The sequence below is a fragment of the Psittacula echo genome (genome assembly GCF_963264785.1).
Source record: "Psittacula echo genome assembly, chromosome: 6".
Taxonomy (NCBI): Eukaryota; Metazoa; Chordata; class Aves; order Psittaciformes; family Psittacidae; genus Psittacula; species Psittacula echo.
In genome coordinates this window covers 50783746-50927924 of record NC_137743.1, presented here as the reverse complement: position 1 = coordinate 50927924, position 144179 = coordinate 50783746, and the positions used below count along the sequence as shown (strand labels likewise).

Below are 144179 nucleotides of genomic sequence, written 5' to 3'. Positions count from 1 at the left end.
TTGCCTAGCCAAGCCTTAGCCTAGCCTTAGCCTAGCCTTGCCTTGCCTTTGCCTTGCCCTTGCCCTTGCCTTGCCCTTGCCTTGCCTAGCCTTAGCCTAGCCTTAGCCTAGCCTAGCCTAGCCTTGCCTTGCCTAGCCTAGCCTAGCCTTGCCTTGCCCTTGCCTTGCCTTCTTTCAAGGGATTTCAAGGAATTCACTCTTTAGATGCCACTCAGCACTTTTTGACAAAAACCAAGCAATTCCTGAACTTACTCTGAAGACAGACACAGGACTGTTCCTGCACTCAAAAGCTGAACAAAGGGGACTGGAGATTAAGTAGAAGAGCATTGAAGAAATGCACAAATGTATAATTAAAATCTCCAAACACTAGTCTTAAACCTCCCTCAACCTGCTGTCTTGATGCAACCTAGGGTACGTTTGGCTTTCTGGGCTGCAAACACACATTGTTGCTCTACTACTAACCATTCACAAGCATGACATTGCTTAATTATTGGGCATCTTATTCTAAACCTTCTTTCATGCTCCAAACTTTCTGATAAATTAAGTAGTTAAGACAAAAATAATATTACCCTCACTATAGCAGTAAGTGCCAGGCAAAGTGATGACGTATATCACCACCACGTCACACAGAGCACAGAAGAAATGTGGAAACTTATTCCAGATTTCTGGGGACCCCAATCCAGTGCTCCAGAGTGCAGGGCCCCTCTTCTATTACAACAAGCTTTAGCCTGTGAATTACACCAAGTCCCTACAATTCCACACAAGGGGCAGAGTATATGTAACTGATGCTTCAGGAAGAGCAATTAGGTTCTCGGAAGTCACTTGGAACAGAACTCAAGATTACATAAACAACAGAGACTATGATAATTTCCCTTAACCTAATAAATCTTTTTCACAAGAGAGAGCACAAATGTGTACAGTGGATCAGAAAGTATCAAGTAAATAGCATTTGTTTTTCTCAGACTGAGATAGCAGAAGAATATTTAGAACTGATTGTAGAACACAGATTAATCTGATGCCTGGTTGCAGGTTTATTGGCCACGCAACTTTAGTTCTTCCGGACACCAGAAGACCTTTGAGTCTACTCCTTTTCCATTCAAGAATATCTAGAAAGGCATCATGATATTATTTTACAATTCATGGAAAGAAACGTATTTTTGTCTGCTTGTAATTTTGTAAGGTTCACAATGTAAGGTCTGATGTTACAGAATTTAACTGCAAGTGTGACAAGAACAGCTAGTCTCAAAGGTAAAAAAACCTTAAGAGGACAATTTGTTTCTAATTCCTGATTAGATTTAATACATAGGGGTTTTCATTTTCTCATAAGGAATGAGATGCCACAGAAAAAGAAAATAAGTCTCTCTCACACTCTATTTGAATTTAGGAATTGGAAGCTTGCCACATTTTCACTTGCACTAAGAGAAGAAACAACAAGATGACGTCCAGCATGTTTGAGCGATTCCGGAAGATACACTAGATAAGGAGGTCTTTAGACATTGGTCAGACGTAAGAGTCTGGAAGCATAAGCAATGGTTATGTTTTTGAAGCTGAAGGTTTTGACTTTCATTCCCAATCTTTGGTATGATACTGCTTTACGACATACAATGTACTAGAAAAGGCAACTCTTAAAAACCTGTAGGGACTACAGGGACACATAAAGTAGCATATTCAGGTCAGGTGTGATATATTCTCTCCCTTTTTGGAGTGATGGATAGGATCACAGCTCTTGTTTTGAGATAGGCTCAAGATTCTAAATCCTGTGTCCCAGAAGCTGAGACATCATTCAGGTGCTCCTACCCTAGCCCAAAAGACAAAGTAGACCAATGCAAGAAAATAACTACCTGTAATGTTTTCACTTACTGAAACAAAAGAAATCATTACAGATAACAATGACAAGATGCCTCAAACTACCAAGGAACCTATCCACAGAGAAGTAAAACTCAATACCCGCAAACACCTAACTTTTGCCAAAACACACATTGCCATATTTTTCCAAGTTTGCAGCTCTCCTCCTCAAGATACTGAAGAGCAGAACACAGAAAAACACTTAAACTAACAATTTCCTTTGAAACCAAAAATCCTATTAACACTCGTGGAAAATAGCCAATAGACAACCAAAATCAGAGCACAGTATCACATGCTTTCTTGGATAAGCCTGTAAGAATGACAGCAGCAGTATAGACAAGGTCATCAAAAGCAGAGCACTAGGCAATCTGGCCCAGGGCCAACAGCACAACTAAGTGATAGGCTATGATCTACTGTGAAACAATAAGGTTAAGTTTTATGGAACACTGCCCCAGACTGAAGCCTTTCCCACCTCAAGAAGAGAAATGGAGAATATACAATAGCTACACTAACCCTGGGAAAGTGACACTGTGATAATGGGTTTTGCAGAATCCAAGTGAAATGACAGGATAAATCTGCTGAAAGAAAAGTTATTCTACTCTTTGCTGATAAGGGCTTGGTGATTTAAATGCTCATCAGGACAGCCACTGAGGTCTTCAATTGCTTGTTTGGAAATAAGTTGAGGAAACTGATTTACAGAGATCCCCAAACTTGCTTGCTTAGAGTTTGGTTTTTTTTGTTTTGGTGGTTTCATATGTTGGGATGAGGGTTTGGTTTGTTGATTGCTTGGGCTTTGGTTGTGGTTGCTCTTTTTGTTGGGTTTTTTTTTTTTGTTTTTTCAAGCTAGTTGTGATTTATTTTTATTATTCACCATAAAATAATGGTTGGGGAATTTATTTGTTTTTTAAACCCATGTGACTGGGATTTTTGTTTGCTTATTTCTGTGATGGTGTTTATCTCCTACCTCCAGAAAAATGACAGCCATATCTTATACTTTACACAACCTTGTCTTGCAACCTCATATTTATAGCATTTATACCAGCAACTGTTGAGCTATCTCCCTGTCCTTAACCTGACTGTATTACATTCAGTGAGAACAAGGTGGATCCCAGAGATATTATATGCTCAGTAAAAAAAAAAATAAAAATCACAGCCTTTTTATTTGTTGTGGGTCTCATTTCACATCTCACGTCACACAAGACGTGTAATTGTATATTAACAATTGTGTAGTTCTATCTTTTTGGTTTGGTTTTGTTTTGTTTTAATTTAAAACTGCCTAGGATCAATCCACTGATGTTCCTCCCCACCAACAGATAGTTAGTATAATAGGTCTGATACATAAAGCATATCTGCTGAGCATGCTAATGTTCTTCACAGGGAAAAATGGTTTTCATGAGGTTAGTTTTCTGTCGGTTTAGCTCTTGGCACTGAGCACCACTGCACTTGTAAGACAGGATATCACCTTGGGGAAGAAACAGGTAGACTCCACTGCACCTCCTGAACGAACCTGGTCACTGAAACTTTAGCTTTGCACTGCTGTGGTTCAGAACACCACCTTTCTTCTTTTTGATGTTTCAGTCATCACATGCAAGACAGCAAAGGGGATAAATCGAGAAATACAAACACTTTGCTGGGTATGACCTTATCAGTAGAACTTAACAGACAGACTGTGCCTAATTCCAAATGCCACTTGTACTAGCAGAAATGGGAAATAAATGGGATTTAACAGTCCCATAAGGCTACATTTGCACATAAGGCAAAACTTTGATTAAGCATATTAAAATTTTAAATCTAAGCTTCTCTAAGAGCAAACTGGGGAATGGTTTACACAAGGGCCAACAATAGGGTTGCTGTTGCTAATGCATTAGCAGACAAAGAACGAGTGACTGAGGGCATCATCATAAAACATTTCTTAAAGCCATTTGCACGATGAAAGCACTAGATAGTTGTATTGAGTTTGTATGGCAAGGTTTAGGTAGTGGGAGGGCTACATGGATGGCCCTGTAAGGAGCTGCTAGAAGCTTCCCCTATGTCCAATAGAGCCAATGCCAGCCAGTTCCAAGACAACCTGCCATTGGCCAAGGCCAGGCCCATCAGCAATGGTGGTAGCACCTCTGGGATAACATCTTTAAGAAGAGGGGACAAAAACCTGCACAACAGCAACAGCAGTCAGACAGGAAGAGTGAGAACATGTGAGAGAAACAGCTCTGCAGACACCAGGGTCAGTGCAGAAGGAGATGGATGAGGTGTTCCAGGTGCCGGAGCACAGATTCCCCTGCAGCCTGTGGTGCAGCTCATGGAGAGGCAGCTGTGTCCCTGCAGCCCATGGAAGTAAACAGGGGAGCAGATCTCCACCTGCAGCCCAGGGAGGACCCAACGCCAGAGCAGAGAGATGCCTAAAGGAGGCTGTGACTCCATGGGAAACCCATGCTGAAGCAGGCTCCTGGCAGTAGCTGTGGCCCCATGGAGAGAGGAGCCCACACTGGGGCAAGTTTGCTGCAGTACTGGTGACCCAGCAGTTCCTGAAGAACTGCAGCCTGTGGGAAAGACACACATTGGAGCAGGGGAAGAGTATGAGGAGTCCTCCCCCTGGGGAGCAAAAAGCAGCAGAGACGTGATGAGCTGACAGCAACACCCATTCACTGTCCCCCTGCACTGCTGGAGCAGGGAGGAGGTAAAGAAAATCAGGGGTATTGCTGAGCCCAGGAAGAATGAAGGAATGGGGAGAAGGTGTTTTAAATTTGTCGGTTTGATTTTATTTCTTATTGTCCTCTTCTGACTTGATTGAAATAAACTGATTTTCCCAAGTTGAGTCTGTTTTGCCCATGACGGTAACTGGTGAGTGATCTCCATGTCCTTATCTTGACCCATGAGTCTTTTGTTACATTTTCTCTTCCTGTCCAGCTGAGGAGGGGAGTGATGGAGTGGCTTTGGTGGGCACATGGCATCCAGATAGGGTCAACCCACCACAATAGTGCTTTATAGAGTTTAGTTTTCTCCCTGCTCTCATGAACCGCTGAATGGCTGCCACTTCAGGAAATTATTCCAAACTAGTTGAGTATTCTGAGTAAAGCCAGGCTACAGTCGGGACAATTTTCTTCCTCCTGCATTACTCTTTTCTCTCCTTCCTTCTCACTTATTGATTTACCTTTTGTTACGTGAAAATCACATTTTAAGTTTTTTTATTCTAGACATTACCTTGGAAATGTGCTAGATGGTGCTAGAATATATACATATGCAGTGTTATGCTAATACAGTGGCTTAGGTTACAAACTTTGTCCCTAGATTTCATCTTCTGATGCAGTCGCCTTGTGATTGCTTGTTGTATATAAGCCAGAAAGCTGTGTCAGGATAGCAGAGTCTTATCTCCTCATACCCGGGGAGGGCAGGAGAGAACTGCATACAAAAACTCAGGTGTAATCACATCAGGGCCCAGGTCAAGGAGATGAAGTGTCCCAGCTGCTACTCAGTGAGAACATGCAAGTCACAACTGTACACACACATAAAGCAAACATGCAACTGTATTCTATATTCTCAAATGCAAGCCATCCTGCATAAAAAAGCATCTTCCAGACATCACTATTTTCTTTCTCAATGCAAATATTCTTGGAGGGAGAAAACAAGAAGAAGGAAGAAAACCAAACAAACAACAAAACAAACCAGAAAACATCTGCTCCGAAGCAGGTCTACAGCAAAAGAGAATTTTGTAGACAGATACCCAACTTGTCTGTGACTTGTGTTACCACTGTAACTGATGTTAGTGACTTTGGTGTGGTTTGTGTGAGGAAGTTTAAACACAGTATATTATTGTCCTAGGTTCAGCTATAGCAAACATTTTTCTCTTTCTTAGTAGCTGGTGCATTGCTGTGTTTTTGACTCTCAGCCTGAGAACAACTGATGATAACATTGATAGTACTGATAACACCGATATTTTTAGTTGCTGCTAAGTAATGTTTACTCTGACCAAGGACTTTGTGAGTCTCGTGCTCAGCCAGGGAGGAGGGGAAGCCGGAAGGAAGCAGAGGCAGGACACCTGACCCAAACTAGCCAAAGAGGTATTCCATACCACAGCACGTCATGCCCAGGATGTAGAACCGGGGGCAGTCACCCGAAAGGGTTAGATCACTGCTCGGTCAGGCTGGGTATCAGTCGGCGGGTGGTGAGCGGTTGTATTCTCTTCCCTTATTATTTCCCTTATCATTATTATTATTGGTGGTAGCAGTAGTGATTTGTGTTATACCTTAGTTACTGGACTGCTCTTACGTCAACCCATGGGAGTTACATTGTTTTGGTTCTCCTCCCCATTCCTCCGGGAGCTGGGGGATGAAGAAGTGGGGAGTGGGCAAGTGGCTGAGTGGTTCTGAGTTACTGGCTGGGCTTAAACCATGATAATTATATATAGGAAGTACCGTAACATATAAAGGAAGAAACAAAGCCATACTGGAGAAACTGGACTACACAGTACAGACTTTGTCCATAACCTACTAGAACTTACATATATATATATAAAAATACAAAAGACATTTAAACATGGTATTAATATACTTGATTCTTAACACTAATGGATAAACATGTGGACACTGAGGGAAAAGAAAACCCCAAGCAGACTAAGCCTGGTTTTAATTACTGTTAATCTGCAGAGACGTTCACGTCGGAAATATCACTCTGGCATTTTCCTGTTTACCAGCTGCAGATCAAGCTCTGTCACATTTAATCTTTATAAGTACTTGCCCTTTGAAAACATTGCTTTCCCTCATCTTTGTTTCAACAAATCACCTCCTCTGCACATACTGCACAGCAGTTTCTGCCAGCTTCTCCCGGACTACTCCCTCACATAGAGAGCTGGGGAGCTTTCCTTTCCTAACCCTTCTCCCACCTTTCCAGGTTTTTTTCCTTCCTGGGGTCCCACATCAGTGTTGAGGATATCAGCTTGGCAAACAAGATCCCTGGGAGGCCAGGGCAGGCATGACACACTCCTAATAGTGGTCACTATGTCTGGAAAAACAACAAGAATTTGCCCAGCAGAAGTGAGTACCTGTTATTAAAGATGAAGTAAAACGCCCAAAGAGCTGTCGAGATCAAAACAACATGTGGACCAGCCTAGAAACACACAAGCCACTTCAGGAGATCTAGAGCTACTTTGTACCTAGATATAGGCACTATCACATTTTTAAAGGTTTATAACTTCAATGAACCCACACTTAGTCAGGAAGCAGGTACCAGTGATCACACTGGACCAATTGTTTATCCTTTAGACTAGCAACATCCAAGAAGGCTAATACCTCTTTGCATTCAATTTTGCTAAACCATGATATCCAATAAGTTTTAGGATAAATTAATTTTTTTTCAGCTTCTTAAGTATGGGAGAATCACACAAATGTAATTGTTCAACAGAAAACTTCAGAGTATCAGGTGCCCCTGAAATCTTTCAGAATAAAAAGTAAAATAAGAACATAAATGATAAAGCTAATTCACTTCTCAGAAATAACTTCTCACTTGGTTAACTGTGTAAATTAATCCCTTTTCTCCAGGAAAGTAAGCCTGTCACCACATACATCCTGTCTCTTACTCTCTTTCAGACCAATAGGTAACTGGACCTACCTCCAGAAGAGTTCTATAAGTTTCAGTTATGTTTGATGCTTTGAAAGACCAGAATTGCATGGAACTATTTCTCCTTGACCTCTCTTTTTCCAAAACACTTCTACGTTTTTGAAGAAACCATGTATAATTGTGATAAAAACATCTATTTATGCCTATTTCTATAGATACGACTGTGTGACATTTCCAGAGGAAAATGTCACTGGCACTGGATTTATTAACTTCTTTTTGTACTTTCAACATGAAGCATAAGATTTTAATTTCCTGGGAAAAAGAAATAAAATCATTGTTGCCCTGTTGCTACTTAGATTGAGGTGAGCTTTTTTTTTTTTTTTTTTTCATTAAACACAGCAAAACTGAATGAGGAGAAAAAGCCTGAAAGATTAGCACATTTTATAACAAACCACAAGCGCCAACAGAACTTCTGAGAGAAAGCATCTCAGGAGATAACATCCTTATTAGCTTTACTGACACTGGGACATTATCATAATCTGCAAAACACCAATTAAGAAATATTCTAATTATTTTGCCTCTGAAAAAAAAAAAAAAAAAAAAAATCATTTGTTCAAACAAGTCAAATTGAGGATTCAGGTCTCCATTTAGCAAAGCATTAAAGCACATTTCCAGCTACAGCTCTTCACCTATGATTGTTTTTGCAGTAATTCTGTATCAGCCCATATCAGGCAATGCCTATTTCCCATAGCTACTTTTTAGATAAATGGCTATACCCCAAAAGGGACGCTCCTTTTAAATACAGCAGAAAGCACTTAAGTAACAACAAAATGTCCTCATTTGGAGAACTGCAGCCTCTGGATGGTCAATAGAAATCTCCAGTCTTTGAAACCCCAGGTCACATGTCTAATGAAATTAGCACTTCATTATCTGCTTTTCCAAATCAATAATCAAATCAGAAGAGGAAGTTCAGGTGGCAGCTAGGAGAAGAAAATCAAGCTCATCTGGTACTCATCAAAGGAAGACTCCATTATTCCCAAAACACTCTTCATATAAGGTTACTTCAGCATTAATGTCAACACGTTCATATTTCACTCATTTTGTTCAACTCTGCCTGATGTATATCATTACCTTAACACTAGCTAAACACAACTTCTATTGCTCCACACATCTGCACACCCTGTGGTGATGTTTTTTTCCAGGAGATTAATGTAAAAAATTCACTTAGCCACAGCTGAGTCTCTCTGTTCTGCTCCAGTCTTCTCCTTGCAGTTCCTCTTAGTGAAACAGGGATTAAACAGCAGTACAAGGCTGTAAATTTTATGCTCTGCTAGGCCCTACTTTATGCTCAGACTCTGCTGGCTCAGAAGCTTACTGCCTTATAGAAGACAGGGCACTTGTTTCATTGCACAAAGCTGCTCTCTCCACAAAGCTCTCTAGAGCCTCATCATGAGTTGGAAGACATTGACTTGCAGGGAGCAGAAAACTGGGTATAACACATGGCACCAGGAGTCAGTGCTTAAATGAAGCTGCTTTATCAAGAATGCTTCTCCCAAGATCTCTGGAAAACTTCAAAGGCTGGCATAGTCCTATGCAAAGCAGTAGTTTCTTTGTCTGAACAAACACATCAGGAGTCCTGCTGAGTTTGGAACCCTTCTCTTCCCCCATTGTACTTTTGACACCAACTTTCCACCTTCTTTTCCAGACCATGCAAAGAAACTTGTTTTCTCAGGTTCTCACCTTCTAAATCCTACCTCTGCACTCCCCTGGTAAGAATTATGTAGCCACGGGTTGAAATATCCAAACATGAAATTCGGTGCTCTTCTGCTTTGCTGTGTGAAAATAGCATGTATTTTTCCCCATTGACAGTAATAAAAAGACTAGGCAAGAAAAAATGTCACATATTTTAACTGAATTTTTTTTACTCCAGTACTTGAGCCACAAATGTGTGTACTGCCTTATCACTAAACCTTATTTGCTGACATTTTCCATAACAGCCACAGGATACACAATGAGAAGTATATGGTCTGAATGGCTGCAATTCCTAAAGGGTTAATGAAAGGCCAAATCATCTCTTCAAGTAGTGACTTGGAAATAAAAGCCTGAACTGCAGGGAGGATTGCTGAAAAGATGGAGAAGATCTAGGAGTATCCAAGGCTAGAATGAATTCAGAGAGGCAACAGGGATACAGATACCGTGAGGAAGGGAATGCTGAAAGCTGCTCACTGTGGCAGGGAATAGTTTCCCTTGTACAGGAAAGAGATCCCACAGGAGCTCTGGGCTACCCCAAGAGGACAGGCCTTGTTACCCTCAAAAGGAGGAAGAGTGTCCGGAGACATACAGGCAGCAACCAGGATAGCTAAAGATGGGAGAGGGGCCCCAATCCAGTCATACGCAGTCCTCTGGGCCTGTGCAGCTTAAGACCTTTAGTTCTCTGGCAGGGAGGTATCACACAGTACTGGCATCGTCTTAGCTCTGATGTGTCACATCAGGGTTACCAAAGAAATACATTAGCTTACCATAAGGACCCCCTGCCCTACACACACGTATTCTCTCTCACTTGGGAAAGGTAAGAGAACTCATCAGTACAGAAATTAATTTGACAGTAACTTTGAGAGAGTTAGGGAAATACTTAGCTTGCCTAATGGCTACAGAGGGGCTTTTTGCACTGGGATTTCATGTAATCTAACTGTTTGCTATTTAAACAAAAAATAATCTTACAGAGCCTGCATCTACCTCAGACTGAGTCCCATTGCAATTACAAAAGTGATTGTGTTTGAATAGCTGACTTTCTCCTTCACTGCTCTGCTTCTCTCCACTCTGGTGACTTCTACAGGGAAATCATCTTTTGGACATCACAGTTAGCTGCTTTAGGAGTTGGATTGTCAAAACCTCAGTATCTCAGCCTTACTGCTAGTACTATGGGCGGAAGATAAATGGACTGTTGCAAAGAAGGGCAGTTGTGTAGATACCTTTGAGAGCCCTTGCTCTGGAAAAATCTCCTTTTATCAGCACTCATAACTAGGAGTCTCTTAACCTGTGACTGTTTCATGCAATCAAATTCCATTATTTATAGGGTTGCTATTACAAAAATAAGTAAGGAGAACAGTATAGAAAATAACAATTTACACTGGCATGTCTGCAATCCCAATTTCTCAACATGTTCTACAACTGTTAATGAAAAATACACAAAAGACAGTGGGTTATGTGTTTAAAAAAGATTAATGTTACAGACCTTCCCAGTACAGAAATGTCATGGCAGGAGAATTGACACCATCAAAACTAAACAAAGGGAGAATGCCTGGGGTAACAGAATGAACTTATCTGTTTTTACAGATGTTACTTGCTTAATTTCACTTTAAACAAGAGCTAAAGGTACGAGGCTGTTATAATTTCATGCAAGCTTGCAAAGTTGAGTGTCCTTATAAAAAGAGCAATTATACACACACTTTAAGCACGAAGCAGCACAATAATTAAATGAGTAATTACCTTCCTACTTTTAAGCTGTCATGCAATTAAACTTAATTAAACATTCTCTATACTTCACTAATCTTATACAAACAGAAGAAGGCAAGAAGGGTGGTAAAGAAAGGGCCTTTGGCAGAAGGCAGAGCCTACTATTGTGCCTATAATAAAAAATAACACTGTACAGACAGCACTAGATGCTCATGTAATTGTCTTGTTCCCAATCAGAATATAACCCAATCTGAGCTGCAAGAAAAACAATACACTGAGAGAACACAATACCATTTAATTTTATGTAGCATTCTTATATGTAACATTGCAAAATGCTCTTCAAAGGAGACAATTTCAAGGAAAGGAAAATGCTGTCATTTTAGAGCAGAGGGAGAGAAAAATTCCATACAGAAAGTCCAGTGCAATTGTAAGCCAAAGTCTTTAACGCAAACACAAGTTCAAGGTTTCTCTTTTTCCTGGCAGAGGAACATTTGCAAAGACACCACAGAGAAAGGGCCACAATAAGACAAGGGAACTTTACTGACAGGGAGGCAAGATAGTTATGGTGCAAAAGCAATCATGATCTTGCTCCTATCTTGGTCTGAAAGTCAAATGAGCTTTGTAGGGGCATAGCTCACATACTGCTAATTATGCATGCATTCACAGCTCGACTACCACATGGACTGTCTCTAGCTGCATGTTATTCTTATATTAAGTAATAAAATTAAGACAAAGCTAAATCCTCTCAAGTAACAAGATTTCTGTCTTCTATCACTCCTGAGACAAAGGCAAAAAAATGCAGCAAAATGGGTACATATAGAAGCAAAGCCTGATTGCACTCACTCAACAGATACAATGTTTGTTAAGCCCAGGTGTCCCGAGATTCTGGCCCACCCTCAAATGCACATGTACACATGCTTTTTTCCTCTTTTTCTCTTCAGCTGAGTCCTACAGAAGCAATTTAGGTACATCTCAGCAAAACGTGGCTTGGAATATCAATTTTGCCATTTTCCACCCTCATTTCTCCCAGCATGCAGGGCAGTTCCACAAAACTGAAACTGTCATTAATATATGCAGAGAGGGATTTAAACATAGGTTGAGCCTATAAGCACAATGATGGGACAAAAGCAGGATGCTTGAAGATAAATGCTGCTGTCAAACGCTAAGTGCCATTATGAAAACAATGAGGAAAAAAACCCCAACAAAACAAAACTGAACAGCATTCAGAACACTGAGTGTGTCTGAGTGGTGAGATGCCTGAACAACAGATGAAAACACTGCACTACACACCTACCACTGCTGCCCTATACAAAGATAACTTTTTATTTATTTGCCGTTGCCATGATGACAAACCACAAGTGTGGTCAAAATCATAGAATTGTAAAATACTTTGGGTTGGAAGGACCCTTAAATATCATCTAGTTCCAACCCCCTGCCGTGGGCAGGGACACTTTCCACTAGACCAGGTTGCTTAAAGTCCATTCAACCTTGAACACTTCCAAGGATGGGCATCCACAACTTCTCTGAGCAACCTGTGCCAGTGCCTCACCACTCTCATAGTGAAGAACTTCCTAACATCTACCCTGAATCTCACCTCTTTCAGTTTAAAGCCATTCTCCCTAGTCACTACATGCACTTTTACAAATTCACTCTCCAGATTTCTTGTCAGCCCCTTTAGGCTCTATTGGCTGCTTTAAGGCCTCCCCGGGGCCTTCTCTTCTCCAGGCTGAACAACCCCAGCTTTCTCAGCCTGTCTTCGTAAGAGAGGTGCTCCAGCCCTCAGACCATCCTAGTAGCCGTCCTCTGGACTTGCTCCAACATTTCCACATCCTTCTTCTGCTGGGGTCTCAGAGTTGAGTGCAGTACTCCAGGTGGGGTCTCATGAGAACAGAGTAGAGGGGGAGGATCACCCTCTTTGACCTGCTGGTCACAGTGCTTTGGATGTAGCCCAGGATACAGCTGACTTTCTGGGCTGCAAGCACACGTTGATGGGTCCTGTTGAGCTTCTTGTCAACCAGCACCCCCGTAACGTATCAAGTTTAAAATTATAAACCTTAGGGACAATATGAAGCAAATGCTATTACAGTGTGCTGTGTGTCCCTCCAAAAATCTAAATATGAAAAAGCAAAATATTTTCATCCATTCTTCTTAGTATCAACTTTAGTTGCAATCACAAGAGTATTATCAGGATATCTAACAGCCAGATAGATATTCACAGCACCCCAGCACACCACCAATACACAATACCACTAAGTATTGCCTATGTGTTCCGAAGATATGTCACATGGAAAAAGAGCACTACTAAACAGTGAAAGTCACATTAGAGCAGCAGAGCCCAGAAAATCTTTAAAACAACTCCTAACCATACAGGACTTATCTCATCCCACTTTCAAAGCACCAAATTATTTCCAAATAACATTTCCTAACACTCCCAGTGAAAATATCACAAATTTAAAGTAACTGGTAGAGAAAGGTTTCTCATCCACCAACCAATAGAGCTTTCTGTGATGCATTTCTCCCTAGAAGACAACAGTGGGTTTTATGCACCGTAGAGCAAACTAAGTAAATCAACATTTTGAAAAACATTGACTGGGCAGCATTTAAGAAAAGATTATTATGGTTGGTCTGTGTTTGCTTGTCCAGCTCCCTTGCCGAACGGCTGCCTTAGGAGTTAAGGACACTAGGTCCAGTCCCAGTTGCTGCACAACTGCAGAGATCTTCAAGAGCCTACAGCCTCAGCTGTTCAACACAACCTGACAAGTTCCAGAGGATATTTTATTTCCAGTCTGGGACATTGTATCGTATTGGTAATGGACTGGTAGTCAACAGTTCTCTATAGCTGACAACCATTAAGTACTGGCTGATTTAAATGCAGAATCAGCAACACAGAAATTATATTAGAGTTATGGTTTCTGCCTTATCATCCATTGTCCCACGTATACCTGTATGTCCAAAAAGAAATCCCAGCAGACCAGAACCTGTCCACAACTAATATCATAGAATCATAGAATGGTTTGGGTTGGAAATTACTTTGAAGATCACTTACCTCCAATCTCTTTAGGTCCTCCTCCAGACTTGCTCCAACAGATCCACATCCATAAGTTTGGGGCGTCAGAGCTGAACACAGTATAGTAAAATGCTCTTGGCTTGTCTATGACTTAGGCTCTGATTTGGAATTATTGGGTTTATTTTCTGCCTTTGCTTGGGTTTGGGTTTTTTTTCACCACATTTTTTTGATTTGGTAATATTACCTTAACTCATCCTGCTTAACAGATGCAGCACGGATCCATTCAGCCCCATGAACATAACTATCGCCTGCTACTGAGGAGCTTTGTTCAGACAAACAGCTTCCACCTAACCTTATCTACAGGAACAAAGGAAATAGTCATATGAAACTAACTTGCAAAAAGAAACCCTCAAAGGCAGTGCTACGGAACAGGATGGTGAACTAACCCATGCCATTCTGCACTGCTTGTCATATTCAGCCCAGCTATTTAAAGATAGTTTTAACATATCCAGAAAAGATGTGAGATTGTTTCCATGCCAGAATTTCCTTTTTGCATGGTTTCCATAATGATCCTGACATGTTTTACCGCACATCTGCAAATATCACAAAAAACTAACCTCCTTCTGGACTTACAGTTTGAAATGAGACTGAGGCACAGGCAGCACAGAGTTGTGTTTAATGCTGTGGAGGCTACCAGAGGGATGTGTTTGACTCTTTCAGGGGTGGTTGCCTCTTGCTGGTAGGGGCTTGTTGTGGTTCAAGCCCAGCCATGCAGCTTGCTCTCTCACTCCCCCCTGCTTCCTCCCCCCCGGCTCCCAGAGGGATGAGGAGGAGAATTGAAAGAATGCAACTCCCACAGGTTGAGATAAGAACAGTCCAGTAACTAAGGTATAACACAAACCACTACTGCTACCACCAATAATAATAATGATAAGGGAAATAACAAGGGAAGAGAATACAACTGCTCACCCCTCGTCGACTGATACCCAGCCTGACCAAGCACTGATCTCACCCTTCCAGGTAACTGCCCCCAGTTCTACATCCCGGGCATGACGTGCTGTGGTATGGAATACCTCTTTGGCTAGTTTGAGTCAAGTGTCCTGTTTCAGCTTCCTGCCAGCTTCCCCTCCTCCCTGACAGAGCATGAGACTCAGAAAGTCCTTGGTCAGACTAAACGTTATTTAGCAACAACTAAAAACACTGGTGTTATCATCGTTGTTCCCAGGCTGAAAGCCAAAAACACGGCACTGCACCAGCTACTAAGGAGAAAAATGACTGCTACTGCTGAACCCAGGACAGGGCTAAATGAGTATTGTGGGACTCATTATTTGCTGGGTTTCAAGGAGCACTTTGATTTATACCAGCAAACTTTGCATCTTTACTAAAATACTTGCACAGTGAATAGTTGGAGCCTGCTTTCACTAGTTTCAGCAGCATGCCACCCTCTCTGCAATATCTGCTTTCTCAGGACTGCTCAGAAGGCATAAACAGGCTTCACTAAAATTGTCAGTGTTTTTCATCAACTGAACTTTTCATACTGGTTCTCCAAAAAGCACAAGAACTATCAGTATGTGGTTTTGTTGTACAGCACTATCATGGGAAAGCTTGAAGCAAAAAATATAGAAAAAGATAGTTTGGAAGGCGTCTAGAGCTCCTCTAGCGCTACCTCTCACTCAAAGCAAGGTCTTCTGGAGGTCAGGTTAGTTATCTGAGCTTGCTGTCAGGATAACCTATTCCGATATTTCACCACCCTTATTATCAATTTGTTTTTCCTAATGCCTAATGAGAATTTCCCTTATTGCAATTTGCCTCTGATGACTTTCATCCTGTCATTAAACGTCTCCAGGAAGATGTTAGCTCTGTCCTTCATACAGTCTCCCTGCTGTTAGATTGCAATATGAAATTTTCATAGCCCTCTCTTCTTCAGGCTGGAAAAAAATAATGCTTTCAGTCTCTTCTGCTCCAGCCACCAACCAGTTTGTTGGAAAATGTGGGCAGATGCTACAGTTTAACTTTGAGGAGCACTGAATCCATGAACAGAGCAGGGTCTCTGTAAGGCTTTGCTCACTCTTTGCTGAGTATACCTCAAAGCCTTTCCAGCTGAAAACTTTTCTTAAGACTCTCCAGCTTTCAGATAACAGAGCATTAGCTTCTTATGGAAAAACACTGTGTGTGCTTCTGGATTGAGTTCATAGCAAGGCAGACAGACCATGTGTGAAACAAAGTTTGTTTCCCCATTTTTCTGCTAGATTTGGTAATATTACCTTAACTCCTCTTGTTCATTTCTGACACAGATCCAGCACAGATCCTTCCAGCACCAGGAGTGTTTGCCACTTGCCAGTTCCACCTTTAGGGTGTAGCCATCAATCCACCATGGTCTGGCCTCTAGTATATCTCTATTCCATTGCACGTGTAGGTAAGCCATTGGACTATGTTGCCCTCAGGACAGTTCAATAGACAACTTCAGCTGTAATCCCTAGCTAAAGAGCTACAATAATACACTACCTACCTTACACTGGAAAACCATCGCAAATTCACAATTAGTAACTGCACTAAACATTAAGTGAGAAAATACACAGACATAGATATGCCCTGCTTGAAACAGCTGCCCTGCCACATTAACATGTAGAAACACAGAGTAATGAAGACCCATTCTGGCTTCACTGTGATGGAATGACATGTGTATAAGCTGTTCTCACAATCTTTGTTACTGCAATGATAAACACGAACCTGAAAATGTGAAAGGAAAAAAATCCACTCAGCTCAGAGACTACTTCTTGGCAATCAGCACACTCTAAATGACATATAAAATTTGGCATACAAGAGGTAGTTGACAGTCAAGTCCCACCTTCCATCTTCCTTTAAACACCGATCTTCAGAACAGCTTTTCATTAAGAAGTGTTCACTTCTATCCCTGCTGCTGCTCAGCTCCATTCTCAAAAGGGAAGGAAGAGTGAACAGTCGTTGACTGCATACTTACATTTACAAGGCTGTTCTTAACATTGCCTCTCTGAAGTTCCCTCTAAGCTGATTTGAGAAGATCTGGGGGGGCGGAAGATGGAGCACCAACTGCAGAATTACTCAGATAAATACAGCTCAGTAAGGAGAGTGAAATCTTCACAGCTCTATTTTTTTAAAACCTGGTAAATAGGCGCAGGGAAGAGTTCTTTCTTTACAAGTCAGTGGGACCAGATCATGAATGTCCATTCTTCAACCCCAGCCCAGGATGTGAGGTCAGAAAAGCACACAAACTGAAATCTCTCAAAATAAGACCCAGGGAGGTTTACCTTTTCTGGAAAGAAACCCAGAAATCTATTGTTTAGTGCTGTTGAAAAAAGTGTGGTTTCTGTAGAGGGAAATGACCCCATACTTCAGAAAGTGGTCACTGCTAAAACAAGGACAGGCAAGTGTTTAAAACACTGTTAACACTATTAGTCCTAGCATCACAGATTAAGATGCTTGGGCACTAAACCTTAATGCAAAGCATGAGATAAGGATTGTGACTGATGTTTCATATTACTCAGAAATGGAGTGCTCTCTATTTTTATATATACATATATTTTCATGTACTTCTAACTTCTCCAAAGTAGCTATATAACCTATTAGGTCGAAAACAACCTATTAGGTTGTTTCAAACATGCTAAGGCTGGCTTCCTGACACACCATCTCATACTGCACCTAGACCTTCAGTCCCACCATCTTATGTCTTGCTGAGGCACTTCTTCCAGTCCTTTGAACATAGCTCCAGGTGCAGATTTCTCATCTCTTCTGGCAGTATGTTCCACACAGTACCATTTCCAGAGCGATGAAAATAGCGCTGAACTCTCACACTCACTCCAGCAAACCCAGAATTCTTTTGCAGCAGTTCTCCAGCAGGATCTTCATACTTACAATAAGAAGCAGAAAGCCAACCTCAAGCACAGAGCAGTTTCACAGCCAAAAGAAACTTACAAAGCAAATGGGCCATTGCTGAATGTGTGATAGATGCCTATGTGCTTTAACAGCACATCCGAGCTGAAAGCTGTTTCAAGAAAGACACAACAAAGAAATACTGAAGAGTCAACTAATGGCAGGAAAAGAGAATATTTGGGAAAGCTTCCATCAAAAAGCTGAACCCAGGACACCATGAAAAGATTGGCACAGGTCGTACGTAGGTCAAACTAGCAAATGAACCCAGACCTCATACAGCAAAGCAGATTAATTACTGATGCAGGCTCAGTTCTTAATCACTTAAGACAGTAATCTAAAGGTGGTAAGTTTGGTGTATCACACTCCTAATTCTTTAAGGCAGCCGCTCCACAGTTAAGTTGTAAATTCAAGGGAATGGTCCAAAATGCTGTTAAGGCTTTTATTCAGTTGGTAGCTTTTTACAACCTGATCAGCAAGCCTGGGTACCTGAGCATAATTTGGTCAATTTAGTTTACAGAAACAAAACTCAGGGAAAGCAGAGACCACTGGTTGAGAACGAGTAAAATAACATCTAGAAAAGGGAAAGTGGACCTTAATCTCAAGCCATTTCAGAGATGCATGTGACAATACTCACACGTGCTGTCAGCCCTGAAGCACAGTTCAGCCATGACAACGGTGGTAGCAGGTAAAAGCATGGTAACAGGTACTTCCGAGACCATTTATGCCATGGCTGGTACTTTGCACTATATCCAGGACTAAAAAACAAAAGCAAATGAGAAGCATATGTATGCAGCTCACACAAAACAGAGTTACACCTAGTTGTTTCCATAAGGTGACAAGGGCCAAGTTGTTTGGTTGGATGCTCAAGTCCCTCAGCTCCCTCCCATGGAGACTGAATAGCAATCTCTTCCTGTGAATGGATATCATCAGTAGCTTGCTAATAAGGGGTTATTGGCTGAATACTAAAACCAAACATTTCCTGTTTAAACACTTCAATCTTGTTTAGGCGTATTATTTTGACATAGTATTAAATCGCCATCTTGTTTGTACCCACAGACAAGCTATGAGAAGCCTAAACCCATCAACAACACATTTTTTGTTTAAGAAATGTGCATGGTAGATAGACTAAAAAAAAAAAAAAAAAAAATCTGTTCTCTCCTGTCATATCATTTTTCATAAAAGTTCTCATCATGATTTCATAATGACAACAAATATACAGTGTTCTCCACCAGTAATATATCTGAAAGGTCTGAGATGTGGTCCAAGAATATCGCTAACTTCATATCTGGTAGTAACTATAATGCTTCAGCATCTTCCTCCTCTAATTGCTCCCATCTTTGAGAGAATATAACATCTTACTTCCATTAGGTTCTGTGAAGTCCATTAATGGAATGATCTGTATACAAATAAAAAAAATACTATCACATAAGATGGAATAAGTTTCTAGCACTTGTTTTCACTCCAGGACTGAGAACAACAACAAAACCAAATACAGATATCACTGGAAGTACCCAAGTATTCAAAATCCAAAAGAAAATGCATGAGTAACTGGTGAATCACATGTAAACATGAAAAGGATTGATAATACCAAGTACAGGGAAAATCTTATAAACATCTACTAACACTTTGCAGGCTGCTTTGATTACCTTATGTAGATAAATGCACCTCACACAAGTTTAAGTTATATTGCAATGAAGATGTTGAAAGCAGCCTCTGAAATGTATATCTATTAACTCTTTCAGTAGTCTAATTAGGATTGTAAAATAAGCCATACATCACGAGGCACTGTAAGTCTGTCAGCTAAAAGCCGTAGCTGGTTTAAACAGGGATGGAATTACATTTTTTAACAATTTCAGAGAAATCCCATAGGAAGCATCTCAACCTGGAATTTTAAGGTAATTCTTTTAAAAACACTTAGCAAATTAAACCATTTAGAGATACAAATTCTTCAGTGATGTCAACATAAAATCCTTGTGGATCTATTCAAGTACTGCTGCAACCAAGTTACTCCGTTCCAAGAAGGTACAGATGCAAACATTCTTCCCCTAGAAAACTTCCAGCTTAGACCAAGAAAAAGTCTCTCTGCCATTCATCCAGTACCTAATGGCTTTCCAGTTTACTTCATGTTTGGCTAAGACACTTTTCAGTTAGAAAGCCAAGCTGAAAGCAAATCCATATTCAGTCTTCAAAAGTGGAGATCTAAGATTGTCCAACATGTATTTTCCAGGACTACATCTACCTGGATAAATTTGTGTCATGCAATCTCTTCCCACAGTGATTGCACCAGTGCTGGCCATGCAGATTTGTTATTTTCAGTAGCATGATGAATGATGGCCATGCTAGTATATTAGGTACCACAGAGGTGCTTAAAGGAAGGCTCGGTAGACGGGCAGTTTGTGTACTCAACACACTGTCACAGTTGCTCCTACTGTGCACAGGGACAATGTTGAAACACCACATACCTGGAGTTTAACTTCCCTTGACCTTTTCAGGTTTTCAAGTTCAGGATTTAGCTGCTTGTCTCCATTAAGAACAGCAGGAAGTGAGCAGTTAAAATCCCTAAAAAGGCTTTGAAAACTACTTGTGAAATGTTCCAACACCTTCCTGCAATTCAGCAGCTGGCAGGAGGGAGGGGAGACTGAGGAATGGGGTGCTGTTAGAGCAGGAAAGAGGACAGGATGAATATGAAGTTTGGCTTTTACAAAACCAACAGTTCAGAAAAGGCCTTGTGGAAGACTCTGGCAGCTCCCATTCATGCTTCATTGCACAGGGCTCTATTCTGCTAAGCTTCTCAGATGTGGGAAAAGGTACTGAAGCTTCCAAAGCATTTTATTCTGTTCTTCAAAGACAGATTGACTTGGGGGTTTTGCCAGCTTTTTGCCCACTGCATCATGCATTTTTACACTTGAAACTGGCTAAGCAGCTGCTAAAATAAGGTGGATCTTCCAAAAATCTCTGGCAGCAAATCAGCAGCTGGAAGTCCTGCATCTCACGTTTTGGATAAGCCAATTCTGGGACCTTTCAGGAAGGAATGTCTTCTAATACAATACTTTCTAGATCCCAGAGAGGTGGCATGCCATTTTAACAAGGCCATTATATCAGATATAGACATGTCTATTCACCCCTGGTCAATGCCTACATTCTTCTCAGTGTCTTGGGGCCTCATTTGTCTTTGGTAGTATAGCTCAATTATTTTCTTAACCTACTTGTAGATCAATCCTCCTGATTGATTGATTTAGAGTTCTGGATCCTGGGAACAAACTTTAAAAATCTGCACTGAAGCACAAATTCAGGTTCATTGTGACAGGAGCAGGCTCCTGGAAAGATTGTGCAGAAACCCTACCATGGCCACTCCTGCAAAGTTGGCCAGTGAATATCTCGGTTGTTCAAGGACCTGCTGAGAAGGCAAGTTATGATTCCTGATTACAGTAGCAATTTGAACCAGCAAGCTACAGGTCCTACAGGAATTTGCCTCTGCTGCGAGAAGGGAAGAAAATCACCAAAACATGCAAAAGGAGACACAAGTTTCCCAGTTTTAATGGAGAAAGGCTACTTCAACCATGAGTGGAAGGAGACAGGCACGTCTTTGATGAAAGAGAAGTTCTGGGATAAGGATTCCACACAGTTTTTCTGCCAACCTTGTCATCAGAACTGTAACAGGAGCTTGAAAGCATATAATTACTCTGAGGTATGACAGAAATTATGGACCTGTAGAAGCAATTTAATCAGGGCAGCAACAGATCTGCATTTTTGAATCAAATGGCGAGTTTTCCATCTAAACAAAGGTCAGCGGGACAGTAATTAACACAAACTGCTCATTGCAACAAGTCTGGCTTCCTCTGAAAAACTAGTTCAAGCTGCTCTACTCTGCATGAAGAGGACTGTTCGGGAAGAAAATATTCAAACCACAAACAGATAGAGTCCTAATGGAACGTATTCTCCCAGCCATGCAACAGAGAACGCTTGTGTAAAAGATACATATACATCATCATTAGTAATCTCAAAAAGCATTTTCAGTCTAACGGTTGTTTTCACAAAAAAAGAGAAAACATCCCTGTGCTTTAGAACAAGAAGGAGGATCTCTGGTTAATGCAATTACCATACAAGCCAAAGGAACTACAGTACTAGAGCCTTGCTTAGTGTACAGATAAAGAAAATCCAGTCAAAAAGGATAGAATTAGAGATCTAAGACCTAAGCAGCACTGCCTCAAATATATAAAGCACTCATTTTGCCCTGATACTGCTGATCACTGAGCAGAACCCATTTATACATGCTTTTGTTAAATACAAACTGTGCAAGTAAAAGCAAATCCCTGCTTGAACAGCATCAAACAGAAATCACATCCCACTCCCACACAATTACCAGGCAGCACAATACACACAGTGGCTAGACCAAGCCAGTTTATGAGGCAGCCTGAGGATTTGCCGATATATCTCACTAAGTGAGCCTCGCTCAGCACGGGCTGATGGGCTGTAGGTAAGAGGTGATTCCCTCCATATTTTCCCAGGTATCAGATGATAGTAATTTCCCTTAGCAGTGCAGAGGGATGCTCACAAAGAAATGGAAGGTGTAGGTACTTGTAAGCTACACCTGATCTCTCTCCAGATTTACTACTGCACAGCCTTTTCTGCAAAAGTCAGGAAGGAGCAGGATATGGAATTTCTGTCCCTAGTGACGGCTAGCCATTGTAGCTGCTCCTCCCAGTTTATAGCTCCTACAGATATTGCAAGGCAAGGGACAGCACAATGTTCTGCATAGTCTTCAGTTTTTGCCCAATGCATGTGCACAAGTGTTGACCAGTGGACTTGGCCAGGGACCTAAAAGACAGTAGGTTCACTTACTTTTCCTGCTATTTTTTCTTAATTTCAACTTATTTTCTAAATTTAAATTTTCCTTATGTCACTTCAAAGCCCCTTCTCTCCTTTTCTGATGCTAATGCTTTCCACATTATTTGTACAAGTTGTTTGTACTGTTGGCTGCTTTCAGTGTCACAAACGCATATATTACTTTGAGAATGTGCGCATGCATACACTTGCACACACTTCAGACTACTGTCCCCTTAAATCTATTTAATCTGTGTCTTTTCATGCACATATAAAATAGCTTTTCAGAAGCGCTTGCAGGATCCTGGTACCCAGTCTCTGCTGTGGCTCTGTCCTTCAAGGTCTCCTCAACTTTGTTTCCATGTTCTGAACTCCTTCTAATTAATTCATATGCTACAATCTGACAGTGAAAAAAAAGGGACTTTGGCTCTGCTTCAGATGTAGTTTCTCTCAGAGCAGGTACACTTAAGACAATTTGTAGAAGAGGAAGGATAACATAATCCCCTCTAGAGGCACTGGCCAGACTGTACAGAAAATTATCTGTAGCACTGATTCTGCAACCCTCCATATACTTGATTCTGAAGCTCCCCTCATTTGTCCTGAGAACCTGGCAACGGGCTCCATTTAAAGCCCAGAAGGCAGGCAGTTATTTCATATTCTGCACAGGTAAGTGAGATGTAAACGTTGAGTATTAAAGAAATCCTGAATTTTGTTCAGTGAGATCAGCTCCACAGCAGAATAAAAAATAGTCTGACATCACTTAACAGACTGCACAAGCAACCAACTGCCGCAGCTTCCTCATTCTGGGAGCTCTGCATTGCAGTCTTAACAATGAGCGAAGGAAGTTACTGGGTTTATTTTAATTATTATTTTAGTAGTCTTTTCTCATTGCCAAGGAAATACACACATGTATTTAAACCAAGGATTCCCTCCCTTCCACAAACACACAGGTTCCGATATCACTAGAGTGGCAATCTCGTATACTTACAGGTAAAATGAAAGATCTAGGCTCGTTCAACATACTTAATGAGTTCACCTCCCCCCCCCCGCCCCCAGTTGGACAGGGAGACTATGTGTAACACAGCTGCAAAGCCTCACTAGCTATTCATAGGGTCATGTAAAGCTCTGAGCTATGGAAGCTGTAAAAGGAACTAACTGCTTTGCTGTGCAAATCTTCACCACCAAAACAGAGCTCAAATTGACAGGTTCCAGTTGATTTCCAGTAATTACAAGGTCTTTTAATTACTACATGCAGGCAACGGATGGAAACAACTTAGCAGCTCCTCCAAGATTTAATTATCAAGCTCATGCCACCAGTGACCCAGCTTGGCCCAGTGCACAAAGAGATGCTTGCTCTCGCAAAATGCTGTTCACTAACATAGCCACTCTCCAACGCAGCAGCATCTTCCTTCTGCATTCAACCCAGGAAAACAATTACTGGTGGAAGTGGAGAGAAGATATCCTATCTGCCTGTTCCTTTTCCCATTCAAGCAAGAGGTAGCCACAGCTGATCGTTCACAAAACTAAAGCTTTGTTGATGGCAAATAAAATCTTTGCAACCTTCTGGGTGGGCAATGTCCATATGGATTCTCTTCCCTCCAGTTTTCAGATTGTTGCCTTATATCTTACCCCAAAGGTAAGTCATTTGAAACACCCTCAAATGACTCCTGTACAAGCCTGACTTCCAAAAGCATGGGGTTTTTCCTCCTGAAATATACCCGTGGCTGGTGTCTGAAGTAGACTTGGGCAAGAACAAAGACACTGATGGCAGCTCAGCTCTCTGAAACCAGTTATACTTGGGGGGGGTGGCACACAGGAACCTATGCCATCCTCAGGTGAGCAGTAATTTTGCTGTTGGTCATCAGGCTTAGAACCATGAGGTAGAATTAATAGCCCTGGTGGGTTCATCTGCCCTGGCTCAACACACGGCCTATAAAACCGCTAAATAGCAGAGGAGGGGAACCAATGCAGTCCACGTTAAACATAGCAATGCATCTGGAAAACAGAAAAAATGCAAATAATTTCATCTTCATGTTTACAACATGCTCTTCCACACCCTGCACTCTGCAAGACCAGGCAGCAATAACAACTCCAAACAAAAAGCAGGGAATAATACAGGTGAAAAAGCATGCTAGCACTGCTCAGCACCTCTGAATAGTGCATCCAGTCCAACTGCAGCTCTGTTGAGAAAATACTGCTCAGCAAATGTTCAAAATGAGCTTCAAGTAGCAGCTTTATGAATCTCAAATTGCAACATGATAAACAGCATGTACAGAAGCCACTACAGTCTATCAGGGAGGACATAAAGACCTTCTGGTAGGGGAACTTCAGCACATGCTTAGTCAGCCTGAATTTATGATCTGATCCTTCAGTTCTTTGTTCCAAATGTAACTAGCCCTTGGCTTCTTCATGCAAGCTGTGCTCATTCCTGAGTACGGCTTTTGGAAAAGACAGAAGGGAACTCAGCTGAGCACCAGCTCATAACTTGGTTGCTGTTTTACTTACTGTTTTCTATTAATTCTTTTTCAGTAGTAAATGTTGCTAAAAGAATAATTCAGAGTTGTGTCCAGAGATCAATAAATAAATTGGATGTCTGTTCAGTCACCACCTCCCAGAGCTGAGAGTAATTAAAAACCAATTAAAAAACATGCATCTGTCTCCCAATTGTTCTAATAGGAAGTGAAGGACAATCATAGAGCAAAAGTTGTCAAAAGACAGCAGATCTTCCTAGACCACCTTTTATGGTTGATCATATAACAATTAACTTACAAATAAAATAGCCCCAAAGTCATTATATTATAAACCATTGGTTCTGGTTTTACAAAGCAACAGATCCCTCTCTCCATTGACCATCTCAGCACATTTAACACACTTGATTCATGAAGCTGCACCTGAGGTTGTCAAGAACAGAGCTGCTCCTTAATTAATAATAATGAGCAGTAGCTCAGAAGCCTCACACTTATCAGAACCCAAAGGAGCACCAGCTGAAGCAGGAATCTCAGTGGGCAGCATTTTATTCAGCCAACAGCAGAAACACAGAGATTAGTGAGAGATAGTGTTTACAAGAGATGCATTAATCATCTTTGTTGTTCATCCATAATATCCCCTGCACTGTCAAAAATTACACCTTTTGGGGTTTTAGCAAAGCATTTGGTACCACAGCCCACGAAACTACCTGAAAGCAATTGCATCCGTAAGTTTAGTAGCCACAACTTGGCAATAAGCTATCAGACAATAGTGAGGAAATTCATTGTATGAAATGCATGTTTTTCTGTGAGAATGGCATTGCAGAAGCAAATAATACAATGCAAAAACATTTACACACAAATACACGAAGTCCATAGAATGCTCGCATTACGCAGGAACCATTTCATCTTTTGATTTAGGACGCTGAACATCAGCTATGTTGCACACACCATTACTTGATTACTTGACTGCAGAATTAAATCTACTAAAGCAGGAGTGGCTGATGCTGGGTCAGAATTTTGTCTCCTGCTCTATCCCAGGAGATACGTCAGCAGAACCTCCAAGTCTGCCACTGTGCCTGACTTTCAGCTTGGCTCAAAAAATATTGCTGGGACCTGAACAGGAAAAAGTAGCATCGTTTGACTAGGGCACACATGTTGGTAAGCTCCGTGAGTCCATAAGGTCCTAATTAGGTGGTGGTGAAATAGATACAAGTGTCACCTGAACAACAATGATGTTCAAAGTAAAAGGACACTGAACTGCCTTCCCTGGAGCATCTCAAGCACCAGGACAAGAAAATGAAAACAATTTTGTTTTTCAGAACTGAGCAACATTTTGTTCATTCCCATTATTTAGAAAGTGAAAGTAACAGCATTTAAAAGTGCCAAGAAACCTTCTGCACCTTTCAAACCCTTCATGAATCACACGTACACACAGTAACACACACTGCAAATCCTTTCCAAGAGTCTGGTTGTCCTAGACTGGTTCAACACCAGGTGCTTCAGCTGTCCTGTGGCACAACCTGGCTCTTCCCATTCCCAGCCATCCTGCCCAGCCTGGCAGAAGTTCAAACTCTGTACCCTCAAGCAGTCACCCCACCAACCCACTACCCTAGGCAGCCCAGAAGATAAAACCCCAGCCAGAGTGCAGCTGGCTCCACACTGAGAGGAAGGCAGTTAGGGCTCATCACTCACCAGCATAATGCCTGCCAATGGCAATTCACCTTCCAGAAATCTCCAGAGATGTGGAAATCTGCACCAGACCTTGACTACACTCCAATGTATGGTTCCTCCTGGTCTGACAAGGCCCAACATGCTCCTAGGGATCACAGGACTCTCAGGATTGCCTTAGGCAAAACCACAACTTCTGCAAAACAGCAGACCACAGAAAATGTCACAAAGCATGAAAGTCAGAGAGACCCCTGAGTTGTGCGAGCAAGTTTCCTGTAATCCCTGGCGCTACTCACGTTCAGCATCATGAGATTCATCAGGTCAGCTGTGACAGGCGCTCATTGCAACCAACAGAAAGCCAAAGTACTAGTGTGCATCCAATTTAAACTTAACAACTGCTGCACTGTCGAATAAGAACTTCTGCAGAACATTCATCACCTGGGCAAACAGACAGAGATTTCCTGATGATAGGAAGGCACTTCAGTCAGCTCTGTGCAGAAAAAAAGGCCCCCAAACAACAAAAGAACCCAAAGAGCCCAACAAACCAACCAAACAAAATATATCTGAATGAATGGTCCATCCTGGGAAACTGCCTGCTTAACCCATGGCCATTACCTTCCAAAGAAAGAAAATTAACAAAGAAAACAAAGCCACAGCTCTGCACATGGCTACTAGCAGCTGGGGCACAGCTGCTGTTGGATTCAGGGCTGAGTGTTTCCAGTGGAGCTCGCTCAGGTGTCTTGCCATGGCAGCAGGCTCAGCTGCAGCTAGTCAGGACACAGGCAAGTGCCAAAGGTGTGATGAGAGATTATCACAGCATGCTTTAATGGATCAAATTAAAGGAAGAAAACAAGTGGAATCCTTACCAAAGCTGCAGCTTTAAAGAGACTTATCAATAGCTGACTTAAAATGAATTCAGAGAGTGTTTGCTGAGTTTCTCCACAAACTAACTCAAACCCCAAAGCTGAGAATTAATTATTCCCATACCCTCACTAGCACAGAGACTGACAATATGGCTTTAGACAACAAGGAAACATCTCTGAGGATCAGACTCGGGACTGAAAAGTGATTTTCTTGGTTCTGTTAGTAAAAGGTTAATTCACTGCGTACCTGCACTGTGCTGTTGAAAGGCTTGTGTCCTCTGTAGTCAGGCGATAAAATGATGAACTCGGTAATGCCTATGGGTCACTAGGGAAGAGAGGACCAAGTAAGTAGTTACCAATAATCAAGTAGTGCCAAGACCAAATGTAATCTAGGTCTGACAAGAAAAGCAGGTAAAATGATGTAGAGCTCAAAAGTTAGGCTATATAAATTGTCAGGAGATAGCTTTAGAAAAGAGGAAGGGAAAAGATTCAGAATGCTTTATGTTACTGGACTGATACACTTACATATAATTACAAATAAAAGGAAGCCTTATATGTGAACAGCTAGAGGGACTGTGGAGAAACATGGCAGGTGACAGTCTGTATATGTGTATGAAAACATCCTAGGGTAAAAAAAGAAAGAGGATGAAACTGATATGGTCACATCTGCAGAGATGCAGCATCCCAAACATTTAACTCCTCCAGCACTCCTTCTCTCAACTTGGACAGGGCAGATCAGGTCCATAGTGGTACTGAAGATGTCAAAGGAAAAGCAACAACCTTTTGGAAGGGCAGTCAAAATAGTTCAAGATAGAAATCAATCTTTTCTGCCAGACCCTGCATCAGTATTACTTTGAGTATGATACAGCTGGCAAGACAGAAAATATTAAAATGCATCTTCCACTGCCCCATTTTCTTTTGTGTTAGAAAATACGCACACATACATACAGTGAGGTTCAAGCCTGGCTAGGTACCTTCTGCATACATATGCTTTCTTTAGAAGTTCAAAAAGAACTGCCTTTGTAAGCTCTGCTCTGCTGTCTGTGATTTATTTTGCAAGGGCAGAAACGGGAAACAAAGAGAAACAAGAAGGCACATATATACTGGAACATGATGTGGTTAACAGGTGCCTAAACTAGCACCAACCTGAGCTGCTGCGCATTTTCATGTAAATGAGAGAGGCATAGTTATTAATGTAGGTGTTTTGCTTCTGGTCTTGAAGTTGCTGCAGTCTCAGGTAAGCCTGCTCTGTATTCTACTGCTTGGCAAACATGCTCGTTGCATGGCCAGTCCTTCCTCCAAGAGATTTTACAAGCTTTCTCATACAGCTTCAGTAATGCATCTTCCTTCCAGCCTGCAACAGCTACTGACAAACCTTTTATAGTGGCATAAGTCAGTACTGCTTTCCTGTTCTTCATGCTTCAGTGGCACGTAGCAACCATAATTCATATTACAGCATCGGTGGAACATAGGAGAAAAAGCCATCATTACATTAAAAAAAAAAAAAAAAAGATAACCAAAAAACTCCCTCTGCTGGATTCCGTCTGAAAAAAATGAATTGCTCTTGATAATGGTACAAAGCACTCCTATCCTGAGATCACCACACAGATCTAGCAGTAGAAAGCACATTTGTTGAGTACCATGTTGTATTTCCACAGAGCTTACACCAAGGTATAAAACCCTGATTGCTTACTGTTAAAATTAACATAAATTGTCATTTAAAAGGGATTTCTTTGTTATCAGTCAAAATAAGAAAAACCAGTTTTTCAGAGAAGAGAGGCCAGAAAAAATTACACGAATAAGAACTAAAAAACTTGTATGAGAATGTGGTGACAGGCTAACATGAACTTAATGTACTTGAAGGTTCAAAGGGAAATTTTCAAACAAGTGCATTTTAGGGGTCATTAAGAATCTTTTTCCTTGTGTACTGGAAAGAACTGCTGGAAAAAAATGGCTGAGCCCAAGGTTTGTAGCCTGAGCTACAAACAAGCAAGACACAATGCAAAGCCTCAGGTATAATGCATCACCAACTTAATTCCCTGAAAAATTGCCTGCTTTTTTTCTATCCTAATTCAGGGCAGTAACATATAATTAATAAATTCTTCTAACCTTAATTCATACTCTGCTTGTGGAAACGTTATCTTTAAATTAATATGATCACAACAGGCCTCATATTTCACAAAAATAAAATCCAAAGAAATAAGCTTGTCCCCACGTTTGTTCCACATTAAGTATTCTTACTGGATTTCAGTGCATTCTCAGTGGTAAATAAATTAAACCAAGTTCTCAACATATTCATATGTAAAAGCCTCCTTCTCTGCAGAAAGGAAGGCTTATTGCAGCAGGCTGCTCACTGCTATAACCACTGCATATCCAAGTGCAAATCATAACAAAACAATAGACAACCAAGACTGCTGGGAAATGAAATATGGTAGTATAAGCAGGCAACACAAGTGATAATTTCTGCTGCTGAAGGCCTAAGGAGGAAGTGTTAACTACTGGATACTACATTCAAGGAACTTTAGGAGTAATTTTTATTTTTATTTTAAAGAGGTAAAAAAAGTACGCTCAAAAGATCAGGCTCATTTATAGCTCATTGAAAACTGATGACCCAACAGTGGTAACTATTTCTGGTTACTTAACCTATGCTATATGCAGTAAAGATTATGCTCAGTTAGACAGGAAAGAAAACACACATAGGTCCTCCTCAAGTAATATTCTAGAAGTGACAACCAGCACAGGAAATTGTTGCAGTATAGCAAAGAGAACACCTCTTCCCAGCAGCAAGGAGTTTCTCTGCAGGGTATGTCTGCACACTGAAAGAGCAGTTAAAGATTTCTACAGGGGCTTGTAGTTGCAGACACATTTGCACGTTCAGTCTTTATCTCCTATATCCCTTGTGGATTTCCAGCCTCAGCAGTCAGTGAGGTGAATGAGAAATACAGCAGGCTGAAACAAAACAAGCCTGTCACAGAGACCAAGAAGGGGAAACAACTAAATTATTCCAGTTCAAGTTCTACAGATTCTTCGATTAAGGTTGTCAATGTCTGTTTTACTTCCGGCACTTCCAAACAGATGGTAACATTTTTTTCACGGAGCAAGGTTGCTCCTGCTTACCAAAAAAAAATTAATCAGTATTGCTTAGTTTGGGGTTGTTCCATCAAAGCAAATAGGGCAGGATAAGGAGACAAATGATCGGTATGTTAGCCAAAAAGGCATAGCCCCATCTATGCCTAGGAAGATGTTTTGACATACAGAAATTAGACACAAATGCCATGGTTAGAACCGCGCTGTATTTCGGCTGCTTGCATTGCACTGCCCTCTCCTGTTCACAGGAGCGAAAGTCCAGTCTTCTGTCTGTATTAAAATGGGTGGAGGAAGAGCAAGAACGGAAATTTTTGCTATTGAAACAGATGAAAACGTGAGATCTCTTTTATGCCAATCTGAAGAGGGGAAAGGAGTAGATAGAAGTATGTTTCTATGGGATTTATCTCAAACAAAGCAGTTCATTTTACTTACTTTTACCTACCTGCTTTTTATGCATTTACAATTAAAATAATAACACTTAATTCTTATCCTTTTCTGTCAGTAGAGTTATAAGTGCTTTACCAAATGCTTTACTTTTATTAGACCTTGTTATTTACCCTGCAAACACTGCCTAAAGCATGTTTGGTAAGGCACATGCAAGTGGTATTCAGTTTAGAGCAGCTACCACTGCTTAACTGTACTTAAGAGATGTAACACTGCAGTGTGGAAATAACCTCCATGACCCTATTTCTCCTTTAAAAGAAATGCATTTGTATGAAATCAGACAATATTGCATAACAGAACAATAACTGTCAAAGATAATCCCCTGACAAAATTAACACCCTCAGAGCAGCTCTGAAAAATATCGTTAGAAGCAAAAAGGAAATACATATTTTGCATGTATAAATGCAAACTACAACTACACAGTATTCTTTCAATAGCCTGCATGTCCCAGAAATGCCACACACAGAGCTTTCCACAGCCATTAATACAATGCACACACACATCGTCCTTAACCAACTCTTTTGAAGTAAGAAATTGAATGCCAGCATAAAATACACAGGAGTATTATTAGCAGAGAGCTTGTGTATCATTAAGCTTCCCTGCATGGTGACACCAAATCTGCAACAGCTTATAAGCATATGGTTTGAACATCATAGACTTTTCAGAAACAGAAGTTCAGATCCTGGAAGGATCAACTTAGCTTGACAACCTTCTGCTGTGTATCTCGCAGCAGTAACTGCTTCGCTGCTACGGTTTGATACAACATGTCACACAAACAGCTCTTACCTGTGATTAGGGGTTTCTATGTTGCTAGCCTAGTACAAAACAAACAAACAAACAAACAAACAAAAAAACACAGCAACAATCCACTGAAATTACACAGCAGAACTTGAAAGGGTTTATAATCCAAGACTGAACTCAAGAGTTGCCAGTAGCAGTCTGAAGGACACAGAAATTGATCACTCAAATCAGTTTGCATAAACCCAAACCTATTGCATAAGCTCACAACTTTTTGTATAAACATAACGTATACTTCTGAGATCTCTCAGGAAGATAAGGACACAGGTTCCTACTAGCCCATTATACTGTCAGTGTACTGTTTGAAATACATATTGCCATAAGAACTTTCTTACAGGGCTTCAGAATACTTTTCTGTTGTGCTGCGTGTAACTCAGAGACACTATTCCCTCTCATTTACACTTTAAGAATTCCTGCGAGTAACTGCTGTGGAACCCTAATAAGTTGTAAATGCACTGGATCTACTAGTACTGAAATGGTTCCAGTAAGATCCACGAAACTTGCCTTGCAAGTAATTATTTTAAGATTTTCTTTTTATTAAAAACCTGAGCTTTGTATCTAGCTCAGGTCTTTGAAGACTCCTAAGCAGGCAAATGCAGGGAGATTAACATAATATTCAAGAAAAAGAGGAAGGATTCACTTCCTCAGGGAATTTTATCATGCTGTTAGCATAGTCTTGACTTTGCTGCCACTGATATTATTCTCATTTTATATATGAGGAAATTAGGGCACAGAGGTTAAAGGTAGCATGGATGATTAGTATGGTTTGTCAAACTGAGTAGCAATTAAAATGGAGGAAAGAATTTTAGGAATCGCTGGGCTTTCGTATTACTAAGCACTGAAATCTATCAGACTGAGTGATTCAAGTCTTTGATGGCTCATAGGTTTTATGTGCGTACACTTGTGCTGTAGCTAAATTAGTGGTATTTACCAACCCTAGACTTACCACTGTGTATGCAGAAAAGCTGTTCCATACTGATGATCATAAGGAAAATAGGAAAACTTACACAGGCTGATTTCAAGGGTGCTTCTTTTTCTACCCATAACACCCAAGATAATGATTTATGAGGTCTCATCAGAATAAAATCTGAACAATTGTTTTGATTGGAGAGGCATTAAGAGAACCACATTCTATCAAGACTGTGAAGCTCCCTTGAAATCTAGATGTTTCTCCCAAATTGCTGCATTTCTAAAGAATTTCCAGAAAAAAAAACCACAAACAAACAAAAAACCCAAGTAAAGTAACTGTTGAAGTGTCCCATTTCTACAATTGTTTTTAAATGCCTGCGAGTTTGGGCTATTTCAGAGGATGGCATTGTAAAAGGTTTTAAAAGCCGGCCTCTGTAATGAAATGCATTCAACAACTGAGGTGATTTTCAGAGGCTGTGTTGGATGGAACCATTTTAAATAGCTTTAAAATGCTTTAAGGTAATTTACTTTAAGGTAAAGGTTTTGGTCTGCTTTGGAATAAGCAAATCGAAAATGTTCCTAAAGTGGAGTGTTTGGTCTGTTATGTAAGGCAATTATTTCTGCCTTTAGCTTCATACTAAGAACTCCCACTCTACTGAGTGAAGACTTTGAGCAAGCATACAGAACCAGCCCATATTCTAGCCCTGAGGACTCTTACTGCCTGTGGTTTCACAGAAAATATCTAGAACTAACAGAAAAACCATACCTTATGCTTCACATTGATCAATTAGCACTTAATATTTGGTTAACTAATTTTTAGATCTGTGACATTTATGTTCAGTGTCCTCTGCTAAAAGACAATTCTTATTTAAAACTAATAGGCTAATTCATTACCTAGGGAAAGCAGCAGCTGCATAAATCTAGTTGATGTTATGTTTGCTTTGATATTAACTACTCTTGTGGTTCAATCATGCTTTTCAGAAATAAACCATTTCTGTACAAGGTGCCAAGGGTGTTAATTCTTGGTTGCAAAATAAATGAAATGTCATAAATTTCTCATCATCTAATACTTTCTCCTCACATGTAATATTTTGTCCAATGACAATGAAGCAGATCTGCTCCAATGTTAGGAGATGTCCTTGTTTCCTTTGTGATAGAGTTAATTTTCTTCCTACTAGCTGACGCAGTGCTGTGTTTTGGCTTCAGTCTGACAGCAATGTTGATAAAGCACCAATGTTTTAGCTGTTTCTAAGTACCACTTACCCTGATCAAGAATTTCTCAGTCTCTCATGCTCTGCCAGTGAGGAGGGACACAAGAAGCTGTGAGGGAGCTGAGACCGGACACCTGACATAAACTAGTCAAAGAGGTATTTCCATACCACAGCACATCATGCCCAGTATATAAACTGAACAGAGTTGGCCAGGAGCCACCAATCGCTGCTTGGGGATAAGCTGGGTATCAGGTGGCAAGGAACTGTATTGTGCATCGCTTTTCTGTCTTGAATTCTATTCCTCTAATTTTTTACTCTCCCTTTTCTTTATTGTCATTATATTTTACTTTATTTCAGTTATTAAACTGTTCTTATGTCAGCCCATGAGTTTTACCTTTTCCTAATTCTCCCATCCCACGGACAAGCAGGGAAGGGAGGCAGGGAGTGAGCTAGTAGCCACGTGGTATTTAGTTGCCACCCACCTGGGGTTAAAGCATGACAGGAGACCCTGCACTCAGTCCAGTCAGCAGAAGTTTCTTCTTCACTGCCTCAAGGCATTTGCCTTTGGATGCGAGAGGACTGGTAAGACAGGGAAACTGAATTACAGCTTTTAGGGATACTATTTACATAGTCATTGCATCAGCTGTTTCACACCCAATGATCACACTTAGATGGATAGGCTTATCCACCACAGTAACACAGTCTAGTCCACCAAGTAATAAAGAGCACACTTATCCAGCAGAAACTATGAGGCAAGAGGACCTACATGTAATTACCTACTTGGGTCTCAACTGAGGAAGGTACCTAAAATGTGTTTGGACTTGGCAACCCTATGCAGGAGTTCCCCCATCCCAAAAACCTGTGGAAGTCTTTAAAGATCATCTTGAAGCTCAAAATAAAGCCTTAGGTTAAGGATTAGAAGTGTCTGCAGCATTTTCTAAATGTTCTTACTCCAAACTACAAGACTGCCCTTTACCAATCCCCAAATTGTGATTGAAATTTCAAACTTGAACTTTCATCTACTGAAAAAAGTTAGATGAAATTAGTGGAGCAGATGTCCTTTCTCTCAAGAATAATAAACCATTCAAACCATGGGTAAAATATTGGTATATGATCAGGAACTTTTTATGAATGTTTATATGTATGCATGCATTGCATTGATTTGGACTCCTGTAGGGAAATAATTTTCTCAAAGTAATCTCTTATAATAATATTTTTAACTAGTTAATTACATAAGAAAACCCTATGAAATACTCAACTCTGCAGTACAGGTGAAATAAAATACTTCAGAAACTAGCCACATCAGCCCTTTTTCACCTGGAAACAATATATTAAAATGTTTAGCTTTTCTGTCTTTTTTTTCTTTAATAAAAAAGCCCCACTCTAAAAGCCTGCAAGTCTGATGGAGAACGACAATTCCATGAGAAAACACAGTAACCAAAAGCATAATCTCCCCCTCCCCCAAAATTTCCTGTCTACAGGTCTGTAATTCTCCAGTCAATGGCTTAAAAAACAAACAAGTGAACAGACAGGAGACAGAGATACTTATTAGAATTATGACTTTTATTTTTATTAACTAGAGCAACACTGAGGAAAGAATTTTTACATACAGATTTTTTTAATCAATTTTACAAGCAAATATCCAATATACAGTATTTACTCTGGCCTGGGTTAAAAAAATGAAACAAAGCAGATAGTAAGGGTACCTCTTGTTTAAGCTAGTACTGAATTTAAGAGTTCACTGACACTGGAATTATATTGTTTTTATTGTGGTGCTTTTACAGTTAAGCAGGCAGTGAGCAGCTTTACAACAGTGACTAAATTTCCTTGATAGCATAGTTGCGAGATGACTACATTGAGATCTACCACCAGGATCATGTATTAAATCAACTCTGCTCAGAAAAAGCACTGTAACAAGATAAGAAATAGCTATAGAGGCCCAATTCAAGAATTGATTCCATTTGTATGGCAAGAAAATGTCTATATTAGGAGTATTATGTGCTGTGAAAAACCAGAAGTACTTCCCCCAACATGCAACCTCCCCAAGTATGACACTTCAGAATGTGCATATGGATATGACGTGCAAAGTAAATCACACACATGGTATTCAGTTTTCTAGCATCATCACAACAAATCAGCATTTAGTTCAAGGATGAAATGAATTTTACTGATCTATGATGCAGTCTAGTTGCTATGTCTAGTCTCACTGCTATGAGATGCAAAGTTGAGGAATCCACTCTTTTTGCAACTATGTGAAAAAAAAAAAAATAAATCAGTGCTATTTGGTATTTTCAGGGCATTTGTGATTATTTTGAGAAGTTCCAGGAGATAATATTGCACTTCTTTTCTCAAATAAAAATGTATGCTGGGAACATTATTCCCTAAGGGTTATGCTAGTCCTAGGAAACTTTTGCCGTTGGCCTTGATTCGCAGTAGGAAGTGCTAGCTTCAGGGAAGGGGAAGGTAATAATCCAGCCGCATCATCAGTATGAAAATTCCACAGTAAAATTAAGTCATTGCACAACAAAAAACTCCGTATAATATATGAATATTTTTAAACATGCTACAGTGATTATCGATTCTGTGAAAATAATGTGAAGATACCTTGGAAACAGCAACACTAGACAGCAGGAGGCATCTAGATTATTTTAGGCACAACTCCAAGCAATTAAGCTCATTTAAAGTGCAGTTCTGGTTTGCTTTTCTTCATGTGTGTTTATTAATTTGTTAAAATGCGTAGTTGCCTCTGTACACACATACCAAACAGTAGTTTAATACTTTTGTGAATATTGCACAAAAGACTGAGAAATCCAACAAAAAATACAATAAACCAGTTTTAGAAACCTAAAAAAAACCCTAAAGATATCATATAATTTAATTAACACATTTAAGATAATCTGCACCAGTACTGATTATGTATCTGCACCTTCCATTAGATACATTACCCGAAAATACTTGCTTAGATACATTACCCGAAAATACTTGCTTAATCCCATTTGACAAGCTCTACACAGAGCCCTCTTACCCGTCTCCTCCCAACCCCTGTCCTTCACTGAAGTGAAACTTTAAACTTCAATTTTTCTCTCTCAGCTGCCCATCTACTGACAGGCTTTGCTCATACTCTGGACTTACTATACATGCAACAGAGCCTTCCCTGGTAAAGTCTGAAGAGCCAAATACGTAGCTGTCTTTAAGGGGATGCGAACTCAGCAGCTGAATACAAATACAATTCAGGCTAGCATTTGTCTCATCCTGCTGTCTCCAGCTCAATGTCTCACTAATCTGTCAGAACAAAATGAGGAAATGCTATAAAAAACAAAAACAAAACAAACCAACCAAACAAACAAACACACAAAAAACCCAACAGAATAAATATATTTTTGCTTTTCTGGAAAAAAAATAATTACAAACTATCTTCTTTTTTTATGAAAACTGATCATCTCTTTGCTTTGTTCCTTAATTTTCAGTAAAGGTGCAGACAGACAGATATCTATACTTTTAAATGTAAACATAAAATTTTAACATCATTAATTCAGGCTGCTGATACTTCTAGAACATGAAGCAAAAGAATTCATGGTGAAACATATATCAATAGCATTAAGTGAAAATAATCTTTTTACCAAAAATCATACAAAACTAAAAATAAAATCAGCTTCTCTTCAAGGAAAGTAAACGTAAAAACTCCCACCTTCCATAGAAATCTATATGGACCAGAAAATGAACCAGGAGTCTGATCATTCCCTCAGGCAGCTTTAAGCTCCCAAGAAACACAGTTAGCTGCCAAGACCAGCTAAAAGTCAGTTTTATTTTCTTATTGAAAGTAAATACTTACAGCAAAAGCCATCTAATTCAATGCGTTTCAAGGAAGGATTTTTTTTTCCTGGAGAATAATTGTTACAGCAATCTTGAATTGTAGTTATTTTGATTCTGTATCAACTGTAACAATGTTACCCTGGTTACCTCTTGCTTGCATTGTCTTCACCACAGTTAGCAGAAAGTCCTGCAGGTCTCTTATTTCAGATTGATATAATCAGTTTTGAAATAGAACTTCCTCCATACCTATTTTTTTCCCCCCAAGCTTTTAATTTTTCCACTTAATCGTTGGATAAAACAATTTACAGTGTGACCAATCCACAAACTTTCTTGAGTATTAATTACATACTGAGAAATTCAGGTGAGAATTATATTTTTTTTCCTTCCCCCCTCTAACTAAGGTATCCATCAGGATACCCCTAATTAAAAGGGCTTATATTACAGAAGTCGATAATTGAATTTATTTATGAAATGTCTATACCTATTCAATTCTCTCAAAGAAAATACTGCTCTCTCTCAACATCGCATAGCCAAAGCCTAGAAAAAAAACGTTTCTTTTACTGACATGATATGCTGTCCAAGAACCAATTTTGAGCTAAGCTATTTACAGCCTACTACCACTGATTTTAAAACCAATCCAAGAACAGGAAAGAAAAAAAAGGGGGTGAAGGAACAACCCAAACAAAAAAACCCCCCAACCAAACCAATTAGTAATATTCCAGAGGAAAGAAGATAGAATTGCAGATGGGACATAACATTAAGTTTCTGGAAAGCTTCACTGGATATGCACATATTTAAGTCACAGCACAAATGTCATGGTCCCACAGTTGCACCATGATGGGCGTGTATTTCCAGAGCACTTACAGAAATTATATTTCTCCCAGAGAACAGGTTGGTGTGGGGTTTTTTTCTTTATTTCCCCCAAAACACCTTCCCAGTTATCATGCACTTCCTCAGAAATTACAAGAAAAACAAACAAACAAACAAACAAAAAACCACAAATTAAAAAAAAAACCAAACCAAACCCAAAATACACATCTCTGACAAACTCTTAAGAGCACCAGCTCTGGACTAGAACATAGTAGGATTGCTCAAAGCAAACAAGTGGGGTTCATATTTTTATAAATAGTTGCTTTTTCATACAAGTTTTATTCTGTAAAATAGTTTCAAATTCTTACACATATGGCAAAGTTTGTGCAAAATTCAAGTCAGGTACTTCAGAGTCTTTCAATGTTAAACAGAAATCAATAAATACAAGTAGTACAATTAAAGTTAAAAAATATTAATTAAAATGCATGTTGTGCAACCTTGACACAGGTGTTATGGACCCCTTATTCCCAGAGGCTCCCTACTTACCAATTTGTAAAGAGCCTATTTTGGAAGGTTTTGCACAAGTATCCTTAGCACTGCGTTTCAAAAATCTACCCAGTAATGTATCTATTCAACAGACTAAAAACATACCACAGTATTTTAATAAATGATGATCTTTAAGAGAGAAGATTCACTTCACCCTGTGAAATCTGCTTATTGTCTGTGAACAGTGAAAACAGGATAAATAAAGAACAGAGCAACTTCAGATTACAGCAAAACAAAACAACACAACCCACCCAACCCATCAGATTAAATAACATTAAATATGTCAGTCTTAAGATAAATACAAGGATTTTTGCATAGGCCTCTGGAATACAGAGTCAGAATTATGGCCAATAAAACATCTGCTAGCAAGTCTGATTTTCCACTGCTCTAACCTAGTGAGTACTCAGAACCAAGAAGTTAAACAAACAGTAATTTCATTGTCTCATAACTCAAATAAACAGAGGTAAGAAATTATTTCTGCCATCCTGAAATACATAGTGCAGCATTCTGGTATTCATGGCCACCACAGACTTCGGTATTTGCTTCATTCCTAAGAACACTGGGAAATAACAATCTTTAATACAGACCTGCAATATAAAGAAGCTGCACAGGTCATAACATGAGCCTCTGAACATACCAGGATGAGTAAGCAAACATTAAAGATGCTACTTTCAATATTCACTCAGGATTTGCAGGCTGTAGGTAAAGCAGGTTCAAAGACAGTCTTAACATAGGAAGTAGTTTAATGTATGGCATCATTCAATGAGATGTAGGTATGTTCTCAGTGTGTCTTTGGTTTAGGGAGGCGGGAATGCCGATTAGAGGACAAACTATCCCCAGAATGCAAATTGGTATTCTGTGTTTGAACGTTTTCCTTTCTCTGTACCGGTGGCTTTGGGATGTTAGTCTTCAAACAGGTGTTCTGAGGCTCTGTGGATACTGGTGTGGATTTCTGACTGCTCACTTGCTTAGATTTGACGAAGGACGTAGTTGGTGGGCGAAGTTTAGACACTTTCTGACTCTGTTTACCCTTTAGGTTATCCTGACTAGATGTTGGCTGTAGCTGAGCTGAACTACTTAATGGTAGAAGCTCACGTTCCTTGGAAGCAGCGGAATGGTTTGCAGATCGTACGAGAACGGCCATTGTAGGAGGCACTAAAGCATTTGGGGGCTTTGCGATTCTTAAAGTCTTTGGCCGAGAAGCCTGGTTTGTGAGTGAGGGTTGACCTTTCAGAGCTAATTCAGTCTGCACCTCTTTAGCATCAGCTCGTGTGGAGGTCTGAAAACAGGAACGAGATAGTAATGTACTTTCTTTATTACTAGCCACCTCTCCAAGGTCTTCAGTGTTTTTGTTTTTCAAATTTTCCAAATATGATGCATTCTCATCTCTCATGCTTAACTGTATGCTCACTAAAGAGTTTACATTATTGAGGCTATTTGTGAGAGAAACATCTGCAGCATTTTGATTCTGATGATTACTATTTTCATGCAGACCATGTTTAGGATATTCACTGTGGGCCTCGATATGTGGCATTTTTATTAGTTTTCCCTGGGCGAGGTCTGTGGAACTGGGAAGGCTGCTGGAAGGCTGTAGTACTTGAGGCTGTTAAAGCGAAAATAATACAAAAATATATTAGGCAAAGAAAACATCAGATAATATCTTGAATCCAATGTGCGCTGACTGGATGCTTGATAAAGGCTGTATATCTGATTTATTAAAATAAAAATTTTGACTTTGGCAAAACATGATGGTTCATGGGATGTGTACACATGTGACTTGTAACTTCAATGGAAAAAATTATAGCAGCACTGAAATACACAACAACATGAAGACAAAAAAGAAATTGATTAGCTTTAAAAAAGAAACATGTAAAAGGCATGGTTGATGATTTCACCTAAATCTGCAGGACAGTTTAAGAATGGCACATAAGCACTGATCAATTCTGACTCAAGTGCTTAATAAACAAATGCAATGGCTATTACACTGTATCCATCTTTTAATTTCTCTTCACTGCTTACACAAGTTAACTATCCAAAACCTTTTATCAGTGTTCTGTACTGTACAAGCAAGAAAGGAGTTTAACGGACCACATGAATTTATAGTGCATCTTCCTTGCGTTACTGAAGGCAGAAAAATTAATACAGTTATGTTGCAATTAGGCTAGTGACTAGAGTTAGGCAAGTGCGTTATTTTGAATGGATTTCAAATAGGCTGATAAAGCAATCACCTTCAGCAAAGCAGTAAAACAGAGTGCACATGAAGCTAGAGATCATACACTACTGCACTGACAGCCAAGGGATATAGATAACTTAATGAAGACTTTACATTTTATGTGAAGATAAAATCTAATCAGACATGTATCAGACAAGAGAACTGCCGGTACCTCTTATGGGTCATTTCTATTTTCTCTTTACTCTTCCCTGTAAAAAGACTGTAAATATTAATGTGTGTGCTAGCTTCACAAACAATCCTAGAGCTGTAACTTGTATACAGGTCTTGGAAGAAATAGAAAAAAAACTCTGTGATTCATGGCAAAATCCTAAACATATTAAAACTCAAACCATAGTTTTAACAAGTTTCAAGTTTGTATGAATTTCTCATTTTCTTTATAAAGGAGGGAAACCAAATTACTACAAGCCAGTTTTATCCCTAAACTACTTGAATTCTTACCAGCTGATTTACTGTATGTACATAGGCTTATAGTGTTTACTAGTGAAATACAGTCAATAAAAAAAAGAAGCAATATTTCTCTTTAAGAAATTTGACTAAAAATGACATTTCAGCCACTTTTGAATTATTCACAACTTCTAAATGAGAAAGCCAATTCTTTGGCTGGTCTTTTTAGCTCTTAGGATCAGCAGGAAGAATGTAATGATAGCTGTGCATGCCAGAGTCCTGTTACATTTCTAGCACAATAGCACGTCTAGGGATTCATTAAGCTTTTCATCTTTTCCTTGGCAGGATTACTTCTGAAAAGCGAATCCTCAAAATTCTTCATCAAGAAAAAAAATCAATGGTAACGAAAGAAATATCAACGTTTTCCAAGCTAATTTTGATTTATTAGCAGTTTTCCCTTTAGAATATACCAGTTCTACCTCTAAGCACAGGTAACATCTAAGCTGGACCACTAACATCAGCAAGTGCTGATGTTAGACAGGTTAAGTGCAAGAGCAGTTGGAATATGACTGTTTTGGAAACAGGAAGGAGGAGGAAAAATAAAATAAAGCCCTCAAAAATGGTGTCAAATGAGTATCAGAACACCATTTCTTATGTGACCAAAACTGGCTTAACTTTGTGATTTCCTTTCATCACCTTGACAAACTTAACTGGCCAACCCTAGGTGAAGATATTGCTGACCACAATTATATGTCAATATGAACACAATATATGTCAATATACATATATTTAGAGTTACAGCTTAAAAGACCCCCAAATTCTCCTGATATTTTTGTCATTTTTCAGTGTTTATGTAGGGGTTATAGAAGTCCTGATCCTTCCAGCTTAGGAGATAACAGAGAGAGGGTAGCCAAAATGATTTATTCATTTGAGACCTCACCTTCAAAAACAAAACTGTTAAAAATGAATGCATAAACTGAAGCAACATATGCCTGATTCCCATAAAAATACTCAACAAAAATCTTCTAATCATACTTGAAGTTTAAAATTAGTACATTTATAGCAAACAGTATTGTATCAAATTCTAATATGTAAAAATAATTATCAGAAAACTTTCCCCCTCACCTATAAAAGGTTTCTAAATGCTAGTCTTCAAACAATGCAGATAATTATCTGAGCATTACAAATTCTAACTTTATATCAAACAATCCTAGTTAAACTAATCAGCAAAATGAAAAATTTCTAAGGTACAGCAGATACTAGATTTGCATGGAAAATAGGGTTAAACACAAAACCAACTGAAATACAGCAATGCAGTAAGTTTTTGATAATGCTATTTTGAGTTCTTTTGATAAACACTAGGTAACAGTTCAGCTTTCCAATTTGCACAACTTTGCATTTTTACATATAAAAATAGCCAAATATCTATTTTCCTTGTTATTCTTCATAATCTAAAAGGGTCTAAGCAGCTTAATACCCAGGAATTTAGCAATTCAAAGGTAGGGAACAGCTACTTGCTCAGAATTATGAGGACACTAATGCCCTGGTAACATTGTTTTACATAGTGTACTGTTTTCTAATTTTGTATTTCTGTTTAGTCAAGCTCTGCCCAATTATCACGACTGCAGATTTTAATCTCTTCAAATTGTTACATGCGGTAACATTCAAGATGACACTGAAAGCTGAAAATCACCACATCCTAAATATGCAAGCAAAAGTTCACAAGGTATCCAATATGAAAACTGTATTATGTTCATCCACAGCTTACATGTTTGCCTTCTATACATGTTTTTCATGGACTAGTACTTGGTGAATTCCATTACAAGAAGGAAGAACAACTGAAAGATGAAGCATTCCACCTTCTAGGCACAGTCTTTTATTTCATGGAAGTCTTGAAGTTTATCATCTGAATTTCTTCAAGTGTGCTTTTGAAAATATTTCGGGGTGGGACAGACCATGACTCCTTGTAAACTGCCATGCTAACCAGACTTCTATTTTTGTCCCATAAAGAAAATATTCAGGTGGACAAACACCTGCATTTCTTCGGGATGCTCTTAAAATGTAAAGTTGGACTGTAAAGCATTTCAGGCTCAATGTAACTGAAGAAAATTAGTTCTTCCATAATTGAAAGTACATTAGACAAAACACTTTGTGCACATGCTCCTTTTCACATAACAAAGCAACAGACATTTCTGTACTAGCAAGAGCGCCAAACACTTGCATGTACTGATGCACCAGTCAAAATTACTAAATTATAGTCTCTACCACATTTACTTCAGAGAAATAAGGAAGAAAATCTCTCAAACTGAACTGGCTGTTACATCATCCAGATAAAAATGGTAACATATCCACAGAGAGGACTACCATTATCAATAACTACAGTTATTGAACCACTGAGACTGTGTTAGCTTTGTGTTGGAAAACTGAGACAAGTATGCTATATTGAAAGAAGTTAAATCAATGTGGTCATGACCGTGATATTTATTGTAATATCACTACTTTAAGATTCCCTTCAGTTTTGCTTTGGTTATTCTGTATGTCTAACATCAATCCCCAGCTTGATTCCCTATATAATACCTCTCTAAAATAAAATATTTTTGTTTCCCTGCAGTATTATGAGGAAAGAGGGAAGTGAAGCAATGAAAAAATCTAGAACCGCATGCACATCTCCAATAGACATGCATCATGCATAGGGCAAAATAAAACAACCCAATGAAAATGCGTGAGGAGGAGATGGGAAGAAATCTGAAGTTGTACTGTACCACGCTTTATCACAGAAGTAATGGACTAACTTCTCAACTCCTTGCCAATAGCATAATGGGAAAGCAGAGACAAGAAAAAAACAAGGACAATGATGTCAGAGGACCAAGACAAAACAAATGAGCAGTTGCCATGACAGAACCGCAACTTTTCACCATTTAAATTGCAATTACCATGTTCCCCATTGGTTTTTAATCCACCTTCCAGAAACAAAGGTAGCAACAGTGTCTAAATAATGAAGTACAGACTATATTTTTAGCAAGACCTGCACGGAAGAAGCTTTGCTCTTATAACTTCAAGTCTTTTAACACAGCTAATCTCTTATGTTTCACAAGGCATAGGCTTGCTAAATAGGAGGAAGAAAGGCTAAATGTAAAAACTCTTTATTTTCTACCTCTGACAAACATCATGATTTCCCATCTGCATTTGCCAATACCTTAATTTTGGATTATTTTTTTCCCCCTTTTAGCTAGCTATATTATACCAATATTTTAACATTTATTCCACAGTATAGACTGTAACTTCAAGTAGTGATACAATACAACCCTATTTTTTTTTTTTTTTTTTTTTAAAGCACCATTCACCACAGCATGAGGGTACTAAAAACCCTGGTAATATGGCATAGCATTATTTTTTTCCTGCATAATCTGTCTAGAAACCCCAACTTAAAGAAAGACACTGTCTTTCTCAAGGAAAAATTACTGAAAGAAATATATAACTACAAGGCAGGCATTTCATCCATAGATACAGATATAGGAGCAAAACTCCAACAAATATAACCGTATGTAAAAGTTTTGTTTGCAAATACAGATTTAGTTAGATATAAAAGACACTTCTCTTTCAGTCCAATTTGCAACTACTCAACATGGGAGAAGGCAGCTTTTCTTAAAAAAAATTTCTTCATATAGCTGAACACTGATTTCTCAGAGCAAAAATAATTACAAATAAAGGACAGTAATTCCAGGACATTTTTAATAATTTGGCACTCTTTTAACCCAAGTCATATAACTTCCAAGATAATATTCTGAAACTGCTTTGGTTCTGCTAACACCAGCACTTTGTACACCCTACATGGAACCTGAATTAGTTAATAAATGTTTGGAAACATTTCACAGTGCTAAGCAAGGTACCTTAAAAAAACCACCCAAACAACAACAAAAAAGCAACCATGAGAAATCAAAGCCTGGACCTGATTTACAGTCACGGTGCATACAGCAGCTTTCTTGCTGGTAATCAAAAGCTATGTGTCACCTGACAGAATTGCTTACATACAGAAAGACAAAATATTTTTTTTATGAAGTGCACAGTAAGCACAGATGTAAACAACTGCAATGCTTGAGTAACAAAACAGTTTTCATCAGTGTTTCTCTGTGAAGCACTTGGGGCTAGGGGCCTAAGAAGCATTATAATATCCTTGTATTACAACAAGATTTCATGCTTAGTTCATTAAGAATATGCATTCTAAATGCTGTGTTTCTAGAGCTGCACCATTTAAGCTCCAGAATACAAATGCAAGCTTTAAATTGTATTGAAGAAAATTTGCTATGTCATCAAATTGTATCCTATAACCAAGGGAAAAATAAAGGAAGTTGAATTCAAGACGCATATGGGAATTATAGGAATAAAAACCACACACACAATTTTGTTCATAAAATGATAAGAAACAATGTACTATTATGAAAGTGTTTATGCAATACAAAATGCAGAATTGTTTCCAAGGCTGTTGAAACAACTTGAAGTCAATAAAAGTGGAAATACTAAAAAATAGTTCTTAATAAAAGCGCAAAACATACATCCAATTCTAAAGTGTGTTAACAAAGCACAGTGATAAGTTCATAGCGCAACTTAAACAGTAGGTATGCTAACACTGTAGCTGCTGCTAACAGAAAAGAATTGTAAGCATATGATAGTATTGTAGTATTACATAGCAGGGATATATTATCTGTCCTGTACAGCAGTAATTAAATAATACTTAGTTGTTCATATATGGCAATATGAACAGTTTACAGATTTATACACTCGAAATCTACAGTGTTTGTAACTATCTATGTATCCATCAGCTATCAACCACACAGGGAAGAAACCTGCAGTATTCACAAGAGCAGTTGGTATCTCAGGTTCAGGATCCAGAAGGTAAAAAAAACAAAACAAAACAAAACAAAACAAAAAAAACCAAACAAACAAACTTGAATTTCAAGACCTCCAGACAGAAAACAGTCGAACAAAAGCTGAGACTACTTCATGTTCCAATCACCTTTGTTATACTACTGCAAAAGAACACTAACACTGACTTTAAGGCTGTTTTCCTATCCTCAGTGGCAATACTCATCTCAGTTCTTGTCTTAAAACTCTGCATCTGGCATTCCATACAGCTGAAAAACCAGCAGACCTAAAACTACTTAACCAAGGGAAGAGGTAACGTGAAAGAAGGATGCCAGTGATAATTCCAGTAATGTTCTACTTTATGGGACTCTTCACACAGCAATAAATCATTGATTTAGCAAGAGTGTCAGTTAAAATGTCCAAGAAACCTCCTAATTTATATTTTATTTTTATTTTCTGTATCTTTTGATAAAATCTAACACTTAAAGAAAAAGGCTAGGAACGCTCAGTCATAGGAGATATTTATTTTACTAAGCAATAGGCTAACTAGTCTAGGTTAATTACTCAAGGGCCAGCTTTCATTTGTTTAATTTCCTTTACTAGTAATTAATCAAATGTAATGTGTAAGATGTATACTAAAAAATCCAACCTCCTTTAGTAACGGAAGTTCACCAAAGAACTCTTGAAAAAGAAGCTGCTTCCAACACTGGAGGAATGACTGGTGGGGGCTCAAAGAATTGGTAAGAGATCAGGAGAGTTTTCTTCTTCCGTACAGCAGTTGATGAGAATGATGTGACACCCAGGGGCACGCATCTAACAGCTGTGACACCATCCTCTCATTCTAACTCTTGGATCAACAAGTCTCAAACCCCTGACATCCATATGCTCCTCAGGTCTAAAACTGGTCTTTTAAAAAAGGACAGGAAACCAGCCAGGCTGCTCTACTGCTAGCCTCTACCCAGAAGCAGAAGACAAGATGATCTTACAGGTTCTATGTTCATTAACACACAGCACACAGATTCCCACATTAAACATTACAGGAAATGAAGCACATCCCTCCATTGCACAGAGAAAAGCCTATGAGACAGGCTGTGCATTCCTGATGAGTTGTTTAAATGAACATTGTCACAGAAATATCAAGAGAGTATTTGAAACAATATACAAAACACAAGGTTGGGTTGTTTTAGGGTTTTTTTCCTTGTAATTGAAGTGAATTAGGATTATAGCTATCTGAAATATATGTAAGCTTGGTATTCCAAGGTGCAGCTTACACTTCAGATCTTCAGTGAGACTGGAAATCTTACTTTGTTTCTGTAATTTTACCTTTTCTTTTATTTCTTGTTCAAATACACTCTTGGTCTTTGCTAGGCAGTCAAACAAACTGTAATTCTCAAATTACAGTACATTTTAAAAATATAACTTTAGCTTTACAAACTAGTTATATTTCTTCAAACAATTATTTATAATGCAATACCAAAGCACAAAGTCAGACTTACCATTTCTCTATGTAAGCATACAATTTTAAAATCAGCAATTGTCTTTTGTTTTGCAGATCCAAGCCAAGAGAATAAATGCATCTTTTATCAGCCCACATTGTAGCTAGCACATAAGGAATGTTAATAAATCATGCAAGTTTTGCAACAGCCACTTCAATGTATTAGAAGCCTTTTTACAACAAATACTGAGCGGGCGGGAGGGGAAATTAGTTTCAGGGAAGCCATTCTGAAAAGTTAAGGAAACTTCTCATGAGAGGCGATGAAAACACTTTCTCACCAACATTTTTATGTATGTTCATGACATTTATGTAAATATATCCACATGTGCACATGTGCAGACTTACGAGCAAACAAAACACACACACAAACAGGATAGCCTAATACAGCCACTGAAAATAAAGGGAAAATGCAGCAAGCAAGATTTATGGTAAGACAAGACTGGAAACAAGGGCCTATTCAGGTTTGCCTGAAGAACTGCTGATGTAAGTCAGCATTTAATAACTGTTATAAAGACATAAGTTGTAGATGTTTATACACTGGTTGAAGGAAGCGTTTTAGTTAGCCACGGAGTATTGTGTATGCCTGTAAATCTGCCTGAGAAAGGAGGATACTACAAGATGAACAGTGCGTGCAAAGGGGAAGCTTCTACTGGAACACGGTGAGGGAGATGAGTGAGAGGTACAGACTCACTCTGTCTGCGGTGCGGTGGAACAGTCCGAGGGATGCCCTGGAATGAGCCCTGCCAGGGAGAGAAGGAGGGAGCAGAATACCCACCCTGTGCAGAAAGAGAGAGGGGGAGAAGTATAATAAAAAAAGAGAACAGGATAAAACAAGACACCAAACAGCCACACCATTCTTTTTCCCCCAGAAAGGTATTATATTTCCCAGTTCTACTTCATTAAAGCAAATGCTACATGCTACTGAAGCCCAGAAAACAAAAACAAACAAAACAAAAAAAAGATGTTATGATGTCCTAAACTAGTCAGAAATCTTACAGAATACCACCATTTTTTGTTCAACAGGTATGCACCCATTTCTGTTAAAGATGTTTCCAAGGGAAAAGTATAGAAGCTGAGCTTTTAGTCTTAAAAATACATGCTGAAAAATTTGGTTTTACAGCTTTCAAAATGCCTCACCAAGTACTAAGTTGCTTAATACTAATATACTGGAAAACCACACAGTTATAGTTTAGAATAGGTTCTAATGCATAGAAGTATTTTCTAGCAAGTCCTTGTGCTTTTTTTATTTGTTAGTATTATTGAATGTGAAAGAGCAGGGGTGACAAAAAAAAATGTATAACTGCTTTCCTTGCATTTTGCTCTTGGAGCTTAGGCCTTCCATTACAGGATCAGAGAACTGTCACATCAATGCCATGCAGGGTCTGCCTGTCAGATGTTTCAGATCACCACTGAAGTGACACATTGCAGCAGCTGCAATCTCAAGCCAAGAAAAAGTAATTTTACACAGTCTTTCATCTTTTCCATACCCTTACCTTTAAAAGAAATCTATTAAAGCTGCAACTGCTCTCTTAAATCGCAATCTTGATTTCCTATTTAAGCAAGACAGGTGTAAGTCTTTATAACCGCTTCACTGTTTAGCAGCTGAAAACTTCTGCTTTTATGAACATTGGTGCTAACAGTAACAACTGCCATTGCCTCTTATCTACCAGTAACAAGTAGATAGCAGCAGCAAGCAGTTATAGCTACTCTTTCAGACAGCAGGCATAAGATATGTGAAGGAACATCTGTATCAAAGAAAACAGGAACAAAGTTTGCCCCTCCTCTCCAGTTTCTCTGCTGGCATATCTGTTGCAGATCATACTGCCAGAGCTCGACAAACAATAACAAAGTAATTTATTTCCATGCTTCTTTTAAAGGAATGTTAAGCACCTCATTATTTCTATTAGGAGATATTCTGCATTTATTTATCCTAGGAGAATTTTAAACACTGATGTTCCAGTTATCCTAATCTAATTAGATTTTATCCACTACTACTCCAACTGCCAGTGCTGCTAAGATGCAACTTAAAATAACACACGCATTTAAGCAAGTCTTGGAATTTGCTAGCCAGCATATTTTTAAACTAGAACAGAATATAAAAAAAAAAAAAAAAAAACATAAATCTGACAAGGCTTCTTTATTCTTCTCCATAAGCAGACACAGAACAATCACTGGAGTAAAATCCAAAATGAAACCAGTTCTTTAATCCAATTATCTCTAGATGGAGATATTGATTACCTAGCATGTTCTTACAGTCCTCCATCAGTAGCCATTAATGCCAACACAATTTTTAGACTGCTGCATGGAAGAACAGCAGTACTAGCTTCAGTCAAGCTATATGACAAAATGATATAATATGTTCCAGCAGCTGAGTAGGTGTTAAATACAGGAATATTCCTGGGAACAAGATTAATCAATCAATGCTTGATGAGAAATTAACAAAAGCTTTGTATTTTCACAGTGCTGTACAAACAAACACTTCATTTTTCAGGCCTGTTCACATTCCATCCTAAATTATGTCAGGAACAACAACAAATTCTTTCCATTCTCTAAACATAACTGAATCTTCAGAGTAAAAAGCACATTATCATCATAGGTCATCTTGTAGAGACTTGGCAATAACCTCTTTACAGAGTTCTTTGAAAATTTTAATGCATTAAGAGGGGAAAATTTTACATCCTCTCCCTTCCTCTCTCTAAAAGAGAGATTAAGACAAGTACAAGCCAGCTGCACTACATAGCAGATATGATACTATTTTAAAAGCAGAGAAATATTTAGATGTCTTGATATATTCCAGTAATTTTTAAGCATCCATACTGGCACTTCAAAGCCCCACACAAAGTACAGTCTTCTCAATAGTTCTTCATGATATTTAATCATTACTCTGACTAGAAAATTAAACAAAGAAAGTGCAAGTAGCCTCCTTTAGTGTTTTGTCGGCTAGACTGAAATGCTGTCCAGACACAGTTCAGTCCCCTTCTCCTGATTGCTGAAGAATATTCTACAGTCTGAGAAGAACAACTAGCTCTTTCTCTGACAGCTGTCTTGAGAGTTCACACTTCTCCATATAGGCATATGTCAAATAAATATCAGATGTTTTAGTTGTAAAAAAAAGTAATAATGAAAAATAAAACTCATAACAATTACTGTTTAATTGTGTATCAATTAAGGTAATTAAAATCAACATCAATCGAACCAAATAATAACCACAAAATATGGCACTGGGAATTTACTAAGATGGTTGTTACTATTTACACTGATTTCACAAATGATAAAGGTTTTACTGATCCCACAGATACAGCACATTAAGAAGTAAGTATCTGCAAATAAGCCTGGCTTTTGAAAAGATGACTTTTAATAGTATTTTACAAGAGTCCAGGAAATTTACAAAGCTTTCTCCTTTAAAAAAACCTCACATTCACCCCCCTTTCATTAGTCAAATATGAACTGAAGTTCCCAAGAAATCCAAAGAAGAGGAAAAAAGAAACACACACTAATAAGCACACCTCTTCAGATTATGGTAGATATTCAAAATACATAGAAAACGTGGCAGGTTCCTCCTAAATATAGGGAAGAAAAAGCTGAATGACAATTTATTTTATGCTTATTAAAAAGAGTCTATAAAACTCATAAAGAAGTTCTGTTAAAATTGAAAGATGAGAATGCAACTTACCTCAGCTTCTATAGAGTAAGACAACAGTCAGAACAGATCCTCCCCCCAGCTGTTATGTGTATCCAGCCACTAAACTTAAATCCCATTGATCTCATTTCCCAGATGCTAGTATTGTTAAATAGCAAAAACATCCCAAAGAAGAAGTAATTCAAAATTTTAACCATTAGGCAAAATGGGAGACTTGGGAGTGAAAAATAACAGGAGCTGAAATAATGCAGCCTACAAACCAGAACAAAATGATGAATGCTCTTCACAGATCCTGATGAACTGTAGAAACGCTGCTAAACATATCACGAAGTTCTGGCACTTGAAGGTGGTAGGTTTTTTTTTTTGGGGGGGGGGGGTGTTTTATTTTATTGGCTACTATGAAGATATTAAGGGCAGATATTTTACTATTGCTACGAAGAAGCCTCAACCTTAGAATAAGCAACCACATGAACAAAAGCAATTGCTTGTGCCAGAAAAGGACAAGATTTCTAAGCTATTGGTGCACAGTAATTTATTCTTTTCCCAATATCCTAACCAGCTACTGTTTAAAAAGGTTTTTTGTTTGTTTTCTGTTGCAGGAACAAATACAGAAAAGATCCATTTTTTTCGATACCTCTGGAACCTCTGAGCACCTGCAAGAACTGATTTTTGCTGCATCTCATATCCAGTTTTCTTATACGACTTTAAAGCTTCACATCATGAACAAACCTAGAATGATATACTTAAGTATCAATGCAAACCAAATGTTTTTGCAGCAGTCTCCTCTTGCTAAGCCTAACACCCAGAAAGGGATTATGAATGAGCAATTCTGATACCCAATAGTCTTTTTCGAAAGTATTCAGAAACAAAAACAAAAACAAAAACTTAACCAAAATGAATTGCCTGTGACAGGCTTAAAAGACCTCTCTTCTGTGTATGTGCCTACATGGTTTTTTGTCCCTGCCCATGGCAAGGGGGTTGGAACTAGATGATCTTAAGGTCCTTTCCAACCCTGACTATTCTATGATTCTATGTTATGCTCAATCACTGTAACAGTACAAGAAACAGATGCACAACAGGACTACCTAGTCCAGCTGTGGTTCTGTCTCACCAAGAATGTACATTGTAATGGATCAGCAAGAAAACAGCAGAATACTAGACAATGAGAGAAACCTAGCCTAAATGTGAACATAATACTAATATAGTGACTAGGCTTCAAAATCTGGAAGTTTAAATTCATATTTGCAGGGTCAAAGCATACAAGACATTCAATGCTAAGGTGGAAGGAGATACTAAAACCAAAATGACAACAGTACACAAAGACTGTCAAAGTATTACCAAAAATTCATCAAAACAACCACCATAAAAGGCTTTGGAATGACAAACTGGAACAATAGCTAAGTGGAAGTCAAAGAATATCTGAGTGCTGAAGAACTGCAGCAAAGAATATACATGCTTCCATGTGAACTGAGGGTTTTTGTTGTCATTTTACCACAGAAAACAATGAACAGTTAAGAAGCAAAACTTATTCTCATCACTGTGTACTGATCAAGTACGAAGAAAAAAAAAAAAAAAATCAGCTTTTCCTGTACACTAAACTATTGTTACAGGGCATAAGAGAGCACCCATGAACTAGGAGGAGTTGCATTTTGCTAAGGAACTGGACCTCAGGTCAATGTAAATTACTTTCAATACCTTTTTACTGGTTTTGGTATTGTTATTTTGGGAGAGTTGCTATTTATGTTAGGGATAGGCTGGAGAGTATGGAACTCTGTCTGGGGACGGGTGAGCAGTCAACAGAGAGTTTGTGGGTCAAGGTTAAAGGGAGAGCAGCGATGGGGGACATTATTGTGGGGATCTGTTACAGACTGCCTGATCAAGAGGAATCTGTGGAGGAAGCACTCTATAGACAGATAGGAACAGCCTCACGCTCGCAGGCGCTTGTTCTCATGGGAGACTTCAACCACCCCGATATCTGCTGGAGGGACGGTACGGCCCGGCACAAGCAATCCAGGAGGTTCCTCGATTGTGTGGAAGACAACTTCCTCCTGCAAGTAATAGAGGAGCCGACAAGGAGAGGTGCCATGCTTGACCTCGTGCTAACCAACAGGGAAGGGCTGGTTGGAAATGTGACGCTCCAGGGCAGCCTTGGATGAAGAGATCATGAGATGGTCGAATTCGAGATCCTCAGGACAGTGAGAAGAGCGTGCAGCAAGCTCACTGCCCTGGACTTCAAGAGAGCAGACTTTGGCCTCTTCAGGAACCTGCTTAGTAAGGTTCCATGGGATACAGCCCTAGAGAACAGGGGGGCCTAAGACTGTTGGTTGATATTCAAGGATCACCTGCTACAAGCTCAGGAGTGTTGCACCCTGACAGGAAGGAAACGAGACAAGAGGGCCAGGAGACCTCCTTGGATGGATAAGGAGCTGCTCAGGAAAAGTCAAAGGAAAAAAGAGGCTTATAAAAGGTGGAAGCAGGGACAGGTGGCCTGGGAAGAATACAGGGATGTTGTCTGGGAAGCTAGGGACCAGGTTAGGAAAGCTAAGGCCCAGTTAGAATTAAACTTGGCTAGGGATGTTAAGGATAGCAGGAAGGGATTCTATAGGTACACTGCAAATAAAAGACAGACTAGGGACAACATAGGCCCCCTCCAGAAGCTATCAGGACAAGTGGCTACCCTGGATTTGGAGAAGGCTGAGGTTCTTAATGACTTCTTTGCCTCAGTCTTCACTGGCAAATGCTCTGACCACACCACCCAAGTCTTGGAAGGCAGACACAGAGACTGTGAGAATGAAGACCCTAGGCCCACTGTAGCAGAGGATCTGGTTCAAGACCATCTTAAAAACCTGGACATGCACAAGTCCATGGGACCTGATGAAATCCATCCGTGGGTCCTGAAGGAGCTGGTGAATGAAGTTGCTAAGCCACTGTCCATCATATTTGAAAAATCATGGCAGTCAGGTGAAGTTCCTGACGACTGGAAAAAGGGAAATATAACTCCCATTTTCAAGAAGGGGAAAATGGATGACCCCGGGAATTACAGACCAGTCAGTCTCACCTCTGTGCCTGGCAAACTCTTGGAGCAGATTCTCCTGGAAGGCGTGCTAAAGTAAATGAAAAACAAGGAGGCGGTTGGTGACAGCCAGCATGGCTTCACTAAAGGGAAATCCTGCCTGACGAATTTGGTGGCCTTCTATGATGGGGATACGGAACTGATGGACAGGGGTAGAGCAGTTGACGTCATCTACCTGGACTTGTGCAAAGCATTTGACACTGTCCCACATGACATCCTTGTCTCTAAATTGGAGAGACATCAATTTGATGGGTGAACCACTTGGTGGATAAAGAACTGGCTGGATGGCCACACGCAAAGAGTTGTGGTCAATGGCTCCATGTCCGGCTGAAGACCAATAACGAGTGGTGTCCCTCAGGGATCGATGTTGGGACCGGTCTTGTTCAACATCTTTGCTGGTGACATGGACAGGGGGATTGAGTGCGCCCTCAGCAAGTTTGCCCATGACACCAAGCTGTGTGGTTCGGTTGATACGCTGGAGGGAAGGAATGCCATCCAGAGAGACCTTGACACGCTTGTGAGGTGGGCTGATGCCAACCTTATGAAGTTTAACCTTGCCAAGGGCAAGGTTCTACACCTGGGTCAGAGCAATCCCAGGCACAGCTACAGGGTGGGCAGAGAAGAGATTCAGAGCAGCCCTGCAGAGAACGACCTGGGGGTGTTGGTCGATGAGAAAATGAACATGAGCTGGCTTCAGTTGCACTCACAGCCCAGAAAGCCAACTGTATCCTGGGCTGCATCAAGAGGAGTGTGACCAGCAGGTCAAAGGAGGTGATCCTGCCCCTCTCCTCTGCTCTCATGAGACCTCACTTGGAGTATTGTGTGCAGTTCTGGTGTCCTCAATATGAAAAGGACACGGAACTGTTGGACCAAGTCAAGAGGAGGGCAACGAGGATGATCAGGGGAGTAGAGCACCTCCCGTATGAAGATAGGCTGAGAAAGTTGGGGCTGTTCAGCCTGGAGAAGAGAAGGCTGCGTGGAGACCTCAGAGCAGCCTTCCAGTATCTGAAGGGGGGCTATAGGGAGCTGGGGATGGACTCTTCATTAGGGACTGTAGTGATAGGACAAGGGGTAATGGGTTCAAACTTAAACAGGGGAAGTTTAGATTGGATCTAAGGAAGAAATTCTTTACTGTAAGGGTAGTGAGGCACTGGAATGGGTTGCCCAGGGAGGTTGTGAATGCTCCATCCTTGGTGGTGTTCAAGGCCAGGCTGGATGAAGCCTTGGGTGGCATGGTTCAGTGTGGGGTGTCCCTGCCCATGGCAGGTGGGTTAGAACTAGATGATCTTAAGGTCCTTTCCAATCCTAACTATTCTATGATTCTAAGTGACAGACATCCATTTACTGGAAGTAAATTCCACATAAGAGATCCTTGCATAAGAAATTATTGTAGAAACATCATGATCTACCTTGTTAGTGAATACTTATCGAACTTTTATCCTGAGGATGGCTAACTAAAAATAATGCTTCTACGTTTTCATTGTCTATATAAACAGTTGGAAATGACGTAAATTTTGTGCATACCGTGAGGACACTACTTCCAAAAACACCGTGTAACAGACACAGTAGCTAGGCAATACGTAGCTACCTATTAATTAACATTCATTTTCAGCCACTAAGTTTTATCACATAAGTATTCAGTTTCAAGGATTAACCTAAAGTTACATAGCTTCTATTTATGTACATATTTGTCTTTAAATAGGAAAAAAACCCACAACCTTAAAAGTATTTTCAAAAACTGGTCTCTAAAGAGAATCATTCCAGACAAGTTTATAATCACATCAGGATGGGCAATGTTCTAGAAATATCTGGTAATAAAGAAAGAAACAGATAAGAAGATGACTTTTTAAAGAGTACATTTAAAGATTTCACTTGTCCACTTACTGGGAGAACCATGAAGTGATCAGAAATATTAGCTATTTCAAATGGATTGTAGAACTGCAATAAATTGCAACTCATATGGTCTTAAACTCCTAACTGAAATCCCTTAGTAGCTGATTTACTAGTTTATTCTAGTATCTATTCTTTATGAAACACTACATATTAACAATGTTTGTTAAGCACATTTCTGGAAGCATTTAAAGTATTTCTTGAAACAGTAATTTAGTGTGTGTTCCTAGACACTTATCGAGGCTTCAGAAATCAAAATGTAGTATCAGCTCTGCTAGAATTTGGCAACCGTCACAATAAAAGTAGAATACCAAACTAAAGGTAGAAAAGTTAGAAAGGTAGAAAACCAAACTACATTAACTTTCTAATATTCACCATTATATAAAGTGACTGGCAGTTCAACAATTATAAGAAAAATATGAAATAGTTATATATTCATCAACTTTGATAACTATTACCAAGCTTAAGGAAAAAAAGCTTATAAGAGCTTCAAAGGAGCTATTCTCTCATTGCCAAGACTCCAATTACAATTTGGTTTTACAAAACTGTAGTCTGTATAAAAACTTCATGATTCATACTACATTTAGGACCAATAAACCTAACTTTTCTCAGCCTGTGCTCTTAAGTCCATTATATTAAGCCAACCAGAAATGTCAATAAAGTGAAACTAATTTTAAGTGAATATACAGTTTGAGTGTCTCCTGCTGTTTCCACATATTGTACTCATACCTCAAGAAAATAGAGCCAGTTGTCTCTTCTTTCTGTTGCAAGCAACATTTTATATCATTGGGTTATAGATAACAATGATTTCATGCCAAATTTTTTTCTACATTTCTCGTTCTATTAAGCCATGCAAGGAAGCATACAAATACACAAATGCATGTTAGCAGAGAAACTGTAAAACCAGAAAGTTGAGATCAAGAACTGAAACTTGGCTACAACAGCAAGACCATTGTCCTACTTTAAGAGATCCAACATCAAGGAGCTTGTATCAATTTGTATTAGCTTACAGAAACCCTAAAAATATACAAATAAGACATTTAATAAAACCAATCCCACACATTCTCCCCAAAACTTCTCAGGTATCATTTACTTATTTGTAAAAAGCTCCCGAAAAAGCAATGTATTTTGAAAATTTGTCAATACTTCATGAGTTTTCCTAATTCCTTTAGCAATTTTCAAGTGAAACTTTGTATGTAGGTAAAAATACCGAGATGTTTATAATGCGCATCTAATGATCATATGCCTACACACATCGGTATGAGTATCATATGCATACGTATGTGTCTACACATACCCACATGCCTACACACACCAAACCATGAATACATTAGAGGGTTTAAAACAAAAAACCCCTAAAAAAAACCTCTCCCTTAACCGAACAAAAGTGTCTTTTTAAACAAAACTACTGAATAACGTTAAAGAAATATACTGAGCAACCTGACCAAAACAGATAATTGGGGTAAATGACTCCTTTTACTCAAGATATCAACTCACATTCCCCATCTTCTCCAATGTATCTTTGTCTTATCATTTAATACTACAGGTTGCTCTAACAAATGCTCTGTACTTTGCAACTAACTTTCAAAGGTTACTAATCTGTTTCTGAATTTATGTGGAAAATGGGATAAGGAAAAAAAAGGAACATGGAAACAACAATAGCCACTAACTTAGTAATAATATCCACAAGAAAAAACTTCTAATGAATATCACATATATGAAGTTAAAGCTTGGGAAGAAGAAACAACAGAATTGCTCAAAAGCTCCAAAGTAACAGAAAAACAGAAACAAACAGGATAAGCTAAGACATTACACATACATTCTGAAACAGAGGTGTCAAAGGAAACTAAAAGCTACTTAAGGTTATGATCTTTTTATATTGGGCTCTTATCAGGCAGAAGACTGTTGGAAAGGATGGTGTCAACAGGATAATGCTGTTTGCTAGCAAGCGGTGAACACACAGAACGGTGGTATTTATTTTAGCACTACATATTTAAAAGAGTAATTTCAAAAGGATAGCAGGGGTAATTTATTTGTACTACAACCTTACATCAAGTAACTCAAGGCAGGGTAAAAACAAAGAAATAAAAACCTAACCCATTTTAAAGCTTTTAAAGAAATCTCTTAGCTAGAAGCATCTCTAGCTAGAGCAGTAGCTTCAAGATCCAAAGACTATTTGCTGGTAACTGACAAAACGCTTCTTTATAATTCAAAAGGTAATTCCTTATTATTATTTAATACTAAATATGTTGTCCCTCCCCCATCTTAAGTATTCTAGTAGTGTTCCATGAAGATATATGAAGCAAACGTGATCCATGCAACAAAATATGGGAATGAAGATGTCCTTTGTCAAAGTGATTTTCAACCAATTATCTTTTGAATTATTCCAGTTATTCAAATAAATGATAAAAATAAAAATAAAAAATTTAAAAATATGAAAATAAAAGATTAACCATTCTTTTTACACTTATGGACAAAAAACTTAGAATACATTGTTGCTTTTCCTTAGTAAACATGAGAATGTCAGCAATGAAACTTTATTAAAAAAAAAAAAAAACAAATACACATACCTATGACTTTAAAATGAGGATACAGGAAAATATGTTATGTAGGATTAGATATACAGCTTGGACTGACTGTAACTTACATAGTCCGATGGGAGACTATTTTAAGAGAAGATTTCCTATTTTAAAAGGAATATTTGTAATAAATGTTTAAATAAAGGGGTTGAAAAAGAACGCAAGAGATGAAGAGCAGGAAGGATGCCACTCTCACAGACAGCACAGAATCTCTTAAGCAAGGCCAATCTGTGTGACAGCAAAAGTAGTAGAACTGGGGAATGAAATGCAGAAAATCATACCCAGGAAGAAACGGCACGTTTTACTCACAGAACTCCTCCTCCAGGAGGTTTGCGTAAATTTATCAGCATACGTGCATGTTGCCCCTGCAGGTCTTTGACTGTCTTTCTGGCAGTTAGATCTAGTAGCCTTAATCACCCCCAAAAAAGAACAAAAAAAAAAAAAAAAAAAAAAAAAGAATTTGTTAGAAAATAAGTCCCTTAGAAAAGCACATTCAAGGCCCGGTATTCAAATACCATGTATTACTTGACAGTTCAGCACAAGTAAACTGTAGAAGCTACTATTTGCCGTGATGTACAACTGCTTCTTTTCCAAAAGTATAATTAGAAATTATCTAGAATAAATGTTTATTTTTGGAAAGTGTTTTTGATACACTTAAATTTCTGAGGCACCACATTCTTTAAGTTGCTTTCAATAATTACACACTAGAACATGTAGAATCAGTCTGCTAGCTGAACCTATGAGTGAGGCAATTCTAAACAGAACCCAAATCTACCTTGTTATAATGCAAACATACAGAAAAAATGAGACATTTAGCCTTCTAAAATCCTTCATAAGAATTACCTATTGAAGTTACATTCTGCAGTGCACACTTGGGATTTTGTTAAGCGGTTAGCATTATACTTACAAGTTGATGCTCTAATTGGTTGATTGTTTCATCCTTTTTCTTCAGTTCATCTTTAAGCTGCCTGATCTCATTCAGCAAATCATCCATCTGCAATAGAACAGTGGGCAATATGAGGGTTTCTATAAGGGCTAGACAATCTAAATCTACACCTCTACAGGAGATACTACATCAGATGTTCATGAAGGACTGGCAGCAACATTAGCACATGCTTTCCTTTTCCTATTCATGTGGTGAGATGGGCTGTAGGCATATAACCTGAAGAATGATGAAACTTGACTAGAAGTCTCTGTAAGAGACTGAGTTGAGTTGACCCACTAGATTTTCAGAATAAGTAAATTAACTGTATTTTTCACACAGTAATTAATCTGTTGTACAAGCAACTGGCATCAGGTAGATGAACTTCCCTAGCCACCAAACTCTACCTATAGTTCTCATTATCCAATAAGAAGATATACTGAAGGTTAAAGGTTAAGTGAATGGCTATTTAAAAATCATTACTATAAACAAACAAAAACAAGAAAAAAAATCATTTAGAAACACATGCATAAGTACATGTACTGCATGAAAACAGCACAACTGATTTGAATATATCCTACTAAAAATTGAAGACTTTTTACTAGCAAAGTTCAGAAGTCAAAAAATTGGTAAACATGCAAGAGTGATTCCCCCCCTCCCCTTTTTTTTTTTTTTACAATTTTTTATCACGAGGTCATTTCAATGTATTTTATGTATTTTTATGGCTAGGCCATAATTTAAGGGACATACTTCAATCTAGTAGAATACATCTACTACTTCAGTTTCACCAAAGATTTTATTAGTTACTGCTTTAGAACAACACCCAGACCAATTTTATGTGAAATTTTTCAAACCATATCCCAATATCAATTAAAGAAGTGACAACTCAAAGCATCAGTTTATCCTAGCATTTTTTTAAGAACTTAAAAAGCAATACTTTTTCCTGTAGGAATTAAGACTAAGATTCTAAGAGTCTGAGGGAGATGACTGTAGAATCACAGGCAAAAGAAATACATCAGACAACAGTTAAAGAGAATAGAAAGCCTAAGTATTAACAGGGTTAATAGAAACCAGGGTTGCTAAAAGATGATGTATATGGATCTATAGCTTTGGCAAGCCTCTTAAACCCTGAAACAGGTTTTGGACCCATGACCTTCAAACAGAAATAAGTGTTCTTCGCTTTCAAGAAGTACTTCTAATTCCATTGGCTCTTCAGCAAGTATTGTTCCCCTCCCATCATGCAGGATCAGTGATCTTTCTATACCGAATTTACAATATGAGCCAAGCAATGCTAGAAAACCGTACCACTGTAGAAATCGTGACCTTGCAAGTCTGTGACCATAAAAGATAATACTTTTTGGAACATCCATTGTGATTGCTTCTCCCTTTAATACCCATTCTAAAAAAATAAACTCATCTTTGACTGTGGAGTTCACATTGGTTACATCTGCAATATCTGCATTATCTCAGGGAAAATCTACTTTAAAGATATTTCAAACTGAACTTCTACAGTAAATGTAAGGAAACAGAGTAAGTAACTAAGTATTGTAGGATTACCACTTTAAAGCAAAAATTGTCTTTTCAAAGTCTAACACTTATCAAGTAGGCAGAAAATTTTTGAAAGAAGTTACTCTGTTAATCCCCACATGACTGCTACAAACACCAAAACGTAAGTTATGTTAACTATTTAAACTGTGCTAGAATTTGTAAGTATGTATTTTAAAAGGTCAAATAAACCTATTTTAACAAAACTAGAAAGATTAAAGTGTTTAAGAAACACTACATAGTTATACACATTTTTAGTTTGTGTTTCTTAAACACAAACAGGTTTGTATCTCTTATCCTGTAGAGTAAATTGGTGTCATTTACCTTAAAAGTTGTCTCAGGTTCTTGCAGTTCTGGACTTGATGGAACTGAGAGTCGAATATCCTGGAGTGACACATTTTCATCATTCTATCAGAGAATACAACCAAGAACAATACATCAAATTACTCGCTGAAACAACTCCCTTGCAAACTTGCTTTCAAAGATGGAGATACATCACCTCTCTGTGGAACCAGTTACCATCTGACCTCTGCCACCATGAATTTTCCTTTTCTTTTTTTTTTTTTCCCTGACCTCCCTTGCTGCAGCATGTGTACAGTGCCCAAATAACAGCCCTTCCTCACAAAGCTCAACAAACAGCTGCAGCTATATCAAAGTATGACGATTTTGCACAAAAATCTGGCACAAATTGGCCATTGTGTACAAATGTGTTATACGAGGAAGGAATAGTGATGCTATGTGATTTTAAAAGCTTTGTTTCCTTTAGTATCCATTCAAATAATGTCTGAGCAACATCAAAATATACAGCCAAAATATTTCAGCAAGGAATTCTTAACTAAGAAAGCAACATTTGCTACAGTGCAGACTAATACAAAACAAATTCACAGCCATCAGAACTAAATATCAATTATAAAAACTGTAACTACACGAAAGTATTCTTTCCCCTGCCATGACAGCCATGAATTCTGAAATTACGCACAGCAAGTAGAAATAGAAATAACAACCAAAGATGTTAAAAGATGATTGCATAGGTATGTCCTGAAGCACTTACACTCCTGTGACAAACACACACAGCCATTATGTGCAGTACTCAAACCTGTGGCGCTCAAGCCTCAAAAGGTTGAGGTAGGTTGCATAGTCAAGTCAGACTGAACAAACTGATGGTTTATTCTTGTGATATGTTCTCAGGTTTGTCCCATGATGTCCTGACTAATCACTGTGATATCAAACGACAGTACAGTTATTTTTTTGGTCATGGATGACTATAACTCCATTTCTTTGGTGTAAAAAGGTTTATTTCCCCCCACCTCCCTCTCTGGCCATCTCCATCTGCTACCTCCTTAAATACAAAATAAACAAATCTCCTACCTTATATTTTTTTCAGGTTCTCAGACTGAAGTATCATTACCCAACAGCTTCACTGCCTAACACTGAATTTGCAGAATATGAGAGCAGCATGTTTCAAAACCTGTCTAAAACCACTCTAAGCCTCAGACAGCAACTCCTCAAAACCTACAACAGTAAAACTGCTGCTCAAATGCTAAAGATCAATTAAGGGAAAAACCAACAATAGACCTATATATGTTCTTTGTGAGGTATGGTTTTGCTTTTTAATCCATAAGAAGTATTTCTTACAAATTTAACTAAATTGCAGAGAAACACTGAGATTGTCCAGATGCAAAAAAGCAAAAAATTAAGTTAAATGAACTTTTAACAATTCAATTTTTACTTTTTCCTATAGTCACCAATTGCTTGTAACCAAAATATACAGAACCAACAGCAGTCTTAAATGGTAAGAGTACCAAGAACTACCATACAATTCTGAATTGCTTTTATCACACTACAGACAGTTAATTTAATTTCACTTAGGTTTAATTTTATAATTTGCAGTTATTTGATATTGGTTTGTTTCTAGTTGGTTTGGGTTTTGTGTTGGCTTTGGGTTTGGGTTTTTTTTTGTTACTGTTGTTGGTTGTTTTTTGGAGGGGTTTTACTTTTTCTTTTTAATTCTTGGCCTTTTTTTTTTCCCCCCTTCCTTTTAAATGCTATTAATTGTGAGAGCAGTCAAATTTTAAGGCTTCTGACTCCTTAGCATAGCAAATATTTCAGCTTACACTGTCCAACACACAGCTGTGTTCAATTCACAAGTACTAGTTTGTCCCTTCTGGGCAGATCACCAGCAAACGACAGACTATAAACCGCTGCTTTGTCAGCCTACGTTATGAACAACTTCTAATAGAGTATTTTTAAATAATTCACACAATAATAAACACCTATTATTTAAAAAAATATTTATAAAATGCTAGAAGAAATGAGTAATTAGAATCATAGAATCATTTACAGATTAACATATACTTTATATTTTTATGTAAAATAACTATATTTCTTATATTTTACAATTCATCAACATTTTTTATTTTAAATAACTATTCACGCAAACACACGCGCTCAGAAGAAAAGCTACCTCAGATGGTCTGAGCTATAATTGTGAAACACTAATCAAAGGAATGGAAAAACCACAGAAGAGGTTAACTTAGTATGTTACTATCCTCTGGTGATTCTCTGGTGATTTAAATCAAGTACTCCAACAATATAATACCTGACTAATATTCACTAGCAAAGCAGGAACTAAGTTTATTTGCATCAATTCCCTTACCACTGTTTTAATTATCTTAACACATATAATGCACACAGGACAACGGAAATAAAATTCAGTTCTAACACTATCTGCGGGACTTTATGAATCCAGTTGTGAACAAATGCTAAGATTAATCCATGGTCTTGTTCAGCTTCTTCTTTTCTGCTTATCATTTTGCTAAAATGAGACTGGGGAGGACAAAATCAGCAGAATAAAGGCTATCCATGTACAAAACTAAAGAAACAAACAAACAAACAAAACCCCAAAAAAACCCCAAAGATTCGAATTCGCACATAGACAACAGAATTACAAGATAAATGCAACTGGTTATATGCATGTGCTACTTTTGGTAGCCTAGAAATTATACGCTAAGATATTATCAAACTTCAGAAACTTGAAAAAAACATATACTTTTAACATCTAGGTAAAATGACAATAAACTTCATAAAAAGATATCATAACATTGCAATATGCACTATAAAATGCTGCTACAGTTGGTTTTTACCTCGCCAACATTTTTATAATAGTAGAATACATTATTTATTACAGTATAATTACATCTTCAGAGGAGTTGCACTAGCCTCATTTGTGTCAAATATAAAAGATGCTTGCAAAAATAAGAATTCAGGATAGTTTGTTAGTCATATTAAAAAAAATGCTTATGAAATGCATCAAAACCTGTTATTTATAAGCAGCAATAAGACATTTTAATTGCTTCAGCAGAAAATGGCTTTTGAAAAAAAAAAAAGCAGCATTAGAAGGAATAAACAGTCGTCAATATTTGTAGCTATTTCCTAAATTTAAAACATTGCAATGAACAGCTTAAACCTCATAAATTCTGACAATCCCAGTACAGTTATTTTTAAACATTACTTGCAGTTTAGGCCTCAAAATAACTTGCAGTATGTAAAGTGACAGATGACTAATGCTGCAGACACTCCCATTTAATTAGTTATCAAGGAACAGTCTTCAGTTACATGCTTGATTATTTTAACCAGATATAAATTCATATATACATGTATTTGCATATGATGTTTAATCAAGAACATTGCTCATTTAAGAAACAGTCAAGTCCTATGGCAGTGACTTATTATTTCATAGTCCTTTTCTTGGTGCTATGCTTATCAGCAACCCATTTGAGTCACTCCTTGTCTACAGTGATTTTCAACTCAATCACATTTACTGGAAAGGTTTTGCTGGACTTAAGTCAACAGCATACACTTCAGCTTTTGTCCAGTTTTGGGTGATCCCTATGTAATAAACTGATAAAAAACATGCCTCATGTTTTAAAGTGGCTTATAAAGTTACAGCAAACCTGGGAGTCACAGGCCATTATAAAATACCTGTTCACACTTGTCTACAAAAAGTTAGTGTAAAGGTTTTTATCCAGAGCAACCTATTAGTCTTGGAGTATTCTAAAAGAGTTTGAAGGGAGTTTGTATGTGGATTACACACACACACACTCTCCCCGGCTACCTGTTCCCTTCATAAAGTTATTAATAAATTTAAGATGATTTTCTTGGTGGGGTATTTTATAATGGTTTCTGTAATGGTTACTAAGTATTTGTATCTGACACTAAGTGCCTATGTAACAAATCCAAAGGATTTGACTATCAAAGTAGCCAGACTTCAGACTGAATATCATATCAGCTTCATATTTCTTTTCAAAGGGGACCTACTCAGAAAATTAGTATCATCATCTTATTTTTTAGAAACCAGTCGATTTTCCTGTTTCAGGACAAACTCAGTGAAAGCTAGAGATACACTTGTTAATTGCACATATAGGTAAAATATGTAACAATCCTTTCTATCCTAAGTGATAATGCTGTTATGCACCTTATTTCTCTGGACAATTATTTTTCTACATTTAAAACATTTTTACATACCCAGTTCTAAATGTTACATGTCCAAGGCACTTCTCCAGTTTACATGTCATTTTTAATCCATCCCAAGAACATGAGCTAAAGGTTATGAGAATAACCCTCCATCATGGCTGTCACAGGTACAGCAAAACCCACCCAAAGAGCCACATACTGAAATTTATATTTTTGAGTGGCTGTATTTAATATGTTCTCATGCTAGTAATTTTGCGTGAAATCTCCAGTATGAATGACACACATATATCCCTGTGCTTGCTTTACCTTCCCAAATTCCCAAAGAACTGACTTGCACTTCACCAATCATAATCTGTCATTACAGTTTTTAGTATTTGGCTTACCAAAAGTAGTATCAGATAAAAGTATTTAGTCATGAACAGCCTAATAAAAACCTCACTAACATTCTAACCTACTGTGCTGATTATACACAGCAGCAGTTTACCTACTAGATTGTTGGGCTTTGAGCACTGATATTTGCTGATAAACAGTTCAGCAGCTCAAAAATGCCACACTGGCCTGTAACTCTCAGCAGTTACATGTTCTCATCTTCTGAGCCTCTCTTTTAAAAGGAAAAAAAAAAACCCAAAAAACCCCAACAAACCATAAACAAATCCCAAAACAAACAAACCAACAATCAAAAGAAAAGTCAAGCTCCATGACTAAAGAGACCATAATAGATCCTGGAGCATATTTCAGCATTATAAAAATGTGCCTCCTATACAGCATACAGACAGTGCAGATGTTCTTACTGCCTTTTCTTTCAATTTTCCCTTTTCCTCTTGCTTGCTCTGGGTAATATTACTTTCAGGCTTTAGCTAAAAACACACACACACAAAAAAAAAAAAAAAGTTATAGAACTTCTAGAAGAAGAGATAAGATAAAGGGTATCCTCTCTCAGAAGAGACCTCCCATATTGTCTCAGAAGAAAATACAAAGCTCAAAGCTTAACAACAGTAATAGTTTTCATTATACTAACATATCTTAAGGTCTTCTATTACAAAAAAATAACCCATTAGGAGCAAAAGCATTTTCAGAAATTATCTTGTGATTCCTTAACAGCCTAAACTGCCTTTTAATCCCCAGGATTTTTTAGAAATATGCTACTAACAGTATACTAATAATTTAATCTTTAAATTTTTTTCAACATTCCAGCATCCACAGTTCATGAAGAAGCTGAAAAATGTTAAATATTTCTAAAGTTTACCAAGGTTTATTGAGGTTTTCTCAAGGTCTAGCCTTTGAGTGCCAAATCAACGTTTCCTTTGGTACAAATTTCTCATTTGAATAGTACCCTTTGCTAACAGCATTTCTATAGAGACACAGACAAAAAATTCATTAAGCATCCATCAATTAGGGGGTGCTATTCACCTGCTCACTACTTGGCATTTTGAGCGTAGCTTCATTCAAATACTGATGCAGACAAGTGTCATACAGTTTCCACTGCCCACTGGCAAATGCTGTTATAATGACAGTCCAACAGCTAACCAACTGTTTAAACTTAAAATTTTCCAATTTTATTTGCTATTGTTTGTTGATTTCTTTGGTTCTGTTTCAATTATAGTTAAGTCACTCAGGTGACTACTTTGTGGCTAAGTAAAAAAGTAACAATTGTAGGTGCAATTCATAGAACTTAATACATGACACAAACCTTCATATTTCATTCATTAAATCCATTTCTTCAGGCCTCTTAAAGATAAATATCTCCTACAGATCTCACCAGATGCAAAAAGAAAGGAACACAATGAATATGTACTTCAAAGGTATGTGACTTACTAATCTAAAACCTCAGCAAAAATATATTGGTACATTTAACAATGTCACACTATAGACTATATATTCATTCATACCTCTTCATATAAATGGACTAGTCATACCTGATAAGTTACAATAAGGATTTGTATTTGAAAAAGGAATTTTTTTCATTCATGAAAGGTGAGTTGAAAAATATATAAAACTTGCCTCCCCTAGAAAAAGGGCTTCACAGATCTCATGGTTCCGTGAACCTCTTCATCTTTCAGTTCTCCTTAAAATATCAGTAAGTGTTTATCTGAGATAAGACAGATGGCTGTGAATCATTGCTGCCAGTCTTGAGAGGAAGCTACTACAGAGGATGGGTCAATCCTTGCCTAGATCAAAGGCTCTAGGGCACCAGAAATAGTACAATTCTTATTTTAAAAAGGATGTTCTAACACTTCAGTTCTGTAGCCTCAGACAAGTTGAGTAGCAAGTTTAAAAAACTGAGGAGGAAGAAGGAAGACATTTTTAAGATCAGAAGAAAACTTACTTCTATTAAGTACCTCAGTCAATGTTTAAGAGGCATGAACGTTTAGATGTCAATTATTACTAGACTTCCAAAGCATTTTCTTTTTACAATATAAAGTTAGTGCTGCAGTTAAATATTAAGTGAGAACATTCACTAGTAGTTCAACATCTTCCTGTAAACAGTTACAACTGCATTTAGTGCAAAAAGAATGTATGTTTTTATTTCAACTCCTACAGAGTGAACATTACTGTACTGTCAGAGAAGGTTATACTTACTTAAGTGAAAATTTTAAAAACCTCTGCATGAGATAAAACACCTATTCCTGGTTTCACTATTTGAAGATACAGAAAGAGGGCAGTATGTGAGGAGTAAGCACACAGCAAGCGTACTGCTGGCGTTATCCTGGTCACAAAGAGTTCAGAAAATGCTAGACTACTCAAAGAATTACTTCTTTTTCCAAGCAGAACTGGCAACACAACACCAAACCCTTGCTGTTGCAGCAATATTCAGGATAATTTATATACAGTTATGTGAACTACCATCACAGCCATGAATCCAGTATAGCACATTAAGTTTCCCTAGGAGTCTGCTAGGTATGTATTCATTACACACCATGTTCTACAGTAAGCCACAATACAGTTGATTAGGTAACTGTATAAAATTGCTTTTAATTAGTGTATCTTACTATCTTGCCACAACTGCTCCTGTGAGCCCTCATACCTAAGACCTGACTACAGCTCTATTTCTACCTATCCAAATTAAATAATATTGCTAGAAGTTGTAACTGCAAAAAGATAACACACATTAAAAAGTACACAAGAGTAGAATAAACATTCCAAAGTCCACGGATGGGTTTTGGAAGCAGCGAATCAAGAGAGGGGACATTTAGGTCAGGAAAATATAGAGAAGTATGCTTGTCAAAGCTTGACGGGAAGAATAATATTTGTTGTTACAAAACTCACAGGGAGGGAGGCGGAGAAGATGGAGCTTCTGGCAAGAGAAGCAGTAAATTCTGAAGAATATACATCTTGGGAGGTAACAGTTTCTTCTGTGATTTTAAGGGTTTTTTTAAAAAAAAACTTAATCTGAGCTACTTGAGGCAAAGTTTGTTTTCTGTAACCTTTGTAGAAACCTGGCTATTATAAACTAGAGTGAGATTTAAAATTCAACATTCTGCATGCAACACATTATTCAGCTGTAACATGCACACTTTTACATAATGAACTACACATGGACATCTATCTAGTTGTTTAATTGTGCTTGTGTTAAAGCTCTGGACAAAGAGTTTACTGCTACCTCATGTACCTCAGCGTGAGGCTGTTGGGAGTCTCAGTTCATGCTGTCCACTACTGAGGCATTAGGTTCTAAGAACACACCCTCCCTCCTTTGACACTACATAATTTTTGTTCCAGTTGTATTTCTGATTTGTCAGTGTAAAAACATCTCCAGTATTCTCGGTTACCACAGGAAACAAGTGGCCACATTTCTAATAAGCACAGTCATACCCTTTAAGTAGCCTCTAGGTTGATTTGCTTTTTGTTTTGCTGTTTTGCTTTAGTACCTTACTTTTAAGGCACAAACTTATTTACACTACATTACCCTGTTAGAAAAAGAATGGAAGTATATCTAGTGTTAAAGAGAACATCATACAGATACTTTTCAATGCTAATTTGTCTATGACTCCAAAATGTCTCATGAACATTTTTTTTTTGAATAGCTAAGCAATTTTTGTAGCTGAAATGCCATACTTCTTGTGGAGTCATCCAGCAGTTTACCAGCTCCCACAATTTGCCATGTTTTGAGGTGAAATGAAGAAGCTTCTTAAAAGGTTATAACAATTCAGTAATTTCATATGCTAGAAAGGTTAAATTTGAGCACTTCCAATAGATAAGACCCTGCAGAATTTACTCAGCTTATTGTCAAAACACACAAAGAAGGTGAAAAGAATAAGAAAAACAAGTATCTTCTTAAGAAGCAGCTATTAGCATTGACTTGCGGAAGGCAAGTTTGATCAATGGGATTGATTTTAGCATTTTTTAATTTTTTTTTTCTCCCAGCTTTTTAGGATCTTATTAAGGACATACAATATTTTATAAAGAAAAGCTTGTGTTGACATCCACTGATATTTCTCCCTTATTTAGCCTTATTTCTTCAGAGAAGCAAAACAGCAATACAATATTTAATATTTTTTGCAGTTAGTAAAGTGGTGAAAAAGCAGAAAAAGTACTCATTTAGATGGCAGTAAAAAGTGCACGTTTTCTTGAAACTGTAATTCAATGTATAACAGAAATTACAACAGCCTATAAGCCTGAACAGAATAATAGCCCATCTAGGCTCACTCTCAAATATACATCACTGCTTTCGTTCCCTTTAAACAGCTCACCTGGTGCAGTAATCTCTTCAGTTTCAATAACTGAGTTTTTACAGCTGTGCAGTCTTGGACCATGTGCCGAAGGGTCATTTCATCAAGCATCACAGTTGTCTCTGGTAAGCCCACCAACTGTCTAGGAGCCTGGTAAAAATTTGGTGCTCCATAGCTTTCAAAGTGACCAACAGGAGAGTCTAGGTAGCTTGATACCCTAAAAAAAAAAAAAAAAAAAAATAGAAATATATATATATATAAGGAACAAAAAAACCCCAACATATATATTTTAAAACCACAGCAATTGCAAACTACAGCTAGAGAGCATTTAGTAAAAAATGAAATGTTATGTAATGTGGGCCGTATTCACATACCGTGGCATACAGCAGAAAATAAATAAATCAGAAAATGCCAATGCTATTTCACTTAAATGTTGGGCTTTCTTCCCCACTCTGCACACATCTCTTGGGGACTAGTAACTCCAGTACCCTAAAAAATATTGCTATAAACTGTCATTCAAACTAGCCTGTAAGAACTATAGGATTACACTTCATTTAAAAGCACATGAATAAGTAAAAAGTTCTCTAAACTTACAAAATGCAAGTAATAAGACAGTGTAATGTTTTTCCATATACCACATGATAATTTAGTCAAGCATTTATAATACCATATAAACACAAGTAACATATGCTCGGATTAAAAACCTTGACAGAAACAAAAACATTGAAAAGAAATTGTTATAAAATTCAGTGATGCTCCCACTCAGACATGTATTTACAGACATAAAACTATTCTGAAAATGTCTTGTACTCAGTATTACTTGAGACCCATTAGTGCCAAAATAGACTTCTCATGACAGTATTATAATGATTCGGAATTAAAGAGAAGTTCTTTACCTGTTTAAATCATTTTTACCATGGATATAGTGATCAGTATGGCCAAGATGATAGTGATCCTGTGTATTCCATCGCTGCTGTGGTGCTCTTTTCCAGAATCCCTCCTGATGTTGCCTAGCATTTCTGTCTTGTCTGTCGTAACGGCTCATATTTTCACATTCCTCTACATAAGGTTAAAGAAAAAAAAAAAAAAAAGCAGCTGTAAAATTTGTTCCTAAGACCTTGTAAATAAAATATTGAGTATGTTCTGGTAACAGATGCAGTGTAAAATCTGTGGGGTTTTATTTTCTTTAACTGCACATCTCTTAGAACTGTCAAGCAGATTTCTGTAACAATGTCACACTTCTACCAGCATATGAACTTGTTACAAGAACAACAGTAACCTGTAGCAGGAACAACAGAAATCAACCTTAACAGTATTTTCAGTTTAAGCAGAAAATCATTTGGAGGAGGTAGAGCTATGGTGAAGAAAAAAAAAAATATCCGAGAGTAATGTTTTCCTGTCTTTCTTACTGACAGATCTTCAGGCCTTTAAAAAGTTCAAACAACAAACACAGAAAGATGACATTTTAGAAAAAGGCCAGTACTTCATTCCAAATGGAACAGTTTCATTTTTTAAAATACATACATCTCTCATCTTATTTATCTTGGGTTTTTTTTTCAACTTGAAAGACATTTAATCTTTACTTACTTGGACAGAAAGCCTGATTTAAAAAAAGCTAACAAAACAATCGCTTTTTAAAACACTAACTTCTGCAAATCAAAGCAGAGCAGATTCCACAAACTTCTTGAGGGAACAAAAGCTATATTTGGCAACAGCTTGTAAACCACAAGAAACAAAGCCAAAACTAAGGCTATCCGTGCAGCCAGATAGCAAAAAAACAAAAAAAATTAATAAGCTGCTATCCTGCCATCACACTCGCTCCTTTACTTACCCAAGGAGGTTTTGCTCACATTGTCAGTCCTTTGCTAGGAGAATAACTCTACACAGGAGAACATTGTTTTATTCGGCTGCCTACTCAGACATAGTTGCGCACAAGACGCTCACAAACAGGCCTTCCTTCCTGCTTAGTTTCCAGCCTGCGTGTTGTTGGGAAGTGAGCCCAGTTTTACCCTGTGATTTAAAACTGCCATCCTAACTCACTGCATACTTGTTGAGCTAGAACTGTTTCTATAAATAGCATCCAAGCAGCATCCCAGACTCCAAAGTGAAACAAGGAGGGTTTCTGAGGACCTGGAAAGTCTTAAGAGGCTGAGGTCAGTGAAGTCACACATAACTATGAAAGTGTTAGCAACAAATGCTGTGAAATATTATTGTAACAAATACGCATATCTACAATTCAGTTTTTATCACCTAGTTTGATAATCAAAAAATTACTTAAGAAAATAATCTTGTTCACCTAAAGTAACAGAAGATTTATTTTCCCTTCCAAGCTTCCTTCTACAGCCCGTAACGTGAAAATTCACGTGGGTCTACTCAAAACAAGCCCTCTATAATTTTATATGCAATTTCATTATTATGATTCCCAGCTTTATAAAATGAAATTGAGACACTGACTTTTTCACATGGTCATGTTTACTTATAGGAAAGCCTGAAAGTGGCTTTTGAATTTGGCTTTTCAGATGCTTTTTGCTAATTCAGCAATTTCAAGAAACGACTATACCAGAGGCACCTAGTTTATGCCATATTAATTTTATGTGGAAACTCACAAAAAACCAAAACAAACAAAAACAAAACCACACAAACAAACAAAAACAAAACCCCATAAACAAAAACCAAATAAACAAAAAAATCCAACCAAACAAAAATAACAACCAAACAAAAAAACCCAACACAGCAGGTTGTCAGTCACAAAGCATATTCCAGCTATACAAATATTATTGATACTTAGCTGTAGAAGTGGAAGTAGATTTAAGTTTATTATATTGATGCAATTAAGAAAGAAGTGACCTAAAAAAAATAATTTCTCATTTGTGTCTAGATTAAATGGAAAACTATTTTTTTTTTGTTTTCTGACATTCATCTTTAAAATGCACATATTTTTTAAATTTATAATTTGAAATAGAATTACTGATGCAGATGCAGTGCATGTTTATGAACAAAGAAACTTGTGAGAAATTGAACTACCCTTTAAAAATGTTTCTTAGTTTTTCCCCAACAGAATTAGAATTACCCTTATTGAAAGAATATCCCATAGGCTTGGATTGTTATCTGTTCTGGAAAACTGAAAAAGCAAAAAGATAAAAATTGTACACTTATCTGGGCAGAAAAGTTGAATATTAGCACTATCGTCAATAAGCACCCTTCATGTAAGTACTTTGGAAAACCTATTCTGAGATTTAAGATATTAAGTACAGCATTTCATATGCGCACACGGTTAAAACATGATGTGCCACCATGGTACATAGTAAATTCTGTATTTATTTACTGATAATTTAGCTTCATATCTAACATACACACAGGAGTCTTCACCTGTGCCTCCTCTTACAGGGTAGGACGCTGCAGTGCTCCATATTCAATGTTTCCATTCACCTCAGAATATATTAGCCTCCACTGAACTTGGAGAATAAAGCTAATACCCATTTCATTTGATAGTAAACATTTTTATTAATAGGTCAGGAATGCCCAAAAGCAAATGCCTCTGGTTTTCCAGGACAGGATTTGAGAAACTGTGACAATAGTCTCCCTTACCTAGTTCATTCTAGTCTGCATTTGTATTATTTTAAGGGCATCTACGTACCACTGTCCTCTTTATGTAAAGTTTGCCAGCACACACACTGACCACAAGAGCGCATAAAAAATACCTTGAAAACACATATTGTAAATCTTAAGGCTGAATTGTATAAAATATGTTAGGATATATTTTCATTTTGTAGAAGAAAATAATAATTAAAAAAATTAGGTTGTCATTCACTAAAGCTGAAAAAATGCTGTCCTAACATTTTCAAAGGCAGCTGAAGCATGAAACTAGAGGACTAACTTAAAAGTTTGAAATTTATTCTACCAAAATAATTTTAATAAACAGAGTGCAACAAGGTTGCATTTTTAAAAAAGGCAGTAAATTTTTAACTTGAGAAATCTTCAAATGCGAGAGTTGTAATTGGTAGAACAGCAATATTTCATACATGTCAGAAAAGAGTTGCTACTTGAAGAAAAAATATTTGAAGAACACACTGTCTTATTAAAGGAGAAGTCAGAAAAATGCAATTCAAAAATGCAATTTATATTGCAGTTTCACATTAAGATTGCTTGGCTAATTTACTAACCTTTGTCATGAGGTGGGTCCTCAGGCAGGTCCACATCAAGCATGAGATCATCATCTTCAAGATCACACGAATCAAGATTATTCAAGATATCCTGCAAGAAAGAAAACATGAGATACAGATGCTTTCATGATATTTCATTTACCTTACTGTCATAAAAAACTTATTCCAAAGCTTTGTTACATTTGCATTGTACACATATCCAGTATTATCAGCAGCTTTTTCTTTTTAGAGGATGAGATCAACTTTACTTGAGACAAACATACAAACAACAACCATCATACATCTAGTAATATGATACAGTAACAGTGCTAGTTGAAATAAAGATGGATTAACACATCTATGGAATACTTCACAGATTTTTCTTTTCATTAATATCCTGCCTTCCCCCCAACTCGAAGCATTTTAAAACTATTTTGCTCACTTAGAAGATGTTCAATCACCTTATTTTGCCTCTCATACTGTATTACCATGGCATTGAAAGGAAGAGGGGGAACCTGTATGTTATCTTGACTTTTTGGGCCAACAAAACAAAACACGCTACTACCAGCACTAACCCCTGCTGCCTTTTATCTGTAAGATTGTGGTTCACATAAAGCTGTTTCTAAAGGAACTAACAAACTGTCACAATGCACGTGTGTGTGTGTGTGTGTGTGTGTTAATAGTTCAAGAAAAATGCAATAGTGTGATAGTACTACATGTAATTCTACATATTATGTGTAGTCTGTCAGGTGTACTAAAGGACTGCAGTCAGGGCAAGTCAATTCAGTGTTAGAAAGGCAAAAACTGACCACTTTTCCTATAATACCAAAGTAGGAAAAACTCAAGAGGTGAGGGCTGTAGAATATTCAACTTCTTGAGCAATCAGATGCTGCCAGCACCATGCTACTGAAAAGCTGCATCAGACAAAATAGTGTGGAAGTTGACCAGAGAACCCAGACTGCATTTTACTTATTTACTCAAAGAAGGCTAGACTTATTAATATTAAATGATTACAACACAAAATAGGTTGAAGGAAAATGTTAATGGTTAGACAGCTAACTCTTGAGCTCTGTTTTCCATATCCCACAAAAAAAGCCATCGCTTCAAGGCCCAAAAACAGATTCAGGCACTTCACATCTGCCTCTCTTTTTTAAGAGCAGAAACGCAGTTTTTTCTTAGGTTTAATAGCTACAGCTAAAGATGATACATGGGACCAACACTGAAAAATTTACCGAATATTAAGAAAATGAAGTGTTTTACTAATTATGTCACACTGGATAATACAGTGATTGTTGAATACTTACCCAAATACTTGCATACAGACTATCAATACACTGCAAAACAATATTCACTTAAAAAGTTATCCCTTTGCTGGCTACTGTTAGATTCACTTTGTGAGAGATGCATAGTTGAAAAGGAAGAACATCAACAGGAATGTCTAAACTGTTGCTCCAACTGTTCTTAAGCAGTCTTCCTATAACGTTCACAAAGGACTACCATATTTTATTACAAATCATAAAATCACAACATCAACCATGTTGGAAAAGACCTTTAGGATCATCAAACCCAACCATTAACCCAGGACTGCCAAGACCACCACTAACCCATGTAACTAAGGGCTTCATCTAAAAGTTTTTTTGAACACTTCCAGGGACAATGATTCCACCACTTCCCTTGGGAATCTTGTTCCAAATGGTGAAAAGAGCTAAGCATATTTTAAAGTTTTTGGATTTTGTGACACACAGAACATTAAATATTCTACAATTCTGTAGTGGAAGTTATTTATTGACATAGAAGGGAGAGTATGAGATGAAAATAGTTAATATGCACTTCGTAAAACACGAATACTATACAGGAAAGATGGAATATTTGAGACAGAACCATTTGTTTTTGTTGTATTTCAAAGTCCTACCTGAAATATTCTGTTTACATAGAGTATCCCAAGTATTTACTGGGAAAAAAAAATGAGTAACAATAAAAAACACTATGGAAAAGGTTCACAGAGAAATGGAAGCCAGTTAAATGAAATGTGGATTGAATATCTGGGAGAACAAACTTTCTGGAAAAAAATTAAATTAAAACAAAAAGTAATAAATATATACAGGAACTAGAAGAATTTTAACTAGTATGTATTTTTTAAACAATCCTGCAAAATATAAGTGTGTTTGAAAGGTAGCTTTAGTTTTTTAGTTGACACACTGTTTCTATGTCATGCTTTGATCTTCCAAATTAGTACCAACAAGCATTATTTTCTTCTACTGTGGGAAACTTAATGAGCATAACAAATTACAAATAGTGGCCACAAACATCTAAGGAAGTTGAAAACATTTGCTATTGCTATGCACAAGCATTAAAACAAGCACAATATAAAAACATAGTGTGTCAGAATGTTAACTAATAAACCTAGATAAGCCACTTCACTATCTTTGTATCACAAATTCTAAGTCTAATAATGTCAAAGGTCAGCATTTGAGATGCCATGCATTTTTCTGTCAACAGAATATTTCATTATGCTTCCCTAATTATACATTCCTGCACCACACAGAGGTGATTCCATGTGGGAAAATAGAACTGTGAATATGAAGACTTTGTAATAGGTAGACCACACGTGAATTCAATTTTGAGTAATTCCCAGTGTTACCTACTTGGAGAACAGAATGTAAAAGTACATGTCAGCAACATGATCTGGAAATAGCTGCAAGATAAAGTGGTTTCATCAACAGATCAGTAACAAATCCTGTATTTTCAGACTTCCATTGTTATTGTTACTACTGTATAATGAACTGAAGTTAACTACGTAGTAGTAACATTGTTAATAATATGTGCTGAACAAATTATCATCATGAAGTGACTCTGGGCAATGAGCTAAAACAGACGAGGAAATAAAATCTTCAGAAGTGCATCAGCTCCAGTTCCACAGAATATTACATGTTTCAGCAACTATTAGAAGTTACAGTAAGAGAAGAATCCTATTTTATTTGTATAGTTGAAAAGAATAATGCATGCTAAAAGCGCATGTAACTTTACAAGGATGATTTAGCACAAGATTTTTAAGATGGTACAACCTATAATTGGGACTGTGAAATCTTAAGTCAAACTACAACGCTGTCCCCAAGATCTCCCTCCATAATTTTTTCAGGTTAACAGAGGTAGTAGTGCTTTGTTCTTTTACTGCAACAGAACAGGAAAAGCATAAGGTGAAAAACATATCATTTACGACTAGTGGCATAAGAAGTCACATATACTGAGTAAGCAGAGAACCTCAACAGCAGGTAACATTTGCACTGCATAAAGAAGTGAGAAAAGACTAAACAGAACCAAAGGTAAGGCTGGCAAGCAATTATATCACATTTTGCAAGTTTATTTTAATGTCCTGCAAATTCTTCCTGTAGTGACCACCCTCAGGTGCCAAGTCTTACCAGAGATTAATCAAGCACATACCAGCAGTTCGCCTACAATAGCTCAAGGGGTTTTTTGCCTAATTTGTTGGATGTGTAGCATTCAGAACATGTTTCTCAAGATGCAAAATAATACTAAGTTCTGAAGACAAAAAGTTTAATATTCAATATAAATTCTACTCCAGTTCATTATGATGGACACTAAGAATATTTTTTTTTTTAAAGTTCTTTCTAAAAATTCCTCAGGCTACATACATAAGCGCTCTCTTCCACTGAAGAGCAGTATTTTTCAGCCCACCAGCTTAAGCTCAATTTAGCTAAACAGTCCTAGGCAAGATACATAATTCTTAGCTTTTCCATTTCTTAAGCTAAGTATATAATGCAACTAAAACCCAATTACATGTCCAAATTAGAAGGACAGATACCTACATTTCCTCCCTATTAAACCTAAAAGGTGTGCACTAGTGAAAGTTTATGACACAACACATATTACATTGGAATTAAAAAGAAATAAAGAAAGTTGGGCATTGGATTAGTGCAGAAATGCAAAGCAATTCCAGATAAGCAACCCTCAAAATTTCAGAGTGTGCAAAGAATTCAGAAGAGCCTGGTCTCAAAATATCAATTCAGCACCCTTCTTCTCATGCCAAAGTATGCTATCTTGCTTGAAAAGCAATTGCACTGAGGTAGTCATGAACTGTTGGTGAATATTTGGAACCATATTTTATCTTTTTCCACAATTTAAGATCTCAGACCTCATTAATTTATTCTACCTTTACGAAATCAGCTGTTAAAGGAAAATAATTATTTTGGTTACCAATTTAGTGAGTTAGGTCTCGATTTCAATAATAATAATGCAGTTCTGAAGCCAGTGGAAAATGGAAGCAAAAGCTCAGATGCAAAGTATTTTGTAGTGATTAAATTGAATTCACATTCATATTTCTTCAGTGTGGTTTGCTCTTCATCCTAAGTTTTTTCAAGCCTATATGCACAATTTCTTTGATCTTTTAATTCTTCCTCAAAAAAGACTATGAGAGCAATGCATGTAGATCCTTTAATACAGAAGACTACAACTCCTTAAAAACTACAAACAACAATTTTACAGGATAGATATCACTACTTTGGGGAGAAGAACGAAACTACAGAAAGCACATCTACAAGCTGAAAAGTTGGCAGCAAAAGATAGTGTGTCATCTACGGCATCAGTATATAAATACCTTTCCAACACACCTAGTTTTGATGTTAGTATTAATACAATACTCTTTCAGGTTATGGACAATGCATTTATAGAAGCTTTATCTGACATTAAGGCAATCTAATTTATTTAAAAACTTTACTGTTAAAATTGGATGGATATTATGAAAGATAAACATGCTAGGTTATTTCCAGTATATATTTTAAAGTTGTTTACTTAAGAAAACAGCAGTAATCACAGATCACTTTGTTGAATGACAGCACATTATAGCACGTTCTATTTATTTAGTCATACTTTAATCTCTTTGCACAAACAAATCACCAGTAGGTTAAATCAGACTTCAGACTTGTAGTTATTCTTGCAGTACCACGCCGTATTCCTTTTGTTGAACACTTATTATAGCAAGTATCACTAATGACCGCTATGAAATTAAGGTTATTTTATGACTTCCATTAGTTAAAGGGGCTTTACTTATTTTTAACATTGTAAGTTTTTATGGACAATGTTTTATGCTTAATTTTTCCTATGTCTACCTTGAGCTGATTTTCAGTTTTTAGTAACAGGATAAACAGTTTCTTTGAAACTTTTGAAAGATGAAATAAAGCAATTTGTCCACGCAAATTCTTTTCTTTAGTTGTTATGTTAAAAAGATCTAATGGATACAGACAGGAAGCAAGCTTGACATTTAAGTTTATGACAGTTAAGCTAAGTAACATATCAATTTTAAGCAATGGCTTAAAGAAAGGCATTTAAATCATCCTAAAATAAAATTATATATATATATAAATATATAAAAAATAGCCTTTTGAAGAGATTTCCATCAGAATCTCCCAAATACCAGCATTACCTTTATGGGTCTTTTGGATAATGAGTACATGAAAAAATACTTTAAAAATACTATTTTACACGGGGGAAAAAAAATTAGAAAAAAAAATTAGTATCTCTGTATTACAACATACTGCTCTGTAAATTTAGAAAAGCAGTTGTCAAAGTCACTAAATCATTTAAAGCTGACATGCCTTTATGACATTCCATAGAGGAAAAAAAAAAAAAAAAGTAAAAGAAGTCAAACATCCTGGTCAGATGTCACCTCCATTTACTACCGAAGAAATCCTATTTAAATGAAATGTTTGGTGTCTACGTCAGCATGACAATGAAGCTATGATACTGTGTTTAACAGGAGTATGATGCTACAGCAATGAGTATATTACCATAAATTTAACAATGTTGATTTCATATAATACCACACAGGAGAAAAGAGTAATCAAAGTAATTTCTTCAGGGAAATGGGGGAAGCCTCTTGAAACAACAGAAGATGTAGGAGTTGACAGCGGGATATAAAGTTATAAATCCCAGATGAAACATACTACTACTTTTTCATTCGTAGTCATGTCACTGCAGCTGTTAAGATCTTCCAGCTGGATGCTTCTAATGTGAACTTTGAACACTACAATTAACATGTAGATGCACTTCCAAAACAGAATGCCTTTTATTTTCTACAAGAGTTCATTCACTTGACTGAAAGTAGGGATTACTGCAGTGAGTTGGCATAATTTAGGAAGAACAATGAAAACATACTGTGTTTATACAATTCTCTGTGCTTTAATATTTGAAATGAGAAGATATTGTACTATTTTGCATCTGGAAGTGATTTATGTCTCTATAGTTGTCAAAGTGTATTACAAGTCTTATGCTATACTAAAGGGACACTGTTTCTTATTTCAAACATGCTTTTGCAAATAAAATCTAGATGTGCTTTATGCTCAGAAAAGCTAACAGTTTTAGATGCATGAAGTTCCAGACATTTTCACGGCCCTTTACTATGCAGTTGCATATGCTGCATGTCCTATGCAGAGATGCTAAAATCTAAATATTTTGGATTTTCATTAAAAAAAAAAAAAAAAAAAAGATAAAATATACATATATACACACACACATGCATATTTTGAGGAAGAAAAAGACCACAGAAAAAAAGTTCAACAAGCATAAGATAAGCATGAGCAAAGGGAAAATGTGCCCCAAAAACTCAAAGGCCAATTGAAGAATTTGAGAGCACTATAGAAACTAAAAAAGTATCTTTTCAGGTACTTGAAGAATGAAAAAATTAAGTAGCTTTTAAAATTAAATGCTAAACAGACTGAGTCAGCCATCTGGAGGGCAGATAAAAGATGACTGCAAAAGTCAAATATGATTGAAGGCTGACAACAGAGAAGAGGGAGACTTCCAGGGTCTTCGTCAATGCTATTTTCATCATTTTACAACAGCCCAGGTAGAGAAGAAGCAAAGAAAGACATAGGAATTAAATACAAATCTCCAAAAAGGCAATGTTAAATAAGAACTGAACTGTTAAGTGAAGGCAGAAAACAAACAGAAGAAAAAGACACAGGAAGGCACATAACATACCATAGGCTGAAGAAAAAAAACCCCACTGTAAACAAAGTCATCAAAACAGAGAAAACCACAGAGGTTAAAGAGAGAACTCTGCAGGATACCAAAAACTGGTTAGGAAGGGAGTTATTTTAAACACTGTACATTGCAAGTCACATTAAAGATAATTAAGCCGAAAATACACACAAGTATTTCATCATTTTGTTCACATTCTGTAACAGAAGGCTGACAAGACAACAAATGCAACAAACTTTGCTCTCAAAATCAAAGATATTTTATGTTTTACTCTTAGATATAATAGTCTTAAATACCAATTTACTATTCTTGCAAACGCTGTTATAGAGGCATTGTGTGTTCTACCTAGGTTTACTGAATGTAGATAGGAAATTATTAGCAGAAGTTATAACCCACTATAGCTTAAGCAGCAGCTATGCTTGCTGCTTTGTTTTTTAAAGTTTTTTTTATTACAAAATCAGACATTAGACTGAGTCAGAAATCTGAAATTTAATAGCATGATGGAGAGAAAGAAAACCAGAAATATTAACCATTCTGTTAAGACTTCACCAGTTCATAAACCACAGCGCTTTTCAAACATGCTGTGCAAGTTAAACCCCACTGCTACAAAAATCATTCCTTCAGTGCCATCTTGCCTTTGGTAATGAACCTACAAAAAAGAAACAAGGTGGAGGGAAGCATGTTGACTATCTTCCTGCAGAATTCCAGAGGGAAAAAAAAAAAAAAAGAAAATAACTTTTTCTTAAATAGGCAGAAGCTTTTTAGCAGGAAGTTTCCCATCTATTATCGAGCACAACAACAGAAAGCCAACAGCAGCAAGCATAAATAGTAACACAAAAGTAACAGAAGCTGAGGAAAATCAGTCTTTTCTACAGATTGCTTACAGTCTGTTTTCAGAAAGCCTACCAATATCAGAAGTTCACCATTACTTTTACAGTTTGCCTACAAATGAGCATTTTACACTCTAAAGCAACATGTAATTGATACACACCCCGCTAATTGCCAAAAAAATTGATAATGATCATTATTCCACTGACTTGCAATTTTATTCATAGTAGGAAGTTCAGCTTAAAGGAAAGTAGGGAGGCTTCAAATAACTCCCCCTGAGAAAGAAACCAAACCATAACCTCAAAACTCAGAGCAGCATCATGGGCATGGTTGCCATCAGATCATAGAATCATAGAATATTTAGGGTTGGAAAGGACCTTAAGATCATCTAGTTCCAACCCGCCTGCCATGGGCAGGGACACCCCACACTGAACCATGCCACCCAAGGCTTCATCCAACCTGGCCTTGAACACCACCAAGGATGGAGCATTCACAACCTCCCTGGGCAACCCATTCCAGTGCCTCACCACCCTTACAGTAAAGAACTTCTTCCTCATATCCAATCTAAACTTCCCCTGTTTAAGTTTGAACCCATTACCCCTTGTCCTATCACTACAGTCCCTGATGAAGAGTCCATCCCCAGCTCCCTATAGCCCCCCTTCAGATACTGGAAGGCTGCTATGAGGTCTCCATGCAGCCTTATCTTCTCCAGGCTGAACAGCCCCAACTTTCTCAGCCTGTCTTCATATGGGAGGTGCTCCACTCCCCTGATCATCCTCGTGGTCCTCCTCTGGGCTTGCTCCAACAGTTCCATGTCCTTTTTATATTGAGGACACCAGAACTGCACACAATACTCCAAGTGAGGTCTCACAAGAGCAGAGTAGAGGGGCAGGATCACCTCCTCTGACCTGCTGGTCATGCTCCTTTTGATGCAGCCCAGGATACGGCTGGCTTTTTGGGCTGCGAGCGCACACTGAAGCCGGCTCATGTTCATTTTCTCATCGACCAACACCCCCAAGTCCTTCTCTGCAGGGCTGCTCTGAATCTCTTCTCTGCCTAATCTGTAGCTGTGCTGGGATTGCTCCAACCCAGGTGTAGGACCTTGCACTTGGCATGGTTAAACTTCATAAGGTTGGCATCAGCCCACTTTACAAGCATGATGAGGTCTCTCTGGATGGCATTCCTTCCCTCCAGCATATCAGCTGAACCACACAGCTTGGTGTCATCGGCAAACTTGCTGAGGGCGCACTCAATCCCACTGTCCATGTCACCAGCAAAGATGTTGAACAAGACCAGTCCCAACACCGATCCCTGAGGGACACCACTCGTTACTCGTCTCCAGCCGGACATTGAGGCATTGACCACAACTCTTTGCGTGTGGCCATCCAGCCAGTTCTTTATCCACCAAGTGGTTCACCCATCAAATTGATGTCTCTCCAATTTAGAGACAAGGATGTCATGTGGGACAGTGTCGAAGGCTTTGCACAAGTCCAGGTAGATGACGTCAGCTGCTCTACCCCTATCCATCAGTTCCGTAGCCCCATCATAGAAGGCCACCAAATTCGTCAGGCAGGATTTCCCCTTAGTGAAGCCATGCTGGCTGTCACCAACTGCCTCCTTGTTTTTCATGTGCCTTAGCACGCCTTCCAGGAGACTCTGCTCCAAGATTTTGCCAGGCACAGAGGTGAGACTGACTGGTTTGTAATTCCCTGGGTCAAATTATGATCAAATTATGATCAATTATGTTTCCTCTGTGTAGCTAATTTGAATTATGCCCTAGCTAGGTTTTTGGGGTAATGTGAGTAAGACTTACTTCACAGGATTACTGAGTTCTATTCTTATACAGTCAGCTTAATATACTTGTTTCTAATTAAAACCAAAAGAATCCCCAAATACATCGTAACTACTATTGAGTAATTCTATCTTGACCAATCTCGAAACGAACTGCTGATACCACCAGAAGCATCTTGTCACCTGCACTTCCAAAACTATATTCTCACTACGTTATCCTGATACATTTCAATATGAACCAAGAATACAAAAAACACTGAAATGCTGTTTACTGAGAACCACCTCGTATGTGGAAAAACAGTGCTTTGCTAAATTTCCTGCCTCAAGAGAGACGACAATTAAAGTTATAACAGATTGCAGTTGATATGAATACGGCCTCAATTGCAATCTTAAGTGTTCTTGAAAAGAAGTGCTTCCCATACCTAGAACTGTAGGGACACTAAGACTGAAATTGGGTGCACACATTTCATCCAGAGGGACCAAAGCTGCATGTACTAGAACAACAACTGACCCCAAAATGTTTAAAACACTGCCCCTCTCCTAAGTTTCTGATGCTTCACAACAAAAAGCAATTTTGAAAAAGATTCAACACCAATGCTCCTATAACTTGTTTTTAGGTAAAAAAAAAAAGGAAACTTCATTAAAAACACCTAGATTGGCACACAGTTACCTGTAAAGTGTCCAGAAACTCAGAGCTTCTAGATGTATGTCTCAATTTGTTTTACATACTTTTAAGAAAATGTTTTTCTTGTTTATACCGATAACTTTGACAAGCGCTCTAACTTTAACACTACTGTTCTCTTTGGGCACATGTTTACCTGCTCACTACGGTTTGAAGATTTCCTATGAATAATGAAAACAATGTGCAAGACTTAGAAGTTAGGCAATACAGTTAAATGAAGTACACTAGAGTATTTCTGAAGTCCTTCTGCTATTGAAAAAGTGATGGTACTTGTTAGAATAAAGAACAAAATTTAAAAAGGAATAGGTTTAAACTCACATTAAAATTTAACACTATATATGCAGTTACCAACTTATCCAGGAAACACTACTTACAAGGTGATGAAAAGAAAGAAGCTAATTTCTACCGGTATTTATTCTCATATTTCACACACCAGCACATCAGCTGTTGCTCCCTCCATCTCTCCACCACCCAAATTCAAAGCTGTCATTAACAGCTACCACAACTGAAACAAAGGAGTACAACTGAACTTGCCTTGATTTTAGCAGCTAAAACAGCATGAGAAGATTTACTCTGTCAGTTCTGAATCAAGCAGCTCTCAAAGGCATATATGCTTTCCAAGCCCAAAGGAAAAAAAGGTAATTTGCCATAAAAGCTTGTTCACAAAAATGTCATGCTTCTCAAACCAACATCACAAGAGGTTTGTGCACTGTAATACAGTCACATAACCTCTTAATAGTATTTGAGAGCAGGGACACATATATCACATAAGACACAGGCAGAAATGCCATCTCATTAAGTAATTTAGTTTATTACTACCTTCCATTGCTGCAATAGTTAAGCTCTGAAGTTGAAGACTAAAGCAGCAATGGGAGGGTTGTGGCTATATTCACTCTGAAGACAGCACCTCGAGATTAGTTGTTACTTTCATGCCTTTTCCTTTCCCTGCCACAAGAAGAAAACCGCCTGCCAGCAAACTCCACTGAAAGACTGGTTGAAGAACCCTGCTAACAGAATGTACTGAAACAAGTTTACACTCTTAATCCTGTATTGACAAGTAATACTAGATTTTTTTATTATTATTTTTTACATAGCAGTTGCAGTTTCATACTAAAAGCTTAACTGTGGACACATTAATTGAGGATGCTCTCCCACTGTCCTGGGTTCAGCAGCAGCAGTCAGTTTTTCTCCTTCTTAGTAGCTGTTGCAGCACTGTGTTTTTGACTTTCAGCCTGGGAACAGGGCTGATAACACCGATGTTTAGACTGACCAAGGACTTTGTGAGTCTCATGCTCAGCCAGGGAGGAGGAGAAGCCGGGAGGAAGCAGGGACAGGACACCTGACCCAAACTAGCCAAAGAGGTATTCCACACCACAGCACGTCATGCCCAGGATCTAGAACTGAGAGTGGCCCGGAAGGGCTGGAACACTGCGGGGTGGGGGCGAGGTACCGGTTGGTGAGCGGTTGTATTCTCTTCCTTGTTATTTCCTTTATCATTATTACTATTAGTGGTAGCAGTAGTGATTTGTATTATACCTTAGTTATTAAACTGTTCTTATCTCAACCCGTGGGAGTTGCATTCTTTTGATTCTCCTCCCCGTCCCTCCAGAAGCGGAGGGAAGAAAGGTGGGGGGGGAAGTGGACTGCGTGGTTCTGATTTACAGCCTGGGCTTAAACCACAACACCCACTAATTTAGTACGTCCACAAATATCTGCTCATAATGGAGACTAAACACAAAACTGTGATACTGATTTCTGAGGCTTTGAAATTGGAAGCAGTCTACTGGTTTTCCTAATAAAACTTTTTAGTCGTAATTGAAAGGTTTTTAGAAACTGATGATATGGAAAACAAATGACAGAGGTTTTTATACTTGTAATGTTGGAAAAATAAAAGCAATTATATCAACCTAATGAAAACTGTGAAGTTAGAACAGTAAAATTTAAGAGAGTCAGCGTCATTTTTGTCAGATTCTGGAATACGGCATGAAGATGTTGGGACAAAAGAGCATGGAACTTAGACATGACCTTATGAGCTTGTCGTGGTTTAAGCCCAGGCCGTAAATCAGAACCACAAAGTCCACTTCCCCCCCCACCTTTCTTCCCTCTGCTTCTGGAGGGACGGGGAGGAGAATCAAAAGAATGCAACTCCCACGGGTTGAGATAAGAACAGTTTAATAACTAAGGTATAACACAAATCACTACTGCTACCACTAATAGTAATAATGATAAAGGAAATAACAAGGAAGAGAATACAACCGCTCACCAACCGGTACCTCGCCCCCACCCCACAGTGATCTAGCCCTTCTGGGAACTCCCAGTTACTTCCCTGGGCATGACGTGCTGTGGTATGGAGTACCTCTTTGGCTAGTTTGGGTCAGGTGTCCTGTCTCTGCTTCCTCCCGGCTTCTCCTCCTCCCTGGCTGAGCATGAGACTCACAAAGTCCTTGGTCAGTCTAAACATCAGTGTTATCAGCTCCGTTCCCAGGCCGAAAGTCAAAAACACAGTGCTGCAACAGCTACTAAGAAGGAGAAAAACTGACTGCTGCTGCTGAACCCAGGACAGAGCTTAATCAGAGGTTACCAGCAACACCAGCTTTAGCTACGTGGCACTCAGATGCATGCCAGTGAAAAAACACCTTTCAAGGCTGACATCTGTATGAGATCCCAATCCCAGAATCCCTGCATTTTTGAGCAGGAAGTTTGAACCACTTCATGAATTTTAGAAAACAGAGTAAGCCAAAGCTCTTTCGCAGACATCCTAAGGAGAAATGGCAGCTTACCAAGACAACATATTTACAATAAATTCTTTTATATTACAAGTAAAATTCAGGCATGGTGTTTGCTGTTTTCTAGAATGCACCAGTGAAAGCTACAACCTCACAGAAGACTTTATAGGCTACTTCAATGTCTCTTGCCAAGAAAAACCTTGGCCTACAAACCCAAAACTCAGGCTTTCAGGTAAAGGAGTGTAAACAACCAGTTACTCACTCTGCCCTTCACAGGACAGGATTTCTGTGATGATCAATGCAACAAATGAGCAGAAGCAGAATATGCAAAACTCCACCCTGCTATTCCACAATAGTGATGGTAGATGCTATACAGCTCTGTCCGTAAAAATGGTCTCCAGTATGCTGGGCACAGAGGGAAATCTAGAAGGAGATACAATACAAACTGCAAACTGACACTCTCTGAATTTGCTCTTAGCCACTTCCAAGGAGGTTCAGATAATTTGATTTCTACAGTGAAAAAAGTCTTCATGAAAAACCTTGTAAGAATGCAGCTCATTTTCAGCCTACAACTGTGTTCAAGTCTATAAAAACTGCTTTTAATTCAGAAGCATTTTGTGCTGAAAATGCTTCCAATGGCTGTTACAAAATCTAGCCAGCACCGCATGGAGACTCAATATTTATTTGTTTGGAATTAGCATTGTACCATTTCCAAAAAATTTTCAGCACTTCCATTATATACTTCTATTAAAAATCCACACTGGGCAGTATATATCTTATCTCAAATGGCAACCTCTAAGGGATTCACACTTCATAAAAGTCTCTCAAATGCTACTTTAAAATCAATTCTTGTATATCTGAATAGCTGTTTTACTCCATACTTTTACATTATCTTAAGCTTACTTGCACTTGCATTTTTATTACAGCTGTAACAAATATACTCAAAATTTTAAGAGCCCACCCTCTCATACAACAAGAGCTATGGCTTAGGTATTAACCCCCTGAGGAGGATGTGCAACTAAGGAATAAGTAGAATACCTAGAACACTTCACCGTATAGAAGTAAATGCATTGGAAATACACACAAGTCTGAGTTCACATAATAAATAGTCTTTTGAGAAATCAAACTGGCAATTTAAGGCTTACTATAAAGTCATTTTGAAAAGTGAATTATTAAAAATATTAAAATATTAAAATATTAAGGTAATTAACACAGTTAATTACACAATTTCTTACACAGTGAGAAATTAACAATTGAACTAAATAATGCTACCTTGGCAAGTTTATTTTCTTTTTAAGTGGAGCAAATTTCAGCATATTTCACTGTGCATACCTACACTTCATGAACCAGAAAGCATTCTGCCCAGTTTCAAAAATTAATTCAGAATTGCCCTTTCCCAAGTTTCAATCACAAAGGCAAAAATAGAATAAAACAGAACAGAATTATTATGAGATTTCAAAAATTACCTAGGAAGAAGAGAAAAAAGTAATAATTTCACACTCCAGAAATACTTCTGGCCACATGTCAAGAAACGACAAAACAGATTCATTTAATGAGATCCAGATTTCACTTCAATGGTACTTAAATTCTCAGCAGCTAAAGCACATCTGTCTCTTAAAACCAGATTTCAATTATTATTCCAGAATCCTGTATCCTTATAATTACATTGATGCTCACTCTATATACCCAAAACACTTGCTTTATTTATTTCAGTAAATAAAGACTCATATTGTTACCGAAGCCTACAGTAACAAGGAGTCAGAGGATTCTCTTTAGTCTTTTTCTAACATAGGGTCTTGTTACAACCTGATAAATGAGGGAACACTCATAACGGTTTCCTGTCTAAACCTATTTGCCCAAATGATTTAAAGAAAAACAAAACAAACAAAAACCCCAAACACCACAACAATGATTCTCTAGAGAGTATGAAAGAAAGAAGCCAAAGCTACTAGAATACTTTCAATATGAATTTTTACTTCTTGTGAACTATCATACACTAGAAAATCATAGCTTCTTTAAAAATGCACATACCTCAGAACAGTGCACACAACTGTATTAGCCATCTTATTTTTTACGTAAATAAGAACTTTGACTTTCCAGAAATATTCAAAGCTTCACTCTGAATCAAAGTTCATAAATAAAAGTTTATTTCTTATGCGTCTACTTAATACAATGGACAGGAGAAAACAAACTAGATCAAACCTTGATACAGCAGAAGAGCTTCATTAGTCATCAAGCAAAGGAGCAACGAGACTTCAATTACGATGCATGTTTTAGGCTACGTTGCTTGTATGCATTTTGAACATCCTTCCAGACAAAAATAATGAAAGCAAAAACATAGCAAGGATGATACACTATAGTACAAGATATCATTCTAGGAAATAGGAAAACATTTGTTTCCTGCTTTCTGAAGTAAAATTATTTCAGTCCTAAGCAGTTATTACAAAGATCGTTGTAGAAATCAGATATTCAGATATTCAGATAAGGACAGATATTCAGTCCTTCAGATGCATAACTAACAGACTTCTACTGAGTGAAAGCTAATCCTCTCAGCTGCTAACTGAATAGGCACAAGCAAGCAATATACTAATACAGTCTTGCCCTCCAATGAAATTCATTTACAGGAAACAAGAACTCAATCTTGACTTCAGCCCAGCTCTGTAAATCAAAGTGGGTTGTGCGTTGTTTTTTTTTTTTTCCATGAAGACAGTTGCATTACAATCAAGAGCACAATTCAAGCCTAGAAACACAGAAAATGTGCAGATCCACATTAAAGTTTCTTCAGGTTCTTTCTGGTTTCTGGTTTGTTTGTTGGCTTGGGTTTGGGTATTTTTTCCCTTTCTGTAATCAAACTGTTAATTTTGTTTGCAAGGCTTTTTTGGTTTTGAATAATTGTGATCTAAGATTTGATTACAACCACTCAGTGGCAGTGAAATGAAAAAACATTTTAATTATAACCCTTAACTTGAGCTGAAGATAGCTAATGGCAGAATTGAAAAAAGCCTATATTAAAAACTAAACAAAACCAAAACACCAAAAAACCCACCACCAAAGAAAAACAAAAAAAAAAAGGCAAAAAATAAACAAAACCACACATAGACTAAACACATTGGAAGCTGTATCGCACCTTGGTGAGCAGCTTTCTGCCATGAAACAGTAAAGCAGCTCAGTTTTAAGAGTATGTAGCTGAAATAGAGAACATGAGCAAACAGTACACCTAAACATTGAGAATAAGTATTGACAAATATTGTCTATGTCAGTGATTTAGAGCCATCACAATTGCTCTGCTAAGCATCAGTCTTCTCATACAGAATTAGCAGAAATTGCATCAGCGATTTGGTGCTCAGCAGCAAAGACCAGTTTTAGAAAGAAATACAGGGAATATCAATTAAATGAAATGAATGCTTGAAGACTTGAAAGGAGTTCAGTTCCTAGACTGTTAACCACTTGGTTTTTGCCTTCAAAACTGGAAATGAAACAGAAGTAGGGATAGCGGAATAAGTTGTTTTCCGTTACACACACACACACACACACACACACACACACACACAATCCTGACAACGTCTCAAAAAAAACCTCTCACGCATGTCCTACCTAGCTGTAAGTCCCCATGGCATCATCTTATGTGATGTTGTTAAGATCTGTATAACTTTCAAGCCTCCAGCACTGGATTCTGCATTTGGTCCATAGCTGTTTGGCCAGTTAGTGAAAAACAGGGCATGCCTAAAAGAGGCCAAATTTATTTTATTTCCCTACAACACACCATGCCCTTAAAACCAAACTCTACTGAGAACAAAGATACCTGCTTTTCTTCTCCCTCCCATAAAAAAAAAAAAAAAGGAACAAAAAGACTGAGTAGCCAGCAAGCTCCTTCCACCATCTTCCTATTCCTGTTGTCACTCCAGAAGCCTAGTTAACATCCCTTTGGAGAAGTTGCTTTTTCAAAAATGGTCAAAACAGTCCTAATCTAAGATTACCCAGCAAGAGCTGCACTGCCATCTATGGAAAAATTTAGGAAAAACATTTAATATTTGTTGATATTAAGGACAATACAGTTTAAAAGATTAACAATATAACAGTAAGATGGAAATAAGAAAAAGGCAGTTTGTGCATCAATCAATACCAATTACTCACCATCTAGTTACCTGAATTCAGCTACATTGCTTCTACTCACTCCAGCCTGATGCCATGGAAACTCTAGAACCAACTATATGTTTTGCAGATTTCCCTAGAAACATTAATTCCAAGGGGCAGTTAATCTGGCATCAGCTCAAGCACTCAAAATTCTTAATTCTGATGCTTATCAGCTGGATTTTGACAGATACTGCTTTTACCCTCAGTGCACTAGAAGATAGAAACCAGATAATTTCATCACATATCTCCCAGCAACCAAAGCATCTGATGTGCTGATTATTCTCAATGCCTTCAGTTCTATTTTTTTACCTTCTTTATACTTATTGCATGTAAAAAAAAAAAGAAAAAAAAGGAACAAAAGTTACACTAACCTACACAACAATATAATTCTTCAGAAATAATGACTAACTGCATCAGAAATTCCTCTGCCTCTTCAGATTAAAAAATATAATTGTTCAATCTTTAGGCTAAAGAATTTAAAGGTATCATGCTTTCTACCAAAACCAACATGCATAGGGAATAAAAAAAAGCCAAAACCAAACTCACCCACCACTAAAAGCCAATTCAACAAACATTTCGGAGCTACAATTTCCCCTCAAAACCCAACCTGACTGAAAAGACATTTACGCTTTACAAAAATAAAAAAATTATTATTGATGTTTCTCTCATTTAAGATAAAAACTCACAGTAAACACTGTGATTCTGAAATAGCACTAACAGGATAAAAATTAAAATGGATAAAAAACACACATGACTTCCTAGATTCAACAGTAAGTCTTAAAACCTCCTCCTTTCTCCGCTTCCTCAAAGCATAGTAAGTTCATTCCTTCATTATTAAGCCTCACTAAAAAGTTAATTACTTTCAGTAGAGGAAGAAACAAACAAAAAAAAAGGGAACAAAAATATCAAAAGCTTCTAATGTACCTTTGCACCACAAGGCTTTCAACAGCTTCTGTCAATCAGAACGTTATCAGTTCACACACAGATACATGGAGGTCACATGTATCAAACCCCTTGATACACAGGGTCCAAAACATTGGAAAGTAGTGTCTTTCATTTGTTTCACAAACTACATTGTATGTATCAAAATATCTATACTTAATATTTTTCAAGGGCAAATTTTAAAAACTTCTGGTTTTTTCTGGCATGTGCATGCATGTGTTTGCAGAAAGGGTGCTTGTTTTTACAGGAGCCTACATTAACTTTTTTGTCCCCTATAAGTCAATATCAATAAAACTACAAAACTCATTCTGCAAAAGTCCCAGACTGCTTTTCCAAGCTGGCCACAATTACAACAAAAAGTTAATAACCATTTCTAGACCGTAAGCACTGACGCTCAACATCATTTATTTAAAAGAGAATGCAAACCATATCATAAGTAGCTGAAAAAATATCAGGTATTTGTATGCAGTTACACAAAAATATAATTACATAGGTATGTCAAATTTTCAGGAGAAAGCTCTGCTATTCTGCTCTGGGACTACAGCAAACAACCCAACTAAAAGTACAAATCAAAGTTTAAGCAGGTGCCACAAACTCCAAGTCCAAAAGTACATTACTAAATTCACAGTGGCGTCACAGTATCTAACACGCTCAAAACACATGAAGCAAGACCCTGATTATACCAACTTTTTTTTCTCTTAGGAGCTCCAATTTTTAATACCGTGTTACTAAAATATGAGCTGCTTAATTTCAAAGTCTGTTCATGTAAAGGAATATGAACAGTGAAAAGTGACGAAGGACAGACAGACAAGTATTTTTCTCATGCCCACTAAAATCCCAGGGTTGGCTCCCTGACCTCAGACGGAGGGTCACAGCACTGCAACAACTCTCCATCCTTTCTTCAGGCTGAATCTGAATCAGTCTTCAGACTGATTTCTTACAGATATGTTACAACTTTAACGCTAAGAAAAAGGTTCTTACGCATCTTGTGTATCACATTTGAGACTACAAAGAGTCCTACCATATGAGCTACAGTCAGGTAGCTTACAGATGCTATGCTTGAACAAACGGAGAAATCAAAATCAACTTCAGTTCAGAAAGGTCCTATACATATACAGTATACAAACAAGATGACACACGTCAGATAGGCAATAGCTATTTTCTTGCTTTTTCACTCCTAAGTTTAGAGATTGGTAGGAGATATTTAACCTATCATTTGTGGTAATTCCCTTCTTTATTCTTTGTGAGCACTACCATGAGACTGCATAAGGATGGAGCTGTTCTGTCCTAACTTGAGAATAAGGGTAAAAAAAAAAAAAAAAAAAAGAAGTGTGACTCAAGGTCACCTGTCCAGGAACAGATTTCCTAAACAACGTTTCAAAAAGCTATCAACTACAGACCAAAGAAGAAACAATTGGGAAGTGGGGAAAAAAAAAAAGCCAACAGAAAAAACAACAACAACAAAATTGAAACTACATTAATTCTGTTTTTAAAACAGACTTAAGCAACAAACTCAAAATACTACATTTAAGCAAGTTATACATATAAATACATACTATGCTGTTCATTTCTGAAGATTCGTAACTTCCACATGGATGGACACTCCCAATAGGTTCCAATCCTTCTTCATCCCACATGTAAGTGCCATCAGAGCTGTCAGATGGAGAAAGCTCAAAAGAAGACCCAGCTCTGTAATTCATCTCTAGAGAAATCACATTCTCGGCAGTCTGCTTTGTGCTTTCACTGTTGTCATCCACTGCTTAGAGAAAACAGGAATAGTTGAGATTACAAAACCAATCCAATATTTCAAAAATGAATACTAACTGGTACTTGTCTGCAACTACACTGTAACAGAATATCTGAAAGCATTCTACAGTATTGTTCACTCATCCTAGAGCGGAAAAAAAGCTCAAGCTGATTTGGTAGCTACAACCAAGTATTTTTCCAACCTACATCTTTCCTGGCCTTTTACATTGCATTAATTCACAGCCTACATATTTCCTGGCCTTTTACATTGCATTAATTCACCCATCATGAAAGTTACTTCCTAGAAATCAGTACGTTTTTAACATACCAGAGGGTGGGTCCAAAAGTATATCTTTTGGATCCAATCTTTCAGCTGTAACTTCTCTCAAAACAAGTATGTGGGAAGCCCATGACTATTTTGAAAACATGGCTTTTAAAAACATCTTCTGTCTCTTCAACTAATTTTTAAAGAATTAATATAACATGCATGGGGGGGGAAGGGGGAATAGTGACACTGCTATTAAAAATTTAACTGATTTAATTAGACACAGTACACTTATTCCCACTACTCAGAAGCATTACAGCTGTTCTCTGCCTACAGAGGCAGAAGGGAGAGAAAACATTTTTCTTAAAAGATCACCAGTCCAGAGAAATGAATCGTAAAGCAAGGATATGAAGAACCCCTCAACCATGGTTAAAGGAGGTATCTTTCATTCTTATCCCATAGAAAAAAGTTCTTTAAAGTCATGCTTGGGAAAGAGAACTATCATGGAGAAAAGGCACTGTAAGAAAACAAAAGTTCCATTCTGAAACAATTCACAAGCAATGGGCAATTATATAAAACAACTACAGTTACAGGATCTTGCTTTAGTACCCAAAATTTCAAACAGAACAGAACATAAAGTATTTACCAGACACATTTATATCAAGCCACTCATCAGTATTACAGCAAGATCCTCCACTTTCCTTGAGAGAAGTGAACGGTTCGATTGACATTATATTCCCATGATCTAATTCTTGATGGCATTTCTCCTTTTCCTGTATTTGTATAGTTCTGTTTGGGTCTTCTATATCTATGAAATCATCACTGAAGTCTTCACTCAAATCAATTTTTTCAGAGGATGACAAAGAAGATATAGATATTTCATCTCCATCATCGCTCATACACATGACTTTTGACCCATGTTTTCCCACACTTTCATGCAAACCCTCATCAGATTCTGTTCTTTGAGCATTGCTCTCTATAACACTGTTTTTCTCAATTGTTCTGTTAATATCTGTTGACGTTTCAGAATTCTCCATGATGCACGTGTCAGGAGTTGTCCTTTTGTTGCTATCGATATTTCCCACAAATCGCTGCCGAGCAGGCTTCAGCAGAGAAGGCCGACTTAACCTGTATCCAAAAGAAGGTGCTGACCCAGATCCATTTGATAGTGGGGGCTTCTTTGAACAAGGGGTCGACATGCCAGAATAGGGTCTGGCAAATCCATACTTCATAGGTTCATTTCCATTGGGTACATCCAACTGACATGCATTTCTTGGCAATAAAGTTGACCTCTGAGATGTCCTGGCAGCTAGATTTTGAGTATGATAAGGCCTTGTAAGATCCACAGCTTTATTAAAAGAATGTGACCTGGTTAAAGATGCAGTGGGAAGGAAAGAATTCTGCATGGAATGTGAGAAACTTTGTGATCTTACCATTTTTTCACAGGAAAAACCCTTGCTGTTGTCTGTAGATTGTGCCAAGCCTTCTCCTGAACTTCTCCTTGTGGAATTGGAATTAGCTCTAGGTCTCTGCAAACCTACCACCATCCTATTTCCATAAAATCCATTTAAATGGGATTTTGGAGCACTGAGTCCGGAATACAAGGTCCTTCCTGACAGGGTACCTTTGGCAAATTTTGCTGAACTAGAGAGTCCAGGCAAAGACTTTGGGTTTAATTCCTCAGTAGAAGATACAAACATATTGGTTTCTTTTGCTGCTTTTGATGTAACTGAAGCAGTACTGTTCAAACCCACCCTGAGCACATCATTACACAATGCTCCTTGAGACTGAGAATACTTCTCAGAATCAATTAATTTTTCATTACAGTTATTTCTAGAGTTAGTGTCTCTCCCATTTTGATCATGAAGTTGGTATTTATTTGACTTTTTCCAGTTGAAAGAAAACGAAGACATGTGAACGGTACCATTGTGCTTGCTGAAACTTTTGCCACCATTATTCCCTGCTAAACTAACAGCTGTCCCATTTGGCATAGGTTGCAAAACACTTCCTGAAGTTTTTGTTCCATATTTTGGTAGCCTGGAAACCAAGGATGTCCTGATTTGGTTTTTTTCTTCCATGAGCTATGGGGCACATTGATCCTTACAGGGTGCTTGAATCTAAGGAAAAAAAAAAAAAAAAAAAGTCAAAACCCCAACAATATCAGGCCTGAATCAACCACACATTAAACAGAATAATTTTATATACATTTGCATCTATAAATTTACTACATTCCTGTGCCTAACTCTACCGGTATGGTGATACAAACTAACATGCAAATTTTGTGAACTCCAGAGAAATACCAGTCACCAGCAGTTAGCTGGCAGTAATTGTTATTCAGGTCACACCCAGCCCCCAGCTTCCATTCTCTAGATAAGCTGCCCTTTATTAATTTTTTTTTTTTTTCCCCTTCCCTTAGAAATCTATAAAATAAGCTTAAAAAGGGATTGGGTTTGTTGTTGGGTGGGTATTTTGGGGTTTGATTCATCCCCCCCCATTCACCTATTTTGAGCAGTAAACTGAATTTTTCAACTGTGTTATGATTATTAAATTACTTTGTATTTTAAAAAAAAATCCTACAAATACAACATAGGACAAATCTGTGGCCAGCAATATAAAACTGCAAAAACTATAATCTAAAACCTGACTAAGAGCTAATGTTTGATTGGTTTTTTCCCCCTCCGGTTTCCCCAGTGTCTGTGGTATGAGATACAAAAATGATCATTTACCCTCACCACAGCATTATTGTTCTAGATCTTATTGATGTCCCAAATTCAAGATGAATATTCCTAGGTAGCTTTTCCTCTCTGAATGGAAACTATAGTCTATTTTGGTCATTATCTTATTCACGTACAAACTTCAGGTACACAGCAACAGTTGCTTTAGATCAGTGTTAGTGAATTCCAAAGTTTTACTTCTGTGCGGCAATACATGAACACATCACCCTAGCTACAAGAATATGAAATAAGGCGGCAATCACAGCATGCACACACTCCCTTGTACCTTGAATTTCACTCCTGTAAACGTGATTTGGAGTACAGAAACTCCACTACATTCTTTAATGAATATCTCAACTTACAGTCATGTCATTTTGGTCTATTTTGTATTATTTTATAAAGCCATATCTGCTTTATAGACATGTCTTTTGCCTTCCTTTGTTATACTGCTCTTTGTTTCTTCCTCCCTCATCTACCTATCCATCCTACTATTTGGACAACGTCTGTACCACCCTTTTCTACAGTACTTAGTCTGTTGTTTTGCCTGGTTATACAATACAAACAACCTGTCTAACTGTTATTATTAAGATTTGCAATTCACACAAGGTCTTGAGAAGTCCCCAAGTTTCAACGCCGCATCTTAAGACAAGTTTTGTGTTAAATTGTCTATTTGCAAGACCAGGTTTCTGTTTTTTTTCCAAGACAGTTGTAAAAGAATATTGCTTCTGCTAGCCCATACTTGATGTTTTATCAGTTCCACTTGCTGGTCCTATAACAGTGTAAAGACATAGTCATTCATACATTATTTCCTGAAACTATTATCCATGTTTCTCTTTTCACAGACCTACACACAGCTGGCAGGACTGAAAAAAAAAAAAAGTAAAAAAAAAAACTTTTTAAACCACAACAATCATGATGAGAATCAACAGACAGCAAGTAACATTATACTTAGTCAAAGTATGGAAAATATCTTGTGTAACAGCAAGCATTACTTTAAAGTGAGTCACTTCCCAATCTGCAAGACCTCACAAAGTAACACTTAAGATAGAAATCAAAGTGGCCTTAAATTCATGCAAACTAAGTACCCTTAGGATTTTGTAAATGAACAGGATGCCCCAGAGCTGTACTTCTCTAAGTAGATCTACATTAAAAAGATATGAAGAGGAACACAGACACATGGCTATTTAGGGGCTTCTATATAATGAAAATATCAGAATCCACACACTACAACTGGAGTGCATTTCCATTTAGAAAGACACAAATCCAAAGTTACCAAAAAATTCTTGGACACCAGAGGCACCCTCACCTGGGTGTATAAAGCAACACAAAGTTTGCCCCCACCACTCCCTGCAACAGCAAATTGTTTAACTCATTATACATAAGTGCCTGTATGTGGATTGAGGTGTTTAATGTTAGACTTCTCCCCAAAACACTATGATGAACATCGACTAAAAAAAAAAAAAAAAAAAAAAAAAAATCACAGCAAATCAGTCATGTATTTGTAACCATAAAGGACACTTGCCTACAGTGTACCCATATACCTTGCAAATGAAAAATCATTATGCTTTAATATCAAATGGCAGATATTAGTCAAATATATACAGTGAAGGCAATAAAGTATACCTTTTCTAAAAAAGAGAAAAAAAAAACAAAACCATGCATTAAAAATGGCCTTTAATATCTTGATGAATTCATTCAAAACAAGCGTTATACTGGGTAGACATCAAAAGATATCCCAACTCTAACAAAAATCTTCAAGTCTCAAAGAAATCTTCCAAATTAAAAAAAGTTAAATTAGAAAGCTGCTAATTTAACTTTCATGCTTTATGGATAATTCCCATTTCACATCTGTCTACCATCTTTTAGGTGACTGTAAAATTTAAATGAGGCCATTTAATTAGATTACTTTAATCCTCCACCAAATGCTGCAAATTGAACTTGAAAAGAAGACCTTTCAGTTCTCTAGGAAGGGTGCTCCCTCATTTATCCTTGATTAGGGAAAGACACAGCATTATCTTCAAAAGTGTACTGATTGCTTAAAACACTTCAGATAATTAAATTAAAAAGACAAGTAATACTTGTCTGTGTTTTATTAGCTACTTACATGTAAGTACTATCTCATCTTTTCAATTCTAGGTTGCATTTGTTTCCTTGAAATAAAATGACACCAAAAACAACACCAAAACTTAAAAGTATCGTGTCTGGAAGATGTTTCCTTTCCCAGAAAATGGGAAATTAAATTCTCTTAAACATCCTCAATCTTGACATATATTTACTATTAGAAATAACACTACCCTAACCATTACATTCCTTTATCCAGCAGCACAGTACCTGCAACGTATAGTATGATTTCTACATTCAACAAAACTCAGGTTCAATATAATTTAAGTTGTAGTCTGCTGTATTATAAAGAAAATTGAAGTATTTTTAGACTTTAGCAGTCTATAGATTTTTTTTAAAACCAATCTTTTAGGAAATGAGTCTTGTATGTTTTGCCTTGGGAAATACATTATCTAGTGCACACAAGTCTAATCAGGAATTAAGCTAATTATAAACACCCAAGCCTTACATACAAATCCAGGGAAAGGAATTAAACCCACAGACCCTCTCTGAAGTATAATCTAAGTTAACTGAAAAACTGCTACATCCTTACCTTCAAGGATATTCAAGATCCTGCTTATAAGCAAAAGGATTCATTGTTTCTCTTCTTTGTGCTTCCTGCATTGGATTATTTACACCTCAACAAGCTCCTCCAATGTCAGTGCCAACTAGCAAACACAACATTCACTTTTACTTTGTTCACAGTCTGTTTCAACACCACCAGAAAGGCAGCTTCCTATATATCTGCTCCTCAGCAAAGTTTAGCTTTGTATCTGAAACTCCACCCTACACATTTTGGAATTATTATTACAGCAGAAGACAGCTTAAGGTTCCCACATTTTAGTGTTTGAAAACCTTAAAATATTGTGATCCCTATGATCCACACCACCGGATTGCTAAACAGCATTTTCAAGTTCCAAACAGATTACTCTGAGTGGGACCAAACTCCACTCCCACTGTCACAGCAGCATGGAATAAACAGCTGCTGGATGAAGCGTATCTGACAGACTGGCAGCAGATGAGCAATTCTGCAGAACTATTGCTATGCCAGTGTCAGATGTATGCTTCATTATTTTTCTCGATTTTAAGACCACCTAAGCAGAAATATTGAGTAGCTAACTTAAGACGCTTTCCTTAGAGCAATTTCCTTCCCAGTGTGAATAATATTTCTCTTGAGGCAGAGACAAACTTAAAGTAACAGGATTGATACATTTGCAACAACCCTCTTATAACAGGATTGTGCTGGAAAACCAAGATAGTTACCACCACCTTGCTGCTTCTGGATAACAAAAATGGTACTTTCATGTAGGTCTGTAAGAAGCTGGCAACTACAGAGGTACACAAGCTTCCTTATCTACTCCCAAAAAAATTATGCCCATCATTGTCCGTATTTCAGCAAACACCAATTATTAATCAGGTTCTGGGTGGGTTTTTTTGGGGGGAGGGGGGAACAGGATTTGGTGTGGGCAGGCTGACAGAATAACTGCTATGAAGCTCTGTTAATATTTCTGCCATTAAGTACTTGATGTCACTGTTACATTCTAAATGAAATTTTAAAATGGGCAGTTACGTGAAAATACCTTATTTATACCAGTATAGGGAGGTATTGAATTACAAGGGAAAATACTGCAGGGAGGACCTTGCAACAGATGCAGCAGAAAGCTTCTTTAGTAAGTACTTAGGAACACTGCAAGATGCTAGCACAGCTGCAAGCCAATTTTCAGCCTTAACAGGTCCACAGGAACTTACAACCTGAAAAAAACTGGCATGAAATCTAGCTAGCAAACACCTGCTCTGAACAGGACAAGCTCTGAAGAATTGAAGATAATGAATTCTGAGGAAATTGTATATGTTGTACGAGTTAAACCTTCTGAGTGATTAGACTTCTGACAGTTTACAACTGTCAGATTCTTTTGTGTTGCTTACCCTGCACAGATTGGCTCCAGTTAAAAAAGCTGCTTTCTCTCAACTCCAAGATCCAGTAAGATTTATCAGCTCTGCAGCAAAATCTTTCCTTCCTTTTCCTGTCTTCAGTGTCTCTGAAACACTTCTGTCAAATGAATACCCAATGCTTTATGAAGTCATCCATGAATTTTACTGTCTGTTCTATATCCAATCTGCATAGTGATTAATACTAGCTTCTTTAACAGTCTATTCTTTGAAGGTACCATAGTCATAACATATGACACTCAATGCCTAGTATACCTTATCTCTGAAATCATCTTGTTCTTCTGTATTTGAAGTTTACAGATTACGTTCCCAGATCTCAGAGAGCTTAGAGGTAACACTTTTTCTAAACTTCCCCTTTCACACTTAGATATGCTGATGTTCTACCCATTTGTAACAGTTTGATCCACAAACACCAATCAAACCAGTTTATCCAAGCTGCTGTTGTGCTGAATTTTATTTACTCTCAGTCAGAAGGCAGTAGATCAAGGAATATAAGCAGAGCATGATAATGTATAGAGAGAAAGAGAGAAAAAGACAAAATAAGAGATAAGGGTTTCTGTATTTCTAACATTGGACAGTATCTGTAGTCAATACAGCAAAAAACATGACATTCCTTACAATCTTTAAAGGTGGTGTTGTTCATCAGAATAGGGCTTCCTGATGCTTTCTAAGGCTAGAGGACACAAGCACTTACTGGAGAAAAAGAAATAGGGAAATTCAGCTGTCTTTGTAGAAGGCAGCTACCAGAATACTTCCAAAATCAAAAACTCCATCCACATCCCTTACGGCCACACTCTCAATTCACTCTGACATAATGCCATTTACATTGAGTATCAGGCACCTCAAGGAAGAAAAACGGGCTAAGTGCTCTCTGCCCAGAACATATGCTTTGTGAAAACTTGCCCACTTGACCTTTCCTTATTAATAAAATAGAGCCTATACATTTCAAACCCCAAATTTTTACATCAAAAAGGTTGGAACAAAACAGGATTTCAGTTACAAAACCCTTAAGATTTTTTTTTTTTCTTCAATAAAAAGTCATGCAAATTTTAACTACAAGCAAGGTCTTCAGTAAGGTTTCTCATACAGGTAAAATTTGTCCTGATTTCTGGCATTCTTACGTGCGTAATAAAGCAGAAGGGAGGAAACGTGCAGATGCTTAGCCAGTAGCCAGCTGCAGCAAAACAGCAGCTTCAGGGGAAAAAAAAAAAAATAAAAAATAAAAGAAGATGGAAGAAGATAGCTGGTGGCAGGGCTATATTACTCTCAATAAAAGAGAGTATCAGGGTCACCAAAAAGGAAGAAACAGACTTGAAACAGTGTATTCTCACATTTCTCTTAAGTGTTAATAGAGGTTATTATAGTTAATTCAAAAATGAGACATGAAATGCAACAACACTCTTTTCTGCATTAGTGCTGACAGCCTAACTTTTCTCAAGGAGAGAGGTCAGCCAGCAACTGGAATAAAGCACTGCTGAGGCACGACTCTCTGAAGCTGCCAATCATCTGATGCATCCTCCTGGGAGAAATGAGCAATTCCCTCTTCAAAGAGAGGGAATTTGTGGCTTCTTGCCACAGCAGAGACAAAACATAGGTCTATCCTGACTCAGTTAAAATTCTGGAAAATGCCTTTTGTAAGAACTAAATGCGGCTCAGACAGTGGTGGACACGGGGTTTTCCTGAAGTTCCCTTTTGAGCATTCTTCCAATCACTCATCTAAATGCAGCAGATTCTATCTAGTTAATAAACTATTAATAACATGCACTATAAATATCATGCACTTCCTGCATAACCACTTCTTCAAATCACAAGATTCAGAACATGGTAAGGCTTTCACTGGAAATCCAGAGAACACAAGGTGGAGCTGACAAAAAACACTACATAAAGTCTGCTGATTCCAAGGAACAGAGAACAGCTTTCAAAGCACTGTAAGAGGCAGACGGGATAAATTGTAATAAATCAGAAGCAGAAACAACAGATGTAATCATGACTAATATACCTCCAATGCAGAAACACTCCAGTGAGAAGGAATTATGTGGATTATTTCATTTGTTATGTTGCAGAAGGAACAGCCTTCTGTGAACAGAACGAATTCAACAGATTCACCCTTAGCAAGCAAGTCATGAAGACCAAGCTTCTTAACAGAATAGCTTAACAGCTCTTAAAACAGCAAAAAATGTATTATTCTCAAAATCTTTGTTGGTGAAGAGATATAAAGAGCCTGTATTTGCTCCAATTCTTTGATGACATGATTCAGTTTAAATTGTTACCAAATTTTGAAGGATAATAAAGAAAAAGTGGAAAAACAAACTAAAAGACATACATTATGTGTCTGTCTTACAGATCTAGTGCTCTGCAACCTAAAGACAAAGTCACAGCTACAGAGAACTAAACTATTACTCAAGCATTATTATCTCCACAAAGAAAACTACTGTGTCTATAAAGCACATCTACATTACTCTCCTATGCCATTTTAACACTTGGTTGTATTTGTCAGGATTTTAATCCTGGAAGATAACCCATAATTGTGTATACGTATGCGTGTGTTTACATACATATCCAAAATACTCCGATCTTTCCCATCTGATGTAGATAGCTGCCTTTCAAGGAAAGTTTTAAAGCTGACATTACTATATTTTTATCAAAATGGCAAAATAAATCTTATGCTGTAGTTAATATTGACTGAATAGTCCCAAACATCAACTGCAGTCTAGAATACAAGCTTTCTAGAAGGGACATGGTAGGTGTCAATCTCTCCTTTCAAAAATTCATGATTATGTCAGCACCAAAACAATCGACAGCAGAAACACCCCACTGCTTTTGCTGAAGGTATTATTCCTCCAGCAACAGCATTTCACGTTGGCAAATTCAATCTTCCAGAAATTTATTCTTACAAAACAGATTAATCTGAGTTCAGACATAAAAGTAATGTCATTCTGCAAATGAGTAGAACTACATGCTGTTGTCTGCCAAATATTTCACTTAAAAAGAGACGATCCTCCCGTTTCTCTCAGAACTCAGCATCACCAACTGACTCAAACACCCTACTCCCATCTCTTAATTCTACTATGAAAGACTTGCCTTGCTACTGTTCAGTAACAAACTAAAGAGTCAGCTTTCAGTTACCGTTTTCTGCTACTTAGTAATGCATGCTACTGGAACAGGATTTTCTTGCTGATAACAGGCAGGCTGGAAGCCAAATGAAACTTTGAATACAACTTATTATAAATGGAAATATATTTTTTGAGACTGCCACCTTGTCCATCCTACTCCTCTACTTTGTTTATTCAACTGATGTAGCTTCTCCATCTAAGAACACTGACCTGTCTTGAGCTGAAACTGACTTACAATAGTACAAAGAGATATGGTTCAATATATTTTTGTATTGATGATATCATGACTAATGTCAGAAACAACACTACTTGTCTGAACCACTGCTAAACAGTTTACCTATGCAGATATACCTTAAGATTAAGAATTCCCATTAGTTTAAATCTGCAACAAGGCTATGCTTACCACTAACACGTAAGATCTTGTTTTCTCTCCAGCTATACCTTAAGATTAAGAATTCCCACTAGTTTAAATCTGCAACAAGGCTATGCTTACCACTAATACATAAGATCTTGTTTTCCCTCCAGCCACACATGCTCATTCTTTCCACCACTGCGTGAGGAAGAATTCTGGTTATAGGTTAAGCCGAATGACAAGCAGAGATAATTGAAGGAGACTGCGTGTTATTCATAAACTTGCTGGTACTGAGAAATCTTTAGTAAGCCTGAAGAGGTTCACAGGTGATAATTTAGCAAGACTAGACAAGATGAAGCAGAAGGAAGATAGAAGAAAATAGTTCTGGGAATTTCTTTTCTACATATTGCCAATGTTGTTTCAACATAGTTTTCAGAAGATCACAATCTTGGGACAAGAACATGTCAAACCATCAGCCCCTGATGGACTAAAAAAAAAAAAAAAAAAAAAAAAATGCATAAAAAAAATAAGAAAGAAAGAAACTGACAATGAAAATCTTTAAAACTGGTTTGGATCATGGCAATTCAACATCCAGATTCAATTCTCCAGCTCAGCCCTCAGCCATACAGTTCTAGCAGCCAACCTTATTCTAAAGGTAGATGATCTTTTGAGGTCCCTTCCAACCCTTGGGATTCTGAGATTCTGTGAAAGGTGATGAATAAAAGTCACACTGTTACCTGTGGTAGCCTTAAAAAAAAGTGCACCAGGAAGAGAATGAATGGGGCAAGCATAGAATGTGACCTCTTCAATTTTCAACTACTTTCAATTCACAGGATTTCTTGAGTTTTACCTAGTTTGTTTAGGAACCCTCCACAGATCTCTCCTTTGCTATCTTGTCCAACCTGTTCTTGAGATCCCAAGTTTTTTCCATCCATGATCACCTTAAGCACAGAATTCCAGAGCCCTACTAATAACTCTTTTGAAGATTATTTCATTGCCTTGCGCAGATTCCTGAGGAAAACTACTTGTAGATTCCCTGCACTGGAAGAACTGGCCACTTATTTCTGCTCTCCTTGCTACCAAACATACCAGTTATACTGATCAGTTTGGTTTATATCTATATGCTTTCAAGAAGACACTGGATTACTTGTATTCTTTGAAGTGAAGTTTGACTTCTCTTCAACATTCACCCTTAAGCAAAAATACTGCAGACATATACTGGCACATTACAGCTTTTGGTTGACACTTATTGTTGGCTTATTGTTGAACCACACCTTCAAAGTACTACTTGCCTGCTACTGAAGTTAATTTCAGTAGTGCTGGACACCTACAGCTTCTGCTTATGATTTAATTGCTATAAATTTGTTCCTAATCTCAAAACCAAACTCTCTTAAAAATATTTCAGTACCAAACAACTTTGCAAGTTCACCACAGCATGATAAATATCAACATATTTTGTAACCACAGACTAGCAACCTTCTGCAAGTATTTTAAAGCGTGTTTTAGTATTTTCTTACTGATTTTCTGATACACAGTTTTATCTATATATACCTACCAAGGTTAGTTTTCTACAGTATGGAAGACGCATACTTGTTACAGCCTCACACATCTGCAATTGAAAAAAAGATTCTCAAAGAAACTGACACATGTAACTTCAGTTACTAGTGACAGTTTGGCCACAGGATCATTTTCTCCCACATTATCTTGCAGTTACAAAGAGACAGTCATTTGTGCTTATATTCCACTTGAATTTAAAGGAAGTTGATATGTATCATGTTTTGTTTAATCAAGATCTCAAAATTAGTCATGATAAAGTATTTTTATAAACTACCATTTTAGAGAGCTTGCATGACTGAAGGATCTACATACAGATGGACTAGGATTTTTCCTTAAACTGTTTACTTATGGACAAGGCTACGTAGGAGTACAGATTCTGCTCCTTTTTTCAAGTGTCCTGTTACTAACAGCAGTAGCCTTGGCCTTGTCAAGTTCCTACCTATGCAAGGTTGGTTATCAAGATGAAGGTTAGTTAAAAAACATAGCTTCCCCCAAATAATCTAAAATACTGATCACCACATCTGTGTAATAATTTCATCATATAACAAAAAATGCACTTAAGTAAAACCTATCTTTAATATGATTCACAAAAAGAACATGAGTTGAAGATCACACAAATTAACATTGTGCTCACATCTCTATATCCATCTAGACAAGATTCCAGCTGAAAGTACACATGATATTGAGTCAAGAGAACTCAGGGTGTTCAGCTCTCCCTTGACACTTTGCTTATCTTGTGCTGTGTGTGTCACAAGCCATCTAGCTAATTAGCCTAAAAGCACAGTTCTTCTGCTTCAGGGAATGAATTCAGGAATTGTTTTCAATTTAAGGGTTATTCCAGATCTATAACTTGTTCAACCACCCCATAAAAGTAAAACCTTACCAGCCATTTTCCTCTGGCTAAAAAGCCAAGCCTCCTTGCAGCGAAAACCCTGCCAACATTACCCATACTTCTGCTTCAATCAAAGCCAATAAAATGCACTTTGCAGCAGGCTACTTCAACTCATCACAGACTAAGTGCTCATGAAAATCCCAGCAATCTGTAGTGAAAAAGGCATTTCACTGAGAACTTGTGACAGCAGCTCCCCATGTGACCAGGGATAAGCATTTCCTAACCCAAGAAGACTTTCTTGCTTCACTTACTATAGAATATTTTCAGAACTGCTCCAGCTGAATCCCTCCTTTAGAATACAGAATAGCTAGTGAACAAAATCCAGATCTCTGCAAATCAAGCTACTTTTGATCAAGGAAGAAACAATATTGTCTGAATGCCTTCCAAAACCACACCTATTTGATAGAAGCTTAACAGTGAGATGGATATGTGTCCCAGAGGTGTGAAGAAATGCAAAGACCTACAGTGACTAGCTAAACATCAATTCTAGAATAATTATTTTAATGCTGTTGGGATTTTATTGTAACAGACATGCATTCAGATCTCCAGAGAGGTACATAAGCTTTTTTTATTGCTCCAATTGAAACACAATACAAGATTTTAAGCCTAATTATCAAAAGTATCATTAGTATTTTGATCTTCTTAGTATCCCTGGTGGCACAGAATTTAATCCTGCCTGAAAGTTTCTAATTAAGAAGATGGTGCTGGTGTTTACACTTCCAAATAGCATCTAAAAGAGAACACCACAACAACTGCTGCAACTGGCTATCTTTTATTCCTTCATCTGTCTTCCATTTTCAGAGATACACACAGTCTAATAATTTTAGGCTAGCAGTGTTCACCTTAAAGCTGATGGCATGATGGCTTTTTATCTAGAGAGCCAGTGCCAACACTTCTTTGTAACTGGTTTATTCCAAATAACCAATCCCTCTCAAAGGATGATCAGGTCCAAAAGTAATAGGTTTTACTCCACTGAGCTTTTACATGAACAGTACCATTAAATGGGATTACTCATTAGTATAACAATATAGTAAATGAGATCATTATGTTAATTGACATAATTATTATTAATTTTTTCTAAATTCATATATATTATTACTTCACTTCAAAAACACAAGGTACTATAGTGGTCAAAAATATCAAATATGAAATCTTCTAAACCTGAAATATTTCTACTATTTAAACAGCTTTACAATTAGAAGACAATACTGAACTGATTTTTGGAGCCCAAATACTGAGATTTCTGTAATGAAAAGTACTAACTGTGAGCAAAAATAACTTCAACTTTAAAACATTTTTTCTACTTTAAGTTCTATGTTAAAGTAGGTCCTTGGTTAACACTCAGGCAGCTGTTTATTACTAATTTTCCATGTCAGGCCATAACCTCTTCAGCTTGGAAACATTAAATTCAAAATGGGCCCTCAGAATTTTGAGTTATACGATCATTACACGCATAAGAAAATATCTGTCAATTGTCATTCAGTATCACTAAAAAATGTAAATATTTACTGCCTCACATTAATGGGATGAAAAGTTTTGTATTTTCAACAAGTCCACAAGAGATTTTTTTATAATTTCACATAATACTTAAAGTGGTTCTCAATTATAAGAACATAGCAAAATGAGACCTTAGATCCAACTTAATTTTGCTTTTAATACCTTCATAATGAAAAATTCTATTTTGCATCAAATTGGGACTCAAAGCCCACAAACACCAGGAACAAACACACTATAAATATGAAGCATGAATCCTACAAATTGAACCAATTCCCTTGAAAAGCAGTAAACACCTTTATACCACATACATCTGGAGAGAGTACTGGATCTACAATCCTTTCTTTAATTTGTTGTCTGGCCCGGACAGTAATGCTTTGCTACAGCTTTAAGTTCCCACTCAGTTTTGCTTTCTTTAACTGAAGATAAACAGCTCGACTTCCTCCAACTCAAAGTTAAAGGCTGAAGCTGCCTACGTTTCATTGTGTGTCAAAGTACATTTAATAGAATACAGTGATAACAGGACGCTCTGGGTGACGACTGCAAAGTCTTGGCGTCATTAGAGCGAAATCATCATACATAACATCCCCTTGTCGTTATAATCGAAATCTTTACAGATTACAGCTAAATTAGATAATCAACTTTTTTTCTTCTTCTTCTTCTTCAAGTGTTGTCTATGAACAACCACATTCTGGGTACTTTTGCTTCTTCCCCTTTTTTGGGCTACAAAGAGATCTTTGCAACCACGGCCTTCAGTAGCTAGTTCCCAATATACCTACAGGTATCTCTTACTAAACAGTATTAAAGGACGCATAAACGACTGCAAAGCAGGAACCGAGGGAGGAACCCAGCGGCAGGCCTTGCCAGATTGCCTTTAACCTCCAGGATCAGCGTAGCTGACGAAGCCGAGCGCAAGCCCGCCGCACAGCCAGCCCGGCTGGCACCGCTGCGAGCGCCCTGCCATCTGTGAGAGGCCACACGTGTGGCACGGCTCGCAGCCAGTGGCACTGCGGAAGCCTCAGCTGACATTCAGGCCCCCAAAAAGGTGAAGGCTGTGCCCGGCAGGGACACACAGGAGGCGGCAGCCCCGCCCGCCCTTTCCCAGCCTCCTGCGGCCTGCGCGGCCGGTGATGCTGCAGCATCCTCTGGCCGAGGCGACAATCCCAGACCCAGCGGATAAGGGGAGGCGGCGGGGCAAAGGGAGGAAGCAACGACCGCTCCCCCCGTCGGCGCCGACCAGAGGACCCCCAGCCGCGCAGCCCACCGCGAGAGGAAGGGGGAAGAGCGACGGGAGGGCGCCGCGGCTAGCACCCCCGCCGCCGCCGCCGCACTCACCGCCGGGACGGGCGCAGGCCTGCGCTGTCGCCTTCTTGGGCAGGGCCGCGACGCTCTTCACCCCCAGGTACCGGCCGCGCACCGCCCCACCCCGCCCCGCCCAGCCCTGCCCGCGGTGGGAGGGCCGGCACGCGCAGCTCAGCCGCGCATGCCCCGGTGGCCGTGCCGGCCGCCTCCCCACGCCCCTCCGCGCCCCCTCGGCTCACCCTGACGTCAGCGCGGCTGGCACCGCCCCTCGTTGCTGTCCGTTAGGCCGCTGCGAGGGCGCGTTCTCATTTCAAACGGCTCACGTGGCGGGCTGCGGCGGGGCTGGCGGGGAGCGGAGCGGAGCTGTCAAGGACATGGCGCCTCGGCCGTGTCCCCCGGACCGGCTGTGGCAGCGCTGCCCGCGCGCTGTGTCTGTTGCCCGGGGTGTGCAAGGCCGTGAGGCCTGCGGGCTCGCTGGCTGCGTTTTACACTGTGCCCTTACAGTTGGTGTGCCCATTGATGGAAACAAACGTGATTGGTGGAAGTATTGCAAGTGTTCTGGGACACGGAGAGTACTCACAGGGGAATGGGGCCTCAGCAGCTTCGTGAAAAGCCTGGAAGGACTCTTGCAGTCAACAGCGACAGGGAAATCCACAGGAGACTAGGCTTTCTCCATGCTAGGGCTCATGGAAGGACTTGAGAGTTTGATTTCCTCCAATTTCCTGCCTGTGCAAGGAGTCTGAAGGCACTGACAATATCAGGAACTTACACGAGGTTCAGGAAGTTATATGCGTGTGGTTACATGAGACGGTTCAGGATCATTTCACTCAGTTTTTATACCACAGTGCTTTTCCTAGCCACCTGGGTGCTTGTTTGGGGCTTGTGTTTCAGCATCTCCCATGGTTTGGAACCTTCATGTATACAGGAACCTTTTGGCACCCATATTGCTCTGCTTCAGCTTTAGATTTCCAAAGTTTCATTTTTCTCAGAAGTTCTGACTGCGAATATTTACACATTTTTGGCTGCCTGCTTTACCAACCCTCCCAGAGGAAGAAAGCTGTGCAGTAGCTCCAGGCTATGTTCATGTAACAAAAACCCCAACCACCGCGTAATTGATAAGTATCATTTGCCACACCTCTTGACTGGAAGTTGGGCACACTGCCAGGGTGTAAGACCTGCTTACAGAGGCCAGCCCGGGCACTGCCTGTGCCTCCTCACCTTTCTAGACACAGGGTGTGAACACTCCACTTGTTCTGTGGATAGTCAAAAAGCCTTTTGTAACAAGTAAGGGAAGGAGAACTGAAGCGTTTGTATGTCCTTTTGCCTGAGCTCCAATGGACCAACAACGTCAATGCATTTATTCTCAGAACAATCTGAAGCGTAATTACTCCCCTGTGGTACAGGAAGAAAAAAAAAAAAAAAAAAGAAAGAAGCAAGGAGAGAGATTAAATCTCTTGCACAAAGCTAAAGAGACACCAGGGCCAGGAAATGAACTCAGATTTCCTGAGTCAGGCGTCACTGCTTTAACCACACAATCATCCTTTTTTTCAGTCATTCTCAGCTTCTGAGCATTAATGGGAACACCAACTGCATTAGCACAGGATCAATTTTCCCTACTCTGTTAATCAGAATGACTTCACTGTTCCCACTGATATTTTCTCCAACAAACTTTCTTCTCCATTTCCTTCCCAGAAGTAGAAGAAATTATATTGCACACTCACTGGGAAGGTGAATTGTTATTACAGACTCATTAGGAGAGCCTTAAATTTCCTCCCACTGCCTTTCTGCAGGCATTGACAGGTATTTCTTCAACCCTAATACCTCAAGCATCAGCTCACAAAGCTCGTAATTTTATTATCTGAAAATAATTCTGAAACAAAACTCTAAAAAGAAAGCTATGTATAAAAGAAGAAAACAACACAGAGATTTTTTTAGGACAGATTTGAGAGCCTCCATTATCTGTTTCAACTTCTAACAGATGTCTACAGTGCTTATATAGCCTCAAGACTCAGATCCAATCTTTAAGCAGAATACATAGCTTTTGCAAAATAACTTCAAAAAAGGAAGCATTGCATAGACAACTCAGCTTCTAACTACTTGAAAGATAGTAGTAAAAATCCTACCAAAATATTAGACACTAAGATCTAGTGATGACCAAGTGCAGTGTATTATCAGTTTAATATTTGATATGTCTGCAGCTTGAGGACTTTACATTTCATTGGTTTTATAATCAACTGATTTAAATGGACTTTACGTTACACTGGAAAATGGACTAGAAACCTGTTTTACCCACTTCACTTACTGATTTAGCATTGCACTGCCTCCAAAAACCAGAGACAAAGCAACAGGTAACACCAACCACCAAAGGACCTCAAAAATCATTTAATTCCAACTCCTCTGCCATAGGAAGGGACACCTTCTGCTAGTCCAGGTTGCTCAAAAGTGCTGTCTAACCTGGCCTTGAACACTGCCAGAGATGGGGTAGCCACAATTTCTTTGGGCAACCTGTGCCAGTTCCTCACCACCCTCATTTCAAAATATATCATTCTGTAAAATTTATTCATTGATGGGTATCAAATATGAACTGTCATCTCTTTTCTTAATCTGTCTCTACAAATAGCTCTTTTATTAAGGAATACATCTTTTATATTTTCCAAGTTTTAATTTGACACTAGAGTCACTGTCTCCGGAATTAACTATTTATTTTTCGAGTTCTCGTACTTTTTAAACTACACAAGTAATTTCATTTTTGTACTACCTTAAAATTGTGTACTAAAATGACTATGACAAATGGATGAACTTTACTGAGATAACAAAACAAAACAATGGGCTAAAGTGTGAGGTGTCCCTGCCCATGGCAGGGGGCTTGGAACTAGATGATGTTAAGGTCCTTTCCAACCCTAACCATTCTATGATTATATGATTATATGATGTGCAAAAATACTTACATGACTGTGCTCATATGTGTGTATATGTATTCTTTCCATGCATGATGTCCACAGATAACTAAACGTTGTACCATTCTGCAATAAATAATTGGGTAAAAATAAGATAATTAATAGGAAATTCTGCTTGGTGCAAGTTGAAGTCTTTACAATGGTTCTCTATCACTGCATCTTCTTTTGTGTATGTATGGAAAAACAGAGATAAGCTCAAATTCATTTTACTGAAATACATGATAACCTCATCTCATTTAAGACTAAGTAAGTCTTGTATTTTTCCTAATCATTTGTAAAAGAATCCAAGTTAATTACTTGAGCATTTGATACCATTTTAGGCATTAGTGATCTATCTACCACTTTTTAAATAGTATTTAGATAATATTTAAAGAGGATACTATTTAAATGAAGAACTGCTCATTACCAGTTGGCAGCTGCTTCCTTATTTAAATAATTGGCTCAGATAAAGACAATGCTGATATATTTAAAGTTTTGGTTGAGTGAATGATGAACTGACCCATCTTACACTTCTCCTTTCGGAGAACAGATTTTTTGGGGGGGTCTTGTTTAAGTCAAATCTTCTTCTGAGCATTGCTTAAAGAATACTGAAGTATCAGTCCAGGATGTCTGTTTTTAAAATCCCATAATGTATTAATCTGTGGCATTGCTGACATCCAGAGATGCTCAAAATGTATTATGCTGTCTCGTCATGTGGTTAAAAACAGTGAAAGTCACAGGCCTAAACTACTCTCTCATTTTTAGTATTTCCCATGTAAATGAACAAGTGGGCAGGACCTTTCCTTTCTGACCCTCCGTCTCAAGGCACATGTACCAAATGTAAGTTAAACTCATGTAGATGAAGATCAGTGATTGACATTACCCTTTCTTTACCCTGGCTTTGCTATGGTAGAAATAGCCTGGATCAGTTCAGTAAAAATCTGCTACTAAAATCTGCCACTGAGCAATTGTTACACCTTGTTGCTGCTGTCACCCTTTCTTCTAAGGGCTGACCATGCATGATGCTCCAAAACACTACTTTAGTGTAAATAACTAAGTAGGTCTTAATTATTTAAACAGACTAGTTGAACTATTTGAGCAGTCTAATTAAAGCTACTTCATGAAACACTGCCAATTTTTTCCTGCATATGTTCATTGGCCCTATTCTGACAGTGCATATTGCCTTTACAAAGTAAAGTAATACAAATGCCTAACATTTCCTTTTATGAGAATTCTGAAATATAAATAAAAACTCTTATTTCAGCTTCATTTACAGGTGTGGAAATTATTTCCTTTAGTGTAATTAGAAATTATACTAAATCAGGCCAGGTAAACATTTTTGTTGCATTTTATAACTGAAAGTTTGACTGATAATCTCAGAACTCAAAAAATAGCCTTCTGCTAATGACACTTTTATAGAAATTTATCTGTCTAGAGTGTTTAGGATATTTTATCCGTGAAGTCATCATTCAGTTACACAACAGAAAAAATAACAGGCTTATGTTTCTAATAATTTAACAGAGTGAAAAAAGTTGACTGGAATTCAATGAATTCCCAGTAGAATTCAGTAAAAACATTAAAATATATTTGGCATTGTATGGTTTAACTTTATGTAAGCATTGTTACAAAGGATCCTGTTTTAAATAAAACCTAATCCTAAACTGATGTGGGTCACTTGTATTCTTTCTGATTTTCTTATTTAATAATATTTCAAATACAAGTGTCCTTAAAATGTTAAACAAAGATGAAATGCAGCCTTTTTTGTTTGTATAGCTACTGTCCTCCATTTTACAATATGATTATAGTTTATAATCCTGAGATTTGCAGAAGTATTAATCTACTTATAAGCAGGACAGGACACAGTGGGTAATATAGTAACAGAGCTATTCATATTAAGAAATAAAATGTAAAAGGAAAGAAAGCATATCGAAAAGAATATATACAGTTAGAGCATCAGATTTATGTGTTTGTTTTCATTTGACTGCTCAAGGTGCATCATTCATATGAAGATAAAACTGTCAGCATTACTCAGCACTTGGAAGGGAAGAACCATTCAAGATCCATTTGAGTCTTGTTCAAAACAACATTTAGAAATTATGACCGATACCTGGATGGTGTGGTGACTAAAGACTTCTACATGCTGTTAGCACACAAATAAATGCAATATGCAGAGTGCAGTTGTTCATTTATACCTCCAATGATGAGTCTACTTTGAACTGACAAGACAGCTGAGACACACCAGTTTGATTCTGTAATATGGGGAGAGATTATATAAGAAAGATAAGACAGATAGAATTACAGATTAATTGCACCTTCCTTTCTTAGGGAAAATTCCCATTGACTTGGGAATTATATGAAAATATATAGTAACTGAAATTGTTAAATGAGATGCTTATGCATCCTATAAGGAAGCATTAATGAGTAAAATGTATCCTCTGGTCAATTTTGTTATCTCCTTAGCAGTGCAGATAGAGAGCAGGGATCACAGAAAATAAAAATAAAAAAAAAAAAAAAAGGAAAAAAAAATCCTGCCCATTAGCTTTGATTCAAAGGCATTTTGGCCACAGCAACCTGAAACGGTGAGGCTATAAATGCTCCTGGGCAGTTGAAAGAACAGCTTAGATTCTTGCCTGATAGATACTGATCATATTCCACCTCCTTGAGCTTGGTTCATCTCTCAGATATCCCTGCTGGCCATACACCACAGGACAGTCCTTGCCTGAGCAGTTAGTTTATGGAGCAGTTGTATGTTGTGCAGGATTCCAGCTTGCCAGAAACTGGCACAGGGAGTACTTCACACTTTCTCAGATGAAATGTTAAATCATTCTTATTTATTTCATCCCAGAGAGGATCCTTTTAAGGTGAAGTGTCCATTTTCTGCGTCTTGATGCATAGATGAAGCAGGCCGCAGAAAGGAATTACCTCAAAGGAAGTAATACTGTTTCCGTGAATACTACTTCAGTCATATTATTTACTTTCAATTAACTTAAAGAAAAATACAAGCAGACTGCTGTAGTAGCGAACAGCACTTTCAGAATACAGCTCAGTATTTAAAAAATAGTTTTATCCATGTATATATTTGACACTAATCTTTCTTGTCTGAACATGTGAAAGCATCAGAAGATAAAATACAAAAGCTGAAATTCCATTTTTCAGTAATTAATTTTAAGTGATTATTTTCAGTATTAAATGACAATGAAAAACAAAGAGCTCAAAGATGCAGATTAAAAGTTGCATCTTCTTTTCAATTTTGCACCCGGCAGTAACATTTGCACTGGGAAGAAAGTCAACCTTATCCAAAACTATGTATGTGACAAATCAGTAATTAGCGGACTATTTCAATGCTGCACAGGAACATTAAGGACAGTAACAATATATGCTCAAAATCATAGTTGCTTGGAAAAATCATTATATACTATCTTGGAAAATGTTTTATAAGGATTTCTTTCTCTTTTGTATTTATTCTCTCCTTTTTTATTAGCTCTAGTTACTCAGGAAAGCACTGCTTTATATATACATGCTCATGTGAGTAAAATATATTTATATAAAATGCAATTTTTACATATACCTTAATATACCTGTATGTATATATATCTGTATACATGTATGCATATATATGTGTGTGTGCCTGTGTGTATATACATAAGCAAAGTTGTTCTAGGCAGTGGGAATCATCTGGAGAATATAAATGGACAGCAACCCTGGGCTGTTGGAGATTATTTATTAATTTATACAGATAGAGATTAATTTCTCCATGTCACTAGTGATCACCCCTCCAAGTGGGGTTTGTTAGCCCATCTCAGCATAGGCTGGAGGATCAGCTATCAGTCTGGCTCCAAGATCCTTCCTTAACACTGCATCTCTCTGGAAACTGGTTTCAAACTCAGATGCAGTTTGGTTGAATGAATGTTAAGTACTTGCTTTCCTGTCAGGTTAGAAAGCTGGATTCTCACAATGTCAAAATAGACATTTTATTCTTACAAGGTGGCACCTGCCTCTGATTCATGGACTTCTGAAGGCATTATCCCAAGAGATTCTGTCAGATTCCTGAAATACTGGCACCAAGAGATTCAGTCATTGCTCTATCTAGTAAGGCACTTCATAAGGTTCTTGTGTACTTTTAAACTAGGAGATGTTGAAGGTATTTTTCTTTGAGTTAAAAATTACTATCTGGAGATGGCAGCAAGAAAGAGGCAGAACTATTTTGGAGATGGATGCAATAAATAATAATGGGTATGCTTTAGATGGTCACAAGGCTCAAGGACAAATTCTAAACAGCATGACTCTGGCTTTTTAATGGCTAAAAATACATCTTCAATCTACATTGTGAAATGGAAAATGCTGGCAGACAAAAAGTTACATGCAGAATTGCAACTGAGTAAAACTGCTGCTCTTTCATTCTCAGTATAAAGATAGCTATGAAAAACATTCTGTGCTCTAGATCCTTTGAAATCAAGGAATTCCCAGTGCTATTCAAACATTAATATATCCTCAGAATGTTTTAATAGAGTTAAGGCTTCTTCTAATTAATTTTAAATAAAATGAGGTATATGAAGGTGCCAGGATCAAATTGGCAAGGTAGTGGCAGGGACAAAGCTGGGATCCACCATTCTTCACTGTCAGATGAGTATATTTAGGATTGAACCATGCAATACCCTGTATAAAGTCTGTCCCATACCAAACTGGTGTAGAGAAAGAACATAAAATGCAACACACTGAATGTAAGAAAGCTTTAACAGTTACAGCTGCAAATACATCAAGAAATATTTGTGGATATTCATCCAAATGTTGATAGCTAAAACAGAACTTCTGAACAGAGGTTCAGGGAGTCTCAAAGGTGCAGAAAAGGGACAACACAAAAAAACTGTAGCATATCTCTTTAGTGAGCATGCAGTTGAAGTGCGGAACTAACTCAGACTGAAGTAATGGACATAATGAAAATATTATTAAATGATAAACTTACAAAGAATGCACAAATAGGTGGATAAGCTTTTAGGGAATGTCTGTCTTTCTTCTGTCCTTTAACATAATTGTAAACTGTAGTTGATTGGAAAAAAAATTTACATGTCTGTTGAGTTGGAATTTTAATGCTGTATTTTTAATCCATTGCAATCATTTTCAAGAGCAGTACGATACTCTGACAACAAGACCCTCTAAGTTGCAGAAAAAAGTGAGGACAGATATTTTAGAGAATTTAATCAGAAATAAAATGACAGCTGCTAGGTTTGAGTATATCTATAGGTATAGAGGCAACCCTCTTAGTAAGAGAAGATCAAGTCTCATGAAATACTGAAGAGAGAAGTAAAAAAAATAGGCCTGCCATCTTCCCCTGGAGTGGTGAGAGTCCCTACTTTGCACTCACTTCATGCTGCTTTTAATTCCTCACGCTAATACAGTGGCATCCCCTAGCTAGATAGATACACAAGGGTATCACTGGGGAGATTCAATTACGGTCTGTAAAATTGTACACCTGAGGCCAATTTTAAGTACTTAGCTAAATATATAGTTAGCATAATCAGTGAATGAATTAAAGTGTATATATCTGATAGAAACATAATGGGGTTTAGATCTGTTTTCTAAATAATATGTTTATAGGTATATGTTTATGGGTACACATCAATCTCATAGTTTGTTTGTCACTGAATGACTAGGTGCCATTGCATGAATCATGGAAGTACGTTATCATTTTAAATTAAGAAATGCTTACCTGGCAATTTTGGGACATTAGAGTCCAAGGTTACTGGCTTTTTAAAAAAGCTTAAGGTATGATCTGCAGTCCTGTGTGACACTTCCAGTTCTGTGCTGATCTTCCAGGTACAAATTATAGATTCAATATCAGTTTGGGTAATATTTTATTTCAAATATAATTTAAATTAATTCATTCTATAAATATGTTTTCTGTAGGTTCAGGATGGATATGCAAATGTTTACCATCCTCAAAAGCTTTGGCCTTAAACACAATGAACCTACAGAATTATTTCATATGTTAAAGTGGTCCCATAAATTTTTAACATTAGAATTTTGGTAAGGGGTATACAGGAATACTTTTTTTTTTTTTTCCCTCGCATCTTCAACAGATCTTTGTTAAAAATAAATAAATAAATAAACAAACCCCTAATCTCTTACTACTGATAAAGATCATAAAAATCACTCAGTTGCCTGCTTTCTTCACCAAGTTATTGCCCAAAAGTATGTTGATACCATCTTGCATACACCAAGACTTACTAAAGGTGCCCACAGCTGATGGCAAACATCTAACAATACAAGTTAATTTGGGAGAAAACCAATGCACAGATATGTTGATGGATCTTTTCAGATCTTTCCATGATTAATAATGCAGTGGAGCATGATACAAATTTAGGAAGCTATGATGATAAAGATAAAAGATTAAGAAACCTGAAAACTGAAATCTTGTATTTATACACAATTTAGGAACAGCTTTAAGGAATATACTGTCAACATTTCTCTTCTCTAGGCTAAGAAATCCTCTACTAACATAACATTCAACTCTATAGAATAAAGGGCAGGTGGTCACAAGATAGTAATATTGATAACCACTGAGAATACGAATTTTCACTGGAAGTTTGATCACTGTGAACTATACTAGGACTAAAACTTACTCTGTTGCTCTTTTAATAGCCATCAGACCATATTGTCTGTCAGAAATAATACATCATCTTCACTGAGATGTGACCTAATTGGTGACTGTGAATTGAATCTCACTATACCCCCTTTGCTGCTTCTTTGAGATAAAGACCCTATTATCCATTACCTCTGTCTTTGTAGAGCATGTAGTTTCTTATGAAATTTACTAATTCAAAAGCTAATATGTTTAAACTTCTCTATTAGATGGTCTTCGGTTGCTGGCAAGCAGGAATGAAGCTAATGCCAAAAGTTCATCAATGTGTATAGTAAACAGAATAAAAACAGATTAGTGAGAATGGTTTACATTTGCTCTGCAGCACTGAGTTCTGCAAAGTAATATAGACAAGTCAGAATACATTTCCATGTCAAATGCCGTCAACAGCAAGAGGCTATATTTTTATTAGCATAGTAAGTACTTACAAATAAATTAAGGGGGAAGAATGAGAAGGAATGAATATACTGGCGATCTGTCTGCAAAGATGTTTCTTTTCTTACTGAGGGGAAAAAATACCATTATTACAGGTCTGGTGCTTTCTTGTTTGTACTTAGATTCATATTTTGGTTCTATCCTTATTTACATAAGCATATTATATAAGCTCCTGCCTTGATTTTTTACATCTATTTACATTTATATAAATATGTGTTGTATACATTTATATGTATAGATCTTGCCAGCTTGTTCTTAGAGGAATGAATTCAAGCACTCAGTCCCTTTGGCTACTCTCAGACTTGGCAGATATACACCATCGCTGAACCATTTCAGTCATTGCTTTTAACTGCTTTGCAGGTCATCAGCTTCTGGAAATGTTGAGACAGAATAAGTCATGTCTTGCAAATGGTGGTTTTTTAGTAAAGCTGAGAGAATAAAAATAAGGCAGAGAAGGAAAAAGAGGACTTCCCAGGTTTTGTTTGCTGATACAGTGGAGACCACAATCTCAATATTCCTTATATCTGGTTTATCTAATCAATGTATATTTCTGGATTCAGCCCAGTAGTGATGCAGTTTTGAGGAGGGTGTGGGGGGAAGCAGGTGGGCTTCTCCAAATCCCAGGGATACTAAACATGGCAAAGATGACAGTAAAATTCCTTCCATTCTCCCAGCCTTTCTCCAAAGCCACTTCCCACACTTTCTAATGGCTTTACAACACATAAGGAGCAGAGTCATCCCCCCAGTACCCTGCCAGCTAGTTAGTTCTAATTGCCAGCACATCAATTATGATCCATTAATTTCTGGTTCTGTTCCTCCCTTGTTTACCAGACATAATGACAGTTCAGTCCATGGGCTGTATCAGTAGATGTTTTTGTTTTCATCAGTTCAGTAAGCCACCCTCTCCACCATTTCTTTCAACAACTGTTGTTAGAGGCAAACAGAACATTTTATGAAATGTCTCTTACTTAAAAATCCAGTTTACAGTCTGGTTCAGCCCAAAAAGACCTTAGCAATTACAAAAGAAAATCTAGTATGTGAGTGTCTCTTAAGAATTAATCAACTTTGCTCTATATAAATGCTAAAGCTAATTATCCTCCCCTCTAGAACTGCAATAACATTTAAGTAGGAAAAGTAGTATGCTCTGTGTTCACTTTGACAACTGTGTCACTCCTGAGTGCTCCTGGTACCAGGAGTATTTCCACAAGGGCAATATTGGTTTTATTTACCCACTATGTGCAGCATGTCAAGTCATTCTTTTCACATTATGCACTAATTGAAAAATAAACATGTAGTATGACAAGACAGATTCAAAAATCTCTGAAGGACAGACCTACATACAGCAAATCAGCTAATATTTTGTGCCCTTAACTATGACTTATTTCTGTTCTCTTAAATTACATTCTACTGGCTGATCAGTTCATAAAGTAAATGGGCAGCTGCAATAGAGAGCAGACATTTTAATAGTAGATTGCTGTAGACATGGCTGACTGCCAAAGAACACATTGTTAAAGCAAGTAGCATAAAATGAAAAATTAAGATATTGGCACCAAGGCCTACTGGTAAGAGCTGAGGATCAGTAAAGGACACAGCAATAATCTAAAGGATTTTTTCCACTAGATTAAATTTAGGACAGGCAAAGCATCCTTGCTTTGGAGAAGTGTTCAGTGCTGGGAACTGAGGCGCTTCTCAAAGCAAGCATAAAAGACCCTGTTGGCCGTCCTGGCTACCGAAGCTTCTCAGCAAATTAGCAATTTGGTACAATCCTCCTTTACAGCACAACTGTCGCAGCTGGACATAACACCACTCAGATCATTTCTGAAATGTACTTTGTTGGTAATCAATACATATTTTAATGTATGTGCTTTATTTGATACTCTATCATGTTTATTTGGTAAACATTAACAATTTCATGAAATTGCCTTTTGCCTGAAACAAATGCTGAATAACAGCAGCAAGGCAAAACAGTATATTCAGATGCTCCTTCCTCAGTAACTGACACCATTATCACCAGTAACATACACTGCATAAGAAAATGGTTTAGAGAGATTCTCTAGTGAAATGGCTGAGAAAACTCCACATGTATGATTACATATCCCTTCCTCTGGCTACATACATTGTGCTCCAGTCTTTACTTACTTCCTATCATGTACTGTTACTCAAATAGTGTGATTGGGTTTTTATTGCTGTCCTTTACGATTACAACATAGCCTGTGTTGTTTCTTTATTCCCCTCAGTAATTCTATTGTCACTATGACCTAATGCCTCTTTATTGACTCTGACTTTTTTACATAAATAGTATTTTACTCCATAGATGCTTTTAAATAGTTTGTCAGCATCTGTATACCATCCCATTTATTTCTGTGCCTGAGAGTACTCCTTCCTTTGGAGCAATTTAAAGCTGAAGCAATTAAGCAAACAGCTGCAAATAGAGATGGTGAGACTATCAACTATGTCTTATAGGACCTGTGAATTAATATTACAGTATCTTTTTTTATATGGAATCTGATAATGAATATTCCCCATGGTCCCTGGAGAGAACAGCTCAGAATTAGCAGAAGGCTTCTCAACCTGTGGCTGTTCACAAAGAACAGAAAATCATAGCTACAGATTTCATTATTTGGAATCATTTAGCCAAAACTAAGGGTAAGAAATACAGCCTGCGTGTGTGCCTGGAAGTGCTGTCAGCTCAACCTAGGGAGATTCTCTTTCAAAGCAGAGCAGCTCTGAAATTTCTAAGGTGAATGTTGAAGAGTGTCCTTTTGTGAATTTTTATTATAAAGCAGGAGCATTACTTTTTCAATGATTTACAAAGCGTGTAGGGATTGAGCCTGAACATCTTCAGCACAGTATCCATTATTCATCCATGTTAGTCAAGCATAGCTCAGCCTTCCATATGTTGCATTGGGGAAGAAAGCAGTGTGTCTGTGATTATCAACGACAAAGCCAACCCTGACATGTGAGATGATAAGAGGGAGAGAGAAGGGGAGATGTACTCAACCATGCAATGGCAAACATGTCACAGGGTATGGGAGGTTTTATGCCACATTCATCTGTGCTCACATGGGAGAAGGGAAAGTGCATGCCTCCACTGGGGTTTTTTTTCTTTCCTCTTCACCACACCTAAATCCATCATATTTACCTGTTGACGGAGACTATAGTTGCTATCTCACTGGACCGATTGCAATTCTTACACTTTGAGGTTAGGACTTTAATGTAAGGTATTTGTCTGACTTTGCTCCAGATTATTTTTAGACATCAGGAATGAATTACTGTTATGAATAATGGCGCTTTCAGACATTTTGAATTGGGAAACTATACAGAGGAGCTTGGGAAGCATTACTGATTTCGTTTCAGCAGCTTAATACAAGCAGTTGAAAACAATGGAAAAAACTTAGCCTTTTCCACATTACACATTTTAACTGGAATGTGAATGACAATTGTACCATCCCCTAATTTCTCCTATGCAAATCATCTCAACAAGGTCTTAAAAGTTGTAGAATCAATCTAAGCTTCCTTGATAAAAGTGTCATCTTGGATAACACTCTTTGTGACACCCTAATCAAAAGGTGTTTAAAAATGCAAGCCTTTAAGATACACAACCAGGTATAGGTATTTTGTAGCTGCATCCATGTGGATATTTTGGGCTTATCCAGACTGGCTCTAATTGATTGTCACTGTGCACTCAGTTTATTTTAGAGCAGTCGGAGAGCCTGAGTCAATTGCTCATTAGAAAATGGAACTGCATTTGCATTATGTAATACAAGATGAAGAAACAGGCTGAATATAAGGAAAGGTTAAAATCTGGCACAGAAAAATCAATCTGACTCTGCATATGCATGCCTGTGTTGTCTTGGGCTGTACCAATCAGGGCTGATACAAATACAGTTATTAAGCTTCCTTCCATTTTAAGCAGCATTATTAAAAATACCTGAAAAGTGGGACAACTTAGCAGCTTAATATCACTTTAACACAATGTGGAGACTAATCTCTAATATCTTTATTCAGGACGTTCCTTCTCTGGGTTCTCAGCCAACACTCTTTCCCTCAGCCCTGTCTCAGCAAGGGAAGATCTAGGTCCTGGAGTGATTTGGGTCACTGGGGCAGCCAGCCCCAGTGATATAATCACAAGACTGCAAACAACAGGCATATTTAAGCCTCCCATAGCTGACAAAATCACAGCTACCAGCTGACCCACACTGGGGGAGAGAGGAGACCCAGACAGACTCACAGTTTAGCCAGCCATCAATACAGATGCCCCAAAGCCTGCAAACAAACAGAATTTCTCACTGATCCTCAGTCTCCTTGAGAGCAGGAGTCATTTTAAACATCGTTTGTCTCTAGGATTCCTGAACAGAAAAACACCACTACTGGTAGTTAAGTGAATGTATTAAAAAGGCTATAACAAAAGATTATTTTCTGAGGACTGTATGGAATAGTCTAAGTCTAATAAGGGGCTGAAGATTGAAGGCTAATATGACTAATCTATCCTAAAACCTCCAACACATATTATTGCTGATGAGTTAGAAATAGGAAATGCAATTTTAAAGAAACAAAAAGATAAACATAGGCATAAATTAGTGAAGCTAGAGTCAAACATAACAGCGATAATAATGAGTGCAATAAAGAATATCAGTTTATTGCACCTTCTAGAGATATGACTCTCAGAGTAATAAAAGTAATGTACATACTAAGTATGTTCAAGGTTAAAGTAACACCAAAGCTCACTTGCTTCAGTTCCTCTGCATTCTGAAACCCTCTCTTAAATTTTAAGGCTTCAGTGACATCTGCTGTTGAAGACCTATTTAATTAATTAGCTGCAATTTAACAGATATTCCCTCTAAGTTAATTCTTCTTCCACAGAGTTTCTGATACTCAGTTCTATTTGTAAAGTTCCTTGCCACCATGGAAACCCTTTACACTGATCAGAAAACCTTCTAAAGCAGCAGAAATTTTCTCTCTGCCTCGTTTCTGCCCCCCCTTCCAATTTCAGGACGTGGAAATTGCATGAGCACATATTTAACTGCCAATAAAGCTACCCCAATGTGTTCAAATCCATCAGTGGAATACTAAGATGTAGTTTGTGATCAAAAAGCAACTACAACAAAAGGCTCTGTGTAAAATGATCCTGAAACTTGTAAATTAATACTTCTGTGCTCTCACAGAATACACTAATCATTGCCTCCATTAATTAATCTGTGGTTCCCTTTCACATGTGACGTTAATGCTCCTGAGAGCAGAACAGTAAGGCCAAAAGGTTCTAATCAAGCCCCTAATCCAAGCAGTTCAGGAAAGGTTAAAGTAAGGCTAAAAGTCTGATTATTTAGCTCAGAGCAGAGACAGAAGAATTCAGAATTAAGCTCACTGCACTACTCCGTCGACACCACCAGTTAAGTGATACGGTGATTCATACCCATTAACAAGATATGCTACAGCAGTACACATTTGCATTTCTTGTGTATGATAAAAAAATGCAAGTAACCAGAATCCTGCCGGTTAGTTGCATGTCTTCTCACTCCGGAAAAAGCCCTCTTCACATTAGAATTAATGGCCAACACTTCTTTGGTACATTAGAGTTAAGGCCACAGAGTCGGAGTCCAGAATTTTACATCCTGTTTCTCCTATAAAATTGCTGTATGAACTTGAGTAAGCCACAAAGTTCAATATTAAGCATTCTACATTTCTACAAGGATGATAGCTTTGTACACCAGATAAGTTTCTTGCAGAAGTACCTGGTACACCTATAGCAATAATGGAAGTGACTGGAACACACAAGTGTTTTGCACCCAGGAAGCCCTAGACCAAGGTCTACCAAGCTGCTCACTCAGAAATGGAAGCATTTAGCATTTAAGTGTCTTTTGGAAATACAGATCTCATGTCCCATTTCATAGAGGTTTTGTGGTTGATACATTAATTTCCCAGTGTTCAGGCTCTATTTATTACTGTTACTGTGAGGAATCAATGAATAAAAAGTAAAATGTGATATAAAATCTAAACAAGCAAAATCCTGACTCCTATCTTCAGTTGCTACTGAATATTAGACAAATATTAATAGCGCATTGTCAGAGTTGCTTGCAGATAAGGCAGAAAGTTACAGACCTGTGACACTTTAACATTTGAAGCCCATAGCAGGCGGTGACTTTTCAATTTTACTTCATTAAAACACTCAACACTTTAAAAGTCAGGTGAAGGAATGAAGTAAAGAAGCCAAGGGAAAACTTACTATTGCCCCATCAAACTTTCAGTCCTCCACATCATTGTAAACCAATGGAATTTAAACAGTTACTAAATATAAGATTGTAATATAAGATTTATTTTGAATCATTTTAAACTGTGGTTGTGACTGAAACATCCCTTCTCTTGAGCATTTTGATCTTGGGTACAACTGTAGTAAGCAGAACCAGCTCAATTTAATGGTTTTTCCTCACTGAAAGGGATCCAGATCCAACTTTAGCAACCATTTGGAGATTTTTAAGAGTTTCTGTACAGCTGCCTAGGCGGGGCAGGGTCCAAGGGTATGAAAAATAATTGGGTGAGGAAGAGAGACCTCTCTACCAAAAAGAGGTAAGCATCAGCAATCCATAAACTTAAAGAACTACACTAAGTAGTGGGAAATCTAAATTCCATTTTAGCTAATCCTTTTAGGAGTAAATTGTTGCAGTGTAGAACTAAATAAGATTAAAAAAAAAAGAAAAAAGCCACCAAGAAAAGAGAATTCTGGCTTTCCAATATATGTTTTCAATGTACTTTGAAGTTGGATACATGATGCATTGTTATATAGTATTGCATTTTAAAACTGGTTGCCACAAGACTCTTGCTGATATTTATCAACTAATGAAAGCTCCTTTAATATGGAAAGCTTATTCCAAGGCTATTTCTCTATTTTTGGAATCGAAGCTGCACAAGTGTTGTACCACTGGGAGTTTACTGTTGTACAGAATAAGCAAATCTTGTTCAGCTTACATTTTGGACCTTGTCACTTCCTTAACGGAGTAGTGGTTGCATTTTTAATTATTTGCATTTCTGTTAGGTTTCTTGAACTATAAAAAAGCAGAGATTACGAAGTTATCATTTGACAAATTTAAATATGATATTTGTTACTAACATATAAAGTTTAATTAGCAATATTCTATTAGTAATATTAGTAAGTTTATTAGTAATAGTTAATATTCTTGTGAGCCATGTGACACATTACCTGAGAAATCCTCTTCCACATTTAGGCTTTATAACAAAGTCTTCTTCATCTGATTTACTTTTCCCATTCCAGCACAAGTGGGATATGGATAATAATAACTACTTCTTTTTAGATTTTTTTTTTTCAGTAGAGATATATCTAGATGTTTTACTTTTATTTGGTATACGGTGCTTCTATTTTGCATAAGCCTTTATTGCTCATTTGCTATGCAAACGTGATAGCCAGAAATCCAAAGCTGTACTGAAAGCAAGATGGTATGATTTTATCAATTAAAAGTTACACAGTCCAACTCCTGTAAGAGGCTAAGAATAGCACACTCCTGGAGCTCTCTCCCAGTGCGAAGCTCATGTTCTGGCAAACCTCCTGCACCAATGCAGCTTTCCTTAGGTGTGTCTTGCTTCCTCTGTGGGTCAACTCACATGGGGGAACATACGTTTAGGCAAGAGGGTTGCTGCTGTGAATAAAGTTCCTGAAGTCTGTCACAGGGGATTTGTCTTCTGCTACTTGAAATGCCAAGACTCTGAAAAAACAGACAAGAACTAGAATAATTAGGAAGGAGGAAAGGGGTCAGGATAGACAGTAATTAGGCTGCTATATTTATTCGAGTAAAATCATGGTTTTACTAACTGGATTAACATCATTTTTTGACCTTAAGTAGGTGCAGGACTGATTTTTTTTCTGAGCTTCCTGACACTCCAAACTAGCATTTAAACTCCTAAAATAACAGTTTTCAGCATATATGAAAGTAGGGTTTTTTAATGAAATAATTTACAGTAAGTTTAAGTCAGGCTTCTGTTTATACATTCTTCCTGAAATAACTTCCATTAGAAATTAAGGACTTAACCCATAAATTAAATATTTTAAACACAAAGGCTATGATTATGTCTAAGACCTTGACTACTAATTGCACATTTAAATAAAAGTTCAACTCTCACAGTTTAACTTGCAAAAGCTGCTGCCAGACTGTAATACACTTAAATGCTTCCTTTCATTTTTTTCAGGATGCTGTGGGACTCAAGCTCACAGCTAGGCACAAAAATCCTGAGACTGCTTTAGTCTTTGCTAAAAGATCAGTAGAACCAGAGGGCAAATAGTACACTATGCCCTGAAAGCTGTGAAGGGGCTAAATACGGGGATGAGTAAAAATTCAAGTACTCTGTTTTCTCAGGTGTGTTGTGAACCTTTTCTCTGATTCATCCAGGTTTTTCAGGCGTACCCTCCCTCTTCCTGCATCTGCTCTAGTTGATGCAAAAAAGCCTCCATTTGCTTTTCTGTTGCCTTGAAATTATGTTTCAGAGCCTAAGTATCTCTTTTTAAATGGCTTCAACACACTTTTCTAGTCTTTTGACTTGCAAAAATGACCAGAAATATGAGAAAAAAGGGGAAGTTAATATGTTGATACCTGTTCAAGTCCAAAACATCACCCAAAACAAACAATTAGTTTGAGAAATGAAAACTGGTGCATTCTTCTGAATGAACTGGTAGTTCTATTACTTTCAAGTGAATATGAAATAATGCTTATCTAAAATTCCCAGCTAACACAGTTATGACAGTTCCAAGTTTCCTGCCTCATGCTTGCAGATATACTAAATGCTGTGTCCTACTCAGATAAATCTGGTATATTTTAGTGGCTTTAATATAAAAATATGTAGCTCATAGGTAGCAATTGCCAGATAGCAGTCTGAATTGCATCATAGTGCTGGGAAATATGCTTGGATATCTTTTATTATTAATGTTTCATTCAGTGAGATAAATTGTGTTTTATTTTCATTTGAGCTATGTAAGAATCTTAGAAGTTGTAAAAACAACAGCCAGTAACCCAATAGCTTGTTAGCTCTTTTCTATGATTTGCAAACCCATGGATGTCCCTCAAGTAAAGATGACCAGGTGATGGAGTTCATATTTTAATTTATAATCTACAACTCTCAGGCCAAACATGGCCAGTAGGCAGTCATCTTCTTGGCACCAATTCTGCCAGAATGATGCAATTTTCCCAAACATTACAATGACTTAAATAAGAATTAAAGTGATTGCCCTCAAAAAGCGCAACTCACTCCCATTTGCATGAAAACACCAAAGCTTGAAACACAACAGTCCTAGAAACACAACAGTCCTAGAAACACCCTTAAGCATATTTCTTTTAAAGGCTGGAAGGAACAGATGGCTTTTGAACCTTGATGCTATGGGTGCTGTCTGCATGATGAAGCACTGTATCCTCATTTGTACTGATTGGGGTCAAAGCAGCTCTAGCCTTTAATTCACCCTAAGCATCGAGTATTTCTTCTAATTAGAATATATGTCATTACCTATTCCTACAGTAATGATAACCTACTAAACTCTAATGGATCAATCCCATTTGCCTTGCTGTGCATATACTCAGCCATTTCACCACTCAGAATCAAAAGAATTCACCATGGCACACAAGCTAGGAATCACAAGTACTGCTCCATGCATTGCAGTGTAACTTAAGCAGTTATTCTGGGTTGCACCATGATTTTCTGCAGGGTTTTATTACTGAAGAGTTTGGAAGGTCACTCCCATGAGAATCTTTGACAGCCTGCAGAGCTAAACACAAAATACAAAAAAACATGGAGAGTGTTCTTCAGCTGAAAAGGGCCTTTTGTGAAGGACAGAGATAAAGGGCACCAAAGAGATGCAGTCCATCTAAACACCAACTTTAATGTCTGGTAGGAGTTCATACATTATAGATTGAATTCTGCTGACTTTGACACCTGATTTAGACCAGAGACACTTGAGCATCACCCCAACAGCTAACATATGGGATCCCTGCATCTCCTACAAAGCAATATTTGGAGCCCTTACAGATCTGTTGATGTCATGAAACGCTGGTGCAATAGTTCATTTTATCCTACCAAAGATGCCTTCCAAGCAGGAAAGTCATGAAGGCCATGTGTTAAACTCAAAAACAATTTAGAAACTGCTGCTTATTTAAAAAGGATTTAACTGCTGATTCCAGATCATTCTGCCATAGAGAGGGATGTTTTGCAGGGGAAAGAGAAAAACAGCAGTTACATTACTAACATTGCATCAGGTTTAAAAATAGTTTTACAGGTCTACAGTTTTGGAGAAAATAGATTTGCAATTTTCCCCCCCATAACTGTTCAAATTCAATATACTTTATTGCCTTACATTTTTTTCTCTTCATGCTTTTCTTCTTGCTTTCATGCCCAACTGACACTTTAGTAAGGCAATGTGTGGAAAAAACCTCAGTAACTAATAAAATTGATTTAAAATTACTATAAACAATTGTATTTGATACATGAACTGACTACAGTGCTAGAGGCTGAATTCACCTGGGAGGTCAGACTCCCTGTGCAGAGAAGTTCTGTTTGCCCCATTAGTTTGAACTAGATCATTATCAGCAGCCAGCAATGACAGAGTTTTAGGGAATATGGAGACCATGGCCATTTTATTTCAACCCAAACCAATGGCCCTGCCTTTGCCTGCCTAAAGGATGGCAAAGGAAGCATTCACATCCTTCAAACAGATGCTTTTAAGTTTTTGCCCAGAAGTAGTATGTTAAACTGTACAGTAGCCATAGCTCAGCAGAGAAGCAACCTGAACTGCGAAAAGGATTCACAGACTGGGAAAATTTAGGCTGGCAAATACTAATCTTCATTCTCTAACTCACAACAGACCCGAGGTGTGTGGATAAGTTGCAAAGTTGCTTAGTTGTGCATACCAGCAGTGGCAGAAAATATCTGCTTTGATCAGCCCCACTAGACCTTTGAGGGACTATTCTTTCCTCACAAGGGTGTTCTTTGTCACACAGGCTAGTTATGCTGACACAAAGGTTTGATCCCAAGATGGCTGCTCTGAGTTGGCCTGCAATTATACCAGTGGCTGAGACGGAGGATTGATTAAATTGTTAAATTGTTTTAGGTAAAACACATTTGTGCTTACTTTATGCACAGCTGGAAAGTGAAAAGAGATGCTTCTAGCTTTTCACATCCATCTTAGATATCTCTATTTTTTTTCCAAAGAAAATGCTTAGGAAATTTTGGTTCAACATGCGAGATGCTTTCTGACCAATTTTGCTAAATTTTGGCAAGAAGCTCAAATTTAATTTCCAGAATCAGGTATTTGCTTCTAGAGCATTAAGAACTAAAGGCTTGTTTCTGGATTTCTCTACTGGCAGCCAGTTATCTGCCAATAAAATACAGATGCAGCAACAACCCCAGAGATTGCATTGGCATAAAACTGTTGCACAACAACTGGAAATCTGTGCCATTTTCTCACAGAAGGGATACACCAGGGATGAATTTCTATAGAGGCATGCTAGATCAGTATTGACCAGCTATCTCCTCTTAGCTGGCCTGGAGGGTCTCCTGGGGCTCCCAAGCCAAATGCTGTCAGGAACACCAGTGTCCCATTAGTATTAATTATCAAAATGACAAGTTGCTTTCTAACAGCAACTATACTATTTTCTTTCTAGTCTGGAATTAGCACAAAGAATAGATGTGAACTGCCAGCTTGGACAGAAAATGAAAATTACATGCTGTGTATCTATGGAGCTGTATCAGTTCAGGAGAAGGATTATGCCACATGGTTACCCGCAGCACCAGGAAAGTAGACAGAACGGTCAAAAAGATCAGTTCTAGCCTCACGGCCTGGTATCATAGACTACCCTGCTTTGGGCCTGAAATATCATGCTCTGTTAGCAAGTTTTTGATTGAGCAAAGAAAGGATTAAATGGGTGCAATAGTCCATTAATGCAAGTTTTTCATTATATTAAGAGTAGAGACCTTACGAGAGAGTGTAAGCGGTCTTCCATAGGCAACATGAGCACAGATCTACAGCTCCTCAGAAAACTGTTCTAGAAAGGATTTTAAAGGTCATTTAGCGGTTTTTGGGGGGTTAGCAGGAAAGACTATCTAAAGTACTCCTGAGAGGACCTGGGTCTGTGGAATTTGGATCAGGACCACAGCAGCTGTATTAGAATACAAAAGATGGTATCTGGAACAGCCTTATTCCATCTGAACTGACTTATCTTGGAGGCAGTGCTCATCTACAGGATGAGCCTGCTAAAGGTAAAAGTGGGATGTGACATCTGATTATGACATTACATCCTATGATACAACTTCAGGCCAGGATGTGGTGATGTCTGTTTGCTTCTCACACAACTGAAGAGCAAGCTTAGCCTGGGACTTGAATCTTATGTTACTTTTTCTTTCCTTGGTTTCTCTGAGATTTTAAAAACGAGAATCTGTGCTTGACCATTAACTACATTAAAAAACAGTTCTAGTAAGTGTGCCTTAAGAAAGTACATTCATGTTCACAGAATAATTATCATATGATTTAAAATAAAGGTTGACCTATACCCAGTTAATTATATAATGGAAATCTCATTGTACATCCGTGTATTTATACTTCTCATACTTCTGCATAAAACCAATGCTTCCTGTAGGGCCAAAATCTTTTTTCATATTTACTATTTGATATCATAATAAAGACAAATTTAAGCTAATTACTGTGGCACCATTAAAAAAAAAAAAAAAAAGAAAAAAGAAGAAAAAATATTTTTTTGCTTTTGTGCTGTGTTGGCCCTGGCTGGACACCAGAAGCCCACCATAGCCACTCCATCACTCCCCTCCTCAGCTGGATAGGGAAGAGAAAATGTAACAAAAGGCTCATGGTTTGAGATAAGGACAGGGACATCACTCAGCAGTTACTGTCACAGGCAAAACAGACTCAACTTGGGAAAATTAGTTTAAAATATTACCAATCAAATCAGAGCAGGGTAATGAGAAATAAGCCCAAATCTTCAAATACCTTCCCCCCACATCTCCCTTCTTCCCAACTCAACTTTACCCAAGGTTTTCACTACTTCAGCAGCGCAGGGAGACAGAGAATGGGGGTTGTGATCAGTTCATCACACATTGTCTCTGCTGCTCCTTCCTCCTTGGGGCAGGACTCCTCACACTCTTCCCCTGCTCTGTGAGGTTGCTTCCATGGGACACAGTCTCCCACAAACTTCCCCAACCTGAGTCCCTTCCATGGGCTGCAGTTCTTCACAAACTGCTCCAGTGTGGGTCCCTTCCATGGGGTGCATCCCTTCAGGAACAGACTGCTCCAGCGTGGGTCCCTTCCATGGGTGCAGTCCTTCAGGAACAGACTGATCCAGTGTGGGTCCCCTTCTTGGTCACCAGTCCTGCAGCAAACCTGCTCCAGTGCGGGCTCTTCTCTCCACAGGTCCTGCCAGGACCCTGCTCCAGCACAGGGTCACAGCCTCCTTTGGGCATCCCCATGCTCTGGTATGGGGTCCTCCCTGGGCTGCAGGTGGAGATCCGCTCCCCCATTAACCTCCATGAGTTGCAGGGGCACAGCTGCCTCTCCATTATCTGCATCATGGGCTGCAGCGGAACCTCTGTTCTGGCACCTGGAGCACCTCCTGCCCTCCTCCTTCACTGACCCTGGTGTATGCAGAGCTGTTCCTCTCACGTACCCTCACCCGTTTCTGGCTGAAATTGGTTTTGTGCAGGTGTTTTCCCCTTCTGAAACCTGTTATCCCAGAGGTGCTACCACTGTCAATGACAGTCTTGCCCTTGGCCAGCATCAGGTCCACCTTGGAGCTGGCTGGCATTGGCTGTATTGAACAATCATAGAATCATAGAATAGTTAGGGTTGGAAAGGACCTTAAGATCATCTAGTTCCAACCCCCCTGCCATGGGCAGGGACACCAATGGGGAAGCTTTGAGCAGCTTCTCACTGTAGCACCTCCTGTAGCACCCTCACTACCAGAACCTTGCCACACAAACCCAATACAGCTTCATACCAATAGCTGCAGTCTTAGAAAAAATAAGAGAAGTGATTAAGCAGAGTATTTTTCTAGAATGTCTTGATTTTCTTCTATTTTTTTTTCTTTTTTCCCTAGGACTAAGCAAAATATGTAAAGTCTTGAGTAATTTTTCATTAACAAGAATTAAAATTAACGCTTTGCAGCAGTGGGTGGTTTCCTCTTTAGATTTTAGTTTGGAAAAAATACTAATAAGTTATTTTACCTTAATTGTTATAGTAATTATTGCACATATTATTTACCCTTGTTTATCAATAGTAACACACCTATGCTTGTGTTGTACTTCTGCTTCATCTTGACAGACATACAGATATACTAACTTAATTAAATTTTTTGCATTCCTTTACTGACTTGAAGCCTATAATCACTAAACAGATTTCAGTCAATAGAATGTTTGACAGCAATGCCATATAGCATAGATTAAATCTGATTCAGCTAGTCACTCTTGAGAAAAAGCTTCAAGTTGCTTTTGACAAATATTCTTGTACCAAGACCAGAGCTGGCCGACTATAATTTGGTCTTGAGGTCAGGATTTGCATGATACATTGTTTCAAGCTGCCAAAGCAGAATAGAAATAGCTTCCGTGGTATGCCCTCAACAGTGTTAGAACAGCAATAACAGGAGATGCTCTGACGTTTTGTCTAAAATGTAGCCACTGAGGTACAATTTTCCAAAGGACCCTATAAAACTAAACCATAGTAGAATAGGTCTATGAACACTTGCTGAAATTCCTTACAAAACCAAAGCTTTGGATAACAAATGAGATCAGGGTCAGCTTCCTACAAAAGTAAGAAATCCTATCCCATTTCCTTTGCTACTGATTTCCAAATAGTTTGAAGCACCATAAAAAAGAAGCACTGTTAGCATACTATGGAGCTGCAAGTGTTATCAATGGTTTCTAGTATAAGCACAGACAAACATTTTGCAAGCAAACCCAGGAGCACATTTGTACTCCAAAAGCCTTTTCCTCCCATCAGATTCAGTATTCCCAGCATTTCCCACAAAGTAAATTCCAGTAAGACTCCTAGTATTCACACATTTCAATTAACATAGCTGCATATTAAAGTGAAACAGAGCACAAACTTTTCTTTCTAGGCAATGATTAGTTACTGAAGGTCTAAACTATTATTTACCATAGCATTCGCTAATGCATGTGGAAACACAGATTGACTATACAATGCCAAACTTTCAACTAGTATGAAAACTAGCTCTCTCCCATATAGACAAACAAAAGGTCTGATGAGCAGACCTTTTCTTTGTGGATAGCCTGAGTACAAAAGTCTTCTCCCTCAGAGAAGTGAGGGGAAAGTCTTCTTGCCCTCAGAGGCGGAGAAGTGTAGGAGAAAAGATGACAAGTAGTGGAAAAATTAGAGTAAGTGATATTCTAGCTGACATTGGGCCAGGACCTGATCTGTTATCCTAGGGTAAAGACCTGATTCACTACCCCACACTGATGTTGAAAGCATTTAAAAGAACAGCACTACTTATTAGAATATTCCTAGTACATGTTAGTCAAGTGGCAGTGGGGTATCAATGTGGGTGTTACAGCAGCCGTCCTCACATTGGTTTCATTTCTGATGTGATGTACTTTTTACTTTCATGGGACAACAACATTTCACGTATGTGCTAGTGGAAAGATTGATCCCACGTGTGATGTCTGACCATCCAGCTCTGCAATGCTGTCTTCGCATTGTTCACCATCATTAGGTCTTTTCCTCAGCAGAAAGCTCCTCTTGTTCTCTCATAAGAGCAGAAATTATCCGTTACATGCTAAAGAAGAGCTTGGTATCAGAGCCATGTGGGTTAACAACTGAACAGGCCAAGGATCTGATTTGTCCTCAGCAATATAGCAAAATGATGCATCACAGGATGATGCTGCAAAAAGAGAGAGTAATATCCCAAGGGATCCAAGAGGAATTTTCCTTTCTGAGCACCATAGATAGGTATCTAAAATAAATTTTAACGTGCTCATGAGAACGAAATGGATCTGTGTAAGGACATGGAGCAAATTCTGCATCAATAAAAAAAAGTTTACTACACAAGTGATATACAAGCTTAACTTACAAACTGTACAGAATTTTCCTTATGTTTAATACAAGGGACAATAGTTACAGGACCTTGATGGAAAATTAATCAAACCTAATTTATTTCCTCACCCCCACAATTCAGTCTGTGACAGGCTGCAGGCTGGAATGCAGTCAGCTCAACTCCTGTAAGATCCGATTCATAAACCAGCTCTTCTTTTTCACTCCTGACTCCTGCTTGCTCTATAAGAAGCACGAAAATTTGAGAAGCTACATAAACTTGTATCAATGAGGTTATTTCTCAGACTTTTGGCTCTTGCTGTCATTCTGACAGTAATAAAAACAATCAGAACAACAACAACAGTAATGGCTTCAAAACCTTTATCCTGTGGCAACTATAAACCTCCTTGTTCCCAAATGAAAGTCCTCCCAACTCAGGCTGTGGAAAGGCAATGACACAGCCATGCTCCAGGGACCCGGTCAGCTGTACAGCAAGGGACATTGATTTTTTTTGTCTTAGTCATTTGTTATCAGTCTGGCAGCTTCAAGCCAGCACAGAACCAGGCCTCTTGTGCTAGAAGCCTAGCCATAGCCACTTCAGTATATGTATTACTTTCTTCATCTTGCTGGCAGGAGGGTCCTTTCTGAGGTGTACCACGTTCAGGAAGAACACAGAGTAGATAATGAATTTTCCTCCTGGCGATCTGAAGAAAAGCAAGGAGAGCAGTTGCTGCCCAGAAGGCCCAAGAGCTCGGTATATACTGAATATATGGTAACCCTGTTAAGGTACTCAGCCTCTCAAAGATCACTTTCCAAGGGCACTATGCAACTCTGGAGGGCTGGAGGAGCACAGAGCATTGCTGTGGCTTCAACTGAGGCTACAAAGCAGATTAATGCTGCAGCTAACCTATTTTGTCATAGCACTATTGATTAGTTTAAGCCTGTATATGCAGTATGGTGAATACATTTCAGGGTCAGTTCTGCCTGAATGTGTGACAGTTAATAGGAGTTGCATGCAACCCCAAAATGCAAATCCAGCCTAAGTAAAAGGGAAGAGAAAAATCCAGGATAAAAGGAAAACAAAATTTCAGCAGCTAGCACGTTGAACAGAGTATGCTGTGCATCTGCTCTTGAGTTACTGCAATAACACTCGTAGCTAAATTGCTATATGTAAATGATGATGCTGTAATTATAGTTTAGGAGTCTTTTCTATTCAGAATAGCAGTTTTTTTCCTTTATAACTGTCTCAAGCTGTATAATAGTCTGAAGTAGATCATGTAAGTTCTAGCCCAGAAATACTAAATGCACAGCATAACTACTTTAATTTGGTGACTAAAAAAACTACCTAATTTTAGGTACTAATTATTTTAAACTACCCAATACCAGACTTTTGTTGGTATATGCATCTACCTAATCAATCTCTGCTTCTTCCCAGCTCTTAAGCCTATTAATGGCGATACCTAGAAATGCAAGATTAATGCTTTCCATTGCATCCAAGCCCTTTCTCCTTGCACACAGGAAATCTTCAGTGCAGTCTAATCCATCTGGATCACAAACAGTAGGAGATGATGCAAGGCATTTTTATGGACTGCCTTACAAATATGGGAACACTGCAGAGCTGTTGAAGAAATGCTTTTTCTAGTGTGTATTTACTGGGGTACTGATTCTCTGTGTCAGGTTTTGGAGATTTCTGGATGAGTCATCTCTTTCTATTCCAGTTTCAAATGCATCGATGACAGGGATTTTTGCCTGAAGTAACAGATAAGATGCATCAATAATGTGGCACTGTTATGGGCTTTACATGCAGCGGGTTGCTAGCATGTATAAATCCTTGGCACACTGATAACATTAGAGTGACAAGGCAGTCTTATGATCATCGTATCCTGACACAGAGACTGCATCTACAACAGCAGGGACAGAACCTGGGCTGTACTTCATAGACACTTTATGCAACGGGCACATGGGACTCACTGTGAGTGTGTGGACAACTGCCCAGCAGGACCTGGGGAAGTCCTGGGGTCAGATCAAGCCCTGATAACAGCTTGCAGGTCCCTGGTTAATCTAATACTATCCTGACAGGCCTGTAATTTGTAGGAACTTTACCTGCTGGTGTACAGGCTTTCCACCCTCTGAGTAACAGCACTTCTTATGCTAGAAGCTGAGAGCCAAACACATCAGCTTCACATAGCCCTTGTGCTGGGAAGTGCAAGGTGTCCATGCAACCACTGCACAAGGAGATCAACATCTGGACTTCATTCCCACATTACTTTCAGGAAACCTACTCACTGAGACATACACACTGATGTACTCCTTTATTTCTTGAGTTTTTTCAGTAATTGCTTCCAGCTCTGCTATAATTACAAGCACTACCCATGCTTCTTGAACTCAGCAGAAGATTCCTATTGAAGTAGTTCCTTTGAAGGTTTTTTTCCATAGTCAGTTTAGATTTGAATTAACATTACATATTTTCTACTGTGTTAATTTCATCATAAGTCCTTTTATGCAGTTGAGTAATTAATTTCAATTCTCATTAAGGGCTTTCATTAAAGTATTGCTATTGTTGAAACCCTATTTCAGAAAAGAATCGGGTGTTCTTTTTTGAACAAATATTTAAATTGTTGCTTAATTTTAGATAAAGTTACAGTGTGATTAAAATTACTCATTATATACTGTTCAGTTTAATTCTTGTGATGTTTCCAGGCCCATATCTAAATTTAAAATGAAAGCTAGCTTTTTTCACAAGTTGATACAGGAACTGCATTATTTCTGGCTCCTTGGTAGTCAGTTGTTCTAATTTAAATTCACATAGTACATAGATATTTATAATAAAAAAAAATTAACAAACTAATATGCTCTACTAAAGAATTTCACTTTTCGAAATAAATGTAAAGTACAGGTGACAGCCTACATTTTTTATTTATACATTGCCTCAGCAGCATGAGATTTAATTATTCTATTGAGTTTTATATAGAATTGAAATTTCTTTTGTTCCGCTTTTCTTACATGCATATGAGGCACTAACCAGCGTTACGGCATTTGATGTACATGTATCAAAGACTGTAGGAAACCAGCATGAGAGATCCCAGTCCTCTAGGTACCACATGGGGAAAGGAGCAAGGAAAAGATGTTGCCATGTAAAACCTTTGTGCTTTGAAGCTGTTTTTACAAACTTGGTAGTAATCCAGATTCTGCACAGCCAGTGCAAACTGGAAACATCTTGTGGCATCTCAGCATCTACTCCACTCCTTTCATCCACTGAGGGATGAAGAACAGCAGTAGTTCATCTAGTAGTGGATCTTCCACCCTGCCTTGCCAAAGCCAGGCTCAGAGATGCCCGGTGCCTCAGTTGCAGCCACGGAATGCCTCCCCGATAGGATGATTTCTGTGCTATTTCCAAATCCTTTATTCACTGCTAGATCAATGAGAGGGAGCCATTAAAAGAAAGCAAGCAACAACCCTACCCAAATATATGAAGCAGTTGACACAGGGGAGTTAACTGTCCCTCAGGGGAAAAAGGACCTGTTCCTAATGGGCGCTGCTGGGTGCTGTGAAGGCTGACCTCAGCTGCAGCACCATCTCAGTCTGCCTGCTCTTGGTGCTGGCTCTTACTGAGGGCTGTCAGAGCCTAGGGTTCTTCTTATGGGGTTCTGTGATGTTGGGGAAGAAATATAGCACGTATAAAATGTGCTGTATAAAATGATATGATGTCTGAGCATTGACGCCCTACCTTGAAGGCTGAGAATAGGGCTTGACCTTTCCCTGCACACATGATGGTTGCTTTATTCAGGCTCTAGAGAACTGGGATAAGTCTACATGCATATTATTTTACTTCCTGCATTGCTTTTTCAGAAGCAAGCAATTTTTTTTTCATAGAGAAAGAGCAGAACAGGTATTTATTCTGTGCGAACTAACATGATTTTTCCGTCTATGTTTTGAGAAGGAATGAAAGGACAGCAGTGAATAGCAAAGCTTCAGATTCAATAAGCTACTTAAAGCAGCTGTGCTGATGCCTCCAGCCAGCAATGTGCTCATTTCAACAGCTGCATAGCATAAATAGGAGCTGCTCGCTCTTGTCTCTCAGCTAAACACAGGCCTATGTGCTTTAACGCCTGTAAAAATCCTATACCATTCTTTCAGGGGAAAGCAATTGTTTCCTAATTGAGACACCTCTAACCACATAAATAGCAAGTTAAATCACTAGGAGACCTGCTATAGCTTCTTCCTGTGTACATCCTGATCGTCCCTGAGGTCTGCTGAGACCCAAAATAAGGAAATCTGACCTGGTTACTTACCCCAGTACAGACACTGTATTACATTTAACAAAATTACAGGTATTTAACTGTACACTTAGCACATTTCCTAAGCATCAACAGCTGTTATGTGATACCTTTCAACAAGATAGTTACAGCCAAGGTTTTCCTGTATTTATACTTTCTTGTTGCTTTAAGAGCGTATCCAAGTCTCCTGCACACACACTGTAGCAGACTTCTAGTCTATTAGCCACTTGTATGCCACAGTGGTCTGGCGTTTGTGAAACATCTGACTTTGGCAAAATGAGCGATTCCAGTGTTCTTTGGTGCAACAAAGCCAACATAACAGCTTCACAGCAGTGTGGCTCACTATTAAGGGAAGCATTGCCAGCTCTCTCCCAAGCCCAAGTTTGTACTAGAGTAACACAGAGGGCACAGCCCTCCTTAGCACAGAGCCTTGTTATAACAAGCACCAGATAAAACACTTTTTATGTTGCTAGCCATCAGCAAAGGCAGTACATTAAAAGCCTGCATCACAAAAATCACAGTGTAGGTCAGCAGCCCAGTGTCTCGCTTGCCTTCTTTCAATTTATGTTAAATAAAGTATTTTAGACATAACCATTTTGTAAACATAGTTCATACTGGTATCTCCCATGTCTCTTACGAACTGCTTTCCAGTTTTTGTTAAATAAGAATCAAATAGTTTATTGGAACCCTAAATTTGTATTGGTTTTGAGAGTTTCCTATTGAGGTTTACAGAAAAGAATACATGTAAAATGTAGAAGTGGCTATTGTGGAGTAATTGCCAGTTCTTCCTAATGAAGGGAACTGTTTAACAGCATGCACTGTAATAGAAAGGTTTTGCATATATGAACAGTATTAAGTAGTACTTTAAGAGGACTGAGTCTGCAGTGCACTTGACACTACATCTTCAATATAGGAATAAGTTATTCTAATTATACAGAAGACAGACTCCAAGATGAAGAATTTTACATTAGAAAAATGAAAATGTGGTTGGGGGGGCTTTCTTTCCACTCTCTGCTGAATTAATGATATTTCAGAGTATTTAATAATGCCTTGCAATCAAAAGTTGAGGCATGACCTGTGAAAGCTTCTTTTAACAGGAAAATCCCAAGGGGCTATTCATACATTATCTTCTCAGAGCTGAAAAATGATGATTTATCTATTGCTCTAAAAACTGATTATGTTTTTCAAATTGAAAAATCATAGCAAAAATATGAAAGTACAACTACTTCCAGATGCAGCCTTTTAATTAACATAAACAGCTACTTAGTGCATTATGCTAATTATGTTACCCAAATACATTCAAATAATATGAAAAGAGGGAGAGTGGCCAGGGCACCAGGGCATTCTTAGCTGACTTTACAGTATTGGGCACTTACTCAGAGTAAAAGATGCCCCTAGGCTAATCGCTGCCTGGATGTTCAAGACAGCCAGGCATTGTTAGGAACATTACTGATTGTCTGGAAATGTAACTTGTTTGTAAAACCACATGAAATTTAAGGTCAGAGCTGTAAGACTTCCCCATCCAGATAGGATGTGAGAGGTAGCTGTTAAGGAGAAAGATTTACCAGTAAGGAGAGCTGGTGAAACAGAAGTATCAGAGGATTTGTAACAGGATAGCAAGCTTTTTACCCTTATGTCACTGGTTCAAATCCAGTCCAGATGGGAAATTAAAGTAACTAGAGTCCTTAACAGGTGGCTAAATGGGTTTGTACTCTCAAACTAGTTTTAGTGGGCAAAGTCTTTCTTTCAGTCTTTTCATTACTGCAGGCATGAGCACCCGCTTAGAGCACTGCAGTTATGATCTCTAACTACCAGTGCAAAGCACTTAAAGATACTAAAAAATGTTTTGCAGTGCATGGAAGAGATGCTGTATAGATCTCATCACACTAAACAGCTCCATTTCCTTTTTCTCACATTATCTCAGGAATTGAAATCACAGCTGAGGCAAAACCCACCAATTGCTGTCTCTGCCATCATTTTAATTTCATTATAATGGGAGCAGGACAGGATGGTTTCATGTTTCAGTTCCACGTCCTCAGACAGCAGACTAGCTGTAAAGTCTAGTCCAAACTGAAAAAACAAGATTGGAGTAGCAGTATCAATTACAGAGCTGTGATTATGTGGCACTAGATTAGATACAATTACTCCCTTCTCATCCTATGCTCGTGGCACATGAAAGCTCCTAGTGGTGTGAGCTGAACTTTGCTGACATACCAAGCATATGCCATGGCCCTCAGAGTGCTTTACAAGGAACCTTTATTTTGTATGTAGCTGTATTATACTGCACGTGAGAATAAATAGCACAGCTGTTAAGATTTATGGCAGACTATGCATGGCTTTATGTTGCTGTTTCCTGGGTGTACAGTTACACACAAAATTTCTGTTGCAGGATAGAAGGGGGTCATTTTCACGGGTCTTATTAATCCTGAATAAATAATGATAATAGTCACATACTGCAAGCTCAGTTTATAGTTTAATTAGCCTGCATCTGCTCCCAAGAATCAAAGGCAGAAAATATTGTTTAAGTATTAAGTGATAGCTTTGGTTACACTTTCAGGGCATTACACAGAATTGCAGTCATACAGCTGTTATTTTAGAGAGAATCACGTAGCTTAAATGCTATGTAAGGCTTTGAGAAATCTAGGAATTAGAAGAATCCATCTGACCTGCTCAGCATGCTGAGCATTCAAGGGCACTAGTGAACACTTAGCACAAATAACTGACAGAAAACAGGTTTAAAACCAGGTTTAAAAAACATTGAAGCTCCTAATACGCACTTAAAGATTTGAGTTGCACAGAGATCTCCAGAGAAGCCTCTGAAAGAGGCGAACGCAACTAGGAAGTTCAATAATTATTCTAGAAAACAGTACAAGTCCTTAAGGAGTCATGTCACAGCTTAATACAAGTAACAAACATAGATAAACAGTGACTCAATGCCTCACTCTGCCGGTGGGTTTATACACAAGCTAATCATCTCTGTTATCAGAGCCAGAATGTGGCATAATGGTGCTGTTCTGTAAAGCAAGCACTGTTTTTACTGTTCACTTTGTTAGCCCACCTTTCAAACAGAGGGCTGTTCTATTCCAGACGGTGATGCAAGGTGGTGCAGATTATCTTCCCAATTCATATCTTGATGTACTATCTCCAGGGAGGTTGTGCT

The 144179-nt window shown here is 38.0% G+C and overlaps 1 protein-coding gene across 4 annotated transcripts; it reads right to left on the bottom strand.

The window, feature by feature from the left end:
- Window positions 1–39676: 39676 nt before the first annotated feature.
- CCSER2 (coiled-coil serine rich protein 2) lies at window positions 39677–110825 on the bottom strand. 4 transcript variants are annotated; one of them, XM_080621443.1, is made up of 11 exons: window positions 95871–97671; window positions 94770–94972; window positions 75136–75226; window positions 71869–72031; window positions 70994–71189; window positions 62157–62240; window positions 60273–60359; window positions 59675–59773; window positions 48875–48959; window positions 44588–44627; window positions 40646–40811 (listed from the first exon to the last, which is right to left on the bottom strand). In XM_080621443.1, the coding sequence occupies exons 1-11, from the start codon at window positions 97300–97302 to the stop codon at window positions 40748–40750; spliced, it is 2544 nt and encodes an 847-aa protein (XP_080477569.1). In that variant the 5' UTR covers window positions 97303–97671; the 3' UTR covers window positions 40646–40747. The 4 variants fall into 4 exon arrangements, with proteins under 4 accessions (XP_080477567.1, XP_080477566.1, XP_080477568.1 ...); XM_080621441.1 differs by lacking the exons at window positions 44588–44627; window positions 48875–48959 and adding an exon at window positions 110732–110825 and having other exon boundaries at window positions 39677–40811; window positions 95871–97341; XM_080621442.1 differs by lacking the exon at window positions 44588–44627 and having other exon boundaries at window positions 40602–40811.
- Between the last annotated feature and the right edge of the window lie 33354 nt (window positions 110826–144179).

Excerpts from the sequence above, each read along its gene's own strand:
- CCSER2 (XM_080621441.1), bottom strand. The coding sequence starts at position 97,302 with ATGGAAGAAAAAAACCAAATCAGGACATCCTTGGTTTCCAGGCTACCA. Across the intron at positions 71,190-71,868 it reads GGTAAAAATGATTTAAACAG|GGTATCAAGCTACCTAGACT; the intron begins GTAAAGAACTTC and ends TTTTTTTTTTAG. Across the intron at positions 60,360-62,156 it reads AACCTGAGACAACTTTTAAG|ATGGATGATTTGCTGAATGA; the intron begins GTAAATGACACC and ends GTTCTATTGCAG.